Source organism: Triticum urartu, chromosome 3 (assembly GCF_003073215.2).
Source record: "Triticum urartu cultivar G1812 chromosome 3, Tu2.1, whole genome shotgun sequence".
NCBI classification, from domain to species: domain Eukaryota; kingdom Viridiplantae; phylum Streptophyta; class Magnoliopsida; order Poales; family Poaceae; genus Triticum; species Triticum urartu.
Window position 1 is genome coordinate 502991357 of NC_053024.1, and position 144179 is coordinate 503135535.

A 144179-nucleotide genomic window follows, 5' to 3' on the forward strand; every position below is an offset into this window, starting at 1 on the left:
TTTGTGTTAATATTATTCTCTCTATGGCAATATGTGGAAGCTTATTTTGCAGAACCGGACACTACTCTTGGTGTTTACAATCTTCTATGAAGGACTTGGAGGAGGAACCCGCCTTGCAATGCCGAAGACAATTTGCGCGCCGGACTCGTCGTCATTGAAGCCTGGTTCAGGGGCTACTGAGGGAGTCCTGGATTAGGGGCTGTTCGGGTAGCCGGACTATACCTTCAGCCGGACTCCTGGACTATGAAGATACAAGATTGAAGACTTCGTCCCGTGTCCGGATGGGACTTTCCTTGGCGTGGAAGGCAAGCTTGGCGATGCGGATATTCAAGATCTCCTACCATTGTAACCGACTCTATGTAACCCTAACCCTATCCGGTGTCTATATAAACCGGACGGTTGTAGTCCGTAGGCAATCAACTCCATACACAACAATCATACCATAGGCTAGCTTCTAGGGTTTAGCCTCCTTGATCTCGTGGTAGATCTACTCTTGTACTACCCATATCATTAATATTAATCAAGCAGGAGGGTATTACCTCCATCGAGAGGGCCCGAACCTGGGTAAAAACATCGTGTCCCTTGTCTCCTGTTACCATCCGGCCTTGACGCACAGTTCGGGACCCCCTACCCGAGATCCGCCGGTTTTGACACCGACAATTGCTATGTAAAGTTTTGACCTCTCCAATCCCACTTTTATCAATTTTTGCATCAAGATCTAAAAACTCTGAATCATTGGGACGCCTTCTAACTAAAGTTGACTCATCTCCAGTCCCATCATTATCAAGATTCATATTGCAAAACAAAGATTTAATAGGGGAGACATCAATAACTTTTAGATCTTCATCATTATTACCATGGAAACTAGAAGAACACGCTTTCACAAAGCAATCTTTTTTAGCACGCATCCTAGCGGTTCTTTCTTTGCACTCATCAATGGAAATTATCATAGCTTTGAGAGACTCATTGATATCGTGATTAGGTGGAATAGATCTAAGTTTCAAAGAATCAACATCAAGAGAAATTCTATCCACGTTCCTAGCCAACTCATCAATCTTAGACAATTTTTCTTCAATCAAAGCATTGAAACTCTTTTGGGAACTAATAAATTCTTTAATATTAGATTCAAAATCAGAGGGCATCTTATTATAATTTCCATAAGAATTGTTGTAGGAATTACCATGATTATTAGAGGAATTACTAGGAAACGGTCTAGGATTAAAATTACCTCTATACGCGTTATTACCAAAATTGTTCCTACCAACCAAATTCACATCCATAGATTCATTATTATTCTCAATCAAAGTAGATAAAGGCATATCATTAGGATCAGAAGGCACACTCTTATTAGCAAAAAAATTCATAAGTTCATCCATCTTTCCACTCAAAACATTAATTTCTTCTATAGCATGAACCTTTTTATTAGTAGATCTTTCAGTATGCCATTGAGAATAATTAAGCATAATATTATCTAGGAGTTTAGTAGCTTATCCTAAAGTGATTTCCATAAAAGTGCCTCCCGCGGCCGAATCTAAAAGATTTCTAGAAGCAAAGTTCAATCCAGCATAAAAAAATTGTATAATCATCCAAAGATTCAAACCATGTGTGGGGCAATTACGTATCATTAATTTCATCCTCTCCCAGGCTTGTGCAACATGTTCATGATCATGTTGCTTAAAATTCATAATATCGTTTCTAAGAGTGATTATCTTAGCGGGAGGAAAATACTTAGAGATAAAAGCATCTTTGCACTTATTCCGTGAATCGATACTATTTTAGGCAAAGACGAAAACCAAGTTTTAGCACGATCTCTAAGAGAAAACGGGAATAGATTCAGTTTAACAATATCATTATCCACATATTTCTTCTTTTGCATATCACATAAATAAACAAAGTTGTTTAGATGGGTAGCTGCATCTTCACTAGGAAAGCCGGAAAACGGATCTTTCATGACAAGATTCAGCAAAGCAGCATTAATTTCACAAGATTCAGCATCGGTAAGAGGAGCAATTAGAGTGCTAATAAAATCATTATTGTTGGTATTGGAAAAATCACATAATTTAGTATTATCTTGAGCCATCGTGACAAGCAAGCAATCCAACACACAAGCAAGCAAGAAACAAGCAAAAAGAGACGAACTAGAAAAGAGAAGGGGAACAAAAAAAGAGGGCAAATAAAATGGCAAGGGTGAAGTGGGGGAGAGGAAAACGAGAGGCAAATGGCAAATAATGTAATGCGAGGGATAAGAGTTTGTGATGGGTACTTGGTATGTCTTCACTTGTGCATAGACTCCCTAGCAACGGCGCCGGAAATCCTTCTTGCTACCTCTTGAGCATTGCGTTGGTTTTCCCTTGAAGAGGAAAGGGTGATGCAGCAAAGTAGCGTAAGTATTTCCCTCAGTTTTTGAGAACCAAGGTATCAATCCAGTAGGAGGCCACATGCAAGTCCCTCGTACCTACACACAAAAATAAGAACCTCGCAACCAACGCGATAAAGGGGTTGTCAATCCCTTCACTGTCACTTACGAGAGTGAGATCTAATAGAGATGATATGATAATATTTTTGGTATTTTTATGATAAAGATTAAAAGTAAAGATTGAAAAATAAAAGGTAATAGAAATAGCTTATTAATGGAGGATTAATATAATGGAGAATAGACCCGGGGGCCATAGGTTTCACAAGTGGCTTCTCTCAAGATAGCATAAGTATTACGGTGGGTGAACAAATTACTATCGAGCAATTGATAGAAAAGCGAATAATTATGAGAATATCTAGGCATGATCATGTATATAGGCATCGCGTCCATGACAAGTAGACCGACTCCTGCCTGCATCTACTACTATTACTCCACACATCGACCGCTATCCAGCATGCATCTAGAGTATTAAGTTCATAAGAACAGAGTAACGCATTAGGTAAGATGACATGATGTAGAGGGATAAACTCAAGCAATATGATATAAACCTCATCTTTTTATCCTCGATGGCAACAATACAATACGTGTCGTTTCCCTTTCTGTCACTGGGATCGTGCATCGCAAGATTGAACCCAAAGCTAAGCACTTCTCCCATTGCAAGAAAGATCAATCTAGTAGGCTAACCCAAACTAATAATTCGAAGAGACTTGCAAAGATAACCAATCATACATAAAAGATTTCAGAGAAGAATCAAATATTGCTCATAGATAGACTTGATCATAAACCCACAATTCATCGGATCTTGACAAACACACCGCAAAAAGAGTTACATCGAGTAGATGTCTAAGAAGATCAAGGAGAACTTTGTATTGAGATTAAAAGAGAGAGAAGAAGCCATCTAGCTAATAACAATGGACCCGAAGGTCTGAAGTAAACTACTCACACATCATCGGAGGGGCCATGGAGTTGATGTAGAGGCCCTCCGTGATCGATGTCCCCTCCGGCGGAGCTCCATAAAAGGCCCCAAGATGGGATCTCTTGGGTACAGAAGGTTGCGGCGGTGGAAATAGGGTTTCGTGGTGCTCATGGATGTTTCCAGGGGGTATGAGTATATATAGGAGGAAAAAGTAGGCCGGTTGAGCCACAAGGGAGGAGGGCGCGCCCCCTACCTCGTGGACTCCTCGTTGATTGCTTGACGTCCACTCCAAGTCCTCTGGATCATGTTTGTTCCAAAAAATAACTCTCCCGAAGATTTCATTCCGTTTGGATTCTGTTTGATATTCCTTTTCTGCGAAACACTGAAATAGGCAAAAAAAACAGCAATTTGCACTGGGCCTTGGGTTAGTAGGTTAGTCCCAAAAATAATATAAAAGTGTAAAATAAAGCCCATTAACATCCAAAACAGATAATATAATAGCATGGAACAATCAAAAATTATAGATATGTTGGAGACATATCAGTAACCCCTCTTTTACCCACTATAATCTCTACTTAAACATGGTGCTCAATGCTATATATTATTTCCCAATGATGTATGGCTATCCTATGATGTTTGAGTAGATCCGTTTTGTCCTATGGGTTAATTGATGATCGTGATTGGTTTGAGTTGCATGTTTTATTATTGGTGTTGTCCTATGGTGCTCTCCGTGTCGCGCAAGCGTGAGGGATCCCCAATGTAGGGTTTGCAATATGTTCATGATTTGCTTATGGTGGGTGGCGTGAGTGACAGAAGCACAGACCCGAGTAAGTAGGTTGTTTGCGTATGGGAGTAAAGAGGACTTGATGCCTTATAATGTTATGGTTGGATTTTACCTTAATGATCTTTGTAGTTGCGGATGCTTGTTAGAGTTCCAATCATAAGTGCATATGATCCAAGAAGATAAAGTATGTTAGCTTATGCCTCTCCCTCAAATAAAATTGCAATAATGATTACCGGTCTAGTTATCGATTGTCTAGGGACAAATAACTTTCTCGTGACAAAAAGCTCTCTACTGAAACTAATTTAGTTGTGTGTTTATCTAAACAGCCCCTAGATATTATTTACATGCTCTTTATTATCTTGCAAACCTAGCCTAGAACACCTACAAAGTACTTCTAGTTTCATACTTGTTCTAGGTAAGGCAAACGTTAAGCGTGCGTAGAGTTGTATCGGTGGTCGATAGAACTTGAGGGAATATTTTTTCTACCTTTAGCTCCTCATTGGGTTCGACACTCTTACTTATCAAAAGAGGCTACAATTGATCCCCAATACTTGTGCGTTATCAAGACCTTTTTCTGGCGCCGTTGCCAGGGAGGAATAGCGTGGGGTGAATATTCTCGTGTGTGCTTGTTTTCTTTATCACTAAGTCGATTTTATTTTCTGTTATAAGTTGTTCTCTATCTTTAGTTATGGATAAGGAACACGAAATACCAAAAAAATAGGTTTACTTGCTACTCATGGAGATGGGGAACCTCCTAAAACCCTCGATGCTCATTATGTGAAAGATAGTATGCACTACTTTAATAATCCTGAGAAAACCCCATTCAATTATATAATGGGAGACACGTTGGATCAACGTGAATACTTTAGGGATTATCGCTTGACTCAAAAAGGGAAACTATTATGGGATCAAATTTATATGTTGCATTGGTATGCTCGGCAACTATGCTTGAGATATGATTATGCTTGTTGCTCTAGGATGAAGGCTCCACACCTTCCCTTTTTATGCAAATTTAATGATAATGAAACCTTAGCTTCTTATGCTAATGGTATATATGATTACTATGATGTGGAATGAATAGAAGAATTTGTTGCTTTTAAGGGTGCTTGTGAAATTGAATCTTTGTTTAAAGAGTTTGAAGATTTTGATGATTTAGTTTATAGACCCGAAAATTTAGCTATCCTTAAATATTGCTATGAGAATTATAAATACAATTATGATATTGATGAATTTATTGAGAAAGTCTCCGCTGTCCAAGAAGAGACTAATATTTTGCAGGAGTCTATGGAAGAAGAAATTGATGAAACTGTGAGCTCATTGGATGAAAAAGATGATGAGGAGAGCGAAGAACAAAAGGAGGAAGATCGGATTAGCTACATGTGCCCACCTTCTAATGAGAGTAACTCTCCAACTCATACATTATTTAGTGTCCCTTTGTTCTTACCGAAGGATGAATGCCATGATAATTGCTATGATCTCGTTGATTCGTTTGAAATATCCCTTTTTGATGAACTTGATGCTTGCTATTCTTGTGGCCAAGATGACAATATGAATTATGCTTATGGAGATGAACTTGCTATTGTTCCTTATGTTAAACATGAAAATGTTGCTATTGCACCCACACATGATAGTCCTATTACCTTTTTGAATTCTCCAAACTACACTATATCGGAGAAGTTTGCACTTATTAAGGATTATATTGATGGGTGGCCTTTTACCATTGCACATGATAATTTTGATGAATATAATATGCATGTGCTTGCTGCTCCTACTTGTAATTATTATGAGAAAGGAACTACATCTCCACCTCTCTATGTTTCCAACACGATAAAATTGCAAGAAACTTCTTATGCTATGCATTGGCCTTTACTTGATGTGCATGAATTGTTCTTGTATGACATGCCGATGCATAGGAAGAATGTTTGATATATGTTGCTTTGTGCTCACTACTAAATGCCAAATCATTGCTAATTCAAATTGGCTTTGATATACCTTGGGATCCGGGTGGATTCATTACTTGAGCACCTTATGCCTAGCTTAATGGCTTTAAAGAAAGCGCTGCCAGGGAGACAACCCAGAAGTTTTAGAGAGTCATTTATTTCTGCTGAGTGCTTTTATAGAGTTTAAAAACAAAAAAATAAAAAGGGGAACCCAAAACTTTTCAAAAAGGAAAGTGAAAGTGAGAGAGACAAGCATTGTTGAAGTGAGGGAGCTCCTTGAACTTTGTTCATGCTCACGGAAACTTTGTGAATCTTGATTACAGAAACTTTTCAACAAAAATAATTATCCCCTTGTACAATTCCATTGTATTATAAAAATAATGTGCCAAGATTTGCATTTAGGATGTTTACATTGTTGGTTTGTGCGGTGCGAAACAGAAACTTTGGTTGTAGTGCGCAATTTTACATTTTTTTACTGGAACGTCAAACGGTTCTGAAACTTTTTGCACTATCTTTCTATACAAATTGTTTATTTTTCCTATTTTTCAAAAAAATTGGAGTACCAGAAGTATGGTTAATGTTCAGATTACTACAGACTGTCCTGTTTAAGATAGATTCTGTTTTGATGCATTGTTTGCTTGTTTTGATGAAACTATCGATTTCTATCAGTGGATTAAGCCATGGAAAAGTTATATTATAGTAGCTACAATGCAAAAACAAAATATGAATTGGTTTGCAACAGTACTTAGAGTAGTAATTTGCTTTATTATACTAACGGATCTTATCGAACTTTCTGTTGAGTTTTGTGTGGATGAAGTGATCAAGGATTGAGGAGGTCTCGATATGAGGAGAAGGAGGAGAGGCAAGATCTCAAGATTGGGGATGCCCAAGGCACCCCAAGTAAATATTCAAGGAGACTCAAGTGTCTAAGCTTGGGGATGCCCCGAAAGGTATCCCATCTTTCTTCAACAAGTATCGGTATGTTTTCGGTTTCGTTTCGTTCATGTGATATGTGCAAATCTTGGAGCGTATTTTGCATTTAGTTTTCAATTTTCTTTGATGCACCATGCTGGTATGAGATAGTCCATGGTTGATTTGTAGAATGATCTTTTCACTTCACTTATATCTTTTGAGTATGGCTTTATAGAATGCTTCATGTTCTTCGCTTATATCATTTGAAGTTTGGATTACCTGTTTCCCTACACATATAAAACCGCCACGTGTAGAATGCTATTTTGCTTCACTTATATTTGTTAGAGCATGGGCATATCTTTTGTAGAAAGAATTGAACTCTCTTGCTTCACTTATATCTATTTAGAGAGTTGACAGGAATTGGTCATTCACATGGTTAGTCATTAAACCCTACATAAAACTTGTAGATCACTGAATATGATATGTTTGATTCCTTGCAATAGTTTTGCGATATAAAGATGGTGCTATTATAGTCATGCTAGTGGGTATTTGTGGATCGTAGAAATACTTGTGTTGAAGTTTGTAATTCCCATAGCATGCACGTATGGTGAACCGTTATGTAACAAAGTTGGAGCATGAGGTATTTATTGATTGTCTTCCTTATGAGTGGCGGTCGGGGACGAGCAATGGTATTTTCCTACCAATCTATCCCCCTAGGAGCATGCACGTAGTACTTTGTTTTGATGACTAATAGATTTTTGCAATAAGTATGTGAGTTCTTTATGACTAATGTTGAGTCCATGGATTATACGCACTCTCACCCTTCCATCATTGCTAGCCTCTTCGATACCTTGCATTTCCCTTTCTCACCTTGAGAGTCGGTGCAAACTTCGCCGGTGCATCCAAACCCCGTGATATGATACGCTCTATCACGCATAAGCCTCCTTATATCTTCCTAAAAACAGCCACCATACCTACCTATCATGGCATTTTCATAGCCATTCCGAGATATATTGCCATGCAACTTCCATCATCATCATATACATGACTTGATCATTTATTGTCATATTGCTTTGCATGATCGTAAGATAGCTAGCATGATGTTTTCATGGCTTGTCCGTTTTTTGATTTCATTGCCACGCTAGATCATTGCACATCTCGGTACACCGCCGGAGGCACTCATATAGAGTCATACCTTTGTTCTAGTATCGAGTTGTAATATTGAGTTGTAAGTAAATAAAAGTGTGATGATCATCATTATTAGAACATTTTCCCATGTGATGTTATCAAAATAAAAGTGGCCAGAGAAGCCCCCCAAAAAAGAGAGAGGCCAAAGAAGCCTACAAAAAAATAAAATAAAAAAATAAATGAGAGAAAAAAGAGAAGGGACAATGTTACTATCCTTTTACCACACTTGTGCTTCAGAGTAGCACCATGTTCTTCATATAGAGAGTCTCTTGAGTTATCACTTTCATATACTAGTGGGAATTTTCATTATAGAACTTGGCTTGTATATTCCAACAATGGGCTTCCTCAAGTGCCCTAGGTCTTCATGAGCAAGCAAGTTGGATGCACACCCACTTAGTTTCGGTTTGAGCTTTCATACACTTATAGCTCTAGTGCATTTGTTGCATGGCAATCCCTACTCCTCGCATTGACATCAATTGATGGGCATCTCCATAGCCCGTTGATTAGCCGCGTCGATGTGAGACTTTCTCCCTTTTTGTCTTCTCCACACAACCCCCATCATCATATTCTATTCCACCTATAGTGCTATATCCATGGCTCACGCTCATGTATTGTGTGAAAGTTGAAAAGGTTTGAGAATATCAAAAGTATGAAACAATTGCTTGGCTTGTCATCGGGGTTGTGCATGATTTGAATATTTTGTGTGATGAAGATGGAGCATAGCCAGACCATATGATTTTGTAGGGATAACTTTCTTTGGCCATGTTATTTTGAGAAGACACGATTACTTTATTAGTATGCTTAAACTATTATTATCTTAATGTCAAATGATAGACTATTGCTTTGAATCACTCATGTCTTAACATTTATGCCATGATTAGATTACATGATCAAGATTATGCTAGGTAGCATTCCACATCAAAAATTATCTTTTTTATCATTTACCTACTCGAGGACGAGCATGAATTAAGCTTGGGGATGCTAATACGTCTCCGTCGTATCTATAATTTCTGATTGTTCCATGCCGATATTCTACAACTTTTACATACTTTTGACAACTTTTTATACTATTTTGGGACTAACATATTGATCATGTGCCCAGTGCCAGTTCATGTTTGTTGCATGTTTTTTGTTTCGCAAAAAATCCATATCAAACGGAGTCCAAACGGGATAAAAACTTACGGAGCTTTTTTGGAATATATGTGAATTTTGGGAAGTGGAATCAACGCGAGACGATGCCCGAGGGGCCCATGAGGGTGACGGGCGCGACCCAGGGGGTAGGGCGCGCCCTGGGCCCTCGTGGCCACTCTGTAAGGCAGTTGGTGCCCTTCCTTCGCTGCAAGAGAGCCAGTATCCGGATAAAATCGTGTCAAAATTTCAGCCCAATCAAAGTTATGGATCTCCAAAAATTTAAGAAACGGTGAAAGGGCAGAATCGGGGAGCACGGAAACAGAAGGAAACAGAGAGAGAGAGAGAGAGAGAGAGGGAGAGAGAGGGAGGGAGGGACAGAGAGAGATCCAATCTCGGAGGGGCTCTCGCCCCTCCGCCGCCATGGAGGCCATGGACCAGAGGGGAAACCCTTCTCCCATCTAGGGGGAAGGTCAAGGAAGAAGAAGAAGAAGAAGAAGAAGAAGAAGGGGGGCTCTCTCTCCCCCTCTCTCCCGGTGGCACCATCATCGCAACAACGATCTACACCAATAACTTCACCGCCGTCATCACCAACTCTTCCCCCTCTATGCAGCGGTGTAACCCCTCTTTTACCCGCTGTAATCTCTACTTAAACATCCAACGCTATATATTATTTTCCAATGATGTATGGCTATCCTATGATGTTTGAGTAGATCTGTTTTGTCCTATGGGTTAATTGATGATTGTGATTGGTTTGAGTTGCATGTTTTATTATTGGTGCTGTCCAATGGTGCTCTCTGTGTCGCGCAAGCATGAGGGATCCCCGCTGTAGGGTTTGCAATATGTTCATGATTTGCTTATGGTGGGTGGCGAGAGTGACAGAAGCACAGACCCAAGTAAGTAGGTTGTTTGCGTATGGGAGTAAAGAGGACTTGATGCCTTATAATGCTATGGTTGGGTTTTACCTTAATGATCTTTAGTAGTTGCGGATGCTTGCTAGAGTTCCAATCATAAGTGCATATGATCCAAGAAGAGAAAGTATGTTAGCTTATGCCTCTCCCTCAAATAAAATTGCAATAATGATTACCGGTCTAGTTATCGATTGTCTAGGGACAAATAACTTTCTCATGACAAAAAACTCTCTATTGAAACTAATTTAGTTGTGTCTTTATCTAAACAGCCCCTAGCTTTTATTTACATGTTCTTTATTATCTTGCAAACCTAGCCTACAACACCTACAAAGTACTTCTAGTTTCATACTTGTTCTAGGTAAGGCGAACGTTAACCATGCGTAGAGTTGTATCAGTGGTCGATAGAACTTGAGCGAATATTTGTTCTACCTTTAGCTCCCCGTTGGGTTCGACACTCTTACTTATTGAAAGAGGCTACAATTGATCCCCTATACTTGTGGGTTATCGGTGGCCAGTCAAGAGGGGCGCGCCATGGGGGGAGTCCTACTAGGACTCCTAGTCCTAGTAGGATTCACCCCCCCCCCCCTTTTCCTTTCTTCACCGGAGGGAAAAGGAAGGAGAGGGAGTAGGAGAAGAAAAGGAGGGTGGCGCCCCCTTCTCTAAACCAATTCGGCCTTCTCCCTTGTGGGGTGCGCACCAGCCCCTTGTGTGCCGGTTAGCCTCCCTCCTATGGCCCATATGGCCCATATCTTCCACCGGGGGGTTCCGGTAACCCCTCCGGTACTCTGGTATGTACCCGATACACTCCGGAACCCTTCCGGTATCCAAATACTACATTCCAATATATCAATATTTACCTCTCGACCATTTTGAGACTCCTCGTCATGTCCATGATCTCATCCGGGACTCCGAACAAACTTCGGTCACCAAAACCACATAACTCATAATACAAATCATCGAACGTTAAGTGTGCGGACCCTACGGGTTCGAGAACTATGTAGACATGACCGAGACACATCTCCGGTCAATAACCAATAGCGGAACCTGGATGCTCATATTGGTTCCTACATATTCTACAAAGATCTATATCGGTCAAACCGCAATAACAACATACGTTATTCCCTTTGTCATCGGTGTGTTACTTGCCCGAGATTCGATCGTCGGTATCATCATACCTAGTTCAATCTCGTTACCGGCAAGTCTCTTTACTCATTTCGTAATACATCATCCCGTAACTAACTCATTAGTCACATTGCTTGCAAGGCTCATAGTGATGTGCATTACCGAGAGGGCCCAGAGATACTTCTACGATACTCGGAGTGACAAATCATAATCTTGATATATGCCAACCCAACAAACACCTTCGGAGACGCCTGTAGAGAATATTTATAATCACCGTGACATTTGATAGCACACAAGGTGTTCCTCCGGAATTCAGGAGTTGCATAATCTCATAATCATAGGAATATGTATAAGCCATAAAGAAAGCAATAGCAATAAAACTTAATGATCATTATGCTAAGCTAACGGATGGGTCTTGTCCATCACATCATTAGACAAAACATGTCTATGGTTAGGAACTTAACCATCTTTGATTAACGAGATAGTCAAGTAGAGGAATACTAGGGACACTCTGTTTTGTCTATGTATTCACACATGTACTAAGTTTCCGGTTAATACAATTCTAGCATGAATAGTAGATATTTATCATGATATAAGGAAATATAAATAACATATTTATTATTGCCTCTAGGGCATATTTCCTTCAGTAACCGTCTTAGACTCAAGACGAAAAGTGTTGGGAAACATAGTAATTCAAAAAAATCCCTACGATCCCGCAAGATCTAACTAGGAGATGCATAGCAACGAGAGGGGAGAGTGTGTCCACGTACCATCGTAGACCGAAAGCAGAAGCGTTTAGCAACGCGGTTGATGTAGTCGAACATTGATACGTCTGCAATGTATCTACTTTTCCAAACACTTTTGCCCTTGTTTTGAACTCTAACTTGCATGATTTGAATGGAACTAACCCGGACTGGTGTTGTTTTCAGCAGAATTGCCATGGTGTTATTTTTGTGCAAAAATAAAAGTCCTCGAAATGACCTGAAAATCAACGGAGAATATTTTTGGAATATATAAAAAAATACTGGCGAAAGAATCTATGTTAGGGGGGCCACACCCTGTCCACGAGGGTGGGGGCGCGCCCCCTACCTCGTGGGCCCTTTGATGCTCCACCAACCTCAACTCCAACTCTATATATTCACGTTTGGGGAGAAAAAAATCAGAGAGAAGGATTCATCGCATTTTACAATACGGAGCCGCCGCCAAGCCCCAATCTCTCTCGGGAGGGCTGATCTGGAGTCCGTTCGAGGCTCCGGAGAGGGGAATCCATCGCCATCGTCATCATCAACCTTCCTCCATCACCAATTTCATGATGCTCACCACCGTGCGTGAGTAATTCCATCGTAGGCTTGTTGGACGGTGATGCGTTGGATGAGATTTATCATGTAATCGAGTTAGTTTTGTTAGGGTTTGATCCCTAGTATCCATTATGTTCTAAGATTGATGTTCCTATGACTTTGCTATGCTTAATGCTTGTCACTAGGGCTCGAGTGCCATGATTTCAGATCTGAACCTATTATGTTTTCATGAATATATGTGAGTTCTTGATCCGATCTTGCAAGTCTATAGTCACCTATTATGTGTTATGATCCATTAACCCCGAAGTGACAATAATCGGGATACTTACCGGTGATGACCGTAGTTTGAGGAGTTCATGTAATCACTAAGTGTTAATGCTTTGGTCCAGTACTCTATTAAAAGGAGGCCTTAATATCCCTTAGTTTCCAATAGGACCCCGCTGCCACGGGAGGGTAGGAAAAAAGATGCCATGCAAGTTCTTTTCCATAAGCACGTATGACTATATTCGGAATACATGCCTACATTACATTGATGAACTGGAGCTAGTTCTGTGTCACCCTATGTTATAACTATTGCATGAGGAATCACATACAACATAATTATCCATCACTGATCCAATGCTTGTGAGCTTTTCACATATTGATCTTTGCTTAGTTACTTTTCCGTTATTACTGTTACAATCACTACAAAAACAATACTGTTACTTTTGCCCCTGTTACCGTTATTTCCATATTACTTTGCTACTAAATACTTTGCTGCAGATATTAAGTCTTTCATGTGCGGTTGAATTGACAGCTCAACTGTTAATACTTGAGAATATTCTTTGGCCCCCTTGTGTCGAATCAATAAATTTGGGTTGAATACTCTACCCTCGAAAACTGTTGCGATCCCCTATACTTGTGGGTTATCAAGACTATTTTCTGGCGCCATTGCCGAGGAGCATAGATCTATTCTTTGAGTCACTTGGGATTTATATCTGCTGGTCACTATGAGGAACTTGAAAGATGAAAGAACCAAGATTTTTCCCTCAACCATGAGGGGAGGTAAGGAACTGCCATCTAGCTCTGCACTTGATTCACCTTATGTTTTGAGTAAACTTGCGACACCTACTCCTGCTATTCATTCTGATATGTCGCATGTTATTGATGATGCCACTTCTGCTTTGCATGATGCTTATGATGAAACTACTTCTATGCTTGATAATACTGTGCCACTAGGTGAATTTCTTGATGAACAACTTGCTAGGGTTAGAGAGAATGAAATTATTGAAACTGATAATATTGATGAAAGTGATGATGAAGATTCTCCCCCTAGATATGAATTGCCTGTTGTGCCTGAGGGTTATGTTATGGATGAAGAAACTGTTAGAGACTTTTTAGCTTGCAATGATAGATATGATCTTAAGAAATTGTTAGCTAAGCTGAAAGAAAAGTCTTTGAATGCTAGAATGAAATATGACCCTGCTTTTGCTACTTCACCTATCTGTATTTCCGATAAGGATTATGATTTCTCTGTCGATCCTGAGTTAATTACTTTGGTTGAATCTGATCCTTTTTATGTCTCTGAATCTGAAACTGTTGTGGCACATCTTACTAAATTAAATGATATAGCCACCCTGTTCACTAATGATGAGAAAACTCGCTATTGCTTTATCCTTAAGTTATTTCCATTCTCATTAAAGGGTGATGCTAAAATATGGTTTAATTCTCTTGATCCTGGTTGTGTGCGTAGTCCCTAGGATATGATTTATTACTTCTCTGCTAAATATTTTCCCGCTCATAAGAAACAAGCTGCCTTAAGGGAAATATATAATTTTGTGCAAATTGAAGAACAGAGTCTCCCACGAGCTTGGGGGAGGCTTCTCTGATTACTTAATGCTTTGCCTAATCATCCTGTCAAGAAAAAAGAAATACTTGATATCTTTTATAATGGACTAACCGATACTTCCATAGACCACCTGGATAGTTGTGCTGGTTGTGTTTTCAGGGAAAGAACTGTTGATCAAGCTGGATTGTTATTGAATAATATGTTGAGTAATGAAAATGATTGGAAACTTCCTGAACCAACTCCTAAGCCAACTCCGAAGAAAAGGGGTATTCTATTTCTAAGTACTGAAGATATGCAAGAGGCAAAGAAATCTATGAAAGAAAAGGGTATTAAAGCTGAAGATGTTAAGAATTTACCACCTATTGAAGAAATACATGGTCTTGATAACCCGACACAGGTAGTAAAAGTAAATTCTCTCTATAGATTTGATGAAGGTGATATTCCTCGTAATAAGTCTGCTAGCCAATGCTTGGATGAGTTTGATAATTTTATTGTTAAACAAGAAAACTTCAATGCTTATGTTGGTAGACAATTGAAACTTAATGCTGATATGCTTGAACACTTGAGTGATTATATGTCTAGAGTTAAAGGTGAACTTCAACTTATTATTAAACATGCTTCTTTGGTTACCGCTCAAGTAGAACAAGTACTTAAAGCTCAGAATGATTTTCTCAATGAATTAAATAAAAACAAAAATGATAATGTTGTTAGAGTTGTGGCTAGAGGGTATAAAATGACTCAGGAACCTTTGTATCATGAGGTCCACCCTAAGAGAATTGAGCAAGATTCTCAGAGAATTAATGTTGATGCATCTAGTTCTTCTAAGAAGAAGAAAAAGAAAAATGATAGGACTTTGCATGCTTCTAGTGAACCTGTTGTTGACACACCTGAGAATCCCAATGATATTTGTATTTCTGATGCTGTAACACAATATGGTAATGAACATGAACCTAGTGATAATATTAATGATGATGTTCATGTTGATGCTCAACCTAGCAATAACAACGATATAGAGATTGAACCTGCTGTTGATCTTGATAACCCACAATCAAAGAATCAATGTTATGATAAGAGAGACTTTGTTGCTAGGAAGCACGGTAAAGAAAGAGAGACATGGGTTCAGAAACCCATGCCTTTTCCTCCTAAACCATCCAAGAAAAAGGATGATGAGGATTTTGAGCGCTTTGCTAAAATGATTAGACATATCTTTTTGTGTATGTGTTTGACTGAGATGCTTAAAATGAATCCTTATGCTAAGTACATGAAGGATATTGTCACAAATAAAAGAAAGATACCGGAAGCTGAAATCTCCACCATGGTTGCTAATTATACTTTTAAGGGTGGAACACCAAAGAAACTTGGAGATCCAGGAGTACCAACTATACCATGCTCCATTAAAAGAAACTATGTTAAAACTGCTTTATGTGATCTTGGAGCCAGTGTTAGTGTAATGCCTCTCTCTTTATATCATAGACTTGATTTGAATAAGTTGACACTTACTGAAATATCTTTGCAAATGACTGATAAATCAACTTCTATACCTGTCAATATTTGCAAGGATGTGCCGGTTGTGGTTGCAAACGTTACTATTTTAACGGACTTTGTTATTCCTGATATTCCCGAGGACGATAGTATGTCTATTATTCTTGGTAGACCCTTTTTGAATACTGCATGGCCTGTTATTGATTGCAACAAAGGCAATGTCACTTTTCATGTTAATGGTAATGAGCATACGGTACACTTTCCGAGGAAACAACCTCAAGTCCACAGTATAAATTCTATTGGAAAAAACTTCAACAATTACTATTGGAGGTTTTGAATTTCCTCTTCCTAGTGTTAAGAAGAAATATGATATTCTTATTGTTGGGGATGTGCATATCCCTGTTGAGGTAACCTAGTGTTATTCAAAAATTCTCCGGTTTCATGTTATTCGAAATGAGTTTGTTAACAAGACTTGATCAACCTTGTTAGGGGATTCCTTTTGATGAGCATGATATGGATGAAGTTAGAAAGCACAACTCCCTGTACCCTCTTTTTACTTTCTGTCATTTAGATTAAATTAAGCAAAAATAGTATTTTCTGTAAGTTTTCTGAATTATCCTTGCAATAAAAAATACCCCAAAAATATAAGTTCTCCAAATGTCGTGAAAGTTTTATATAATTTTTTCTAGAATATTTAAGAATATTTGGCACTCAGAACACACCAGGGGGACCCACCATGTGCCCACGAGGGTGGAGGGCGCGCCCACTCCCCTAGGGTGCACCCCCTGCCTTGTGGACCCCACGTGCCCCCCTCCACTTATTCCTGCACCCACACACTTCGTCTTCCTCCAGAAAAATCCTCCACCAGCTCAAACCCGAGTTCTAGCTCATCTTGCTGCCATTTTTGATCTCCTTGCTCAAAGCTCGATTCACAAAACTTCTTTGGGGGATTGTTCTTTGGTATGTGACTCCTCCAATGGTCCAATTAGTTTTTGTTCTAGTGCTTTTTTTATTTCAAATTTTTGATGCTTAGGTGACCCTGTTCTTGAGCTTGCATGTCAAATTTATATGGTCCCAAGTAGTTTTAATGCATGATATGGCCTCTAGGCACTTGTAGGAGTAGTTTCTATCAATTCTGTTGAGTTTGGTTCACTTTTATTTTAAGTCACTGAAAATTTCAAAAAAAATTCATAGGAAATGATGAAGAGATTGTTGAGGGGCTCTTCGAGCCGGAGCTCGAAGGATAAGCAAAGTTAAGAGAATAAGAAGCCCAAATATAATCTCCCTCGCAATGTGGAGGTTCGGCCGTGCAAATGGCCTTGTGATGAGTTCTTGAGAGAAGCCGGGATTCATGATGATTTTTATTACTTGGCTGAGAATGCAGGCCTCACCGACTTCCTCCACGACCAACTCGAACAGTATCTCCTACTCACTAATATTTTTGTGCAAAATTTTCATTTCCATGCTAGGAGATCACCACCTTCGGTGGATTTTTATTTATATGATGAGTTTAGGGAGATGTCACTTTATGCTTTTTGTGCGGTTTGCAAGTTTCCTTTTGAATGCAGCGTCAAGGAACCACATCCTCGAAATGTGGCAGGATTTATTGATATGATTGTTGTAGGGGAAACGAGAAAGGTGTTAGATGCAAGAACTACTAGCATACATTTTCCTGTTCTACGTTATTATGTAATATTTGCTAGTAGATGTTTAATTGGCTGCAGGAACAGTGGGGGCCTCAGTGCTCCTGACCTCGCCATTTTGTGCCATGCATTACTCCGTGATAGAACTTTCATTTTAGGTGCTATGGTTGCTAAATGGTTGAGTCTGAACCGTACAAAGGGCCCCATTTTTGGAGGTATCTTTGCTTCGCTTCTTGCTAAATATTTTGAGATACCTATTAGACGCTATGAGAAAGAAGAAAAGGTGTCGCCCCCTATTTTCTTAGACTATAAAAGTATGGTAGCACATGATTTTATTCGCGAGGATAAGGAGAAGAGACTCATTTATAACCTGGTATTCAGTGAAAAGACTTGTCAGATTATTACCCTGCCTGCACCTTCTTTGTTTAACATTTATTCAGGCACCTACATTATCCTGCCCGATGACATTTATGCATATTGGGAGCGAACACGGTCCTCAGAGCCTGAGCCAGAGCCATCTCCTGACCCTTATCGACAGTCTGTTTATCAGTGGGATCCGGAGGAGATCGCCAACCAGTGGCACCCCGAGGATCCTCCTCAGTACACTGGAGGGGACCACTTTGATCCATGGGCATAGACCAACTTAGGCCAAAAGCCTAAGCTTGGGGGAGTATGTATTTATCACCGACATTACATTCATATTCACACACTCATTCCAGTTGTCGGTGCTCATACTTTTTCATTGTACTATCCATGCTAGTTTAATTTTCTTCTTAAGCCTTCTTCTTGTGTGTTTGAAAACCCTTAAAAATAAACAAAAAAATAGTTGAAGCTTTTAGCTAGTTTACTTTCCATGCATGCAGTAGTAATTAAAAGAAAACCCAAAAAGATTTCTCGTTCTTCTTTTGCTTGTTGGGAGCTTTCCCGCGTAAATAGTTTTGTTTATTTTCTTTTGTTTGGGGGTGAGACGAGAAGACCTTGATGAAAATGTTGAGCGGCTCTCATATGCATTATTGTTGATCTAACCAAGAGCCCATATTACCTTGTCTTCTCCCTTGTATTGAATGCTTGCAAATTCCAGCTTAGTCCAATGCATGCGCACTATTATTATCCACACCGTTCGGTCGTGCAAGTGAAAGGCAATAATGACGATATATGATGTACTAATTGAGATGAGAAATGCTGGTATGAACTCGACCTATCTTGTTTTTGTAAATATGATTAGTTCATCGTTCCTGATTCAGCCTATTATGAATGAAACATGTTTGCAATGACAATTAGAGATTATAGTTGCTCATGCCATGCTTAAGTGACTAGGAGTTTATAATGGTTTACCTTGCATGCCAACATGCTATTAAAATGGTTGTGATGTGGTATGATAGGGTGGTATCCTACTTTGAACGATTCGAGTGGCTTGACTTGGCACATGTTCACGCATGTAGTTGAAACAAAATCAACATAGCCTCCACGATATTTATGTTCATGGTGAATTATATCCTACTCATGCTTGCATTCTGTGTTGATTAATTTTAACGCATGTTCATGACTGTTGTCGCTCTCTAGCTGGTCGCTTCCCAGTCTCTTTCTAGCCTCCACTTGTACTAAGTGGGAATATTGCTTGTGCATCCACTTCCATAAAGCCCAAAAAATTATTCCATATGATCCCACCATACCTTCCTATATGTGGTATCTACCTGTCGTTCCAAGTAAATTTGTATGTGCCAAACTCTAAACCTTCAAATGAAATTCTGTTTTGTATGCTCGAATAGCTCATGTATCAACTAGTGTTGTCTATATCTTCCATGCTAGGCGGGTTATTCTCAAGAGGAGTGGACTCTGCTCCTCACTCACGAGAAAATGGCTGGTAACCGGGATGCCCAGTCCCATGCTTAAATTAAAATAATTACAAACAAAACTCCCCCGGGATTGTTGTTAGTTGGAGGCACCCATTGTTTCGGACAAGCCATGTATTGATGTTTGTTGGTGGTAGCGGGAGTATAAACTTTACCATTCTGCTTGGGAACCATCTATAATGTGTGTAGCATCGAAGATATCGAGATCTCTCGGTTGTTATGTTGACAATGAAAGTATACCACTCAAAATATTATTCATCTCTATTTCAAAAATCGAGCTCTCGCACCACTAAAAATCCCTGCTTCCCTCTGAGAAGGGCCTATCTATTTACTTTTATGTTGAGTCATCATCCTCTTATTAAAAAGCACTAGTTGGAGAGCACCGCTGTCATTTGCATGCATTACTATTAGTTTACATTGAGTATGGCTGTGACTGGATCTTTTTTACCATGAATTACAATTTCCAGTCAGTCCTTGATCTTCAGAGGTGCTCTGCATTTATGTTTTGTGGTCTCAGAAAGGGCTAGCGAGATACCATCTTATTATATCATATTATGATTGTTTTGAGAAAGTGTTGTCATCCAAAATTTATTATTGTTAATCGCTAGTTGATTATGCCATTGATATGAGTAAACTTGAGACCTAAGTGTTATTGTGAATATGGTTAGTTCATAATCTTTGCTGAAAACTTGAATGCTGGCTTTACATATTTACAACAACAAGAGCAAACAGAGTTTGTAAAAGTTTTTCTTTATCACTTTCAATTTGTCAACTGAATTGCTTGAGGACAAGCAAAGGTTTAAGCTTGGGGGAGTTGATACGTCTCCAATGTATCTACTTTTCCAAACACTTTTGCCCTTGTTTTGGACTCTAACATGCATGATCTGAATAGAACTAACCCGGACTTATGCTGTTTTCAGTAGAATTGCCATGGTGTTATTTTTGTGCAGAAATAAAAGTTCTCGGAATGACCTGAAAATCAACAGAGAATATTTTTGGAATATATAAAAAATACTGACAAAAGAATCTATGTCAGGGGGCCCACACCCTGTCCACGAGGGTGGGGGCGCGCCCCCTGCCTCGTGGGCCCCCTGATGCTCCACCGACCTCAACTCCAACTCTATATATTCACGTTCGGGGATAAAAAATTCAGAGAGAAGGATTCATCGCGTTTTACAATACGGAGCCGCCGCCAAGCCCTAATCTCTCTCGGGAGGGCTGATCTGGAGTCCGTTCAGGGCTCCGGAGAGGCGAATCCGTCGCCATCGTCATCATCAACCTTCCTCCATCACCAATTTCATGATGCTCACCGCCATGCGTGAGTAATTCCATCGTAGGCTTGCTGGACGGTGATGGGTTGGATGAGATTTATCATGTAATTGAGTTAGTTTTGTTAGGGTTTGATCCCTAGTATCCATTATGTTCTGAGATTGATGTTGCTATGACTTTGCTATGCTTAATGCTTGTCACTAGGGCCCGAGTGCCATGATTTCAGATCTGAACCTATTATGTTTTCATGAATATATGTGAGTTCTTGATCCTATCTTGCAAGTCTATAGTCACCTATTATGTGTTATGATCCGTTAACCCCGAAGTGACAATAATCGGGATACTTACTGGTGATGACCATAGTTTGAGGAGTTCATGTATTCACTAAGTGTTAATGCTTTCGTCTGGTACTCTATTAAAAGGAGGCCTTAATATCCCTTAGTTTCCAATAGGACCCCGCTGCCATGGGAGGGTAGGACAAAAGATGTCATGCAAGTTATTTTCCATAAGCGTGTATGACTATATTCGGAATACATGCCTACATTACATTGATGAACTGGAGCTAGTTCTGTGTCACCCTATGTTATAATTGTTGCATGAGGAATCGCATCCGACATAATTATCCATCACTGATCCAATGCCTACGAGCTTTTCACATATTGATCTTTGCTTAGTTACTTTTCCGTTGTTACTGTTACAATCACTACAAAACTAATATTGTTACTTTTGCCACCGTTACCGTTATTTCCATATTACTTTGCTACTAAATACTTTGCTGCAAATATTAAGTCTTTCAGGTGCGGTTGAATTGACAACTCAACTGTTAATACTTGAGAATATTCTTTGGCTCCCCTTGTGTCGAATCAATAAATTTGGGTTGAATACTCTACCCTCGAAAACTGTTGCGATCCCCTATACTTGTGGGTGATCAAACGTCTCCACGATCCAACCGATCCAAGTACCGAACGTACGGCACCTTCGTGTTCAGCACACGTTCAATACAATGATGTCCCTCGAGCTCTTGATCCAGTTGAGGATGAGGGAGAGTTCCGTCAGCACGACGGCGTGGCGACGGTGATGATGAAGTTACCGTCGCAGGGCTTCACCTAAGCACTACGACGATATGACTGAGGTTTTGAACTATGGAGGGGCACCGCACACAGCTAAGAGATTGTCTATCGTACTTTGGGGTGCCCCCCAGCCCATGTATATAAAGGAGGGGGGAGGTGCAGGCCGGCCAAGGGGGGCGCGCGCCATAGGGGGAGTCCAACTAGGATTCCCAATCCTAGTTGGACTCACATTCCCTTTCCAAGAGGGGAGAGAGGGTAGGAGGAAGAGAGGGAGAAGGAAAGAGGGGGGCTGTTGGAAATATGCCCTAGAGGCAATAATAAAATGGTTATTATTATATTTCCTTGTTCATGATAATTGTCTATTGTTCATGCTATAATTGTTGTGTTATCTAGAAATCGTAATACATGTGTGAATACATAAACCACAACATGTCCCTAGTGAGCCTCTAGTTGACTAGCTCGTTGATCAATAGATGGTTACGGTTTCCTGACCATGGACATTGGATGTCATTGATAACGGGATCACATCATTAGGAGAATGATGTGATGGACAAGACCCAATCCTAAGCATAGTGCAATATCGTGTAGTTCGTCTGCTAAAGCTTTTCTAATGTCAAGTATCTTTTCCTTAGACCATGAGATTGTGCAACTCCCAGATACTGTAGGAATACTTTGGGTGTGCCAAACGTCACAATGTAAATGGGTGACTATAAAGGTGCACTACGGGTATCTCCAAAAGTGTTTGTTGGGTTGGCACGAATCGAGACTGGGATTTGTCACTCCGTATGGCGGAGAGGTATCTCTGGGCCCACTCGGTAAGACATCATCGTAATGAGCTCAATGTGACTAAGGGTTGGCCATGGTATGATGTGTTATGGAACGAGTAAAGTGACTTGCTGGTAACGATATTGAACGAGGTATTGGGATACCGACGATCGAATCTCGGGCAAGTAACGTACCGATTGACAAAAGGAATTGTATACGAGATTGCTTGAATCCTCGACATCGTGGTTCATCCGATGAGATCATCGTGGAACATGTGGGAGCCAACATGGGTATCCAGAGCCCGCTGTTGGTTATTGGTCGGAGAGTTGTCTCGGTCATGTCTGCATGATTCCCGAACCCGTAGGGTCTACACACTTAAGGTCGATCACGCTAGGGTTATTAGGAAGACTTGTATGTGATTACCGAATGTTGTTCGGAGTCCCGGATGAGATCCCGGACGTCATGAGGAGTTCCGGAATGGTCCGGAGGTGAAGATTTATATGTGGGAAGTTGTCATATGGTCACCGGAAAAGTTCGGGGGCATATCGGTATTGTACCGGGGCCACCAGAGGGGTTCTGGGGGTCCACCGGGAGGGGCCACCTCTCTCGGAGGGCCTCATGGGCCGTAGAGGAAAGGGAACCAGCCCTTGGAGGGCTGGGCGCATCCCCCCCTTGGGCCCATGCGCCTAGGGTTGGGGGGGAAACCCTAGAGGGGGCGCCCCCCTTGCTTGGGGGGCAAGCCCCTCCCCTTGGCCGCCCCCCCCCCTCTAGATCTCATCTAGAGGGGGCCGGCCCCCTTCCCCCTTCCCCTATAAATAGAGGGGCAAGGGGAGGGCTGCACACCACATCAAAGGCGCAGCCCCTCCCCTCCCCAACACCTCTCCTCCTCCGTTAAGAGCTTGGCGAAGCCCTGCCGGAGTACTGTCGCTCCACCACCACCACGCCGTCGTGCTGCTGTTGGAGCTCTCTTCCTCAACCTCTCCCTCCTCCTTACTGGATCAAGGCGCGGGAGACGTCTCTGCTCCGTACGTGTGTTGAACGCGGAGGTGTCATCCGTTCGGCGCTAGGATCATCGGTGATTTGAATCACGACGAGTACGACTCCATCAACCCCGTTCTCTTGAACGCTTCCGCTAGCGATCTACAAGGGTATGTAGATGCACTCCTCTCCCTCTCGTTGCTAGATGACTCCATAGATTGATCTTGGTGATGCGTAGAAAATTTTAAATTTCTGCTACGATCCCCAACAGCGGCCACCCCTTGCGGCCCTTCTCTCCTTTCCAATAAAGCCCATGAAGGCCCAATACTTCCCCGGGGGTTCCGATAACCTCCCGGTACTCCGAAAAATACCCGAGTCACTTCAGAACCATTCTGGTGTCCGAATATAACCTTCCAATATATCGATCTTTAACTCTCGACCATTTCGAGACTCCTCGTCATGTTCGTGATCTCATCCGGGACTCCAAACAAACTTCGGTCATCAAATCACATAACTCATAATACAAATCATCATCGAGCGTTAAGCGTGCGGACCCTACAGGTTCGAGAACTATGTAGACATGACCGAGACACATATCCGGTCAATAACCAATAGCGGAACCTGGATGCTCATATTGGTTCCTACATATTCTACGGAGATCTTTATCGGTCAAACCGCAAAACAACATACGTCATTCCCTTTGTCATTGATATGTTACTTGCTCGAGATTCGATCGTCGGTATCATCATACCTATTTCAATCTCGTTACCGGCAAGTCTCTTTACTCGTTCCATAATGCATCATCTCGTAACTAACTCATTAGTCACATTGCTTGCAAGGCTTATAGTGATGTGCATTACCGAGAGGGCCCAGAGATACTTCTCCGATACACGGAGTGACAAATCCTAATCTCGATCTATGCCAACTCAACAAACACCATCGGAGACACCTGTAGAGCATCTTTATAATCACCCAATTACGTTGTGACGTTTGATAGCACACAAGGTGTTCCTACGGTATCAGGAAGTTGCATAATCTCATAGTCAGAGGAATATGTATAAGTCATGAAGAAAGCAATAGCAATAAAACTAAACGATCATAAGTCTAAGCTAATGGATGGGTCTTGTCCATCACATCATTCTCTAATGATGTGATCCCGTTCATCAAATGACAACACATGTCTATGGTTAGGAAACTTAACCATCTTTGATTAACGAGCTATCAAGTAGAGGCATACTAGGGATACTCTGTTTGTCTATGTATTCACACATGTACTAAGTTTCCGGTTAATACAATTCTAGCATGAATAATAAACATTTATCATGATATAAGGAAATATAAATAACAACTTTATTATTGCCTCTAGGGCATATCTCCTTCAAAAAGATCCCCAGGACTATGCGGACATGACTCAAATGCTCCAGAAGTAAGTTCAACCATATCGGCAACTTTGTTCATTTCCTGATATCAAGTAATTATTTTCTTTGTCCGACAGAGTTTGGAAAGAGTTCACCGTAATTTCTCTGGGACTACCGAGCGAGCTGCGATTTACACACCCGAAAGTAAGTACTACTACCTAGTTCCGCGCATCTCCCATTGATTCTAGCTAGTTTCATCAATACCATTTAGCATGCTTGCTTATCAGTTTGATTGACCTCTATTTCTCGTAAAGTGCTTGTGGCAGGAATCCGGAATTTATTTTTGTGAATACTACGTTTGCGAGTTCATCTACAACGCGACAGCCTAAAATAAGCGGGGCTACTCTGTAAAACAATATGAAGTGCGCAAGCAAAAATGTTCACAATTTTATTTTATTACCATCATTTGTGTTGAGTTTCATTCATATACATGTATTGACCCTATTCTTAAATTTAGATCTGGCAGATGCGGGATGAACTCCTACCACAAGATCGCATACGAGCAATTCAAGAGGAATTGGCGGATTCTTTCTTGACCATGTCATACATAAAGCCGGAGAATACCATGTGGAAATTGATATAGACATGAGATGTTAGGGATTGTAAGAGATCTTATATTGTATATATGTAGCTAGTAGTGTCGGATAGATATACGAAAACTTGTTGTTCGACAAATCTCTCGGAGAAAGAGATGTGCACTCCTATCTGTATACGTTCATGATGATCTTGTGTAATTAATGGTTTCTTCATTTGCTTACTAGCTAGCGTGTCGACTTCTCTCTATACGTAAAGTAGCTAGAGTCGACCAAGCACGGAGATAAGAGAGGTCACTTCTCTCTATTAGCTAGCTAACACAATATAAGAATCCCCTAAATTAACCCTCCAAAAAACCCTAACCTCCCCCCTTTCAAAAACAAAAAAACAAAAACCCCTACTCCTGCCAGCTGCTGACGCGTGGATGCCTTTTGATCCCGGTTGGTGCTACCAACTGGGATCGAAGGTGCTCCTGCCTGGGCGCCCCACAGCGGCCACGTGGAGCCCTTTCTGTCCCGGTTCGTAAGCCCTTTAGTCCCGGTTCCAGAACCGGGGCTAATGGACCTATGGAACCGGGACAAATGGCCCGTTATCTACTAGTGAAGATCAATATTCACCTGATAAAGCTAATAAAGTGTTAGCTGGTATTAGCCGCCCCCCCCCCCCCGGGTCATTTCAAATGGATATGGTAGAGCTCTTGTCAATATAAGCACATGTTTTTGTTGGGTGCTTTTTGCATGATAGACTGTACGGAAGAAACATATTGTCTAGAAAGAACTTTATCTTACAAAGTTACAATTTTTATACTCTGAAATGCGCCCAAGAAGAAACCCTAAACTCGAAAGTGCCCTTCTAATCCTGAGCTCAAACGCTCCTTTATGAATAGTAATAAATAACAGAAAACAAATTCAGAAAAAAAAACTGAGTTTTTTTTACAACAACCATTGCTTAATTTTCTTCCCGTGTGTAAAACTTCATGATGAAATCATATTTGTCGAGGTCTAGGAAAATAACAAAATGAACACTCAAAATGCTTTCAAAAATAGTCTTTTTGGAGCACTAATTTTTTTCTAGAGCACTAGGAAGTTTTTTCTTCGTGAAAAAATTATGTATGCGGAACATTCAACAATGTTTATTGTAAAAAAGAATTATATGAATTTTTGTTTAGTATTTTTCCCGGTTTTATTGTTCGCGAGGGTGCATTTTAGCTCGGGACTAGAAACTCCACGGCCACCCCTACATTGTTCTTTTCGCTCAATGATGTTGTTATTTTTTGTGGCCACAAAGGTAACCTAATCTGGCATTCTTGGAGGCTTGCACTACCATGAAAAAGAAGATAGATGTGCCTTTCTTTATGGAATTCATAATCGTTGCTTCTTGGTCCATTTGGGTATCCACAAAAATAGGATTTTCATGATTGAAGGCCCGACCTTTCTAAGTTTGAAAAGAATCTATCTGCAGGAATTTCTTTGTTGGGGTATAACCAAGGGAAGTATGCCAACACTTCTATAACATGGCTTAATGAGCTTTTTTTTTTGCTTTCTTCTTTTTATGTTTTTTTGCTCTTTTGGTTCCAGGCTTATCTCAAGCCTAGTTGCATATACTTTGTTTGCGTCAGTGGGGTTTTACCCTACTGTTTCACCAAAAAAGTTCACTAAGCCCATATCATATTTTTCAGGGACATCCCAAGTTCAACTGGAACAAAGAGTCCCATTGTATACATGTTTTTCAAATTCGAGCATGTTAGTAGTACAACTACCAATCAAGTCGGTATCTCTCCCATAAGTCAAAATCTATGAAATTGTGCGCTTTTGGTGTGAAAATACAAATATGAAAAATCAAGTTATATTGGTGTGAGTGCACTTTGACATTTTTAGTTAATAATCCAAAATTGCTACATCTAGTCTTAGTTGCATCACACCTTTTCCTAAACATGTGTTTGGTATTATTATAGCTTTGACTTGCCATATTTTTATTTTTATATGCTCATATGGTGAAACCAAGTTTTTCCCCAAAGTCTACCACCCATTGTGGTCATCTTGTTCATGACATATCATATTCATATGGCAATTGTAGTATAAGTAAGGTTAGTTGTGGCAATGTCAGTGTGTGTGAATTGTGACCTCGTTTGCCTAATCAACTTTTTCCCTATTTTTTATTGTTTGGTAATCAACACGTCATCCATTTTCATGAACGTTTCTGAGCAACAATTTGTAAAATAAGTTCTAGCAATTGAATATCAACAACCACAAACTAAGCCTTATACACCAATCAAGCACTCTTATATTTGGTGGTGGTGTTAATCCTAAGTTTAGAAACCCATCTCGTATAAGTTAATCAGATAACCAAAGCCCTTGATGGAGAATCCTCTGCAAAGCGCCTCCACGAGCCTTCTCGGGATCCCTCTCGTCGAGTCACCACATGCCTTCTCCTGATCCTCCCTGGACCCGCACAATGAACCATCTCATGTCATTCAACTCTGACTAGCCTCAATGTGAAACAACAGTAAAGGAGCTAATGTCACCTTTTTGCGGCGTTGATAGAGACAAGGACGACAGGTCAAGCTACAACTAGGGTTAGGAAAGAAACAACTCCAAGACTTGGTTATTACCAATGTGAAGGGGAGGAGAAGACTTGGACAAAATATAAGCATGAGCAGGAAATCATTGGTGTTTGGATAGAAAAAACACTTGCTTTGGCTCGATTAGAGCAAACGACTCTCGGCTCAAGACGATTATGAAGTTTTCACGGTCAGTCTTCAGTAATAACCGCTTGCCATAGTGAAAGGTTCTTCTCAACTCTTATCAGTAGCCTACAAGAAAGTATTTCGAACGGTTTTACAAAGCAACACTTGCTATAACCCTTTGGGCCTCCTTTGGTTTGGAGGAATTTCATAGGAATTCTAGATGATAGGATTTTTATAGGATGTTTTTCTTTAGAGCCCTTTGGTTCGTAGGAATAGATTCCTATTCTTACATAGGATTGGTTCCTATCCTCCACATTTCATAAGAAAATAAAAATGAGCCTAGACTCAATGAAAAAATTCCTTTGGTGTCAACCAAATGACATCTCGTTTCCTATTCTTATTCATAGGATTTGAGATACATGTCATCTCACTTCCTACAAAATTTCTATTCCTACGCTATCCTATGAACCAAAAAAGGCCAATAGTTGGGTTCCACGTACACGTCTTTGCACAGTGTCAGTCCTATTTTACAGTAGTCTCACTAGCTCTTCAAGGAGGTAGCTAGGTAGTAACATTGTTAGGAATGAAGGTCATGTTTGTTTTGACTTTCGCTTATGCTTTTTGCAGCTTTTCCATTTCAACAAAAAAGTCAAAAAGCTCCTAAATATGTGTTTTTTTGCTTCGGCTTTTGGCTTATACCATCATATAACAATATTGATTCATAAACTAAAAGCCGAAGCAAAAATCCCCTATTTAGGAGCTTTTGTGTTTTTTTTTGCTGAAGTGAAAAAGCTGCAAAAGCAAAAGCCTAAACTCAGCTTAGAGAAAAATGTCTTTTTAGTCTAGCTGCTCGTAGGAATAAGGTCTTATCCTTACTTTTGTAATGACAAAAATCCTTAAATCTAATTAGACGAAGTTATTTCTCAAGCGCTATCATAACAAAATGCATGAAAATTGAAGAAGTGTTTCAAACAATATAGGATAACTGACCAGAGAACTTGCCAACTAGAAAAATGAGTTCAATGGAGAAATTTAAAATACTCTTGGCGCCCTGATCACTAGTTTTTGTTCTTTTAGCGGTTTATATCCTCTCTTCTTTGGCTCTTGCTTGTTTTGGTTTTGGGTTTCTTAGCGTTTTGCATTTTCATTTGTTTCCTTTGGTTTTTGTATGCTTTCGATCGGGTCTTCTTGGCATTCTAATACCAAACGATATGCATTTTGATGCATGTTGGTGACTGAAAAACAAACAGAAACTCAGAAGGAAAGTGCATCTCTGATCTCAGAAGTACTACAATTAAACATTTCAATCCGCCCAGCCACATTGCATCAACTGTCTAGAACACAAGCAAACGACCAACACAATAGAACATGCTTACTCCAAGTTGCAGCACCACACTGGCAAAGTCGAAAACAGAAAGTTGCAGAATACGATTAAGGTAGGTTACCAAATACGATTAAGCACCACATAATGAATAGTAGCTCCAAGTGACAAGTGCAGTAGTATCCAGCCGTACGTCAGTTGTCCAGGAGACGCTCGCCCAGCTTGTAGGAGACGTAGGCGTCGATGCAGGCGTACTGGACCTGCGCGACGTCAAGCTGGCGCCTCTCCCAGTTGCTCATGGTCACGTGCCGCGGCTTCTCCATGGTCAGGCCCAGCACCTCCCTGGCGTAACCCTTGAGCCCCAGCCTCGTCCTGCCCAGGCCGCCGCCGATGCCGAGGTACTCGTTGCAGCGGGCCTCCAGGTCCACCGGCGCGGCGCACACGAGGCCGTAGTCGTCGGCCAGCTTCGCGGCGTCCTCGCCAACGCCGATGCCGACGCACCGCACCGTGGGGTCGCCGAGGAGGCCCCTGATGGCCGCCGGCACGCGGTTGGCGTAGAACATCTGGAGGACGAGGCAGCTGGTGCCGACGCAGAGCTGCAGAATGGCGACCTTGGAGGTCGTCCACGAGCTGTAGTTGGGCTTCCACTCGCAGTCGAGGCCGACGATGAGGCCGCGGTCGGCAGGGTCGTTCGCGGCGCGCACGCGACGGACCCACTCGTCGGCGGCGTCGGTGTCGCTGGTGACCGTCGTGTTGATCCGGGCGGAGCCGAAGGGGACGGTGTGGCGCGTGGTGGCCATCTTCGCCGCTCTGCCGTGAGCTACCAGTGCAGAGATCTTGCGTCGTAGTGATAGCTATTCATGGCTAGGTCTCGCTTTATATAGTGCAACTTGTAGTGCTGCTTCAACTACCTGCGTCTAGTAAATTTAAGGCTCCATTTTGGAATTTGGATCGTCGACACATAATCCGAGGAGTCGCCTGTTAGCTTTCCAAGTGAAGCAATTCATCTTTTGGGGGAATCGTGCGGCCTTTACTCGTGTGGTTTGGCTGGCAAATTTGACCAAAATCAAGTCAGTAGTGCACCCTAGGATTTCTACCCATTGCAACAGTCCTTCGCAACGGAAAGAAAACGATATAGTACTCCGATTTTGTTGTGATAGAATTTATCTTTTTTTAGTTAATAGTAGAATGTATCTTTTACAACCACAATTTGTATGTTTGTTGCCACTTATTTTTTGTTTTTGCAACAAGTGGTTGTTTATTGCTGCAAATCATGGTTTCGTGGTAATATGATGTGTTGCAATGATTTTTATTTGGCCGCTATGGTTTTCGTGGTAATATGATGTGTTGCGATGATTTTTATTTGGCCACTATTAGGCGGCGCGCCGGTCCAAATTTGGGCCGGTCGACCACGCATCGTTTGATTCATCGAAAGCTAACCGTTTGATCCTGCAAGATCTGCTTGATGGTAAACCCACCTGTGGAAGTCCCCATCATCTTCAGCTCATTTCTTCTCCACGCCAGACACGCATGGGAGGGCATGGCTGCACAATGGATGCTTATCAACCCCACGCCCACAACAGCTCGCCGCCACCAGCTAGACGTCAGGCTTGTCGCTGCAGCTCCCCGTGCGCCCACAGACTCGTCCCCGTCTAGCACTGGTCGTAGCATTTTCACATGCGGGTTGCAACTTTCTAGTCGTGGCGTCGCTGACCACATCTTCAGCATCACCGCTTGCAGCATATTGGGCCGCGAGTCGTAGCTTTTCTGTTGCCGATTGTAGCATTTTCTTCTGCGAGATGCATCTTCCTGTTCGCCGGTAGCAGTCGTCTGCCTCACCGGCCAAAAATTTCACCGTCGCTAATGCAACAAAATTGGCACTGGTTGTAGCTTTTTCACGGGCGGTTGTAGCTTTGGCACATGAGGTTGCAGCTTCCATGCCCCACCACCGTGGTCGCAGCCTCGGTGCTCGCTATCGCTAGCCACAAAACTTCACCATCGCCGCTTGCAGCATATTGCTCCGCGAGTCATAGCTTTTTTGTTGCCAGTTGTAGCATTTTGTTAAACGGAATGCATCTTCCTGGTCGCCCGGTTGCTGTCGTCCGCCGTCACCAATGCAACAAAATTGGTTGTCGGTAGTAGCAAAAACCAACAACGGTTGTAGCAAAAAATCGTCGTCCTCCATCTCGTCGTGACTATTTGTAGCAAAAATCAATCCAGGCTGTAGCACCTAGGCTTGTCGGTTGTAGCAAAAATTCACCATGGTTGTAACCTCGACGTCGACCGGTTCAAGCAAATTTGCACCGAGGGGTGTAGCCCCGACGCCGCCCAGTTCCGGCACATGGTCGCCGCGTCTCCAACCTCTGGCTTGCTGGTCGCAGCTCCGGCATCGTTGGTCGCCCCCTGGTTGTAGCATCTAGTGCTCGCCCCGTCACGCGCGGCCATGGTGATAGCCCCCAAGCCGTCATCTCATCCCTACAGATGTGTCATTGAAAAAGCGGTGATTAGTAGCAGGGGCTCGAGGTGGATGCGGCGGCGCGCGCCCTCACAGGCGGTGGTCTCGCCGGGAAGAGAGCTGGCTAGAGGAAGAAGAAAGAAGGAAGTCGGTCAGGGGCATGGGGGAAAGAAGATAAGGTATGGGGATGATGCGTGAGAGATGCATGATCCCTAAGGATTGAACCACACGCGGCTCGACCGGCCCAATACTCGGCCGACGCATCGGCTCTAAACGTTTTCCTTTTTATTTTTGTGGCAATACCTATTTGTTGCTAACCTGATTTATATTCCTATGGTGGTACCCATGACTTTTGCTATAAAAAATACTTGTTATTTGCAACACATTTTTTCTGTGTGATATATTTTTTTCTTGCGAGCATTTTGTTGTTGTTGCAATAGTATGTTTTAAATTTGTTTTGGGCAAAGCATTTTTGTTATTGATAGAAAATATAATGTACCATGTATTCAAAATATCTTAGTATAAATTTGTGAGGGCCAAGTACTATTGCCAATATACGTCAACTATAGACTTGTGCTTATGTGATGTCCTCGCACGGTTGCGTTTATTTGCATCCGCTAGTGCACCTCTCTCAAGAAGAAAAAATGAATTAGTTTTTCTCCATTACAAATTGCAAGTACGCCATAAATAAATTTGCAGAGAACTATGATTGAGTGAAAATAACATTTTTAAATAATTTGAAATGAAATAGTTGATTGGGCTTATAGCCTATTTAGCCACAACCCTTGGTCGGTTAAAGGAAGACAACCAGGCTCATTAGGTAGTTATGTCAAACATTCTTAAGAAAGATAGTCTGTCCATTTCAAAATAATAACAAGGTGCATTAATTTGTTCAAAATTCAAAACTTTCTATGTTTGATCAACTTATTAGAAAAATATTTCCAATACCTAAAATACCATATTAGTATCTTTAGCTCCATCACAAAATGAAATATATTTATATATTTTATTCTTTTAGAATTTTAGATGTTTATAGTTTATTCTATGGATTTGGTAAAACACAGGAAAGTTGGACTTCAAAAAATATATCTTATATTCTGAAACGGTGGGAGTAGATAGGTCGATTTGTTTTCTCTTTTTTTTGATCCACGAATAACGAATTATGATCCATCTCCTCCAGCACATAGACCATCGTCGCCTCTTTGCACGAGAAAAATAACCAGTGTCCACTAACACCTGGATAGAGCTTAGTGCCAAAGAGTATGGCGTTGGCCCCTGAGCCGAAATGTCGTGTTGAATTTAAAGGGTCAACGCCACATAGTATGACATTTAAGCTCTAATAGCTAAACTAGCAATACTCTGGTTTTGTTGTCACTGGATTTATCTCTTACAATTACTAGTAAGCGTGCACGTGCAACGCACGTCCTGCCAATTCAATCCATTTTTCAAATTCCACCTCTATTTAATTTGTATCCTTTTCTATAGCTTTTGTTTGTCTACACCTTTTTTTAATTCAAACAACTAAAGAAACTAAAAATGAAAATACAATATGTGCTATTCCCCAAAGAAATAAAATGGGAATGTGATATATGTAATGAATAGGGAGTATCTAGGATGATAAGTACAATATTTGTCGAAATATCCCCATGACAATAACCTAATTATTTGAAATGCATTGTTTGACAGAGACACAAAAATGAAGAGTTTATTTGAACAGTGCGCAAAAATGCTCTTCAGATGTATTTTATCAAACAAGGAGTCCGAGTTTGCCAAAATAAAAATTCAGAGCGGTTTGGAAGTATTCTCATCACTTCTCTTTCTCCGCCTTAGAAGCATTCTTCATCCGGGCTCCCAAACGCTTCATCCCTCAGAGCTTTGTCTATATAAAGAGTCAAGGTACTAAACATGCATGGCATATATGTCCAGTCAGTAATAAAATTAGTTTGTAGCACAATGTCGGAGGATTTAAAGATGGGACATTACCGTCTTATGCAAACCTTGTGGAGACCTTTGTATATTTAATGCATACTTCTGCTTTCATTATTGGGCTGATGAAGTGAAAGTTGTGAGATAAAATATTCTAAATCTCATGTAGCTTCTTTAGCAACTATAACCTTCAAGGTGGACAATCTACATCTTTGCTTCTCAGGAGAGGCTCCTAGTTGATTTGCTGCTGTACAAGGATGCTAATCTGAAACAATTATGCAGCACATGGTAAGTGCTAAGTCGACAATTGGTACTGAATCTACCAGGCTCCGAAGGATCCAATTATGTGATTTTACATGTGCATCTTAGCTATCAAAGGAAAAGAAGAAAATGGTCAAAGCAACAAAAAAATGCAAGCTTATATAAACTTCACAAAACCGGATATGACATTTCAGCCAAGGAAGATTTATTCACTTACGTTCACATGATACAATATGCAAGCAACAGTTCATGGGCATGCCCTGACTAAACTATGTGTACACAAAAATAATTATCACCACCCAACTGACCGCTTGTTAAATGTACACAGCAACTAATTGGCTTAATAGTTATCTCACACTCCCACCAATTTATTAAGAAAACAGAAATCACCCAATGGAACCGGAATTTCAGAACAGCTTAGTCAAGTTTTCCTATGTTGTATACCCTGCCGCTGAAACAAAGCAAATGAGTATAAGATATGTAAAACAACACCAAGGATAGGGGATGAATGAAACAACAAATTCCGCATCCCACGGAACAACACCATTTTATGCAGTATTCACTATCGAAGGCCCTCTGCTCTAAATACTGTGAGATGTGGAGTGTAGTAGAAACATGCTGAACCAACATGAATAGACTCCAAAATTATATGCATACATCTTGAAGCATACACTGGAATTTTCAAATTGCCATCCAACCTCCAGGAACTCTTCATGTCAAAAAAGAGAATTATACAAGACATGGAAAGGAATAGTAGGCTCGGACCAAATAATTACTAACCTTGAACTGTAGGTTCAGGCCAAATAACCAAATAAAAGATACACAGATATTGGTGAAATTAACTATAATATACGCGACTATTATAAAGAGATTTCAGATGCAGATCAACTACATACACATAATTTAGTGCCCAAGATTTGGTGTCTTATCAATTGGTCCAAGTTCTCCATGTGGCAGCACATCTCATTATTATTCTCTCGTTGCAACAAAAAAACAGAAGAATGTTATTTAGTGTCCAGTCAGCAAGTGTAAGCTTGAGCTAAAATAATACAAAAAAAGAGGAAGGAAAAGTACTGCAATTTTTACACTTCAAGGCACCACGAATACACCTCATAATCGGATTGGCACAACAATAAGATGAAATTATTGCTATGTAATATGTTTTTTGTGAAGAGACTTGAAATATCCTAGATTTGATGCTTGTACAAGTTCAGTTAAAAGTGGTTTAAACAGTCTACAAATGAACTTATTTTTACTTCCTAGATTAACCAAAAATTGGGGGATTTCACACCAACTGAACGTAGTAATATACAACAAAAATATTACTCCGTCTGTATACTAATATAAGAGCGTTTAGATTACTAAATTAGTGATCTGAATGCTCTTATATTAGTTTACAGAGGGAGTAGAAGAAGGCAGTGCAAGGACAGAATAGTACTCCCTCCGTCCCAAAATAAATGACTGAATTTTGTACTAACTTTATAGTAAAGCTAATATAAAGTTGAGTCATTTATTTTGGGATAGAGGGAGTACATGAATTGTACGTAGCAGACATACATAAACCGAAACATACGAGAGAGAAAAAACGATTATTTTTATCACGTTACCTCAGTGTTAAACTGTTTGTCTACAACGGCGCGACCATAGCCTCAGCTTCCCTCTCCCATTCGTCAAATTGTGGGGAGTGGAGCATTTGGGGACTGCATGTCTCGAAACAAATTTGATCATACTACTAAGGGGATCAAACACCAACAACCAATTGCATTGGTTCATATTTTCAGTGAACTGGGTAGAGAAGTAGAATACAATCATAAAGCGTTTTGAGCTTGCAAATGAAGCAACCTTGTCTCTCTTGGATAGTTCAAAACAAAATGAAGCCGCCTTGATAAAATTCAACGTCGTCTCTGCAGACTCGTTCTCCCACAACTTGAGAGAGACCTCTTGCTCCACCTTTCCACCACCGACCACAAAGTACAAACTCTCAAGCGATGAAGTAAACCTGAAAATGTGACTGAAAGGACCTTAGGTGCAGCAATTGCTGATGAATGGGAACATTCTGAACATGTAGAAATAAAGTATGAGTTGATAGGGAAGAGGCCAAAAAAGAAGATATAAAATATTAGTATTGAGATTGCCTGAATTTTGTATATTAGTGGATGATTGAAATCATGTACAGAAAGTTTAGGAGCTATTGTGTAGTAATTTTGATGCCAATTGAGGACTAAGTCATGGTAGAATGGATTTGTGGGAGCACTGAAAAGGTAATTCGAGTTACACAATACAATTATCATATGAAGAGATTAAATAGTCAATAATCAGACTGTAACCCTGTCTAGTGCTGAGCTTGGCATTGATTTGGATCATGATAATTCACCTTTTAATGATATAATCAGAGTCTAACCCTTCCAGAATAACGTGGACCATATGCTGGGTACCTCACTATTCAGTATAGTTTTATATCAATCTACACTTCAATCAATCGAATGGAAACTTACTGGTTTCTCCATAGTCAGATAAGGTCGTGGCCGTCCGTTGGGCAGCGTTGGGCAGCAGAGGAGGGCAGCACCGCCGCACCGCGCTGACGTCCTTCCGTGTGGCAGCAGAGGCTGACCGCGGGCAGTGGGCAACGGTGGCAGGGGGCGCTCCCGCGTTCTTGGGGCAGCAGAAGAAGACCAGCGGGGGCCTGCTCTGCTCACGCCCACGTTTGTCCGCGGGGAGGCAGAAGAAGTCTGGCGGTTGCGGCGACGGAGGCCAAACTGGGCGGCGGGAGATGGCGCGGGGCCGGCCAGGGCGGCGGCGGACCGGCGGCCGGCGGGCAGGGGACGCAGCGCGCGGGGCCGGCCGGGGTGGCCGCGGACCGACGTCCGACGGGCAGGGGACGTTGGGAGGGAGTACTGGTTGGGAGGAGGAGAGTGGGAAACGTCGTGCGGGCGTGCGCGTTCTGTAGAGCGGTTTGTTTTCGTGATTATAGCGATGGAGGATTAGTGGGTTGATTGGCGTGTTTGTTGCATCAAACATCGAAGGATTAAGGGCCATTAGATTTTGTTGATGGATGGATCTGATTGTTTGGTTCTCCGCCCTCTCTTTCTTTTATAGGAGTAGTAGATAAATTCATGGTAATAGTTCATTTATCTTGCCATAATTTTTATGTTTGTTACATTCTTATTTTTGCCGCAGCAAATTGTTTTTTACAATGATAGATTGTTATTGCAAACAGATTGACTATTTATATATATTATATCATTAAGCTTTAATATCTGAACTAGCATTACTCCGTTTTTTTGCGATTGAATTTACCTTTATAAAGATAAATTTCAACTTTTACTACAAAACAATGATTTTATCATACACTTTTTATTTTACACTAATAACATAAATGAATTTGTTGCGATTTTGTTCATACCAATATTTTATTTTACAATTATTGCATTTATTTTATCATTTTATTTTACAATGATAAAATAAGTGAAATTTATTTTTGTAGAAATACATATTTGTAGTGTTACCTCGATCTATATTCCTATGGCGATACTCTTGCCTTTTACTGCAAAAAATACTTGTTATCGCAGTACATCTTTTTCATGTGATATACTTGGCTATGTGCCGGGGATTCATTCCCAACCCTGCATAGTACTTGTGTGGGAGCGATGGATTCCCCTACATCTATCAGTCTTCTTTCGATGTAGGACTGTTGGACCATTTTTCTGGGCTCTTCGAGGGAATATAGCGCCTTTCTTGCCAACATTTTTTGTTGCAGTGTTACATTCTCATTCAAACATATTTTAGTTTTAATAACTACTACCACCATGTGAATTTGTTGTGTGCAAAGAATTTTTGTTGGGATAGAAAATATAATGTACTGTGCACAAAAACTGGTGAGGGCCAAGTACTTATTGCCGATATATACACATATGAGATGTCCACATGTGGTTGCATTTATTTGGCGTCCATCTGCGTGGCTCACTCAAAAAGAAGAAGGGAATATTTTTTCTTCATCAGACAAACCTCAATTACATCTCAAATGTATTTGTTGAGAACCACAATTGATCGATCTTTTTTTAAATCATTCAAACAAAAAAATTGATTGGGCTTATAGCCTATTTAGCCACAACCCTTGGTTGGTTAAAGGAAGACAATCCAGGCTCATCAAGTGGTTATGTCAAACGTTTAAAAAAAGATATTCCATGTGTTCCAAAATGTATGTGTATTTTAAATTAGTTATTAGAAAACTATTTCCATATCTACAATATCATATTCATATCTTTAGTTCCATAGTGAAATGAAATGTGCTTTAATCTTTTATTTATTTGGCATTTTAGGCGCTGATATTTTGTTCTATAGATTTGGTAAAATGATAAAAGTTTGAATTTTGTAAAAATACACCTTATATTCTGAAGGAGTAGGAGTAGTTGGGTCGGATCTTCTCTCTCTTTTTATTTTGATTTTTCTTTTTCATCCATGAACTACCCCCGCCTCTTTTCATGAGAGGCATAACCGTTTCCTCCACTACATGGACTGTTGGAAATATGCCCTAGAGGCAATAATAAAAGGATTATTATTATATTTCCTTGTTCATGATAATTGTCTTTTATTCATGCTATAATTGTGTTATCCGGAAATTGTAATACATGTGTGAATACATAGACACCAACATATCCCTTGTAAGCCTCTAGTTGACTAGCTCGTTGATCAACAGATAGTCATGGTTTCCTGACTATGGACATTGGATGTCATTGATAACGAGATCACATCATTAGGAGAATGATGTGATGGACAAGACCCAATCCTAAACATAGCACAAGATCGTATAGTTCGTTTGCTAGAGTTTTTCCAATGTCAAGTATCTTTTTCTTAGACCATGAGATCGTGTAACTCCCGGATATCGTAGGAGTGCTTTGGGTGTACCAAACGTCACAACGTAACTGGGTGACTATAAAGGTATACTAGGGGTATCTCCGAAAGTGTCTGTTGGGTTGACACGGATCAAGACTGGGATTTGTCACTTCGTATAATGGAGAGGTATCTCTGGGCCCACTCGGTAATGCATCATCATAATGAGCTCAAAGTGACCAAGTGTCTGGTCACGGGATCATGCATTACGGTACGAGTAAAGTGACTTGCCGGTAACGAGATTGAACGAGGTATTGGGATACCGACGATCGAATCTCGGGCAAGTAACGTACCGATTGACAAAGGGAATTGTATACGGGGTTGCTTGAATCCTCGACATCGTGGTTCATCCGATGAGATCATCGAGGAGCATGTGGGAGCCAACATGGGTATCCAGATCCCGCCGTTGGTTATTGACCGGAGAGCCATCTCGGTCATGTCTACATGTCTCCCGAACCCGTAGGGTCTACACACTTAAGGTTCGGTGACGCTAGGGTTGTAGAGATATGAATATGCAGTAACCCGAAAGTTGTTCGGAGTCACGGATGAGATCCCGGACGTCACTAGGAGTTCCGGAATGGTCCGGAGGTGAAGAATTATATATAGGAAGTGCAGTTTCGGCCATCGGGAGAGTTTCGGGGGTCACCGGTATTGTATCGGGACCACCGGAAGGGTCCCGGGGGTCCACCGGGTGGGGCCACCCATCCCGGAGGGCCCCATGGGCTAAAGTGGGGAGGGGAACCAGCCCATAGTGGGCTGGTGCGCCCCCCTTGGCCCACCCCATGCGCCTAGGGTTGGGAACCCTAGGGTGGGGGGGCACCCCACCTGGCTTGGGGGGCACTCCACCCCTTGGCCGCCGCCCCCCTAGGAGATCCCATCTCCTAGGGCCGGCGCACCCCCTAGGGGGCCTATATAAAAGGGGGGAGGGAAGGGGCAGGGGCACCCTTGAGTCTTGGCGCCTCTCTCTCCCCTGCTACACCTCTCCCTCTCGTAGTAGAACGGCGAAGCCCTACTGCGGTGACCCCTGCATCCACCACCACGCCGTCGTGCTGCTGGATCTTCATCAACCTCTCCTTCCCCCTTGCTGGATCAAGAAGGAGGAGACGTCACGCTGACCGTATGTGTGTTGAACACGAAGGTGCCGTCCGTTCGGCGCTAGGATCTCCGGTGATTTGGATCACGTCGAATACGACTTCCTCATCCCCGTTCTTTGAACGCTTCCGCGCGTGATCTACAAAGGTATGTAGATGCAATACAATCACTCGTTGCTAGATGAACTCATAGATGGATCTTGGTGAAACCGTAGGAAAATTTTTGTTTTCTGCAACGTTCCCCAACAGTGGCATCATGAGCTAGGTCTATGCGTAGTTCTCTTTGCACGAGTAGAACACAATTTGTTGTGGGCATAGATGTTATCAACTTTCTTGCCGCTACTAGTCTTATTTTGCTTCAGCAGTATTGTGGGATGAAGCGGCCCGGACCAACCTTACATGTACGCTTACGTGAGACCGGTTCCACCGACTGACATGCACTAGTTGCATAAGGTGGCTGGCGGGTGTCTGTCTCTCCCACTTTAGTTGGAGCGGATTCGATGAAAAGGGTCCTTATGAAGGGTAAATAGAAGTTGACAAATCACGTTGTGGCTTTCACGTAGGTAAGAAAACGTTCTTGCTAGAACCCTATTGCAGCCACGTAAAACTTGCAACAACAATTAGAGGACGTCTACCTTGTTTTGCAGCAAGTGTTTTGTGATGTGATATGGCCAAAGTTGTGATGAATGATGAATGATATATATGTGATGTATGAGATGTTCATGCTATTGTAATAGGAATCACGACTTGCATGTCGATGAGTATGACAACCGGCAGGGGCCATAGGAGTTGTCTTTATTTTTTGTATGACCTGTGTGTCATTGAGAAACGCCATGTAAATTACTTTACTTTATTGCTAAACATGTTAGCCATAGTAGTAGAAGTAATAGTTGGCGAGCAACTTCATGGAGACATGATGATGGAGATCATGATGATGAAGATCATGGTGTCATGCCGGTGACAAGATGATCATGGAGCCCCAAGATGGAGATCAAAGGAGCTATGTGATATTGGCCATATCATGTCACTATTATTATTTGATTGCATGTGATGTTTATCATGTTTTTGCATCTTGTTTAATTAGAACGACGGTAGTAAATAAGATGATCCCTCATAATAATTTTAAGAAAGTGTTCCCCCTAACTGTGCACCGTTGCGACAGTTCGTTGTTTCGAAGCACCACGTGATGATCGGGTGTGATAGATTCCAACGTTCACATACAACGGGTGTAAGACAAATTTACACATGCAAACACTTAGGTTGACTTGACGAGCCTAGCATGTACAAACATGGCCTCGGAACACAGAAGACCGAAAGGTCGAGCATGAGTCGTATAGAAGATACGATCAACATGAAGATGTTCACCGATGTTGACTAGTCCATCTCACGTGATGATCGGACACGGCCTAGTTAACTCGGATCATGTTATACTTAGATGACTGGAGGGATGTCTATCTGAGTGGGAGTTCATTGAATAATTTGATTTAGATGAACTTAATTATCATGAACTTAGTCTAAAATCTTTACAACATGTATTGTAGATCAAATGGCCAACGTTGTCCTCAACTTCAACGCGTTCCTAGAGAAAACCAAGCTGAAAGACGATGGCAGCAACTATACGGACTGGGTCCGGAACCTGAGGATCATCCTCATAGCTGCCAAGAAAGATTATGTCCTACAAGCACTGCTAGGTGAAGCACCTGTTCTCCCTGCAGAACAAGACATTATGAACGCTTGGCAGACACGTACCGATGATTACTCCCTCGTTCAGTGCGGCATGCTTTACAGCTTAGAACCGGGGCTCCAAAAGCGTTTTGAGAGACACGGAGCATATGAGATGTTTGAAGAGCTGAAAATGGTTTTTCAAGCTCATGCCCGGGTCGAGAGATATGAAGTCTCCGACAAGTTCTTCAGTTGTAAGATGGAGGAAAATAGTTCTGTCAGTGAGTACATACTCAAAATGTCTGGGTTGCATAACCGCTTGACTCAGCTGGGAGTTAATCTCCCGGATGACGCGGTCATTGACAGAATCCTTCAGTCGCTTCCACCGAGCTACAAGAGCTTTGTGATGAACTTCAATATGCAGGGGATGGAAAAGACCATTCCTGAAGTATTTGCAATGCTGAAATCAGCAGAGGTAGAAGTCAAAAAGGAACATCAAGTGTTGATGGTGAATAAAACCACTAAGTTCAAGAAACTCAAGGGTAAGAAAAACTTCAAGAAGGACGGCAAGGGAGTTGCCGCGCCCGGTAAGCAAGCCGCCGGGAAGAAGCCAAAGAATGGACCCAAGCCCGAGACTGAGTGCTTTTATTGCAAGGAAAGTGGTCACTGGAAGTGGAACTGCCCCAAATACTTAGCGGACAAGAAGGCCGGCAAAATGAAAGGTATATGTGATATACATGTAATTGATGTGTACCTTACCAGTACTCGTAGTAGCTCCTGGGTATTTGATACCGGTGCAGTTGCTCACATTTGTAACTCAAAGCAGGAGCTGCGGAATAAGCGGAGACTGGCGAAGGACGAGGTGACGATGCGCGTTGGGAACGGTTCCAAGGTCGATGTGATCGCCGTCGGCACGCTACCTCTACATTTACCTACGGGATTAGTTTTGAACCTCAATAATTGTTATTTGGTGCCAAGTTTGAGCATGAACATTGTATCAAGATCTCGTTTAATACGAGATGGCTACTCATTTAAATCCGAGAATAATGGTTGTTCTATTTATATGAGAGATATGTTTTATGGTCATGCTCCGATGGTGAATGGTTTATTCTTAATGAATCTCGAGCGTAATGCTACACATATTCATAGTGTGAGTACCAAAAGATGTAAGGTTGATAATGATAGTCCCACATACTTGTGGCACTGCCGCCTTGGTCACATAGGTGTCAAACGGATGAAGAAGCTCCATGCAGATGGACTTTTAGAGTCTCTTGATTACGAATCATTTGACACGTGCGAACCATGCCTCATGGGTAAAATGACCAAGACTCCGTTCTCAGGAACAATGGAGCGAGCAACCAACTTATTGGAAATCATACATACTGATGTGTGCGGTCCAATGAGTGTTGAGGCTCGCGGTGGCTATCGTTATATTCTCACCCTCACTGATGACTTGAGTAGATATGGGTATGTCTATTTAATGAAACACAAGTCTGAGACCTTTGAAAAGTTCAAGGAATTTCAGAGTGAGGTTGAGAATCAACGTGACAGGAAAATCAAGTTCTTGCGATCAGATCATGGAGGAGAATACTTGAGTCACGAGTTTGGCACACACTTAAGAAAATGTGGAATAGTTTCACAACTGACGCCGCCTGGAACACCTCAGCGTAATGGTGTGTTCGAACGTCGTAATCGCACTCTATTAGATATGGTGCGATCTATGATGTCTCTTACCGATTTACCACTATCTTTTTGGGGCTATGCTTTAGAGACTGCCGCATTCACTTTAAATAGGGCTCCGTCGAAATCCGTTGAGACGACACCGTATGAATTATGGTTTGGGAAGAAACCTAAGCTGTCGTTTCTAAAAGTTTAGGGATGCGATGCTTATGTCAAGAAACTTCAACCTGAAAAGCTCGAACCCAAGTCGGAAAAATGCGTCTTCATAGGATACCCTAAAGAAACTATTGGGTATACCTTCTACCTCAGATCCGAAGGCAAGATCTTTGTTGCCAAGAATGGATCCTTTCTAGAGAAGGAGTTTCTCTCGAAAGAAGTAAGTGGGAGGAAAGTAGAACTTGATGAAGTATTACCTCTTGAACCGGAAAATGGCGCAACTCAAGAAAATGTTCCTGAGGTGCCTGCACCGACTAGAGAGGAAGTTAATGATGATGATCATGAAACTTCAGATCAAGTTGCTACTGAACTTCGTAGGTCCACAAGGACACGTTCCGCACCAGAGTGGTACGGCAACCCTGTCTTGGAAATCATGTTGTTAGACAACGGTGAACCTTCGAACTATGAAGAAGCGATGGCGGGCCTGGATTCCGACAAATGGCTGGAAGCCATGAAATCCGAGATAGGATCCATGTATGAAAATGAAGTATGGACTTTGACTGACTTGCCCGTTGAGCGGCGAGCCATAGAAAATAAATGGATCTTTAAGAAGAAGACAGACGCGGATGGTAATGTTACCATCTATAAAGCTCGACTTGTCGCTAAGGGTTATCGGCAAGTTCAAGGGGTTGACTACGATGAGACTTTCTCACCGGTAGCGAAGCTGAAGTCCGTCCGAATCATGTTAGCAATTTCCGCATTCTATGATTATGAGATATGGCAAATGGACGTCAAAACGACATTCCTTAATGGTTTTCTTAAGGAAGAATTGTATATGATGCAGCCAGAAGGTTTTGTCGATCCTAAGAATGCTGACAAGGTGTGCAAGCTCTAATGCTTGATTTATGGGCTGGTGCAAGCATCTCGGAGTTGGAACATTCGCTTTGATGAGATGATCAAAGCGTTTGGGTTTATGCAAACTTATGGAGAAGCCTGCGTTTACAAGAAAGTGAGTGGGAGCTCTGTAGCATTTCTCATATTATATGTAGATGACATACTTTTGATGGGAAATGATATAGAGCTTTTGGAAAGCATTAAGGCCTACTTGAATAAGAGTTTTTCAATGAAGGACCTTGGAGAAGTTGCTTATATATTAGGCATCAAGATCTATAGAGATAGATCAAGACGCCTCATAGGTCTTTCACAAAGCACATACCTTGATAAGATATTGAAGAAGTTCAATATGGATCAGTCTAAGAAGGGGTTCTTGCCTGTGTTGCAAGGTGTGAAATTGAGCTCAGCTCAATGTCCGACCACGGCAGAAGATATAGAAGAGATGAGTGTCATCCCCTATGCCTCAGCCATAGGTTCTATTATGTATGACATGCTGTGTACCAGACCTGATGTAAACCTTGCCGTAAGTTTGTGTTGGGGAACGTAGTAATTTCAAAAAAATTCCTACGCACACGCAAGATCATGGTGATGCATAGCAACGAGAGGGGAGAGTGTGATCTACGTACCCTTGTAGATCAACAGCGGAAGCGTTGACGCAACGTAGAGGAAGTAGTCGTACGTCTTCCCGGTCCAACCGATCCAAGCGCCGTTACTCCGGCACCTCCGAGTTCTTAGCACACGTTCAGCTCGATGACGCTCCCCGGGATCCGATCCAGCAAAGCTTCGGGGAGGAGTTCCGTCAATATGATGGCGTGGTGACGATCTTGATGTTCAACTGTCGCAGGGCTTCGCCTAAGCACCGCTACAATATGATCGAGGTGTAATATCGTGGAGGGGGCACCGCACACGGCTAAGGAACGATCACGAAGATCAACTTGTGTGTCATGGGGTGCCCCCCTACCCCCGTATATAAAGGAGCAAGGGGGAGGGGTGGCCGGCCTAGGAGGGGGCGCGCCAAGGGGAGTCCTACTCCCACCAGGAGTAGGACTCCCTCCTTCCTTGTTGGAGTAGGAGAAGGGGAAAGAGGGGGAGAGGAAGAAGGAAAAGGGGGCTGCGCCCCTTGTCCAATTCGGACCAGAGGGGGGGCGCAGGCCCCCTTCCTTTTGGCCTCTCTCCTCTATTCCCATATGGCCCAATAAGGCCCATATACTCCCCGGCGAATTCCCGTAACTCTCCGGTACTCCGAAAAATACCCGAATCACTCGGAACTTTTCCGATGTCCGAATATAGTCATCCAATATATCGATCTTTACGTCTCGACCATTTCGAGACTCCTCGTCATGTCCCCGATCTCATCCGGGACTCCGAACTCCTTCAGGACATCAAAACTCATAAACTCATAATATAACTGTCATCGAAACCTTAAGCATGCGGACCCTATGGTTCGAGAACAATGTAGACATGACCGAGACACGTCTCCGGTCAATAACCAATAGCGGGACCTGGATGCCCATATTGGCTCCTACATATTCTACGAAGATCTTTATCGGTCAGACCGCATAACAACATACGTTGTTCCCTTTGTCATCGGTATGTTACTTGCCTGAGATTCGATCGTCGGTATCCAATACCTAGTTCAATCTCGTTACCGGCAAGTCTCTTTACTCGTTCCGTAATACATCATCCCGCAACTAACTCATTAGTTGCAATGCTTGCAAGGCTTAAGTGATGTGCATTACCGAGAGGGCCCAGAGATACCTCTCCGACATTCGGAGTGACAAATCATAATCTCGAAATACGCCAACCCAACATGTATCTTTGGAGACACCTGTAGAGCTCCTTTATAATCACCCAGTTACGTTGTGACGTTTGGTAGCACACAAAGTGTTCCTCCGGTAAACGGGAGTTGCATAATCTCATAGTCATAGGAACATGTATAAGTCATGAAGAAAGCAATAGCAACATACTAAACGATCGGGTGCTAAGCTAATGGAATGGGTCATGTCAATCAGATCATTCAACTAATGATGTGATCCCGTCAATCAAATAACAACTCTTTGTCCATGGTTAGGAAATATAATTAACCATCTTTGATTAACGAGCTAGTCAAGTAGAGGCATACTAGTGACACTCTGTTTGTCTATGTATTCACACATGTATTATGTTTCCGATTAATACAATTCTAGCATGAATAATAAACATTTATCATGATATAAGGAAATAAATAATAACTTTATTATTGCCTCTAGGGCATATTTCCTTCAGTTTGGTAGGTAGGTACCAAAGTAATCCCGGCAAGGAACACTGGACAGCGACCAAGAATATCCTGAAGTACCTGAAAAGGACTAAGGAAATGTTTCTCGTTTATGGAGGTGACGAAGAGCTCGTCGTAAAGGGTTACGTCGACGCTAGCTTCGACACAGATCTGGATGACTCTAAGTCACAAACCGGATACGTGTATATTTTGAATGGTGGGGCAGTAAGCTGGTGCAGTTGCAAGCAGAGCGTCGTGGCGGGATCTACATGTGAAGCGGAGTACGTGGCAGTCTTGGAGGCAGCGCATGAAGCAATTTGGGTGAAGGAGTTCATCACCGACCTAGGAGTCATACCCAATGTGTCGGGGCCGATCAAACTCTTCTGTGACAACACTGGAGCTATTGCACTTGCCAAGGAGCCCAGGTTTCACAAGAAGGCACATCAAGCGTCGCTTCAACTTCATTCGTGAAAATGTTCAAGATGGAGACATAGATATTTGTAAAGTACATACGGACCTGAATGTAGCATATCCGTTGACTAAACCTCTCCCTAGAGCAAAACATGATCAACACCAGAATTCCATGGGTGTTCGATTCATCACAATGTAACTAGATTATTGACTCTAGTGTAAGTGGGAGACTGTTGGAAATATGCCCTAGAGGCAATAATAAAAGGACTATTATTATATTTCCTTGTTCATGATAATTGTCTTTTATTCATGCTATAATTGTGTTATCCGGAAATCGTAATACATGTGTGAATACATAGACACCAACATGTCCCTAGTAAGCCTCTAGTTGACTAGCTCGTTGATCAACAGATAGTCATGGTTTCCTAACTATGGACATTAGGTGTCATTGATAACGAGATCACATCATTAAGAGAATGATGTGATGGACAAGACCCAATCCTAAACATAGCACAAGATCGTATAGTTCGTTTGCTAGAGTTTTTCCAATGTCAAGTATCTTTTCCTTAGACCATGAGATCGTGTAACTCCCGGATACCGTAGGAGTGCTTTGGGTGTACCAAACGTCACAACGTAACTGGGTGACTATAAAGGTATACTACGGGTATCTCCGAAAGTGTCTGTTGGGTTGACACGGATCAAGACTGGGATTTGTCACTCCGTATAACGGAGAGGTATCTCTGGGCCCACTCGGTAATGCATCATCATAATGAGCTCAAAGTGACCAAGTGTCTGGTCACGGGATCATGCATTACGGTACGAGTAAAGTGACTTGCCGGTAACGAGATTGAACGAGGTATTGGGATACCGACGATCCAATCTCGGGCAAGTAACGTACCGATTGACAAAGGGAATTGTATACGGGGTTGCTTGAATCCTCGACATCGTGGTTCATCCGATGAGATCATCGAGGAGCATGTGGGAGCCAACATGGGTATCCAGATCCCGCTGTTGGTTATTGACCGGAGAGCCATCTCGGTCATGTCTACATGTCTCCCGAACCCGTAGGGTCTACACACTTAAGGTTCGGTGACGCTAGGGTTGTAGAGATATGAATATGTAGTAACCCAAAAGTTGTTCGGAGTCCCGGATGAGATCCCGGACGTCACGAGGAGTTCTGGAATGGTCCAAAGGTGAAGAATTATATATAGGAAGTGCAGTTTCGGCCATCGGGAGAGTTTCGGGGGTCACCGATATTGTACCGGGACCACCGGAAGGGTCCCGGGGGTCCACCGGGTGGGACCACCCATCCCGAAGGGCCCCATGGGCTAAAGTGGGGAGGGGAACCAGCCCATAGTGGGCTGGTGCGCCCCCCTTGGCCCACCCCATGCGCCTAGGGTTGGGAACCCTAGGGTGGGGGGGCGCCCCACCTGGCTTGGGGGGCACTCCACCCCTTGGCCGCCCCCCCTAGGAGATCCCATCTCCTAGGGCCGGCGCACCCCCTAGGGGGCCTATATAAAAGGGGGGAGGGAAGGGGCAGGGGCACCCTTGAGTCTTGGCGCCTCCCTCTCCCCTACTACACCTCTCCCTCTCGTAGTAGAACGGCGAAGCCCTGCTGCGGTGACCCCTGCATCCACCACCACGCCGTCGTGCTGCTGGATCTTCATCAACCTCTCCTTCCCCCTTGCTGGATTAAGAAGGAGGAGACGTCACGCTGACCGTACGTGTGTTGAACACGGAGGTGCCGTTCGTTCGGCGCTAGGATCTCCGGTGATTTGGATCACGTCGAGTACGACTTCCTCATCCCCGTTCTTTGAACGCTTCCGCGCGTGATCTATAAAGGTATGTAGATGCAATCCGATCACTCGTTGCTAGATGAACTCATAGATGGATCTTGGTGAAACCGTAGGAAATTTTTTGTTTTCTGCAACGTTCCCCAACATGGACTACCATCACCTCTTTGCATGGAAGGTATAACTAATGTTTGTTGGCACATGATTAGATCTTAGTGCCAAAGAGTATGTCATTGACCCATGAGCCATGCGGGGGTGTGACCAAATTAAAAGGGGTCAACGCCAGAGAGAGTCTTGTTAAGCTCTAATAGCTCAAAGCTAGCGACTTTGGCATTGCCCATGTAATCTTCGTTTTGCTGGTGAACCGCTTAGCTATTTCCTATGGCATTGTAGCCAAGTTCGACATCGCAGAGGTTGTTGTTGAGCAAAAGGATTATACTTGATTAAAGTTAGGTGAAAGGACATTTTCTGTTGAACTGGAAAATGACCAATTTTGTCGATCTTCACCTTTTGTTTTCAATATAATAGGGTGCATGTACAACCGAGACCCAACTTCTCCTCTTTAGGGAGTATTGCAACTTTCTAGAACATCACTTTTATGGTTCTTGATTCTCATTTTTTTTAGAGACACGCTTAATTTATTATTAAGAGGGACATAGTACAAGCACAATACATGGATATCTTTTTTGACATTGGATTTGAAAAAAAGCAGCTGCAAAAGGTTGATAAGCTCGTCGCTTCCATACCTACCAGGCAACATGAAAATAGCTTACAGACCCACTTGTGTCGCCTACCATAATGAGTAGGATCTTGAGAGCAAAATACATGCTTCATCTCAGGCCTTGCCCCTTTCACAAAAGGAAGGTCTACCTCTTCATTGTCACAACATCATGAAAAGAGAAAGAACGCTATCAAGAACGTCAATGCAGGAAATTGAAGAACCAAATACCAAAACAAGCCAACATGAACGAATAGACCAGATTCATGAGCTACCAATCTAACAAACAAAATCACCATTATTCTGAGTGTCATCATATATTTGGCTTCTTTGACAAGGACAAGGATACGAAGCCCTAGCACAGAGCTACAAATGCGGTGGTGATCACCCCACCTCACCCACGACGCATAGGAGGTGAGGGACATTGACCGTTTTGCCCACGGGAAGAGCTCCATGTAATAATCATGGGAGCTTTGCAGTGTTTTCTTAGTGAAGGTCCTTGTATTGTGATCGTACGTACATGTGGTCGCACCTATATGCCTCTTATTGCAAGCAATAGGGGGCAAAAACGTGCAACCAGTCCGCGGCCCATCATGACATGGAATGTATTTTGGTACGACCCATTAAAGACACTATTGGTTTATATAAATCAAAAAATATATTTATTTAACTAATTTTGTAAAAAAATAATTTAACAAAAAAGTTCATGTACCAAAAAAATGTGTAAGTATATCAAAAGAATGTCCCGTGTATTTTTTAAAGGTTTTTGTATGTGAATTTTTTATATCCATGCTGTAAAAAGTACATGTGCATAAAAACAAATGCTCATGCATTTTGAATAGAAAAAATGTTCACATATTTAGAAATAAAATGGTTTCACATGTCAATACAAAATGTCCATGCATGGTTAAAAAGAAATATTCATACATATCAAAATAAAATGTTTGTATATAGCGAAGAAATGATCATGATTTTTTTAAATGTTCACCTATCTCAGAGAGATGTTTTATGTAGTGGAAATAAGTTTGTGTGTTCTAAAGGTAGTTTTCATGTATCTCTTACAAAATCATTCATGTATCTAACTAAAATAAAAAATAAATAAAAATAAATCAAGCATACTAATGAGTTAGCAAGAAAATAAATAGGTCAATAAAATATGAAAAGTTAAATCTAGTGGGGAAAAAGAAAAATAGAAATTTAAAAAGAAAGAGCGAAAAAAATGAACGAGAAATAACCAGGCCACCATATCGTAGCCCAATCAGGCCATAGTAGACAACGAGACAGGCGACAATGGCCCACAGAACATCAGCACCAGCTCGGCCTCACGTGACGGCACGTGCGGACGCGCGTTGGCATCCGATGTCCCGTCGCACGAACGAACACGAAGCCAAAGAAGCTGAGCGAGGGGGAGGGGCGACTGCCCGCACGGAGAGACACAGACGCTGACAGACAGCGAGAAATTGGCGGCCACGACCACCGCCGCGTCGCCGGGGAACCGCTCGCCGGGTCACGCGGTGAGCTCCCTCGCCCGCCGCGTCTCCCTCGGGCGCGACCCCGCCCCCGCGGAGTCTCCCCCGTGGTCTACCACCGCGCCCTACCTCAGCGTCACCGCCGACGCCTCAATCTCGCCCCTCCACGCCTCCCGCCTCGCACGCGGGCCGCCGCAGTCGCCTCCCCCGCTCTTCCTCGCCGGGGCATCGCGCCCCTGCTGTCCCCGCCCCGCCCCGCCCCGCCCCGGTCTCTGGCCATTTTTTTTTGAGAGACGGTCTCTGGCCATTTGGGGTTTGAGGTATGCTGCTTGTTCTCATCCATGCGATTAGTTGAAAATCCCACCGACCTTCACGATTTCGGGGTGTGCCGCTGCACGCTCGGCGCATCATCTAGATCCGCCGTAACAGTAGCGAATTTCACCTCTGCTGAAACTTTGTTAGTCAGTGAACTAATCAAGTCGAGGGACTTGATCCCCTTCCATGGTTTGGTTTTAGTCTGATCTCGAGTTTATTTTGCCATCCACTAATCATCTGGATTGTCATTTTGGATGCTACATCTGTTAGTTGCCCCCAGACCTCGAGCCGATTCTCTATTTCATTTTAGCACATCGTAGTCATTTTTGTTGTCTCATCGTTGCTCCTGTTTTATTGCAATTCTCTGCTTCGGTTATGATATTTTTAAACAAAAACAAAAACAAAAAACTCAGACCAAATTGTCCTGTTAAATTTTTGGTCGCTCAATCATTTTCAGAGTATTATTTTCCAAAGAGCAGCCATTTTCAGAGTGGATTGTTTAGGTTAGTGACTATTTGAAATAGCGAACTACTATATATTTAGCGAGTAGTGTTGGTATATATGCAGCAGCGAGCTATAATGTTTTGCTTGAAGCTTTCCTATTCTGTATTATGTTGGCTAACTCTCTTTCTATTTTTGCAAGAGATGTTGCTTGCTGCCACCATTAGCAGGTGAACCGGTGCAGAATAACAATGCCCATATCTTATGAGATGGAGGGTGGGCCTACTGTACTGCAGTTATATAAGTGGAAAAGCTTGCATCCCTGTCTTGAACTATCAAAATTCTGTGAAGCGTCCATTTCTCCTACAAGGAGCCTGTTTGGACTGCTCTCGGAACATGGTGAAGCTTTGTTGCTTTCCTTTATGCTCTAATATTCCTCTGCTCATCATCATCATCTCCTTCCTCTTATTTTTTTCTACTGATTATGATTTTACAACCCAGGCGATCTTGTTCTGTCAACTGTCAATGTCCAACCATCACAAGTTGAATCACCTATGGCTCTCTCAGATAGTAGCTTGCCAGTGTTTGAGTGTTTTTCTTCTATTCCCAGGGTGAAGTCTTTAGCATGGGGACACTGCTGTGATGCTTCTAGTCAACTTGAGGTTCCGGCTTTCAGTGAATTTCTTGTTTTATCTAGTGATGATTCTATCACAGTTCATGCGTTTTGTCATTCTGACAAAAGTGCAGTAACAGTCAATTGTGATACTAAAGAGCTGCATGGGGAGTGGAAAGAATGGTTTCCTACCAAGTGCTCAGTGCCGGAGGATGGCGAGTCGGGTGCAAGGAACTGCTTTCGCTCTTTTCTGACTACAATCAGTGCAGCTGTTTGCAATGGAAAATACCAAGCCAGATTTCCTCTGAAGTCTTCATTGCCTCATTCTGCAGAGGTGGTATCATTTAGCATATATGATATTACTATGTCCTTTCTGAAATTCTGGTTAAGCAGTTCTGCTATGAAGACTAGGACGGAAACTGACAGTGGATCTCCTGAAGATCTTCCAAGTCATGGACCTGTAGCTGAAGCATCATGCAGCTGCCAGTGGGAATGTTTAAAAGTTTTGCCGGTTATTTGACCGGTTTAGTGTTAACTCCTAATGAATCTGTAAATTGCGAGGTCCATCAACGCAACGCCAAAAATATTTTGGTGGCTATCCTTGAGCTAAACCATTGGGGTATACAGTGGAACTTTGTGGTAGACCTTCAGACTGCATATGATGATGTAGAACCTAATCCACAGTGGGTCGATTTCCAACTGTCAGATATATTTCTTGCCTCCATCAATGCAGTGGGTTTTGTCGCCATTTGGAATGCGAAAACTGGTCACCCTATCAGCTCGTTTAGTGTTCTTGATCGGTGCAGAATAGATCTGGAGATGCCTTTGCCCACTGTAACAAATGTAGGAGAAAGCACCTGTGTTGAGAATGTCATTGGCAGAATGTTCAAGAGGTTAGTTTTGGCACCACATTCTCCACTTGTTGCTGCTGTAGATGAGGCTGGGGTAGTCTATGTGTTCTATGCTGACGATATCTTAAATTTCAAAGCCAATGCTCATGAAAAGTTTGACCAACCTTCTATAAATCATTATGGCAATAATTTTGCTGCCTGGGAAACTGCTGGTCATGAGATCGGGAGTCAAACATTTTGCAGTCATCAGCCAATTAGACAAGGGTCACTTAATCCAGACAAAATGGTATATGATTTTTCAGATAGATACAATGCTGGTGTCGTCGGAGCTAGGAAAAGAAGAAAATACTGTAAATGTAATGAAAATCAAGTGGATAGCTGGCCAAGTGGTTTCAGTACTACATCACAAATGAAAGATGTGGTAACTTATCCTTCCACAATGGTGGGTTCTGCTCATGTGCGAAGAGTAGTCCTTCCTCCATGCAGATCACAGGAGAATGTAATAAGCCTCTCACCATTTGGACTGACAAGGATCTTTAGAAGTTGCAATGCAGAGGGACATAAACATGTTAAAATTATTCACACGGAGTTGCTTATGGCTTCATGTTCACTTGACGAGAGAGATATTGATGCTGGTTTTCTGGACAGGAGCCTCCCATATCAGAAGGATTTTTCTTTTGCTGGTGAATCTGCTGTTTGCTCCTTTCAGGGATATTTGTATTTGATTTCGCAGGATAACCTTTCTGTGGTCCTTCCATCAGTGTCTGTATCGTCTTTTTCATCTCGTATCGATGCCACTCAATTTTGGCAACCAGGTTTTTCTGGTGGTAGTGCATGCAATGCTCTGAATTTGTTGTCAGTAAATAGACTTCGAACAAGATTGGAGGCCTGGCAAATAGAGGTTTTGGATAAAGCATTGTTGTATGAAGGACCTTCATTAGCAGACAGGCTCTGCTGGGAGAATGGTGCGTTGTTATTCAGTTGGCCTTGTCTTTATTTTTTCGCCCTGTTTGTCGTTCTGCTAGTGTCACTACGGTTAGCTCGAACAACCCAGTTCAGTATTTCAGTTATGGAGTGGCTTGTCCTATGCTGTGTCCTGCCACTCAAACGTATTTTGCGGGCGTGATCAATCATTTTATCACGATTGAAAGAATAGCTCAAATTTGCTACTACTTTTAAGCTAAAAAATGTTTGTGCAGTAAACATTATATGCAAGATTGTTACTGCCATGCATGCACATTATACAGTTTTTTCATCTGGTTAATGTCAATCAATACCGATCTAGGTGACTGGTCAATCAGCATTTGCTGGAATCGTGCACTGTGCTGGTGTTAGTCACAATGATCAGCTTCAATAGCATGGCCACTACCTGAACATGATGCATATTTATTAACAGAAATGGTAATGCATTTTGCTCATATATCTTTCTATGGCAACTATCCAACAAGCAATAATCTTCTTAACCTTTTCAATGGATGTGTATTTCCCCAATTATATATGTATAAATATTTGACAGTCCGGCTGCTGAGAATGATAGACCTCCTGGATGCTGATGGTTTGGATGTTCTGTGCAGATATTATATTTTTAGAGAAAAGCATCATGTGATCTAATATTATTTATTGCATTGGCAGGATGGGACATGAAAATCTCTAGGCTGCGCTGGGTGCAATTGTCATTGCATTACACAAATATCAATGATCTGGAGCAGTAAGATTCTCAATTATTTTCTGGGCTAAAATTAATTTTCATTTGTTATTAGTTTAGCTTAAACTTCATAGCTCTTACTTAGTTACTTCCAAGCCCTTGTTTTCTTAGATTTGTGTTGGAACATTCACAACGTAGTTCATGGTCATGTTTCTCGACGATTCCGATGGATCATTACTATTGCTTGGAGTCCAAGTTGTTACAGTTATAATATAAGTCATGTACCCCTTTGTATTTATCCCGTTGTATAAGGGGTTTCCTGCATATGTTCCACACCTGTACATGTATATATATCGGCCTATGGCCTCATGGGAATACAAGTTGCTTATTCCTAACATGGTATTAGAGCTAGGTCAATTTTTACACGCCGCAACTCGTGTGATTGATCCTTCCGTGACGCCGCGGCTGCTTCTCTCTCCGCCGCCGGTTTCCCACGTCCGCTCCTGCTGCTGGTTCCACGGCTGGTCGCTCCTGCCCGACTTCTACTCGAGATCAGGTCGAAGCTGCCTGCTCGTTTTCCTCCCGAGATCGGATTGAAGCCCCCACCCCTTTATCTCCCGATTGGATCGGCAGCCACGACAGACTCCCGCACGCCCGCCCCCCGCAGCCTCGATCTCGCAGGCTCCCGCCGGGATCAGATCGAGCGGATCAGGGCGCCTCGATCTAGCAGGCTCCCGCCGGGATCCGATCGGGCTGGACTCCCGCACGCCAGTCCCAGACTTCCAGCCGGCCTCGCTTCCCAGCCGGCCCAGTCCCCACAGGTCCTCGTCCGGCTGCTGCAACGATCCCGTCTCGTTCCCGATTGAAGGCTGATTTCGGATCTCACCAAAAAAAAATGTCTGCTGCATCGGGCTATGTTGCTGTCCCTCGCTGTCCGGTGATCTTTGATGGTACTAACTACACTGAGTTCACTGGCTTCATGCGCATTCACATGCGTGGCATCCGTCTCTGGGGTGTTCTTTCTGGCGAGGTCTGCTGTCCACCACGTCCAGTTCCTCTGGTGGCCCCTACTCCGCCGACTCCACCGGTTCTTCCTACGGATGCTAATCAGGCCGCCAAGGATGCGGCTAAACTTGTTGATGAGGCTGCTGCTCGTGCTTATGATGAGAGGGTTTTGGCTTATGAGGAGGCTCTTCAAACGTATCATGATGCTCTGTCTGTTTACACCCAGTGGCTTGATGATGATGCTCGTGCTGCAGCTGTTCTCACTGCTAGTGTTCTGCCTCAGTTTGCCTCGGAATTTCTCGGCCTCTCTACTGTATTTGAGATGTGGACTCGGCTTCGTCAGCGCTACCAGCCCTTTGGTGATGCCTTATACCTGTCTGTGGTTCGTCAGGAGCATGCTCTTCAGCAGGGTGACTCCACTGTTGATGAGTTCTATGCACAGAGTTCTGCTATCTGGCGTCAGCTTGATTCTCTCCGCACTGCTGGTTGTCATACTTGTCAGTGTTGCCAGGCTGTGCGGGCTGATTTGGAGTTTCATCGTGTCTACGAGTTCTTGTCTCGACTCCGTAAGGAGTTTGAGCCCCGACGCGCTCAGTTGTTTGCTCGTGGTCGTATCTCCCTCATGGAGGCGCTTTCTGAGATTCGTGCTGAGGAGACTCGTTTACGTGGTGCTGGTTTGCTGGAGGTTCCCTCTGTGCTCGTTACTCGTGCTCCTACGCCACCTGCTGCACCGACCCCTTCTCGCTCGAGTGCTCCGCCGCTCTTACCCACTCCTTCTGGAGGCTCAGGTCGCCCCCGTCCACATTGCGACTATTGCAACAATGATGGTCATCTTGAGTCTCAGTGCTACACGAAGAAGAAACACCTGCGCAAGGCGCGATCATCATCTTCAGGGACTTCGTCATCTACCTCGACAGCTTCAGCCATTGCTTTGACTGAGCAGGATATTCTGAGACTTAAGCGTCTGCTCGCGGCTTCAGGTTCTTCCTCGACGGGTACTGCTGGTTCTGTGACTGATGCTTCCCGCACTGAGCAATCACCCTCTACACAGTCAGGTACATCCCCATGGGTTCTGGACTCTGGAGCTTCTTTTCATATGTCTTCTCATTCTTCCACTTTGTCCTCTCTTCGATCATTGGATTCTCCTGTTCATGTCTTCACTGCTGATGGTACTCCACTTTCTGTTGCTAGTAGAGGCAATCTTACCACTCCTTATTCTGTTCCTGATGTTGCTCATGTTCCTCGCCTTACCATGAATCTGTTTTCTGCTGGTCAACTTACTGATTCTGGTTGTCGCGTCATTCTTGACGTTGACTCTTGTTCTGTCCAGGACCGTCGCACGCACACTCTGGTTGGGGCTGGCCCTCGCCGCCGTGATTCTCAGGGTCTTTGGGCGTTGGACTGGCTTCATGTTCCTTCCGCTGCCACCACCATCGCCAGTTCTTTCGCTTCTGTCGCCTCCGTTACTGGTTCCTTCCAGCAGTGGCATCATCGACTTGGTCATCTGTGTGGTTCTCGGTTGTCTTCTTTAGTTCGTCGAGGTCTTCTGGGGTCTGTCTCAGGAGATGTCTCTTTAGAGTGTCAGGGTTGTCGTCTTGGCAAGCAGATTCAGTTACCATATTCACATAGTGAGTCAGTGTCCAAGCGTCCTTTCGATTTAGTCCATTCTGATGTATGGGGTCCGGCCCCTTTCGCTTCGAAAGGTGGTCATAAATACTATATTATTTTCATAGATGATTTCTCTCGTTACACATGGCTTTATTTCATGACTTCTTGTTCTGAGGTGTTGTCTATTTATAAGCGTTTTGCTGCCATGGTTCATACTCAGTTCTCTTCACCCATTCGTGTTTTTCGTGCTGACTCCGCTGGCGAGTATATCTCTAAGATGTTGCGTGGTGTTCTTGCTGAGCAAGGGACTCTCTCTCAATTCTCTTGTCCTGGTGCTCATGCTCAGAATGGTGTGGCTGAGCGAAAGCATCGACATCTTCTTGAGACGGCTCGTGCATTGATGATTGCTGCCTCTCTCCCGCCTCATTTTTGGGCTGAGGCCGTCTCCACATCCACCTATCTTATCAATATACAGCCTTCCGCTGCTCTACAGGGTGGTATTCCTTTCGAGCGACTTTTTGATCGTTCTCCCGATTATTCGATGCTTCGCTCGTTTGGTTGTGTTTGCTATGTTCTTCTTGCCCCTCGCGAATGCACCAAACTGACCACTCAGTCTGTTGAGTGTGTCTTCTTAGGCTACAGTGATGAGCATAAGGGCTATCTTGTTGGGATCCTATCGGTCGTCGGATGCGTATCTCTCGGGACGTGACTTTTGATGAGTCTCGTCCCTTCTACCCACGCCCATCTTCCTTGACTTTTTCAGTGCAGGATATCTCTTTCCTCACTTTTCCTGACTCACCTATCACCCCCGTCAAGCCTGTACCTCTCCGTTCCACTTCCTCTCCTTCTCCACCTCTAGTTGACTTGCAACCACCATCCTCCCCGATCTCCTCGCCCAGCATGTCACCAGGTTCTCCACCTTCATCTCCGGTGACTTCCTCCCCAGTCTCCTCTCCCAGCATGTCACCGGATTCTACACCTTCATCTCCGATGACTTCTTCGTCGCCACTCCCCGATTCTACCTTGACGATTCCTCCTTCTATTATTCCATCTTTTCCTCAGCATTACACTCGTCGTCCACGACCAGTCGATGCTTCTGTGGATGAGTCGTCATCTTCCTCTCAGCCTACTTATGGCTTGCGTTCTCGTCCTCGTCCGCCTGTTGATCGCTTTGGATTTCCCACCGCTGGTGCTGCTGTTCTTGAGCCGACTTCTTACCGTCAGGCTGTTGTTCATCCTGAATGGCAGTTTGCGATGGCAGAGGAGATTGCTGCTCTTGAACGCACTGGTACCTGGGATCTTGTTTCTCTTCCTCCCGGAGTCCGTCCGATCACTTGTAAGTGGGTCTACAAGGTTAAGACTCGCTCCGATGGTTCTCTTGAGCGTCACAAAGCTCGTCTTGTGGCTCGTGGTTTTCAGCAGGAGCACGGTCGTGATTATGACGAGACTTGCTCCTGTGGCCCATATGACCACTGTTCGTACACTTCTTGCCGTTGCCTCTGCACGCCACTGGTCTATATCTCAGCTTGATGTTAAGAATGCCTTTCTTAATGGTGAGCTGCGTGAGGAGGTGTACATGCAGCCACCACCTGGGTATTCTGTTCCTGATGGCATGGTATGTCGTCTTCGTCGCTCTCTCTATGGCCTTAAGCAAGCCCCCCGTGCCTGGTTTGAGCGCTTTGCCTCTGTGATCACTGCTGCTGGTTTTTCAGCAAGTGCTCATGATCCAGCATTGTTTATTCACCTTTCTCCTCGTGGTCGGACTCTTCTTCTTCTCTATGTTGATGACATGATCATCACGGGGGATGACCCCGAGTATATTGCCTTTGTAAAGGCCCGTCTTAGTGAGCAGTTTCTTATGTCTGATCTTGGACCTCTTCGCTACTTTCTTGGGATTGAAGTCTCTTTTACCTCTGATGGCTTTTTTATATCCCAGGAAAAGTATATCCAGGATCTTCTTGCTCGTGCTGCTCTTACTGACGAGTGTGTTGTTGAGACTCCTATGGAGCTCAATGTTCACCTCCGTGCTACTGATGGTGATCCTCTCCCTGACCCGACGCGTTATCGTCATCTTGTTGGCAGTCTTGTCTATCTAGCTGTCACTCGTCCGGACATCTCTTATCCGGTTCATATTCTGAGTCAGTTTGTCTCTGCTCCCACCTCGGTTCACTATAGTCATCTCCTTCGTGTTCTCCGATATCTTCGAGGCACGATCTCTCACCGTCTATTCTTTCCTCGCTCCAGTTCTTTACAGCTTCAGGCCTATTCGGATGCTACGTGGGCTAGTGATCCTTCAGATCGCCGTTCACTTTCTGCTTACTGTGTTTTTCTTGGTGGTTCTCTCATTGCCTGGAAGACGAAGAAACAGCTTGCAGTTTCCCGTTCGAGTGCCGAGGCTGAGTTGCGAGCTATGGCTCTTTTGACGGCAGAGGTGACTTGGTTACGGTGGTTACTTCAGGATTTTGGTGTTTCTGTCACTACACCGACTCTGCTCTTATCTGACAGTACAGGTGCTATCAGCATTGCGCGCGATCCTGTGAAGCATGAGCTCACCAAGCATATTGGTGTTGATGCTTTCTATGTGCGCGCTGGTGTGCAGGATCAGGTTATTGCTCTTCAGTATGTGCCTTCCGAGTTACAGTTGGCGGATTTCCTGACGAAGGCCCAGACTAGAGCACAACATGGCTTTTATCTCTCCAAACTCAGTGTTGTTCATCCACCATGAGTTTGAGGGGGGGGTGTTACAGTTATAATATAAGTCATGTACCCCTTTGTATTTATCCCGTTGTATAAGGGGTTTCCTGCATATGTTCCACACCTGTACATGTATATATATCGGCCTATGGCCTCATGGGAATACAAGTTGCTTATTCCTAACACAAGTATTGGTTTAAAGTAGAATTTCAGTATACAGTGGAAACTATCTCCATAGTTAAATGAATCGTACAAGAATGGCAAGACTAATTATCTATATTTACCTACCTTTATGATCTACTCCCTCCGTTCCAAAATAGATGACCCAACTTTATACTATGTACTAAAGTTAGTACAAAGTTGAGTCATCTATTTTGGAACGGAGGGAGTATTTGGAGGCTGATAAAATATTTGATCTTTTAGGAATGAATTTGAATATCTAGATGAAAGGGTTCCGTTTATAAGAATTTCTTAGGTTTATTCCGAAGTTCGAAGGTGGAAATAGATGGTTGCATGTAACTCCCAAGTTTCAATGCATTTATATGTGTATACTTACTTCTGGCTTTACGCTGTAAGCATGTTTTTTGTCTACGAATCTTGTCTCATTTTGTTGAATGTAGTTTTCAGTTAATTCCTCACCTACCATGTGTGTTTGTGTGTGTGTGAATTCTTCTCAGTTCTACTGATCAGTATGCACAATTGTCTAATATTAATCATTTCTAGATCGTTGAATATGCTCGCGGAGGTTGATCTTGCAGAAGAAGGTGTTTTGCAACTGCTATTGGCATCTGTTTATCGGCTATTATGTAGCACAAGAAGTGATCATGAGGCTGCAGTGTCATCCAAGTATATTTCTTCTCTTCTTTTAAAATTAGTATATTTCTTCTCTGATGGAGTATTTATCATAAATTATAAGCCATATTCGTAAATTAGGATTCTTCTGTAAAAACAATCTTTCTTGGGAACATGCTTTTCTCTATCTATTTATGTTGTAATATACATACAAAAACTCAGTTAGATATTGACCTCAGTAAGTACTGGGTAGGTACCCAAGAAATTAAGGATTCATTGCCCTGTGCCCTAGTAATGATATAAATATATTCTTCTCTAATTTAGACAAACACGAAACCTTAAGCTTCATTGCACCAATTTGTATTGGGTTGAGTTCATTTTAAAATCCTACGAGAAGAATGATTCACTTCAATCTTTCATTATCTTCACCTGCTTCTGCAAGGGAATGACATGAGTTGCATATTACTAGGTAAATTCATGAGCAGAAGCAGAGTATTAGCAGAACTTTGAGACATTCATCATTTTTTTTAGCTGAATAAATTAGTTGCACCGAAACAAAAATGTTTCTCCTTATTTTTTTCATAGAAATAATCAAAGTAACTCAAATGTGATATTGTATTGTGTGCTAAATATGTCTCGTCAAAGAATGTTTACACGTGGAATACCATGGAAGGCAGGAAATGCTTCAGATATATACTGTTTAATTAGATACAATCTTATTGTATGGTCAAGAATAACGCGTGTACAGAAAATGGGGTGGAAGTTGGAATGGTATACACTTAAGTTTTTTTTGTTTAGTAATTTAGATGTAACATAAAATGTTTTGATATTTTCTGTCATCCTGCAAAGCTTATACAAGAAAAATAATTTGATGATCTAGTGCAAATGGACTGAAATCTATGTTGTGGCATGCAACTGAATATAATGTGATGTTGATATGTCTTCAAATCGCAATGGAACATATTAGAACATGCCCACAAGGAGGCATGCCTTATATTCTTTCTACTAGTTATACTTTGAGTTGACCATGACCATGCTTGCAATATGTTACATACTTGTAGCTTTTAGCTTCATGTAATTTGTAAGCTTACAGTGTGAAAACAGGTTAATGGTTTTAGCAGTCCGCTTTGCAACGAGAACAATCAAGGCTTATGGGCTACTTAAGCAAAAGAAAGGTTACATCTCTTCTCCCGCACACCCACACATGTCCACGCACGTGCCCACACACTTTGTTATCTGTGAGTTTATTCCTTTTCATTTATCTTTTCCCCAGACATGCCAGCCAATTCAGTAAAGCTTCATGAAATGGCTTTCCTTTTGGGAGTAATTAGAAGTATCCAGGGCCGAATCACTGCAAAGAACCAGAATTCAGTCCGGATGGTAAATAATTATAGCTGTTTTTTACAATTAGTCTATCTTCAAATGGAAGGACAGGCCTGGCGCAGTGGTGAAGTACTCCTCACTTGTGCCAAGAGGTCCTGGGTTTGATGCGACCTCTCTGCATTGCACTGTGCAGGTGTAAGGCTTGCCTCGTATAATCCTTCCCCAGACCCCACCTGGTGTGGGAGCTTCTAGCACTGGGTCTGTCCTTGAATTTATCTTCAATATTTTGCGGAAACAGCAGGGAAGACCCTACTGATATAGACTAATGGACCCTTATTTGGTATGTTATTCTTTGTAGCAAGGAGATGATAAAAACTCACTGAAAATAGGCAAAGAAGTACTAAAAAATGATTCTCCATCCCCAGTTGTTGTAGTGGATGGTGTTTCACCAGAACTGTCAGCTGGTTTAGATGCTCCTGACAGACAAGGATCAACATGTACTGCATTTGAGTTTGTTCCTGGTAGTAACAGGCTGTTAGCATTAACGCAAGTTGAATCCTCCCTTACTACTTCTCATGACAATGACACTGATCAAAGAACCACTCAAGTTGGAAGACCGGTTACTCAAGGAAATATCAAGGATATGATGAACCGTTGGGAAATGAATAAGTTTGACTTGAAAACAATAGTCGGTGAAGCACTACAATCTGGTCGACTACCGTTGGCAGTTCTTCAGCTTCAACTGTTGCGCCAGAGGGAATCATGTTCTGGTGATGATTTTGATGACGTTTTCTCCGAAGTTCATGAAATAGGAAGATCCATTGTTTATGATCTGTTAATGAAGGTACCCATAGCTTAAAAATGTGTCTCCCCATCATTTCCTGAAGTCTAACACATAATTTTACAGGGTGAAAGTGGACTGGCTGTAGCTACACTAGAAAGACTAGGAGATGACATAGAGTCGGACCTTAGACAACTTATGCAAGGTACTGTCAGAAGGTCACTTAGGCTACAAATAGCCGAGGAGATGAAACAGCGCGGGTACATGCGATCAAATGAGTGGAAGATGTTGGAGACCTTAGCACTGATTGAGGTTTGCTTCTGCATCCTGTTTTAGCTAATTGAAAAAATTCTGTTCTTACAATATATTTTGTTTCTGTTATACATTTTTAACACATAAAAAGAAATAAATGTTTGCGCGCTGTTTGTTTCCGCACTGATCAACCTTTTTTTCTTTTGTGGAAAAGCGTTTTTACCCAAGCAGCAGCTTCTGGGACACATATCTTGGCAGGGAGAACGTTATTCATGATGCTGTAAATATTGTTACACTTCCAGGGGAAGATAAACCAGTGCTTGCTCTCCATATTCGCAACCACCCTGCTATTGAATGTGGTGATGTTGATGGAGCTGTGCTTGGTTCTTGGGTGAACGTTAACGATTACGCTGATTTAAAGGAGTTCTCTCAAAGCAACCTTTCCGATGGATATTGGGTGTGTGCTGCTGTGTGGTCTGATGCTTGGGATCAAAGAACTGTGGACCGCGTAAGTCATGACTTGTCCTTTCACTTGTTAACTGGGGGATTGCACCTTCTTTCCGATAATAACCATGTGCTGTAGCTCATCATCTACAAAAGTGCAAAGGATTTTCTTGTTCTGTTAGCTCTTACTAGTTACTATTAATTATAAAATCAAGTGTTTTTTGCATTTTTTTCTCTATAAAATGAAGTGAGCATGGAAGAGTTTGTCACACTACTGATTCTGCCTAATTTGTTTTCCTTGCATTGTTCTTTTGTTTGCATTGAAAATGTTTATGATGTGCCATTTAATTAGCCATGGCAATATTTTTGGCCAGTTGAATATATTTTTGGCCAGTTGAATAAGATTATTTTTGGCCAGTTGAATAGATTATAAAGCGCGCTAAACTCTGGATTATGGTCTGTATTACTTATTTTCTTAACTATGGTCCTAAGATTCTTTTTATTGTATGTTCTTTAGATAATACTGGACCAGCCTTGTCATATCTCTGCTCAATCGGACCTCCCATGGGAATCTCAGTTTGAATATTTTGTTGCTCATGATGATGTGGGGGAAGTCTGCAAACTCTTGGACATGATTCCTGACAGTGTACTTCTAGAAGGGATACTTAGCATTAATGTGGACAATTCACGAGCTGGTTACAGCATTGTGTCTGACGTCAGTGTCCCTGATTATAAAATGTATATATGTGACTCAGAGGAGCTAGAGCCTGTTTGTATGGAAGTACCACATGTCAAAATATTCAGATCCTTGTCTAATCATGAATCAACATCATGGATGAGAATGCTAATGCAGGAACAACTGGCAAAGAAACACATCTTTATGAAAGAGTACTGGCAAAGTACTACCGAAATTATACCTTTACTTGCTCGAGCTGGCATACTTACTAATACAGCCAAGATAGGCCCCAAGAAAGAAGCTTCTATGCCATTAATTGCTTCAGAGATGCCAGATGATGAACGTCACCAGGCTTGTGAAAGAGCATTGCATAAACTAGTTATCCGTTTTTGTGTGCAATATGACTCTCCATACCTACTCAATCTCTATCTGGACAACTGCAATTTGATTCTCGGGGAGGACTCTATTCCTTTGCTCAAAGAAGGCCGCAGTAAGTCATACTGCATCCCTTTAGTTTATGATATTTGGAGTTCTTTGTGCTCAGCTCTGATTTAAACCTACCAAACTTGCTAATTTAATGACCCCTAGCAGTGGAATCAGCTGGTTGTGTCAAATAAACTTATTTCTTTTGTTAGGATACGCACTTGGTAATTTGGCTGTTACATGATTAGTGTTTATGTGGAGTCAAGTTTTTATGATAAGTATGGCGGGTTTGCTCCTGTTCAAATTTTCCATGATTCCTGCATGCAAGTAATTGGTTTTACATTATTCTTTGGAAAATACCTGAAGTTCAAGTTGCCAAACATTCCATTTCAGTGAGAATCTGCATATGCATGCTTCTCACCTGTTTTTTTCTGGTTTCCTGGCAAGTGACCAGTTGCCCCTTCTGTCTGCAAACTTGCTCTGTCTAATAGAGGACCAATTAATTTTTTGTCATAAATGCTACCCTGCACATTAACACTTCCATACCCAGTATCTTCTAGACGAGCTAGTATGGTGGTAATACAAACTATTATTGGCCGACCCGGCTTTGTCTGTTTGCTGATACTATGTACAGTAGTGGTAGACAAAGTACTTATAATACTGCCTTATGTTATAGATATAAGATTAAGCTGCTCGACCTTTTCCCAGTTTAACAAAAAATTATTCTGACTTTGTTATTATGTCATGAAATTTCTCAGGGTGATTGCAAGTGAGCACAATGGTTACTCTTCTCCAGAGTCAAAGGTTATGAGTATGAGGCATCCTTTTCTAACGCCCGTTGGAATCTGTCACAGACAATGGTTAATCATGGCAATCTAACTGCAATTGAGATAGATGAGATATTATATACTGTTGATGATATGGCTGAACGGATTGGGGAAATGTCTGCACTAGCTACCTTAATGTATGCTTCACCACCAATTCAAAAGTCCATATGCACTGGCAGTGTGAACAGAAATCGTGGATTGTCTTCTCAGTGCACATTAGAGAACCTAGGTCATTGTTTCCAGCAATCCAACCCTATGGAAGACACTTCGTTCCACCTGTTTTGGGCAAGATGGGTATGGCTGTCTAAATTATTCTCCAACTAATGGTAATCAAAATACAACTCTTTTCCCTTATTAGTTTTGAAGCCAACTACTCACTATGTCCTTTCTTAATAAAACAGAATAAGTTCAATTTCTTTTTCAGTTTCTGGAAAATCCGCAATGTCAGATTACTTGTGCTGGCGCTATAGCATTTTTTCCTCTGCTGGAGGAGACACTTCATTGTTGCAAATGCTCCCGTGTTGGTTTCCAAAGTCTATTAGAAGATTAATCCAACTATTTGAACAGGTTTATTTCTGCTTTTTGGATAGCATCTTGCAGCTAACATTTCTGAATTCCAGCATTGGTATCATTAAGCATTTAGTTCTACCCCATATGACATTAGTTGACTTTATGTTCTTATGACACAAGTACATGCGAATTGTTCCTTTCCTTCTGGAACAAATCTTTTCGGATGTTCCAAAGCACTTCTGGTGGATCAGTTGTGTTTTCTCTCAGTATCTTAGTTTTTCTCTATGGAAGTATTTAAAACAGTAATCACTCTTTCAAGAATGTTACCAAAACTGCACTGTTTTTGTGTTCCAATTTACGCCTAATTGCCCAAGGGCAGTGGACCAAAGTCAACAACATAAGCTGTTTGGCAAATGTGTCTTAAGCTCTTAGCCCCCTTTCAGTCTCTTCTATAACATCGTCTCTTTTAAAAAGATCTCTTCTATACCAGTGTACTCTAATTATGTATTAGAAAAATGTTAGTTTAATAGAGTGTGTGATTATCGGTTACCATGAAGGAAAGCACTATAAGATTCGAGACATGCAAGGCTAACTTAAAAGCAGTAAGGGTCTTTGAGATGCCAAACTTACTTCCCTCATATATATATATTTTGTGTACATGTAAATCTTGATCTTCCAGCAGCATTGATAGCAGGATAATTCTATTTTATATAATTGACCACAATCTGTGATCAGGGCCCTTTTGGGATGCAACTGCTATCGAGTGCACCGTCATTTGAGGAGTTATTTACTCATGGTGTCACTGACTACATATACAATACCACTGGATATAGTGAAACCAATGCGTTGTCCTTAGAAGCATCCATTCAAAAAAGTGTTGAAGAAGAACTATATTCTTCCCTTGAGGTACACTCTATCTTGTACTAATGTACTTAATACATTATTGAGAACAGATTCTTTGTTTTCTTTCTTGCATCACTTTTGCGCCATGTTACTTCTGTTATGGCGCTGCTAGAAGGAGGGCGCAAGAAGGCCGGCCGGGGGCCTTTTGCCCACGGCCGGGCAAGATGGAAGGATTTCCTTCTTAATTCTTGCTTGATTAGATTGATACATCTCCTCTCTTTATATAGAGAGGTTTACTTGACTTCCAAGCAAGGCTTACTTGACCCCTAAGCAAGCGACTCTTATCTCTAATTAACCCTAAGACTAACGGGCCCATTAGGCCCATTACGTACTCTAACACTACACCCCACCTGGACATGTAGCTTGTCCTCAAGCTGCAGCCTAACCAACTTATAACCATGACTCGACGCAACCCAAACCTAACACCTAAAAATAAGCCTTTTACATCTCGGCTTGTTTTATTATTCTCAACCTGAAATGGACTGGGACGCTTTATTTTGGACCCTTAACAAAAAGTGAACACCATCCGCACGTCGGACATGCACGTGTACAGCCACCTGGATCCCATGGACACCATCTGGACAAAAGGAGTGCATGTGTAGGACCACCTGGAAGTGGTCGCAAGAGTGACCAGCAGAGGCGCCCTTGCGGCGCCCGGTGACGGAATGCAGTGGTGCTACGTGGTGCGTTGTTGTCGGTGACACCATGCCTTCTTCCTGCCGGACGGCTGTTGGTCTGCACCGCACAGGGAAGAGTGGGGGGCTTGCGATGGAGAATGACGAGGAGGGGTGCGCTCCCCCAACCGCCAATGTCGCAGACTTGGAGGTCGCTGCCCGTGGGGAAAACAGCATGCCCAAGATCCCCGACGCAGTGGACGAGATCGAGGTCCTTTGCGCAGCGAAGCGCAACTGGGAGGAGCCGCAGCTGCAGACCACGCAACTCCCGCACACGCCGACGCACTAGGAGGCCGCGTGCAGCAGCCTGCAGCCTCACCGTCGCCGACACGTGGCAGGTAGTGATCCAAGCTGGAAGCGGTGACGGCGACGGCGGAAGCTTGATCTGCTGGATGGGGACGCCCTGGGGAAGCGGTGATGGCGACGGCGGGAACTTGATCTGGTGGATCGGGACTCCCGTCGGCGCGGTCGATGCGGGGCCGGAGCTGACCGATGATGGCTGCTGCAGTTGCAGCGGCTGCTGCGGCGGAGCGCCGGGCGCGGCGGAGGTCGCCAGGAGAGGTGGCTGCCACTGCAGCCAGGGCGGGGCGGTGGATGGCAGCTGCTGCAGCGGCCCAATGAGCGCGGCGGAGGCCACCTGGTGCGGCGGCTGCCACGGCAGCCAGGACGGGGCGGTGGATGGCAGTTGCAGCGGCTGCTGCAGCAGCCCGACGAGCGCGGCGGAGGCCGCCTGGTGCGGCGGCTGCCATGACAGCCAGGACGGGGCGATGGATGGCAGCTGCAGCGGCTGCTGCAGTAGCCCGGCGAGCGCGGCGGGGGCCGCTTGGTGCGGCAGCTGCCACGGCAGCCACGGCGGTGCGGTGGCGGTGATGGGCGGCGCAGCCGGGTGCGGCCCATAGGACCCGGCCAAGAACAGGTGGATCTCTTGGACCGCCTGTGTTAGGTCCCGCAGCGCCCCGGACACCTCCGGGGTGAGGACGACGGGGGCGGGCGCGACGGAGGATCCCGGCACGGGCAGGAGCGGGGCGACGGTCGTGACCGGCAGCGGAAGAGACGGGTTGGGCGGCGGTGAAGACATGATCGAACCGAAGCTAGCTGATACCAAATTGTTATGGCGCTGCTAGAAGGAGGGCGCAAGAAGGCTGGCCGGGGGCCTTTTGCCCACGGCCGGGCAAGATGGAAGGATTTCCTTCTTAATTCTTGCTTGATTAGATTGATACATCTCCTCTCTTTATATAGAGAGGTTTACTTGACTTCCAAGCAAGGCTTACTTGACCCCTAAGCAAGCGACTCTTATCTCTAATTAACCCTAAGACTAACGGGCCCATTAGGCCCATTACGTACTCTAACAACTTCTCTATTTAGAACAACAGAATTTTGTTTTGTCATGTTGAATGTATGCTAGTGCTCATACTTGGACACTGGTCAAGAATAGGAGATATACATACTTGATCCCGGCAAGAGCTAGTGCGGAGGATGCTTATCCATATAACATAAGCCCACCACTAGCATATACTATTTCTTAAATCCACACTGCATGTAATATTCTGAACTTAGGGTTATCGCCCCCAGTCTTGTTTGTGTTCTCTCACCGTATTATAGTGTTTATTTCCAAAGCAGTAATTTCATTATTAGTTAACTCCTCCCTTCAGGAGAAAGACTTGAGGGTGGAGCATCATTTGCACCGTGGCCGAGCACTAGCAGCTTTCAGGCATCTTCTTGGTAAAAGAGCTTCACAATTAAAATCAGCAAATGCGTGCCAAGTGATCTCCACACAGTCTGATGTTCAAGCAGATGTACAACTGATCCTAGCCCCTTTAAGTCAAACTGAACGATCAGTTCTTCTATCGGTATGTTCATGTTTCTGACTTGTTTTTTTCTCTCGAACAACTAGTTATACCAGTATCCATCAAAACTTTACACTCTGATTGAAAAACTTACTCTTCGAATAGACTAGTTATCATCATCATTCAGTTTTTGTTATTCTGATCACTAAGATGAATAAATATTGGAGAGTTTGGACTTCTAGTGAAGGTAGAGATGGGCATATAATCAAGAGCTACTTTATACAGATAGTACCCATTGGTCACTTAGAGGTGGCGATATTCCAAATCTTTTCCTGGATATGATATGCCAAAGTTTATTTTTGTCCCAGTTGTATCTTTTGATACCATTTACAAGAATGCTGAATGCCTAAATGGCAGAACATATAATCAACATAAGCTTCGGGAAGAAGTTCCATATACTATTTGTTAATTTGGAAATAATTTTTTCAGTTTCTATTGAAAATTCTAATGCTTTTTTCTTGGGTGTGCTGCAATATGTTATCATTTCTCCAGGTGGCTCCACTAGCTATCACAAACTTCGAGGACTCCACACTGGTTGCTTCCTGCACATTCCTGTTGGAACTATGTGGCATGTGTGCTAACATGCTCCGTCTAGATATTGCTGCTCTTCAGCGCATCTCTTCCTACTATAACTTGGCTCAACAAAATAAACAAAGTGAGCTATCTTCACCAAGGAGCTCTGGGTTACATGTGCTCTCCCATGGGGCTGATATTGCTCCTGCTCTTGCTCGAGCATTAGCTGAAGATTATGTCCAGTCTGATCATCTTCAGATTTTAGAGCAGAAGCAAACCTCTAGGGGTTCCAAAAGGGAACAACCATCACAGCCTCTTATTGCTATACTGGAGCACCTGGAACGAGCAAGTTTGCCATTATTAGACGAAGGTAGAACCTGTGGATTTTGGCTCTTGAGTGGCATTGGTGATGCATCTCTTTACCGGTCGCAGCAAAATGAAGCCAGCCACATTGGAATTTGGTTACAGAATTCTGTCTGGCGCACCATCTCCCATTAAGTACAAAATATCTGGCTTTACTGGCCAATGACAATGATTGGGTACTGACACATTTTTTATTTGTCTTGTGGGTATGTTATTTATTTTAAGTCCTCCCACTGATGATCATGCTTTTGGCAGGTTGGTTTTCTAACAGAAGCCCAGAGAGCTGGTTTTCCAATTGAAGTTGTTATCGGAGTGGTATTTTTTTAATCATAAATAGTAAGCGTTTTGTTGATTGACAAAACACTATTCTCATCTCTTCTCCCTGGTATTGTGTTCAGGCTTCCAAAGAGATAAAGGACTCAAGATTGAGGACTCATATACTAACAGTTCTGAAAAACACGTTATCAAATAGAAGGAAATCGTCTAGCAATGTACCCTCAGGTAGTAGGGATCCATCTCTCTTGTCTGTTGATGGCGACGACCCCATGGAACTTTTCTGCATACTTGCTGTTTGTGAAAGGCAAAAGAACCCCGGGGAGGCACTTCTGAATAAAGCGAAACAAATGCAGTGGTCTTTATTGGCGTTGATTGCTTCATGCTTTCCAGATGTAACTCTTCTCTCATGCTTAAGCTTTTGGCTTGAGATTACAGCTGCAAGGTAATTCATTGAGCATTGTAGGGGTTTGATGCATGCGACATTTTGCAAGATTCATTGCTCTTGTTGTGTAATTTTGTTGTGTTGGCATCTATTTCTTGTCTTCAGGGAGTTGTCCTTAATCAAGGTGGACGGTATTTCCTCTAAAGTAGCTAAGAATGTTGGATCTGCTGTTGAGGTCACAAATAAATTGCCAAGCATGAGTAGGAATGTTGAATATCGTTACAACAGGAAGAATCCAAAGCGGAGACGGTTCTTGGAGGCCTCTCCAGATAGCTTCAAATCAGGTTTTTCGCTGGACATCGCAAGTGGGCCAAATGGTACTGCAACTTCCAATCCTTCCGATATTGATGCTCATCAGGAAAGAAGAAAGCCCACCTCTGAAGAGACTGATATTCCAGTTGATATTGATGAGAGGCTTGCATCTTTATCAAGTATAGTAGCAGTGCTGTGTGAACAACAGCTGTTCCTACCGTTACTTCGATCCTTTGACTTGTTTCTGCCATCCTGCTCCCTTCTCCCCTTCATTCGTTCTCTTCAGGTTAGTAGAAACAGGCCATTTATATATTTTGCTAGTTGTATACCAACTAACATGAGCATTTTGTTTGTGTTACCTTGAAGGCATTTTGTCAAATGCGCTTGTCCGAGGCTTCTGCACATTTGACATCATTTTCAGCAAGGATAAAAGATGAAGCCTCTCAATCAAACTCATTCAAAGAAGCATCATCAATAACAGGATGGGTAGTTGCTACAGCTGTAAAAGCCGCAGATGCCGTACTCTCAACCTGTCCATCACTTTATGAGAAGAGGTGTTTGCTACAGCTCCTTGCAGCGGTTGATTTTGCAGATGGTGGTTCTTCGTCAGCTTACTTCGGCCGCAGTTATTGGAAAATCAATCTGGCTGAACCGTCCTTATGCAAAGATGGTGATATCTACAAGTGGAACGATTCCATGGATGATGCTTCTCTCCTGGCAGCATTAGAGAAGGATGGACGATGGGAGGACGCTCGTACTTGGGCAAGGCAACTGGAGTCGAGTGGCATAGCTTGGGAATCTACTTTTGATCATGTGACGGAATCACAGGTTTTGTAACTTTTTATCCTTAAGTTTCTCTATGGCTCATAATTTAATATCTACTCACTAATATCTTATGATTTATTCTGATATACATCTGTCCATTGTCTCAGGCAGAAGCTATGGTTGCCGAATGGAAGGAGTTTCTCTGGGATATTCCACAAGAACGTGCAGCTTTCTGGGGCCACTGTCAGTCGCTTTTCATGAGATATTCTTTGCCACCTTTACAGGTACCGTATTTGATGATTGAATCAGTGAAATGCATATGTGATCTCTTATCCCTGTAAATTCCGTGTGATGGTAATGCCCATTCAATTATGTGTGCAGGCTGGATTATTTTTCCTTAAGCATGCTGAAGCATTAGGGAAAGAGATACCAGCACGAGAGCTTCATGAAATACTTCTGCTATCTTTACAGTGGCTTACTGGAACTATTACTAAATCCTCTCCATAAGATCCCTTGTAATCTATATTGATGTATGCTCATTCGTATCTTCTTCTTACCGATATATACATTTTTTGCAGGGTATATCCTCTTCATCTTCTCCGGGAAATTGAGACTAGGGTTTGGCTCCTGGCAGTCGAGTCAGAGACTCACTCTAAGGCTGATGGCGAATCTTCTGTTGTTTCTCAGAGTCTAGCTATTGGAAACAGTACCAGTATTATAGAACAGATTGCTGATGTCATCACAAAAATAGACAGTAGTATGAGTTTGCCAAGCATGAAAGCTGCAGAAAGAAATGGTATGAGGGACAATAACTTATCAAACCATCAACATTTGCATCTCTTTGAATATAACAGTGAAGCAACAACAACAACAAATAATGCAAGAGCAAAGCGAAGGGGCAAAACAAATCTACCACTTAGACGAGGTGTCACTGATAATGTTGAAAGTAGCACCAATGATTCTGATGATAATTCTAAAGTTTTCTTTCGTTCTAAGATTGGAGAACAAGCAAGAAATTTACTATCTGAAGAGGAATTTGCAAAGATGGAAGCGTCTCTGTCTGGTTGGGAGCAACATGTCAGGCCTGCAGATATGGAGAAGGCTGTGCTCTCCTTATTAGAATTTGGGCAAATAACTGCAGCTAAGCAACTCCAACAAAAGTTATCTCCATCATATGTTCCTGAAGAACTTGTCCTTGTTGATGTTGCGTTAAGAGTTGCAAATGACGGTGGTGATGGAGAGATCAATTTATTATCCTTCGACACAGAAGCCCTTTCAATACTTCAATCTCTCCAGATTGCAAGTGGCAGCAATATGATTGATCCATCACAGGTTTGGTTATACTGTTGCATTCATTTTGCCAGAAGTTTCTGTTAACACAATGACCATCATATGTCAACAATTATTATTTACATTAGTTAAACATAATAAGTTAAATTACAGTTTAATATGTCTGCTTGCAATTTTTCCTCTTCTGGAAAAAGGCACAAAGAACAGCAGTATTGTCAAACACGAAAATAGATGTAATGCATGTTTACATTTGCTCAGGTGTTCTATCCAGTGTATGGGTTCTGGGGCGGAGCTTCAATTTATTTTTTGCATGTTGCATGATAATGTTAACATAGATAGAATGAATACTCTTGACATGATACATGTATGTTACTTATATTCTTAAAACACTGATCTGACTATGGACAAACAAAGACTAGGGTGGAGAGCTTCAATTTATTTTTGGCATAATTTACAATGAACTCCTGACATGACGCAAGTGTTTTACATAGCATTTGTGTTCTGAAAACACTGGCCATGCGCATGAAAGAAACACCATATGTTTTCTCTAGTTTATTGGGCTTGCACTGTTTAATTTGCCACAAAAGTTACATATAAGGTCAAAAGGCTATAGCTTTCATCCAATTTTCAATCCATTTTTTCTTGTAGTAAAGATTACACTATGGTTGTAGTTGAGTTAGAAATATTTGCCTGTGGTTTGCTGGGAATGAATGATCTTTATGTCGAGAGTATACAAATAATTCTCCAACAACATAGTTGCAAGCTGGCAGCTGTGTGCTGTTTCTCTAGTCAATAAATATCGCAAACTGTCGTCCAGATTAAATATTGGTGTGAATTTACAACATAGTTGCTTGGTACATCGAAAAAGTTCTCATTGCGTTTTGGAAACAGACTGCTCTCATTAATGTTACATATTGGCCTGAACAAAGAAAATTCTGCTTTTAAGTTGCTTCATGACTTTGTACATGTCGGCCTGAACAATCCTTGTGAATACAAAGTCTCTAATCCAGGCGTGGAATTAAAAATGTGGCATCTAGTGCTAGTAGCTTAGGCCTAGGATCTGGTCAATATTAGCCATTGCTTTGGTCCATAGTTGTAATGTCAGATTCGCTATTTTTGTATGATAATTTTTGTTGGTATATGTTGACTAGTAGTGTACAACCCACCAATCAGAATGTTATTTCATCTCAGGCTATGGAGAAATTAGCCGTGAAGTGTGGCGAGGGGCGCGGACGGGCTCTTATTAGGAGAATAATAGCGGTTGTGCAAACTGCAAAAATACTGGGACTCCCATTTTCTGAAGCATTTGAGAAACAGCCAATTGAACTTCTGCAGTTGCTTTCACTGAAAGCTCAGGATTCTTTTGATGAAGCTAAATTTCTGGTGGAGACACACATTATGCCTGCATCTAGCATTGCAAGAATTCTTGCTGATTCCTTTCTGAAGGTCTGCTCAGTGCACTTTGTTTTTGGTGAGGAAAACATGTATTATGTTAGATATCTTGACTGATACGTCCAATAATTGCAGGGGCTTTTAGCTGTCGTGGAGGTTATCTGGACTCCCAAAAAGAAGAAGGCCCTGCACCACTATTGTGGAGATCAAGTGACTTCTTGAAGTGGGCAAAACTATGCCCATCAGAACCAGAAATTGGCCACGCTTTAATGCGTTTGGTAATGACTGGGCATGAAGTACCGCATGCTTGTGAGGTTTGTGTGATCTGGTTTCAGTTTTTTAGTTTACTAGATGATACCCCGCATGTTGTTGCGGGAATGTTTTGCAATATAGTTCATTAAGATTTGGTTGTATGGAACATGAATATTTAGAGTAATAATTTGAAAACTAAAACTAAGAATACATATGATTTATTGTGTTTGATTATTGTGTATTTGTAAAGTTTTTATTAAATGTAAATAGCATAATTGATTGAAAATTATCATGCATGTTGACGTGTGGTTTTTCCTATGCATAGTTGCATGTTAAAGTGGGTCTTTTCCTATGCATGTTGCGTGCTGAGGTGGCATGCTTGCATGTTGAGAGAAATAGATTAGTGGGGGTTATGGCTATTTAGATATAGAAGATTCAAACTTTGCAAGCATTCCTTCCATCCCCTGGACTGGCGGTAACTGGCCTAGAGAGGTGATGTAACAGAGTGATGTGTGGAGATGGTATGTCAGCTACACTGGGGGGTGCACACCGAGGTTTTTCATGGTTAACCTGTCCTCCAGCATCTTGGGTGTTAGGATAGTCTGGTGGGGCTGGCGAACAATACTAACTGTATGTGTGTGTGACAATGAGTTGTATATGGGAGGTAGTTTGGCAGTGGGGTGTTGAGCTGCCAACACCAGGCAGATGTGTTGGAGGGCATTGAGGTACTGATAATGCAGCCAGACAGGCTGGTGAGTGCTGCTGGTGCCTGCAACTTTGACGGGGATGGGGCACAGAGACAAGTGAAGGAGGTGTGTCTGCTGGATGATGGTGTTTGTGTTGTGGAGTGATGTGGAGATGAAACTGGAATGTGGTTTCTGCCATCTAATGGTGTTCTGCTTTCGTGCCATTTTTTGAACATTTGTAGTTAAAGATTAGAGATGATGAGGTTTAAGCGGTGAGCTAGGGCTTTGAAGACTGGGACTGGGTGTCAGAAAAACTGCAACCGTCCAGTTCTGGTTTCTGGGCCGGTAACCGGTGGTTTTCTAAGCTTTGTCTGTACCCATTCTCTCGTGATTGAGCTAATATGTTGGAAGTGAAGAACCTTATTCAAATGACATTTGCAGTGTCAAGCTATACTTTTTATATGAGCTGTGCATTGTATTTATTTCAGTATTTTTAATGTTCAGGTTTGGTTTGAGAATTTGCTGATTTCTTGCTGTTCTTTACCGTCTCTAAGTCCATGCCAAATGTTGTTGCAGGTTGAACTCCTTATACTGTCACATCACTTCTACATGTCATCTTCTTGTCTTGATGGTGTGGATGTTCTCGTCACGTTTGCAGCCAACAGAGTGGATTCATATGTTTCAGAGGGGGATTTTTCTTGCTTAGCTCGCTTGATAACTGGAGTGAGCAATTTTCACTCCTTGAGCTTCATCCTTTCCATCCTTATAGAAAATGGCCAATTGGAGTTGCTACTTCAAAAGTATTCTTCCACTGACACAGCCACAGTGGCACCTGCATCAGTTTGAGGGTTTAGGTTGGCTGTTATTACATCACTGAAACATTTCAACCCAAATGATGATGAGGCTCTGTCTCTGGTATATGTCCTCTCTCTCTCTCTCTCTCTCTCTCTCTCTGTAAATGTAGAATGGGAGTAGATTTAGGTGCAAAGACATGTTTAGCACATTCCGTAAAAAAAACTTTGTTAACCACATAAACACTTCTGGGTATCATTGTGTTTTGTGTTAATTATTTTGTAAAGAATAGATGGAAAATCCAACATAAGAAAGTTAACCCAATATATACAAATGTTGAGCAAACCCTTTTTCAGGATCTAGATCTATTGCTTTGCTGAAGCATAAAATCTGTTGATTAGCAGCCTATCATGGCAGCTTCTCATTAGTACGAGGCGGAAATGAAATCTGTTGATTAGCAGCATGCCATGCCAGTTTTTAATTAGTATGGAACAGAAATGTACTGAGCAGTAGTAGCTTGTTTGGGGGCCAGAACCATCTGTGCAACTACATGAAGAACAAAAAATATACAAGAATTTGTGATTTTGGTTTCCATCATACTTGCGGTGTTTCCTTACAACTTGGCTGTCGTCATTACGAGATAAGTCTTTCTGCTGTTTTGTTATGCCCCCTTCAACATATGTGTCTGATGCAGGTATACAAGCACTTCGACATGAAACATGAGGCGGCTTCCCTCCTTGAGTCGCGTGCAGAGCAGTACATGGAAAGCTGGTTAGATCGGCATGATAAGGAACGACGGAATGATGAGCTCCTTAAGGCTATGCATAACCTTGTACAGACTGCTGAGATTCTTTCAACAATTGACGCTGGCCAAAGGACACATCGTGCTTGCGCTCGTGCTTCTCTCCTATCTCTTCAGATCCGAATACCTGATCTTGTATGGATTGGTTTTACAGAAACCAACGCACGCCGGATTTTTGTGGATCAATCTAGGTTCCAGGAGGCCCTCATTGTTGCCGAAGCATACAGCATAAATCAGCCAATGGAATGGGCCCCAGTCTTCTGGAACCAGATGCTGAAACCTGACCTCATCGAGCTATTTGTGGCTGAATTTGTACTAGTTCTGCCCCTGCACCCACCAATGCTCGTGGAGCTTGCGAGATTTTACCGGGCAGAGGTTGCAGCCAGGGGCGACCAGTCGCACTTCTCAGTCTGGCTTTCACCTGGAGGCTTGCCTGCTGAGTGGGGAAAGCATCTCGGCAGATCATTCAGGAGTCTGCTGCGTCGAACAAGGGATATGAGGCTGAGGCTGCAGTTGGCAACTCTGGCAACTGGGTTCAGCGATGTCCTTGAGGGCTGCAATGCGGTTCTGGACAAGGTCCCTGAGAACGCTGGGCCGCTGATACTGAGGAAGGGCCATGGGGGTGCATACCTCCCTCTCATGTAAATCATCTCTTCTTTTTGTCTCCAAAAGGTGGATAAATCTTACAGGAGTGTATAGCACAACGGCAAATGTTTCATGCTTAATTTGGCCCAGTCGCCCGGCAACCATTTTCCCTCTTCCTCTGAATTCTGTGACGTGGATGGGGCCACTGGGGCTTCCGGTTTGTATATAAAGCATTTTGAGCCTATAGGTTGGACACACCGCCAATTGGAAGTCAATTTTGCAGCCTATTCGGCAGAGACGATTTTCCTGGCATGGCTGGTGACGCCGTTTCTCCATCCATGGACAGACGATGTTTGTAATGTATGCTACATTGTATATTTGTATATCAATCCAAACTATGCAATTTTCTGGATTTTGATCTGTGGTTTGCGCCTTTTCCAGTCTCCATGCAGGGTTTTTCTAAGCATGTTCGTTTGTTGCCGGGTGAAGTTTTGTACTCCTGTTTCTTTTTTACTTCATGTATAAGGTTTGCTTGAAGTCGAGCTACGCAAAGTTTGACCAAATTTATATAGAAAAATATCAATATCCAAAATACTGAAGTTATATAGTATGAAAATTATGATGCATTCAAAGATATTGATTTCATATTGTGAATGTTGATATTTATTTCTATAAAGTTGGTCAAACTATACTAAATTTGACTTGAGATGTATGAAGGCTAAAAAGAAATGGATGGAATATATTTTTGAGGCGCTGTCCTGCAACCGTCAGATTACGGGATGCTTGTGATGATCACAGCCAGCGGCCGTAAGGATTTGCTTGGTGCTGATCCAGGCGTGTCTTGCTCCTTAGGAGCGACCGGACCGCATGTGCTTAGGTACTGACGTGACCAGTAAGAAAGTGATCCACTATCCGGTACCGATAAGAAATTTGTCTGTCTCCAACCGAACACTTCACGGGCAGAATCTTCGCCATCTATTTCAGCTGCTAGCTCGTTCACTAGTTGGATGGATGGTCGCCGGCGGCCAGAGGCCCTCTCCGGCAATGTCTCAAGCCTTGCGGCCGCGCTGGTCGGTGTTGTGGCCTTCTCGTCTGCGGGTGATCCGCCAGGCACGTCCCGGCACCGCCGCCGTCTCCTTCAACAACCGATGTAATGGTACTGAGCCCTCCTCATCTACTCTGCTCTTATCGCATTTAGGTTCTTTGCTGGCTCTTTGATTGCTAGTTCCTGTGCGGAGCGATGTAAAACCAACGTTAGAGAGACGATGGCAGCGTGGATATGATTGCTTTCTCAATCTAAATCTTTCTTGAGCCAGTTCTTAAAATACAATTTTAAACATGAACTATCTTTTTAAACGAAGGGAAAATGGGAAGTAGGAACTCTCGTTTTTACTCCATACTAACAATGTGCCCGTGCGTTGCAACGGATCCAAAATAGAATGATACTTGATCACAAACTTGAAAGAAAACACTCTAGTTTTGATGTACATATATCATTAAAAATATACTATGTTTCACTCAAAATATATTTCTTAGGCTATTTTGATGACGCGAGGGAGGGATGTGGTTGGTTTTAAGATACTAATGGGTTTTCCACAAATTGGAGAAAAGAAGTGAATTATCTCTACTACTTAAAAAGAACGTAAGGTTCCATTTCACCTTTCTCTTCACCACCCTTTCGTCTAACCTTTCATTTATATGACAATCAATCACCTTAATTTACTTACCTTTTGAACCAATTCCACTTTAATTTACTTACCAAACTTCTAATCAAAATATAAGGTAATTCACGGTCATGATTTGATGAACATTTATTTACAAAATCACATTATTATTGATAGGTAAATCACAAGCTAACGTACTACAATATTTATATCCCGTTGCAACGCACGTGCATTATTCTAGTTGTTGTAAAAAGGTCACAACTTACATTATAGCCGTTAGATGTAGATTTAATGGTCAGAAATGATGGATGGTAGACACACCATCATCACCAACTGAATAGGAGTAGAGATAATGCTACCTTATATCTAGAGCTTAGATTTTGGACACCAATAACGCGGCGTTGACGTTCCCCCAAGGGGAGGTCACCTGAGCGAATGATCGGGCATTTCTTACATGAATCTCTCTTTTTTACGGGTGATTCTTACAGGAATCTTGTTTGAGTGAACAACGCCATCAGAGAGTGTTCCCTAAAAACCACTCCCAAAGAACACTTAGGAATTGTCATGGTATAACAAATATATTTGTCATACTACTACAGAAAGATTTGTCATGTTTTTTTTTTGTCATGCTAGCCAAAGAATTATCAGGAATTTACCTGTAGTAGAGTAAATTGCCATGCGATTTAGGAATTTTCCATGATGCAGCAGAAAGAACTACCAGGCTAAAGAAAAAGGAAAATTTGCCAACACGTTCGAGAATTTGCTATGCCGCAATAGACCGAATTTCCATGCTATGCAAAGAAATTGCCATACATGCTTCTAATTAATTGCCATTCTACATCATGGAGTCTCGTTCCTTGTGGATGGTGTATGGGAGCGAACGTTTGCGTCATTCCTCGGTTTAGTCTTCGGTCACCTTGTATGAATCTTATATTAAAGCGTTGATACGGGTTCAGTCTTCGATTTTCATGCACAGGTTCACTCATCGATCTTGTCCCCACAAAGCGTCTGAAATCCTCTGTTTCAGCTAGTTATCGTAGCATGCCGGGCTATAGGGTAGCTCAGCGTGCAACATATCTAGGTCCTAATGTTTAACTCTATTGGTGGTAGTGATGATTGATGGCCCAAGGAGTCGATGTTTATTCGGCGGGGGATGGTGGTGGTGGTCGTATCTAACTTGTCCCTGTCATCACAAGCGGGTGGTTAGCGATGCATAGTCGAGTGAAAACCTTGCCTCCGATTGATGGCAATGACGCCCATAGGTGTTTTTTTTTAAATGCATCGTTGGGATCTTAGAACAAGGTTAATAGTATAGATAATAACCGGCTAATGAAGTTATCATGTTACTTATAGCCATATTAGCTCATTCATAAGATAGTTAGTTATATATACATGTTATTATGTTATTAATGTGTGGGCCATCTTTTTCTCTTATAAGGGATGCTAGAACCCATAAAGCTGACTGTAAATTTATAACCTGTTTTTCTTCTCTTCCCTCTAACCAAACAAAAATTTAATATGATAGTCTTATAGGCCACCTATATCACCATGCTATATTTTTAGTATGTATATATCGTAAGAACTGAACGTACATCATCGAAAAGTATAAAGAAAATTAAAAAATATGAGAACACTAGCATCAAGTCTAGCACTTAAATCCTGATGAGCTGATAGTACTAGTACCACTGCGGTGTTCATTGGTGAGTAGCGTTCGCGTCCGTACTGTGTAAAGTAAACTCGTATCTCTCTCCCTCCCACGTGTCCACGAGACGCGCAACGTAGCAGCCGACGTGGCTCCTCGTGCAATTATTAACTTTTCCCTGGAAGCTTCTCCTGCCAGCTGCCACTTCTTTTCCCCAGCAACAATCTCGATTCCGATCCGATCCGATCCCACGGCCATTCCAACCCCCAAAACCCCACACCAATCCTCTCCCCCATCAAACAGCTCTCGCGAACTCAACGGGAAACGACTCACGCGCCCCTCCCATCCGACCCCCGCAGATCGCCCCCGCCGCCGCGCGCCGCCGCTGACGCCAATGGCAGCCGCCGCCGCCGCCGACGCCGGGCCCGAGCTGCGGCGGAGCTCCAGCATCGACCGCATCCCGGCGGAGGCGCGCCGCATCCTGCACCGCCTCGCCGGCGAGCTCTGGGGCGCCGACGTCGACCCCGCGGCCCTCGTCGTGTCCCAGCTCAAGGGCGCCCTCACCAACGAGGTCTTCCGCATCACCTGGCCCGGCGGCGAGGGCGACCCGCGCAAGGTGCTCGTGCGCATCTACGGCCAGGGCGTCGAGGTCTTCTTCGACCGCGCCGACGAGGTCCGCACCTTCGAGTGCATGTCCCGCCACGGCCAGGGCCCCCGCCTCCTCGGCCGCTTCCCCCAGGGCCGCGTCGAGGAGTTCATCAACGCCAGGGTATGCACACAACGCAATGGCTTTGCTGTTCATTTGCCATTTCTCCTCCTGATGTCGCTGGCGTTGTTGTCTGCTCAGACGCTCTCGGCGCCGGATCTGCGCGACCCGGAGATTTCCGGCCTGATTGCCAGGAAGCTGCGGGAGTTTCACGAGCTCGACATGCCTGGACCCAAGGACATCTCACTCTGGCAGAGGCTGAGGTAGGCTTGGTGAATCGCGATTCCTTCTTATGCTATGGGTGGCAGATGTGCGTGATTGCGACCAGAAGCTAATAACTGCAGGGCATTGTATGAATCAGGCGGTGGCTTGAGGAGGCTCGCAGCAGGTGCTCGACTGAGGAGGCCAGGGAATTGCGGTTGGAGACGCTCGGCGATGAGATTGCGGAGCTGGAGAATGTATTGTCCGGGATAGATCAGAGAGTAGTATTTTGCCATAATGATTTGCAGTATGGAAACATTATGATATACGAAGAGACCAGACAAGTGACCTTAATTGTAAGTAGCTGTTACTGACCTGACCTTGTTTATATGGATACCAACATATATTTGTGAATGCTTATTTAAAGATAGACTAGCGCCTGGTTGCATATTTAGAAGAGCACAAAAGAAAAATACTCAATTATGGTTATGGTCAATACTGCTTACCAATGAATATTTATGAATCCTTATTTAAGCATAAACTAGCACCTGGTTGCATATTTAGAAGAGCACAAAGTAAAAATTCTTAATTATTGATGGTCGACTCGTAATTTTTCATTGTGCTGCTTAGTGATTCTAGGAACATTGACAGTTTGGTTTGCCTGTTTATTTCTGTAGCTGATTGCACTTTTGTTAATCTCTCTATCCTTCAGGACTATGAATACGCCAGCTTTAACCCTGTTGCGTTCGACATTGCCAATCACTTCTGTGAGATGGCTGCTGATTATCATAGTGATACACCGCACGTGATGGACTTCACAAAATATCCTGGTTAGTTTTAATAACCAAGTGTACCAAATTATATAATAATGGATGGCTATGTGTCTCACACTTTTTAAATCACATGTTGATTACTTGTTTGATACCCCTGCTTAATTTCAGACGTGGATGAACAGCGGAGATTTCTTGAGGCTTACCTTAGTTCTTCAGGTAATTGGAGAGTTCTTTGGGAACACCACACTCTGCTGTGCTGGAATTGTGATGAATACTTGGAATGCACGATTGCACGCTAAAACTACTTTAGTGCATCACTCAAGTGTGCTGTTCCTAAATGCTTCCTTTGTTTGTCAGGAGAAAACACATCCGATGTAGAAGTCGAAACATTGCTTGGCTTGATTGCAAAGTACAGTCTCACAAGCCATCTCTTCTGGGGTCTCTGGGGAATAGTCTAGGTAAGCTCCACAACAAAAGGCAATTGAAATGTATCTACTCAGTGTTAATAATCAATCTATCAAAGCTGACTGTTTTTCGGTTCTTCCTCTATCTCCGCAGGCGCATGTGAACAAGAACATTGACTTTGAGTACAAGGAGTACGCGAGGCATCGGTTCGACCAGTACTGGGATACGAAGCCGAGAATACTGCAAGCCTGCAACCCAACCAGCTGATCATTCGCATGGCTCGTTCTTTTTCTTATAGCATCCGTCGCCTCTCGAGTAGCTCTGTGGAGTCCTGTGACTGTGAATCTTGTTCATCAGCCAATTTGGCTGCAAATCGTTTAGGCTAGTAGTTGACCGTGTCGTGTAATTAAACCTGCGCAGAATAGTCGATTCTACGGTTTTACACAAGCTTCTTTCCGTGTCACACCTGTTACATAGTTCGTGTCTCCAAGAATCTCTTGGATTGCTTATGAAGATATTGTGTTGTGAACCCTGAAACCACGAGGACCAGATTGTCCAAAGGATGGTCACCGAGAGGTGGGTTGTTTTGCAGTGATGCTGCATCTGCCCTTCTGCGTATGTGTTTGCTGTGCTGCGTACTGCCAGCAGTGGTGTGTGGCTGCTGCAGGCAGAAAACGTTGATGCCTTTGCTTCACCAATAGACCAGTTGAAGCTGTTCCGTTAAAGAAAAAGACTGAAACTGTTGAAGCACGCACGCTGTGGCCTCAGCTCGAAATGCTGCAATGGGCAAAAGACAATGATGATTCACGAGCAGACCATACGGAGTAATGCAACAGCCAGGAATCGAACCCGGGTCTGTACCGTGGCATGGTACTATTCTACCACTAGACAGCCTATGGTGCCAATGAATTGGTTAGCAAAGTTACATTCATTAACCTCACCAAAAATTCACAAGTGGTTAACCAAAATGCAACTGTGTTTTTATTTTTTTGAGTAAATTGTACTTCCTCCGTTCGAAAATACTTGTCATCAAAATGGATAAAAAGGAATGTATTTAATACTAAAATATGTCTAAATACATCTCTTTTATTTATTTTGATGACAAATATTTTCGGATGATGGAGTACTACTCTACAGTTGATCGGCCGTACCGATGAGAGGTATGTGTGGTTGTTTCTCACGAGAGGGTGCGAGACACGACCGCCGTGTTGATCGCCCATGCACCCGCGTCGCCCCGCCTTGGCCTTCGCCTAGGCCGGCTCCGACTCCCGCGCGGCCGCTCGCCAGCACGGCCGCAGCCGGCTCCGGCTCCCACCGGCTTCGGGTCGCCTCCCCAGGTCTGGTCGGCTCCGCCTGCCGCCTACACGCCGGGCCGGGTCGCGCGCCCCCGCTACCGACTCCTGGGTCAAGCCCCGTGGCCGGCTGTTCCCCACGGCCCGCTCGGCCGCCTCCGCTGCAGGCCGAGCCGACTCGTCACGCCCGGCTGCATCCTCGCACGCGTGCCGGCCCGTCTGCTGCTCACTGGCCGGCTCCTGGCGCTCCGGCTCCGCCTCCTCGCGCCCACAAATCCACCGCGGTCGTCCGCCTCCGCCTTCCCGCCGCCTGCGCCACTCCACACCCGGCAGCCGGCTCTTCCCGCGCCGGCCTTGCCCCTGCGCCCGCGTCGCCCCGCCTTGGCCTTCGCCTAGGCCGGCTCCGACTCCCGTGCGGCCGCTCGCCAGCACGGCCATGGCCGGCTCCGGCTCCCACCGGCTTCGGGTCGCCTCCCCTAGTCCGGTCGGCTCCGCCTGCCGCCTACACACCGGGCCGAGTCGCGCACCCCCGCTGCCGACTCCCGGGTCGAGCCCCGTGGCCGGCTGTTCCCCACGCGCCCCCCCAGGTCCTGCTCCAAGCCGCCTGCTGTGGCCGGTTCCTGGAGGAAAGAAGCAAAAGAAAGAAAAGGGCCGCCTGCCAAAGGGGCCGGCTGAAAGAAAAGTCAGGTGTCGGCTGCCCAAGCCGGCTGAGAGAGAAGTGGCCAGGTGCCAAGCCGGCTGACTCAAAAAAAAAAGAGGGTCGGCTGGGTCAACGCTGTGCGCCGGCTGCGTTCAAGAAAAATGGGGCCGGCTGCCTGAGAGCCGGCTGTCCAAGTCAAGGGCCGATTGCCCACAGCCAGCTTGAAAAAAAAAGTGCGTCCGACTGTTGGCTACCTGGCCGGCTGCAAAGAGCCCGACTGCCGTGTCGGGGTCCGCCCTTCAGCCGTCTGAAGAAGAAAAAGAAGAAGACAAGGTAGTTGCCGGAAGATCCGGCCCGACTGCTCAGCAGTCGGCCCGAATCTCGGGGGCTACACCCAGCGGGTGCGCTGACGCGCCCCCGCGAGAAAGAAGAAAAGGTAGTTGCCGGAAGATCCGGCCCGACTGCTCAGCAGTCGGCCCGAATCTCGGGGGCTACACCCAGCGGGTGCGCTGACGCGCCCCCGCGAATATGAAGACAAAGTAGCTGCCGGAAGATCCGGCCCGACTGCTCAGAAGTCGGCCCTACACCCAGCGGGTGCGCCGGCGCACTCCGCGGGCGCCGAGCCGCGCCGGCTATCTTCGACGACCGCGACTACACGAAAAATGTGAGCTCCTCACCCGCATATTTTTTGCACCACACAAGCATGGATAACTACGAGCGATGCTCGGGGGCTGTCTCCGCATTTTATTACAGTAGCATCACTGTTCGCCCCGGCGCCAGCCAGAGTTGGCCCGGGGGCTGGCCGCTTGGCCTGAGACGTTAGTTCCCGCAGACGGCTTAGTACCGTGCGCGGTACCAAAGGCCCACTCTTAGTCACAGACCACAGAGCGGCTGTCCGACTAGCAAGAGTGAACGCTGAAGGCCACCCACGAGAAAAACGTCCGGGAAGAAAAACGGTTCGGGCGACCCGGTCGTTTCTTTTATGAGTATCTACTCGGTTGAATCTGCTCCCAGACTCTGAGTACTGTACACTCCACTTCGCGGCTCACTCTCAGCCACAGACTGCAGAGCGGCTGTCCGGCAAGCAAGAGCACAAGCCAAAGAGTGGAGGAAACACGAAAAAGATTGAAGGGGGCTCGGACGAAACCGAGTCGGCACCCTCCGCATAAAACTTGCAATACTAAAAGCAAGCATATGATATATTTGCGTGGACTAACTTTGTCCTTTTTTATGATCATTTCCATGAACATTTGCCAAAAAACCTCCGCCCAACTTTGCCAAGTTGCCCGGAGGCTTGGGGGCTACTGTCGGAGTAATTGGACACGGATACCCCGAAGACGGCAAGATGATATTTCAAGACATCGGGGCTAGCAAAGCCCCTCAGTCCGACTACCGACTGTGCCAACCAGCCGGCTGCCGACTGCGCCAACCAGCCAGCTGCCGACTGCAGTCCGCCAGCCGGCTGCCGACTGCACCAACCAGCCGGCTGCCGACTGCAGCCCGACTCGACACCGACAAGACACCGACGGGGCAACCGTACCGCGACGTCATCTACAGTGTACCGTGTCCCCTGGGTACTGATTTATAAGGTACCCCAGGGGACAAGCATGACATGTACCATGCCACTAGCCATGCCTACATGGCTTGGCATGTAAGCTACCCAAGGTAGCTTACATCCAACGCCACCACCATTTAGCTTAGGTAGCAAGCTAGCTCCCACTATATATATACCGCACATCCATCCATCCAGGGAAGATGGACTCACACTCTCACACACGGCCACTAGAGCACACATGCTCTCACGGCCACTAGCATACCACATGCATATATACCAAGTCAGATGCCTATGGCACTGACTCCAGATACAGCTCCAGGAGCACTTTGTACTGCCTGATGTACACCCCAGATATATATTCAGACATGCAGGAGTAGGGGTATTATCTCTCCGGAGAGCCCCGAACCTGGGTAAACCACCGCGTGCTACTCGCATACCCGCTCCCGGTCCTATCAGCAGCAGTCTTACCCACATACTAAGCCCTTATGGCATCTGTCGACTCGCAAGCCCTCGTGAGAAATATCACGACAAGTTGCATGCGTACGACAAGCTAGTTCCGTTTTATCCGTGGTTGATTTTGCGCGTTTTCACACTGATCGGCGTTGCTTCTGCCCGCCGAACACCTGTTACCACTGCCAGATTTGCATTCTGAACTAGTAGTACTAATCGAAAGCAGAATTCAGAGTAATTCTTCATGAACCACCCTGTTTTTTCTTGAACGATCTGCAGAAGAGAGCCTGGACGCCACGCCGTACAAGCTGCGGCGGCGGAACTCGGAGACGGTGCGCAGGCAGTACATCAACACCAAGGAGCTCATCGAAATGTTCGGCACGATCGCGGCACATTTTCTGTTTCTCGCGGTTCGTGGCATGGCGCCGAGCTGATGGATTCCTGCAGGATCTGCATTGGCACGTACAACGCCGCCGGAAGGCCTGGACATTGCCGAGTGGCTCGGCACCACCGGCGGCGAGCAGGCCGACAAGTACGTGCTCGGCTTCCAGGAGGTGGTGCCGGTCAACACCGGCAACGTGTTCGTCCGGCCGGCGTAGGCGTGGGAGGCGCTCATCCGCGACACGCTCACGCGGACGCAGCCGTCCTGCTCGTGCCCCAACTACAAGTACCGCAGCCACCCGGCCACCCTGACGGTCTGACCTGCGACGACGTGCCCTTCAGCTTCCCGGTGCAGCCCGAGGAGTGCGTCGCCACCACCCCCAGGAAGCTCGGGGCCATGGACGGTCCAGAGGACGAGAGCAGCCAAGAGCGCAGCAGAGGGCGCTCTTGAAGACGATGAGTAAGACGGACAGGATCGGGCTCGCCTGGCCGCGTCCTTTTGTCATCGGCGTCGTTCAAGTCGCCGAGATCGTTCAGCGCGCACAGGTCGTTCATGAAGTCCAGGCCTCCAGGGTCCCCGCCGCTGACGGTCCGGCCATGGTCCCTGACCTGGACCTGGACCTCGACGGCGAGGCCGCGCGTGGTCATGGCAAGAAGAAGGACGGCGGCCGGTCGCCGTTCGTGAGGATCGTGAGCAAGCAGATGGTGGGCGTCTTCCTGAGCATCTGGGTGCGGCGCGGCCTGCGGAGGTGCGTCCAGAACATCAAGGTGTCCACCGTGGGCGTGGGCGCCATGGGCTACATCGGCAACAAGGGGTCGGTGTCGGCGAGCATGTCCATCTACCAGACCATGTTCTGCTTCGTGTGCACCCACCTGTCCGCCGGCGAGCGGCCCGGCAACCTCCTCAAGGCTCAAGCGGAACGCCGACGTGCAGGAGATCCACCGGCGGACGCGCTTCGCCGGCCCCGGCGGCCTCGGGCTGCCCAGAGACATCTACGACCACGAGTCAGTGATCAACTCATCATGCACGCACACATCGTGCTACGAAATTGCATCCACCAATGCATCACCCCGTGATCTGGTCGTACCGGTGAGCGGGGGCGTGGTCGTGCCGGGCCTCGAATTTTGAGCTGGTCGAGGGGCATCTCGCCGGCGGTGCCGAACACGACATGGACATGAATACAGCAGGTAGTGAGAAGTTTCAGGGGCCTAAATAACTCATACCAATAAGTGTAAAATATATGATAACATAAACAGAAATCAAAGATGATTTTTTTATTGGTTGATAGAAAAGATCAGATGGTTTTATGTAGAATCACAAGACTATGCTTGGTGGCAATACACAGGATAATAAGCAGAGGCATTTTGGAGGAGTGGCTTCCATCCAGTCAATTCAGTTATTTGTTGTTGTTGTTGTTGTTTGCCTAAGTCAAATAATGAAAAATACAGTGCTGTGGAAAAGATGTCAGTATGGCAGTTGATCAACCTCGAGTGGAACAGCGGCCCGACCTGACACCAGCTGAGCCGACCCCCACGGCCATGCGCAGCGGCCCTGGCAGCAGCAGGAACAGGGGAAGCTTCCCTCGACAGCGCCAACAGACGTATGAGGAACAACGGCAAGCCTGTAGAGAGACGGCCGGGATATTTCTCTGGGAGAAGCCGGCACAGACGGGATTCTTCCAAATAGCACGCGAGGAGATGAGGCGGTGAACCAAAGCAGGGACAGTACGTGGCAACAAACCGGGATGGGCAACGCACAACCAACAGGAAACGTGGAGGCATAGGCTAGGAAATCACAGCGTCTGATGGCTAGCGTGACCACGAGGGAGGCTCGCGCGAGCGACCAGATAGTGCGTCTGCTGGGTCGCGCCGCTGGAGTGAGCGATCATGCATACATCCATCCATTCCTAGATATAGAGATTCCAATATGAACTGCAAACGGAGCAAAAATGAGTGAATCTACACTCTAAAATACGTCTATATACATCCGCATGTAGTTCATATTGAGATCTCTAAAAAGAGAGATACGTATTTAGGAACACAGCAGCTATGTATGTAGTTCATATTGAGATCTCTAAAAAGAGAGATATTTACACAGCAGCTATGTATCGATCAATGCATCACCAAGTGATCAGACAGCCATGTTTTCTGGCTGGGCGATCTGACAATGGGGACGGTCAGACAGTGCAGCTCGAAAGACAGGTATGTTCAGACAGTGTGCTGCTTGGTTCAACACAAAACACACAAGCAAAGTGGAACACAGGCATAAAGCGTAGGGGGCAAAAATAATCGACAAAAGATGCACCAGCAGGGAATTTGAACCCGGGGCGGGGCAGGGCACTAGACCGCTGGAGCTACTGATATCAATCTGTTCTTCCCCTTGAGTTACTCTGTCTACTGATACCACATCCATAGCACCACTACAGCATGCAACCGACTCACAAAATAGAAAGCTACAAAGGCCTCAACTCTATTGTATGTTAAACTACTCTCTGAACCTAACTCATCCAAACACTAAGTCATCATCAATACAGCTCTGGATCATAATCATGAAGTCACTCTACATCTGGCCATCATCATCAACAGACTTCAGCTCTAAGTCATCATTCATCATCAATATCTCTCATTCCACGGTACAGCTTCATCAGTGGGCCAAGACTGTTCATTAAAAGAGAGGATAGTTAACAAAAGACTACCACATAAAAGATAGGATAGTTAACAAAGACTACAAATATAGATTAGTTATTACTAGAAGCATATGCATGCTTTGACGCGCCGTTTTTTTTTCCTACCGTTTCTCATTTGCTTCTCTATTCATGGATCAAGTGGCAAATAAGGTTTAGGATAAGTCTTATAAAGGCAAACCAAGTATAAATACGAAAAACAAGGAGTGATTTAATTTGAAAACTCTAGCCATCTAGTTTTACTCCAAACGTATTACTAAAGGTGTTTCTGAATTGCCCACTATGTGGTTGTTACTGGTACAGTGGTACTGGACCATGTAGTTGGAGTGACATAGCTTCAGAGAACACTAAATCAGATTTACATATTTAGCGAGTGAGATGACATCAAGTGGTATTCCTGAACTTCAAATGTTAGTGTTTGATGCTAATGTATATAGTATTTTTTTTAAACCATTAGTATCTCTGAATAGTCTCCCTTGCAACATGCAAACTGAGTAACAGAAAAAACAATAACATGGTAATTTTCTTGCGTTTGCAAAAAAATCAATTCTACCAGATAGTTGTATATCAAGAAGTGCTCTCTACAGAGTGAATGGGTGATGTTTAGAGCCTCAAGGTTTGGGAGAAGGCTGGAAGAGGCACTGCAAGACTGATTCTGAAACATCGGCTTCAACCTCAAAACTGAATGAGATCACACTTGTCTACCACACATGTATAATAACTGGACACTAAGTTATTGTTTAACCTGAAACCTAAAAACAGAAGTCGGAAAACAACTGTCAAAAACACAACCCACAGCTTAATACGCTAAGTTATTGTACAAAAACTGAACACTAAGTTATTGTTTAACCTGAAAGAAGTGGGAAAATATGTGTCAAAAACACGACCCAGAGCTTAATAGGCATGGTAAAGTAATATGTTCAGATCCTCTGACTGCAATATGCTAAAACACCCAGAGAAAGTGAGGTCGCTACACACATATTCGGTAGAAAATCATTACATCCCAATTAGCAAACTTTCTATGCTTGCTGAGTCCTACCACATAAAGCTAATAACCATCCTATAATCTATTTTCAGTTTTCCTTCAAATAGCGACGGGAGACCAAGAAAAACAATGCACTTTCTGATACGCTAATATATCACAGAAGCTAGAATGAATACCGCACACTTTCATACAAATGAGATACATGCAGAACGCATGTAGATTGATGCACGAGTGAGCATGGTGGGCAGAAGAAAATCTTTGAGACGGAATTAAACCAAAATCGGGAAGTAGGACAACCAAACAATGTTTAGAGACTTTAAGTAAACTCAACTATAAACTCTGAAATGATCACTTACTGTGTCTCAAGCTTCATTGTGGGGCCTTTGAACAACTCGCTGAAGATATCTCCAAGAATATTATTTTTTGTAGACGAGTAGACCTCCCCCTGAAACAAGCCCTTCAGTGGTCTTTTTTCAGCCATGTGGCTATGCAGATGAACACCCAAATGACGTTTGAAATTCAGTTTTCCTTTCCTCGTCCGTTGGAATTTACTTCTCACACTTCCAGTGGACGTCCCCCCCACAGAACTCATGCTCCCCTGCACCACAGCAGACCTCATGTTCGCCTGCACCGTAGCAGACCTCCTGTTCCCCTGCACTGCAGCAGACCTCGTATTCTCCAGATCAGTGTTGTTCTTCAGAACCTCCTCGACAGTTTCATTGTCATGGTGGTAAACTCCTCTCACCAACGGATCTGGTGAATTGCTGTACTCCATCCTCCAATCTTCTTCGCCACTCGGTGGTGCCTCAAACACAGCTTTATAGATCTTGAAATCCTCATCGTTCATCCGGACACCCTCAGTAGCATCATAAAGTGCCTCTGTCATGAACTTAATTGCCCCTTGTGGCATTAATGCCACATGGTATGGAAGATATTGCACTACTACACTTGCATCTATGGAGGTAGCATTTAAATTAACCATATCTAACTTCAGGCAGTTGAAATGAGCAGGATAGTGGCCATCAATCTGATACTTACTGACCATGGACTGATGCAACTTCTGAATATCCAAAACTCTGTTTTCAGCGCTGCAAGGCAGGTTTTTGTCACTAGGTCTTATCCGGCATGAGATATTAGCGCGACTGTACTGAATTACGTAGATGTCTTTCTGTTCAAAATGCCCTCCCCAGGTTTTGCCAGCATCGTGCTGATCAAGCATGTGCTCCTGACCTCTGATGTAGATCTGCCTCCCAATAAAGATGGCCATCACCAAGTTGTGCTCAACACCAAGCGGAGACATATCTCTTTGCATGAGATCGGCAGAATCATACTCAGAGAACGGCTTCATTGTCTCAGGCAAGTTGTCAAATTCCAAAATTACACCTAGAAGATTATCTCTATCTAGCAAGCGCTGTGTCTTGAGAAAATCAAGTGTGGTCTTTAGTAGCCATCCAGTGCTGGTACAAGAAACACCATAGGGAAGTTAAAAGACAACCATGGTATCTTAAACAATCATGCATCATTATATATTAAATTATGTAGCAACTAGCAACATATGGCTTGACGTGGATTTGCAAAGGCTACAGAAGTAAATTAGGCCAGCAACCCTAATAGATTACAGTAGTAAATCATCCATAGTCATTTAAAAAAGACCGACAACCACAGCATATCATCAAACAAAAATTAAAACACCTAAACATCGCAAAACTAAGGGCTTTCAGATCCAAAACCACTCAGTTTGGTTGAGTCTAGCTAGGGTTTTTTGCGTGCGAGCATCCAATCAGCTAGGAGGGGAGAGAAGTTAGCAGGATCCTAGGTAGCGGAGTTACAAGGGAAGCGACAGCGACAGCGATGGTGAAAGAAGAAATAAAGTGCAGAAAAAAGCTTGAGTAAGCAGCCACTAATGCCAGCATAAGCACATCATCTATTTTCTATTTACCATCATGCATGATATCATCTCCAACCCTAGCAAGCAGTACGAGGTAACTTTTTCAGAAGGATTTTTTTCATATCAATAAAGAGATAAAGAACTCACTACGAGATATGTTGAGACGATAAAGGTAGCACTACGAACTAAGCTAACAGATGTAGCACCACGAACTTGATGCTTAGTGAAAATCCATAAACAAAGAGACTAGAAACCATTGTACACCAAATAAATCTTAGTAGTCCCAACATGATCAGACAACAAGGTTTCATACATTGCTTGTCCGAAAATGTTCCAGTGCTCGAGCAATCTCTGTCACCTCTAGCAAATACTTCTCAAGTCAAAAAGCAAAGAACAGAAAAACTATTCAAAGCAAGCCTAATTTTGTTTACACATGCTAAAAAACGCAGAAACCAGGTGTCCTTTTCAGTAGGGTGCAGAAGTAATGGAAGCATGCAATCCTACAGTAGTGAATTACAAAACAAAGGTTGAAGTGTTGCTCACCCACGGCGAGCATTCTTTTCCTTCACAATCTTTACTGCCAGGTCAATGTATCCTTCATCGAGAACATGATTGAAATCAACTACGAAGTCGAAATCATTGCTCGGAACCATTGGCAACGCTCTACATCCATAGAAACTGATGCGCCCTTTCATCTTGTAGCTGCAAAAACCAAGTTGTTTTTATTAGAGACATCACCCAATTCCTGTGGATATACCTTGTAGACTGCAATCAGGATGCATATATTGCTGGAATTTAAATGGAGCTTACGTTTGAAGCAAGTGGGCAAATTCCTTCAGCAGCACGTTAGTCTCAGCTTTCAGCCCTGCACTGCCTTCAGCGGCAAGCTCTTCCATGAGGTCGTCACGGGCCTTCAGACGATCCAGCTCAGCAGCCGTGGCCTTCAGACGATCCAGCTCAGCAGCCACGGCCTTCAGACGAGCCATCTGTTGTTCCTGCGGCAGCAGATGAGCCGCCTCTTCCATGAGCTGATCCCCGGGCTGCAGCTGAGCCACCCCTTCCGTGACTTGTTCACGGGGTAGCAGACGATCAGACTCGGGAGGATGTGCAGCTGCATGAGCATTTTGCTTGCGTGATGAAGATGCAGGCGAAGCCCCAAGGAGGGGGAATTCGTCTTGGAATTCCTCTTTACTCTTGTAATTCGGACGCCGAGTCTGCGGAGTAGGATCGGCAGTGCGAGCGCGAGTTTGAGCAACCGCAGACCGACCTTGAGGATGTGCGCTTTCCACCTCAATATGGAATTTCCCCAGAGGCAGAGTCTTTTTCTTCTTCTTGTTCCCGCTACCGTCGCTTGTGGCAGAAGAGGCAGATGTACCGGAGCTCGACTCGCCTGACTTGTTGGAGTCACCCCGCTCTACGTCTTCTCCGGACCCCGTCCTGCCTCCTGAACTAGCCATAGGGGGTTGTGGGTTGGTGGCGACGGGGAGGTGGCGGCGGGGATGGTGGCCGTGGGGAGCAGAGTGGTGGCGCTGGGGCTGGGGAAAGAGAGTGGCGGCGGGGATGGTGGTCGCGGGGAGCAGAGTGGTGGCGCTGGCACTCGGGAAGGAGAGTGGCGGCGGCGAGCGGAGCGGGTTAGGCGTTTGGGGTGGAGGGTGGGGGCTTCGAGCAACTAGGTTTATCCACCATCCACTCCGCCGTCATCTGACCGTCCGATCCAGGACGAACGGACAGCTGACCTCCAAACTCTCCCTCCACCATAAAATGGGCCCGCAGCGGCCCGGTTCCGTCCGCGCGGCCTGCTGTCACTCCTCTCCGCATGTTTTCTCCTTTTTGTTGAGTGGGAGTTGAGCCGGCCCAGGCGCGCGGGAACAACAACCTCATTTTCTTTCATGTTTTTTGTTTTTGCTTTGTGCTCTCTTTTTAACTTTTTTATACATTCAAATGTTCTAAACAAATATATTAAAAACAATCTCTACATAAAACATTAGAAAAATGTTGACCAAGCATTTAAAAAATGTTAAATGTGTATAGAATCGCCAGTCGCGCCCCTACTGCTTACGATGAAAAAACGAAAAAACTGAGAAAACCACCTCGAATCGCCAGTCGCGTCCCTACTACTTACGACGAACGGGACGCGGGCTGAGTGGCTAGCAGCGCCGGCCATCTCGTCTTGCTGAATGCGAGATATAGTAGCGGCGCTCGCCCCGGCCCCCTCTCTATCGCTTCTCCTGGCCGCGACTCATCCGGCGAATAGGTGATGAAAAATCTACAAGTATTTGGAACCATAATTGGCTTGCAAGGAAACTTGTTAAGAGCGTTGCACCCGGCTTTTGTCAACCCCCGGAGCTTGTTTCAGAACTTATTGATGGTTCTTCCAGAAGGTGGAATATTGGTGCAATCAAGGAGCATATGTGTCCTATGGACGCTCAGACTATTATGAACATCCCCTTGAGCACTTCGGTCTCATATTTTGTTTTAGTGGTAAACCGGACTTTATTGAATGCATGTTCGGTTTACAGAAATGACAAAAAGGTCATGGGGTATACCCAGCCACAAGTGGCGACCAACATCTAAGGAAGTAGAAAATTTAAATAGATTGTGTGCATCAATATTCATCTTGCGGCCTTAAAAAATATCGCATCTGGTAAAATCCCTAGTGCGAGCTGCGATCTCCTTGATGATGGTGTTGTATCTCCCCTCTGATCCAGACTTGATCTCTTCTACTGCTGATTTACAATCGCATGCAGTGACAACTTGATCCAAAGATAGATCAAGTGTTAGGGCTAGCACCTCCCGGCATGCTAGCGCTTCCAACATTGGTGGATCGATAATATCACTGAACACCATGGCCGAAGAGCCTAAATATTGCTGGAATTTTGTCTATTTTGGGCCTAGCCCAATAGCAGTTTCAGAAATTTCTAATATATCCTAGAGGCCCACGCAGCCCATTTGTGCAAGGCAAGAGGTGGAACAAAAGTTTAGTCCCACATTGCTAGTTTAGAGGGAGTTGGACCTCTTTATAAGGGAGGTTCTTTCCCCACATGTATGAGCATGAGAACAAAAGGGACATCCACGCACGCTCTTCCTCCGTCGCCCGCCTCGCCACGCCTCGCCTCGTCACGACGCGTCGCGCCGCGCCGCGCCGCGGGTTGCGGGTTGCGGGAATGAGCCGAGCCGATGTCTAAATTTTTGCCACGCACGACGGGTATACGAAAGGTCATGTGGGAGTTGAAACGTTTTCTATAGTGGACACTGAATTCGAACGACGCGCCTCTTCGGCTGCTGCCTGTTCGCTTCGTCTCCCTTCGTTGCTTCACCTCTCACCGCAGCCTCTTCGCGTCCTTCTCCTGTGCCTATATAAGAGAGGTCCTCCTCTCCAGAGAGATACAACAGAAGCTCATCTTCCTCTCGCCACAAAGTTCCGACCATGCGCTGCTGCTACGTTCTTCCCCATCCCGTCTTGCGGCGTGCACCGCAGGTCGGGACAGTAGGCCTCCGAAACCGCACCTTTTGAGTCTTGTACGGGAGAAGAGTGATAAGGTTTTTAGGGAGCGCTCAGCGCGACTACTGGCTGCTTCATCACGGACGATCCGGTCGCCGACGACTACTTCCCCGACGTCCACGACCTCCTCGACGACATGGCAGGCGAGGACACCGACCCCAAGTCCAGCGCTTCTGCTGCTGTTGTCCCGTACGTGTTCTTGTCTTTCCTGTTAAATGTTCTGCTGCAGTTCCTTGTTCTAGTCCTTGTCCTACACATGATAGGTTCTACTTCATATATGCTACTTGCTATACTGTCCTGCTTTAGATATGATAGGCTACGGTTCATATATGCAGAAGCTATTTACCTTCTCTCTATCAGAACACATGACTTGGTTTATCTCTACTATATTAGTCATGATTTATCTAGTATTTCTGGTAATAAAATCATTTGGTAAATTGCTCATATTCCCAACAATCCAAAAACCTTATTATAGGCAATTTACCCCAAGTGGTTTTGCTGCTTCCATGAGACCTCCTATGTTTGAGGGTATCCACTATAAGAGGTGGCGCGTGAGAGCAGTCTTATGGTTTCAAACCATGAGTTGCTATGACGCCACTCTCGGCAAACTTGAAGGAGAGCTTGATGCTCAACAGGCACAAGCTTTTCAGAAAATGGATACTCTGTTTAAGGCTGCTCTCTTGAGTGTTCTTGGTGAGAACATAGTTGATGCTTATGCGTCAATTGATAATGGAAAAGATATGTGGGATGCACTCGAGGCCAAGTTTGGGGTCTCGGATGCTGGCACTGAGCTGTACATCATGGAGCAATTCTATGATTGCAGGATGACTGAAGAGCGCTTCGTGGTTGAGCAAGCTCATGAGATACAGTCATTTGCTAGAGAACTTGAGCACTTCAGTTGTATGCTACCGGACAAGTTTGTTGCCGGAGGTATCATCACTAAGCTTCCTCCTTCATGGAGGAACTTTGCTACCTTGCTGAAGCATAAGAGGCAGGAGTTTTCCGTCCCGGATCTCATTGGCACTCTTGATGTGGAAGAAAAGGCGAGAGCAAAGGACACACGTGCTCGAGGTATTGAGGGAGGATCTAGTGCCAATGTGGTACAGAAGCAGAACTTCCAGCCCCACAAGTTCAAGAACAAGGGCAAGTTTGATGGAAAAGCAAAGTTTGATGGGAAGAACAAGGCTGTGCAACACACGAATTTCAAGAAGAAGAATGGCAAGAAGAAAGGTGCTTGTCATGTGTGTGGGGATCCTGATCATTAGGCTCCTAGTTGCCCTAATCGCTATGACAAGCGTCATCCTGGGAAAGGCGGCAAGACCGCTAATGTTGTCATTGGAGACACTGACATGAAGGATGCTGGGTATGGTATATTTCCCACTATTCTTTCAGTATGTCATTCTCCTGACTGGTTGATTGACACAGGTGCTAATGTGCATGTATGCGATGATATTTCCATGTTTTCGTCTTATCAGACCGCAGGGACTTCAACCGTGCTGATGGGCAACGGTTCAAGTGCTTCTGTTCGTGGTGTTGGCACGGTCGATCTGAAGTTTACTTCGGGGAAGATTGTGCGGCTGAAGAACGTGCATTATGTCCCCTCCGTCAATAAAAATCTTATTAGCGGATCTCTTCTGTGTAGAGATGGCTACAAGCTTGTGTTTGAGTCGAATAAATTTGTAATATCCAAGTATGGAACCTTTGTTGGTAAAGGCTATGAGTCAGGAGGCTTGTTTCGTTTATCCTTATCAGACGTTTGCAATAAAGTTGTTAATCATATTTGCAACAATAGTGAATCCAATGTGTGGCATTCACGTCTTTGTCATGTTAACTTTGGTTGCATGTCGCGACTAGCAAAGTTGAACTTAATCCCTAGTTTCACCACCAGCAAGGGATCTAAGTGTCAAGTGTGTGTGCAAGCTAAGCAACCTCGTAAGTCTCACACGACTGCGAAAATAAGAAATCTTGCACCACTAGAGCTCATACATTCAGATCTATGTGAAATGAATGTTGTGTTGACAAAAGGTGGAAATAAATATTTCATGACATTAATTGATGACTCCACTAGATACTGCCATGTGTATCTTCTGAAATCTAAGGATGAGGCTTTGAACTTTTTCAAGATCTATAAAGCTGAAGTGGAAAACCAACTTGATCAGAAAATCAAGAGGCTTAGGTCCGACCGTGGTGGAGAGTATTTTTCCAATGAGTTTGATGCTTTTTGTGCGGAACATGGTATAATCCATGAGAGGACGCCTCCCTACTCACCTCAGTCAAATGGGGTGGCCAAAAGAAAGAACCGTACTCTAACTGATTTGGTTAACGCCATGTTAGACATATCGGGTCTCCCCAAGGCATGGTGGGGGGAGGCGATATTGACAGCATGTCATGTACTGAACCGAGTCCCCACAAAGAACAAAGAGATAACTCCATTCGAGGAATGGGAGAAGAAAAGGTTAAAACTCTCTTATCTGCGAACATGGGGTTGTTTGGCGAAAGTCAATGCTCCAATTTCAAAGAAGCGGAAGCTTGGACCAAAGACTGTGGATTATGTTTTCCTGGGATATGCTTTTCATAGCATTGGCTATAGATTCTTGGTTGTAAAATCTGAGGTACCTGACATGCATGTCGGTACGATCATGGAGTCGAATGATGCAACTTTCTTTGAAGATATCTTTCCCATGAAGGATATGGCTACCTCATCTAATCAGGAGATGCCTAGTTCATCGAATCAGGAACCAGTTACAATTACAACCTACAATTTCGATGGAACACTTTGAAAGTCCTGTGGAGGAGAACAATGAAGTTCCTATTGGGAGCAAGAGACAGAGGACTGCAAAGTCTTTTGGTGATGATTTTCTTGTGTACCTCATAGATGACACTCCCAGTTCTATTTCAGAGGCCTATGCATCTGAAGATGCTGACTACTGGAAGGAAGCGGTTCGTAGCGAGATGGATTCCATCTTGGCGAATGAAACTTGGGAGATAACTGATCGTCCTTATGGGTGCAAACCTATAGGATGCAAATGGGTATTCAAGAAGAAGCTTAGGCCTGATGGTACTATTGAAAAGTACAAGGCTCGGCTCGTGGCTAAGGGTTATACCCAAAAGGAAGGTGAAGACTTCTTTGATACTTACTCACCTGTGGCTCGACTGACCACTATTCGAGTTCTACTTTCACTAGCCGCCTCACATGGTCTTCTCGTTCATCAAATGGATGTTAAGACTGCTTTCATAAATGGAGAGTTGGACGAGGAAATTTATATGGAACAACCAGATGGGTTTGTACTAGATGGTCAGGAAGGGAAAGTGTGCAAGTTGCTGAAGTCTTTGTACGGACTTAAGCAAGCACCCAAACAGTGGCATGAGAAGTTTGAAAGAACTTTAATAGTTGCAGGCTTTGTTGTGAACGAAGCTGACAAATGTGTGTACTATCGCCATGGTGGGGGCGAGGGAGTTATCCTGTGCTTGTATGTTGATGACATACTGATTTTCGGAACAAATCTGAATTTTATTAAGGAGGTCAAGGATTTCCTATCTTGTTGTTTTGAGATGAAGGATTTAGGAGTGGCTGATGTCATTCTGAACATCAAGTTGTTGAGAGACGATGATGGTGGGATTACATTGCTTCAATCTCACTATGTGGAAAAGATCTTGAGTCGCTTTGGTTATAGTGACTGCAAGCCCTCTCCAACACCATATGATGCGAGTGTGTTACTTCGAAAGAATCGAAGAATTGCTAGAGATCAATTGAAATATTCTCAGATTATTGGCTTGCTTATGTACTTAGCAAGTGCTACAAGACCTGACATCTCTTTTGCTGTTAGCAAACTGAGTCGGTTTTTCTCAAAACCAGGAGATGTGCATTGGAAAGCTCTAGAGAGAGTTTTGCGTTATTTGAAAGGCACTGCAAATTATGGAATTCACTACACCGGGCATCCAAAGGTGCTTGAAGGGTATAGTGACTCAAACTAGATCTCAGATGCTGATGAGATAAAGGCCACGAGCGATTATGTATTCACTCATGGAGGTGGCGCTGTTTCTTGGAAGTCTTGCAAGCAGACCATCTTAACGAGGTCAACAATGGAAGCAGAACTCACAACACTAGATACAGCTACGGTCGAAGCAGATTGGCTTCGTCGGCTCTTGAATGACTTACCGGTTGTTGAGAAACCTGTACCAGGTGTCCTTATGAACTGCGACAATCAAACTGTGATCACGAAAGTGAGAAGCTCAAAGGATAACATGAAGTCATCAAGACACGTTCAGAGAAGGTTAAAGTCTATCAGGAAAATGAAAAACTCTGGAGTTATTGCATTGGATTATATCCAAACGTCTAAAAATCTGGCAGATCCTTTTACTAAGGGTCTATCACGTAATGTGATAGATAATGCATCGAGGGAGATGGGTATGAGACCCACAATATGAGTTGTTCACAGTGGTAACCTATTCTTTGTGATCGGAGATCCCGTGAATTAGATGTGAAAGACAAGTTGTCGGTCAACTGAGAGGAGAGTATCCTTACTATTCACAATACCACTCCATGAAGATGCAATACTCTCCTAATCTGCATGGCAGGTTGATGTATATCTTAATGTGTTCTAAGTGGCTTATTTAAGTAGAGATGTTATCCTGCAGAACATCTTTTGAAGAACACACCTATATGAGTCTGATTGTCAAATGTCGCAATCTATGAGAGTAGGGTTCTCTCTAGTAAACTCATGAAAGGTCACGGAGTATGACGCATAAGCTCCACCCGCGGGGAAGACCCACGGTAGCCACGTATCGGTCAAGGCTTTATGTGAAGCTAGATTCGCAGAAAACTTGCAGTTCAAGGCCCAGTCCACTGTTCAAGTTGCTTACTAGTGTAGCATAGAGTTCTAGGTGGAAGTTCAACTTAACAGTCTCCATTGCAGTACCGGTATATAAAACAGTGTTTTGGAACCAAAGGCAAATTTTTGTGTGCCTCTGGGATCTGGTGGGGGATTGCTGGAATTTTGTCTATTTTGGGCCTAGCCCAATAGCAGTTTTAGAAATTCCTAATAAATCCTAGAGGCCCACGCAACCCATTTATGCAAGGCAAGAGGTGGAACAAAAGTTTAGTCCCACATTGCTAGTGTAGAGGGAGTTGGACCTCTTTATAAGGGAGGTTCTTTCCCCACATGTATGAGCATGAGAACAAGAGGGACATCCACGCGCGCTCTTCCTCCGCCGCCCGCCTCGCCACGCCTCGCCTCGCCTCGTCACGACGCGTCGCGCCGCGCCGCGCCGCGGGTTGCGGGTTGCGGGAATGAGCCGAGCCGATGTCTAAATTTTTGCCACGCACGACGGGTATACGAAAGGTCATGTGGGAGTTGAAACGTTTTCTGTAGTGGACACTGAATTCGAATGGCGCGCCTCTTCGGCTGCTGCCTGTTCGCTTCGTCTCCCTTCGTTGCTTCACCTCTCACCGCAGCCTCTTCGCGTCCTTCTCCTGTGCCTATATAAGAGAGGTTGCTCCTCTCCAGAGAGATACAACAGAAGCTCATCTTCCTCTCGCCACAAAGTTCCGACCACTGCGCTGCTGCTAAGTTCTTCCCCATCCCGTCTTGCGGCGTGCACCGCAGGTCGGGACAGTAGGCCTCCGAAACCGCACCTTTTGAGTCTTGTACGGGAGAAGAGTGATAAGGTTTTTGGGGAGCGCTCAGCGCGACTACTGGCTGCTTCATCACGGACGATCCAGTCGTCGATGACTACTTCCCCGACGACGACTTCTTCCCCGACGTCCGCGACCTCCTCGACGACATGGTAGGCGAGGACACCGACCCCAAGTCCAGTGCTTCTGCTGATGCTGTCCCGTACGTGTTCTTGTATTTCCTGTTAAAGGTTCCGCCGTAGTTCCTTGTTCTAGTCCTTGTCCTACACATGATAGGTTCTACTTCATATATGCTACTTGCTATACTGTCTGCTTCAGATATGATAGGCTACGGTTCATATATGCAGAAGCTATTTACCTTCTCTCTGTCAGAACGCATGACTTGTTTTATCTCTACTATATTAGTCATGCTTTATCTAGTATTTCTGTTAATAAAATCATTTGGTAAATTGCTCATATTTCCAACAAATATTGTCCCATGTGATCTCTGCAAATTGCCGTAGCTACCTTTTTGGCATCTTGATGCGAAAGGGGGAGACAGCATTGCCGGGAGATTTGCAGGGTGTTGTCGAGTCACAAGGTCGTGCTCTATTTGCCTTGGTTTTTATGCTTGTGAACTCTTTATCTTTTCGTTTGATTTGGTTTGAGACTTCGTGTGTGTATGGTGTGAGACATACGCTATCTTATCTATCTTATTATGTGTGGAGCTTAGTGATATCGTTGCCCTTTATCTTCATGCTCTCATACTCATGCTTGCAACCATGCTTATTGTTTATATTTCATGTGTTGCAAGTGTTGCCTAGTCTAAAAAATATAGAGGGAGTGTTGATCCTAGTGTGTGTGCTTTGCATTCCAAATGCATATTTAAAATAGTGCACACACCTAGGGGGAGCCCGTCTATATTTTGTAGATAGTTCTTTTGCATATTATTCGCTGTTATCCTTTGTGCAAATTGGGTGTTGTCATCAATCCACTAAAAAAGGAGCGATTGTTAGGGCATATCTCTCTCTAGTGGTTTTGATGATTGATGACAATGCTCTTTTGCGGACTAATCGTGTGCACTGAGCATTTCAAAAATTCTCTTATATGGCACAAGGCAGTTTTATTCCCCTCGTTGAAAGAAAGAGCAAAGACGGTTTTACGGCATTTCTTTTAGGTTGCTGAGGCATAGGAAGTTTGTAATATTAAGAGGGCTTTCATTTTGGAAAGGTATGGGTGGAATAACACGTACATAACCCCATATGCACCCACATACCCTTCCCGCAACTTGGAGTGTCCTTTTGCTTTGCCTTGGGCACTTTTACAACACCCAGGCGGTAGTACCGCTTAGGCGGCACTTCCGCTGTGAGCTACTGCGGCTACTACCGGCTTGGGAAATTCCTTCTGCATGCCTCTGTTGAGCTCATGTAGTACCACTTGTGCAGTACTTTCGCTTATTACTACCATTGCTACTCCCGCTTGTGCTCGAAGGGTGTGCAAGGTTCTGTTGCCCCATCTGCTCTCGCGGTAGTTGGACAGTAGTTACACGGTAGTACCATTTACGTTGTACTTTTGCTCTGGCACCGCTCCACTGCCGCTGCTCCCTCTGTATCTTGGTGACAATTAGTGGTAGTACCGCTCCGACAAAACTACTGCTCTAGTATTGATTCAATACACACTCGACATAGAGCAACTACAGCTCCCCCGAGCGCTAATGCCGCTTGAGCACGAGTAGAGTGCATAACGTTGGATTTAAGCCCCCAGTATATAAAGGGGGTCTTCTTCCCCAAGAAGACTACCTGATGCAGAGCATCCTTCCATCATCCCCGTGGACTCTACTACAACCCACGTGGACCTATGACAAGATCTCGGGCACGCGCCATCGAAACCGAGGTGAACTCACTCCTACTTGAGACCAATATGGATATGAACGAAACTTGGATGCTACCTCACCAAAACATGATATGTTTCCTTAGGTATGAAGACGAACGCCACTATGCAACTGAGGGACATCCCAAAGGAGTAGGAGAAGCAGCCCAAGGCCACAAGGAAGAGGAAGGAGCCCAACAAGACGAACTCAACACGTCACAGGCGACCCCGTGCGCACGGGCCCCTCCAACCCCGTGCCCACGGCCTCCCAGAAGCCCTTTGGAAACAGGACGCACACCCCCGTGCGCACGGCCTCCAGACCCCGTGCGCATGGGCCCGGGCTGTTGTGGCACCCCGTGCGCCCGGGTATGTACCGTGCACACGGGACCCCCTGTGCGCACGGGCCCTTCAGGATGGACGAACGAGAGTGGCTGTTTGGGCCTCCACTTCGTCCCCATTTCCCAACTACCTATATATTTCATACCTAGACCGATTGTTAGGGTTAGCAAAGTATATGTGAGACATTGATAGAGCTTTGCTCCTTCTACCACTCCTCTTGGAGATCAAGACCTATTAGGAGAGGATCCTGAGTGGATATCAAGACCTCCTTTTGGAGAAGACTACCATCAAGACCTCACCTCCTTAGGAGTGGGAAGAACCTTACCTTTGTGCTTGTTTCCTTGGATTGTTCTTGTATTCTTGTGGATCTACGTGTTTGCTATTCTAGTGGATGTGTGATTGGGTTTTATTGGAGTGAATTCATCTTTGTGTTCTTGGTGTTCATCATTTTCCCCCTCCAAGTGTGAAAAGATCTCCACTTAGGGTTCCACCCTACAACATCTTGGTATCATGAGCAAGGTTAATTCACATCTTGGAGTCCCTACCCCCATATTCTAGCCTAATTTTGTTGCTTTTTGTCCCAATTCGAAAATCCCCACAAAAAATAGCCCCAAAAAATTTCTTGCAATTTGTTGGATCTTGTGAGATTTTGTTGATTTGGTCCACGAATTTCGAGTTTGACAAGTGGATCTAACCGTTACCACCATCCCCCGTCCTTCCCACCGTTGATTTTGGCCGAATTTGAGAGATTTGCCAGGGATTCGGGCATGTTCTTGCGCAGCAGAACACCCCGTGCACACGGGCCATCGGGACCCCGTGCCCACGGGCTCTTCTTACCCCGTGCACACGGTCCCACCTGTACTATTTGGCCACATCCACTTTTGCATCCTTTTGCATTTCCACCACCACCTTTGGTCTTCCGCAATACTTCCCATGGGTGTTTGAGCTTTTGGGTTACGGTTCATCGTGTCCTAAGGTGTTTCGTCTACTTAGGTGTGGTTCGACTTCGACATCACCACCACTCATCATCGCCTCGGACTCCACATCGACATCGACTATATCATCTTCATACCAACCGTAAGCAAGGATGCTAACCTCGATGACACTTTGTTCTTACCTTGTCATTACCTTGATAGCCTCGAGCCCCTTTTGAGCCACTTACCCATCGAGACTAGTGAGTTGAGAATTATCGGGCCACGTTCTTTGTGCACCTTTAGTGATACGCCTATCCCGCATAGTGACATTTAGCGTGCAATCATCTTGCTATCATAATTGTGCCATAAGTCTCTATCGTGCATATCACACTTTGTTGTCTCATACACCGGCTCCCGCATCAAGCATTGTGGCATAGTGAAAAAATCTTTTAAGCAAAAGAAGAGAAACAAAGAGCTTGTAAGCAATAGCATTGAGACATTTTGCATCATTATATCATAGCACCCATACATACTTAGGATGCTTGGGATTGAAGACGACACATTACTCTCTTAGGTTGGTGCACAAGCGTATCTTGCCCATTGGAGCAATCGAGCTATTGCCTCTCTAGTATCCGTGCAACAAGAGCTTTCTCCGTGGTGACACATTTTGTGCTCGTTCCTTGGTTGCACAAATCCCATTTATCTTTCGTGTGTGTGTCCCTAGTGCTAATTTTGGTTTGATCTATTTGCCTTACTTGCAATTTGTGCATCTTTTCAACATTTTTGACATCTTGACTAACATTTGCTTGAATTATTGTGCCACTTCCTAACCGAGATCCTCCATAAGCCTTGTAATTGTAGGTGTGAGAAAACAAAACGTGGTACCAATTCTACTATTATAGCATCACGTTGGGTGATACTCAATACATTCCCAATCTTCGGAAAAGGTAACTTTGGTATTGTTCTCTAATTTTCCAACTCACCACCACTTGCATATGATGGATAGGCCAACTTCTTTGGTGAACCCACTCTCCGAGGATCAAGATGATGAACGCGACTACATCATCGAAAATCACTTCTTCATCGCCCAACTAGCTCTCCATCAAGAAAGTGAAGCTTTGAGTAATCGCATCGAGCAACTCGCCATCGACCTACGCTAATCAGAAGCAAGAAACCGGGACTATCTTGACGCCAAGCTCAACACTCAAATGGAGGAATTTTGCAACATGATCGTGAGTCGCGCATCCTCCACCACATCTTCTCCAAGACAATGACATTCAAGTAGACACTCTTCGACGTACTCTCCTTCGGAGACAAGTCCTCCTCGAGCTCGTTCTCATCGACGCAACGACACTCAAGATCACCAAGCTCAAGAAAATCCATTCCATGCCAATGGTTTGCAAGACCGAGTCCGAGCAGGTGAAAGAGTGAGACGCCAAGAACAAGATGTCGCAGACCAAGAGCAACCTCCACAACCACAACGTCAAGCATCTCAAGACGGCGACGCAATCCGACAAGAACAAAGAAGTCATGATGAACAAGCCCTAGAAGCACAACGCACACTCCACGAGGCCACTAGAGCCATCGCTGGACGCAACCGTCAAGTGCGTGAACAAGAAGAGGCACTTCACCAAGCACGACAAGAAGAAGCCGCTTGATACATCTCCGTCGTATCTACTTCTCCTAATGCTTTTGCTGTTGTTTTGGACTCTAATTTGCATGATTTGAATGAAACTAACCCGGACTGGCACTGTTTTCAGTAGAACTACCATCGTGTTGTTTTTGTGCAGAAATAAACGTTGTTGGAATTGGACGAAACTTTTTGGAGAATTATTTTGGAATAAATGAAAATTACTAGAACCAAGACCCACTAGAGGGGGCCCACCTTCCCACTAGGCACCAGGGCGCCCCCTGACGATGACATGTACCTAGGGTAGGGTCCTAGACCTGACCTATATGCCCTACCAAAGGACACTACACGAGAGGCCAAAGCCTACAAGGTAGAAAGAAGATACCGACTGGAATTATCACAGAGTGCAATCCCCTCGGCAGAAGAACCACTCGGATACCCCAATTCCACTCTACCGTCGTTATTCACTCGGAGTACAAGAATTCACTCGAAGGACAGAAGGCCTAGAGCCGCATCTAGATGGCAACAGTCAGACATTCACCCCGTCACCTTAAAGATCATTAAACATGGGCGTTACCAGTAACGTTCATGACTTTATTCTCCCATTGAACCCTTGCGTAACTGAGGACTGCGAGGGGTCGGCGTACTCTATATAAGCCACCCTCGCCTCTTGCACAAGGGTTCACACCCCCTGTAACTCAACACTCCAATCAACAAAGCCTCCGAGGCATCGAGACGTAGGGCTGTTACCTCCTCCGAGAGGGGCCTGAACTCGTAAATCCGAGTGTACAACCTCGTCGTAGCTAGACTCTGCCCTCTTCTACGTACCCCTATCTCTACTGTCAGATTTGTTCCCACGACACCCCCCTCTAGCACGCCCTGGTGGGTAGTGGGGCCCACGAGGCTCCACTGACCTTATTTTGGATACTATAAATTCCTATTTCCTGAGAACAAATAGGAGAGGAAGTTTCATCGCGTTTTACGATATGGAGCCGCCACCACCTCATGTTCTTCAACGGGAGGCCAGATCTAGAGTCCGTTCAGGGCTCTAGAGAGGGGGATCTTCCGTGTTTGTCATCATCAACCATCCTCCATCACCAATTTTATGATGCTCACTGCCGGGAGTGGATAATTCCTTCGCAGGCTTGCTAGACAGTGATGGGTTGGATGAGATTCACCATGTAATCGAGTTAGTTTTGTTAGGGCTTGACCCCTAGTATTGTCACGCCCAATATGCGATCCTATCCGAGAGGAACTCAAAGGTCCCACCAAGGATAGAAGCACATATTGACGATGCTTTTGCAAGGTGGATATCATTACATTGTACCATATACAACACAAATGGGGATTCATACAAAGGCATACAATTGCCACATGGATACATCAAACATCATACAGAAGAGTAGCATCCGACTATAGATGAAATCAAACGAAAAACACAAACGACATCCACCCTGCTAGCCCAGGCTGCAGACCAGGAACCTATCCCTTGAACAAAGAAGAAAAACTCCAAAACAAGCAAGCATCGCTCTCACATCATATCATCACATTACCAGTACCTGCAACTGTTGTTGTAGTAATCTATGAGCCATGAGGACTCAGCAATCCCATTACCATGGGTATCAAGACTAGCAAAGCTTAATGGGTATGGAATGGTTAAGTGGTGAGGTTGCAGCAAGCACTAAGCATTGTATGGTGGATATACCTTACGAGTACAAGAGTAAGAAGAGTTACTACGCATAACTGCCGCGACCTAGTAATGATCAATAAGTGATCCTGAACTACTTGCGATTCAAACATAACCCCACCGTGTTCTCTTCCCTAACTCCCTCGAAAAGAGACGATCACGGTTACGCATGCGGTTGGTGTATTTTATTTCGGATCTAGTGTCAAGTTCTCTACAATGGGTATTATTAAATTCCAAGTCACCACATAACCGCAGGCATGTCTTTCGAAAAGATTTAACCCTGCAGGGGTGCTCCAAGTGGTCCATTATAAATTACCACGCGCATCCGATGGAACATCCTCACACCATTAAGAACACGATGCTTACGATAAGGAATTCCAGTGGACAAGCCACTCAGCAAAGGCAAAACTAAACCAGCAAGACCACCTGGTGTGTCGTCAACCCGATAGGAGCTGCGCATATCTCGTTCTCAGGATAACACCGTCTATGCGAAGTGGACGATAGCAAAAATACCATCCTATTGCCCCGAGGCAGCACCGCCAACTACTAGGTAGGTGGACCAACACTCATGAGGAGCACTGGCCCGGTTTGTTGATTAATTATCCACGAGGTCCGGGAAGCCCCTATGCAAGTTTTAGTTGTTATTAGGTAAATTAAAACCAAGTTGGGCCTTGCTAGAAGAGTTTAAAACCTAAGAGAATGGACAGGGGGTTCCCATACACCCACATGTGTTAGGATCACTCATCAAGGAACATAACACCGGTATGACAGAAACTAGGGCGGCATGAGTGGAACAAAACACCAAGCAAAAGGACGAGCCTTCCACCCATTACCAAGTACATATATGCATCAATTAAATAAGAGATATTGTGATATCCCATGATATCCATGTCCCAACACTACAAAAAAAAGACACATCCGTGACATTTTGGCCCGAACGAATTTTTTTCCTGTCATGGTTATGACACTTCAATGACGATAATTGTGACAAAACCACGTATCATCATAGATGTGGTGGGCTCTTACTTCTTTGACAAAAGATCATGACAGAAAATGGGATTTTCATCCTAGGCGGGCTGGATACGCACCTGCATGACATTCTTTGGGTCGTCCATGATAGAAAAAATCATGGTAGAAGCGAGGGCGAGGAAAATTTTGAGGAGTTCCTGGTTACGGCGGGTGGTCGGGACCGAGCGATGCACTGTGGTTTGCGTGTTTCTCTCGTGTATGCACTATGTGCGAGGCGTTGGCTAACTGAACTCGAGCGACCGCACACTAACTATGTTACTGAACCCGAGTGATCGGTCCCTTGGCTGTTAACTATGTTACTGAACCCGAGTGATCGGTCCCTTGGCTGTTAACTGAACCTGAGCGATTCATTCACTGCTGACTGAACCCGAGCGATTCCTTCGCTGCTGCTGCTAACTAAACCCGAGTAATCGATCACCGATGCTGCTTACTGAAGCCGATCGAGCCCCTGTGTGAGACGTAGCTAGCCGGTGTTGGGTTGCCTCTCGATGAATAGTGACCGTTGCTACCGTGCGCGTGGTACGTAGAACGAGTCGAGATGTGGTGAGTCGAGCCGGTTGGTTGGCTGTGGATGAACAGTTCCCGGTGGGGGTTGGATGAACAAGACCCCGTGGTAGTAGTCCGTTGCCGCTCGGATGAACAGGACCCCGAGGAGGCCGCCACACCCCAGCCGCTTGGGGGTGGATGAGCAGGACCCCATGGAGGCTCTATGAATAGTAGCCGGTGGAGGTTGGATGAACAATAGCCCATGGATGAACAGTAGCTGGTGGAGGCTGAGGAATTCGACGGTGGATGAACAGTAGTCCGTGGAGGCTGGAGCGAGGCAGTAGACGGTGGATGAACAGGACCCCGTTTCGACCGTAGGCGCTCCAGCACAAGTCCGTTTCCTCCGTTTTGCGGTATGCCACACCCCTCCCGATCAAAAGGACCCCGTTTCGACCGTAGGCACTCGAATAGAAGTCCGTTTCCTCCATTTTGCGGTATGCCAGACCCTTCTCGATGAACAGGACCCCGTTTTGACCATACGTGCTCGAACAGAAGGACGTTTCCTCCATTCTGTGATACGCCAGACCTCGTTTCGGCTGTTCCGTCCAAGCCGGTTGGCTCCTGATGAACACGACGGATTCCGACCCAATCGGTAGCCTCCCGATGAACACGGCGCTGTTTCCTCCATTGCGACCCAGCCAGTTGGCTGCCGATGAACAGGACGACGTCGCTGTACATGTTCGAGACCCCGCCCGTATGTACGTAAGTAGCCATATTTACTTTCTTGCATCGTGGTTGTACGTATGTGTACACGATATAGACGGGACTGCGTGACATGTTACGTCCGTGCCTCTACTACAACAGGTTTCGCTCCTTACTCGACCACTGTTCATCACTACAGAGAGACGATCAACCAATATGTACGTACATGTTCGCGACCAGACAGACAACGCTACGTACGCTTCAACCGGGTGGGTCCCAGCTGTTAGGGAGGATAAGGACACACTTCCTTGCATGCGAAGATATAGCTGGTGGGTCCCAGTTGTTAGGGGGAGGAATCATTTTTATTTTGCAAGTAATAAGAAGGCACTTCCTTGTGCTCGAAGATGTAGCTGGTGGGTTGAGCTGTCAGCCTCACCGCCTAAAGTCCTCTTCCGATGGCTGTCCTTCATTGATCACGTTGACCATGCCGCGTCGAGACCACCAAGGCGGTGGACGACGGCGAGGCCTAGGAAGGGAACAACGTGGAGCTGGGGAAGACGCGGCAGTGGATGCCCACATGGAGGGAATTATGTGCGTTGACTGCTTCGGCTGCGGTGTGAGGCTGCCATCGCCGGAGAATAACATGAGGTGTGGGTGAGTATAGTGGGATGGCATGGCCAATGGTGGCAGCACAACTGGACACGGAAGGCAGGAGCAGGCGGCACGGCCGGCGCTGGTTTGGGCGGCTGGAGCAAGAAGACCAGAGGTTGAAGAAGCACGACGGCCGTTGGATGGACATCGTACGATCACTACAGCTAGAATCGTTTATATTGACTAAGTTGACAAACCCCTTGGTACACGTCAACTTAGTAGGCCCATAGGTCAGCCTCCGAAACGGTGCACTGATAACCCACAAGTATAGGGGATTGCAACAGCTTTCGAGGGTAGAGTATTTAACCCAAATTTATTGATTCGACACAAGGGCAGCCAAAGAATATTCTCAAGTATTAGCAGCTGAGTTGTCAATTCAACCACACCTGGAAACTTAATATCTGCAGCAAAGTGTTTAGTAGCAAAGTAATATGATAGTAGCGGTAACGGTAACAAAAGAGTAATGAAAGCAAAAGTAATATTTTTGGTGTTTTGTAGTGATTGTAATAGTAACAACGGGAAAGTAAATAAGCGTAAACCAGTATATGGAAAGCTCGTAGGCATTGGATCGGTGATGGATAATTATGCCGGATGCGGTTCATCATGTAACAGTCATAACATAGGGTGACAAAGAACTAGCTCCAATTCATCAATGTAATGTAGGCATGTATTCCGAATATAGTCATACATGCTTATGGAAAAGAACTTGCATGACATATTTTGTCCTACCCTCCCGTGGCAGCGGGGTCCTAATGGAAACTAAGGGATATTAAGGCCTCCTTTTAATAGAGAACCGGAACAAAGCATTAGCACATAGTGAATACATGAACTCCTCAAACTATGGTCATCACCGGGAGTGGTCCCGATTATTGTCACTTCGGGGTTGCCGGATCATAACACATAGTAGGTGACTATAGACTTGCAAGATAGGATCAAGAACTCACATATATTCATGAAAACATAATAGGTTTAGATCTGAAATCATGGCACTCGGGCCCTAGTGACAAGCATTAAGCATAGCAAAGTCATAGCAACATCAATCTCATAACATAGTGGATACTAGGGATCAAACCCTAACAAAACTAACTCGATTACATGATAGATCTCATCCAACACATCACCGTCCAGCAAGCCTACGATGGAATTACTCACGCACGGCGGTGAGCATCATGAAATTGGTGATGGAGGATGGTTGATGATGACGACGGCGATGAATCCCCCTCTTCGGAGCCCCGAACGGACTCCAGATCAGCCCTCCCGAGAGGTTTTAGGGCTTGGTAGCGGCTCCGTATCGTAAAATGCGATGATTTCTTCTCCTCTATTTTTTTCTCCCCGAAAGCAAATATATAGAGTTGGAGTTGGCGTCGGAGGAGCTCCAGGGGGCCCACGAGGTAGGGGGGCACGCCCTAGGGGGGGGCACGCCCCCCACCCTTGTGGATAGGGTGTGGCCCCCCTGGTCTTCATCTTTGGCAAGGATTTTTTATTATTTTTAACTTGATGTTCCGTGGAGTTTCAGGTCATTTTGAGAACTTTTGTTTTCTGCACATAAAACAACATCATGGCAATTCTGCTGAAAACAACGTCAGTCCGGGTTAGTTCCATTCAAATCATACAAGTTAGAGTCCAAAACAAGGGTAAAAGTGTTTGGAAAAGTAGATACGACGGAGACGTATAAACTCCCCCAAGCTTAAACCTTTGTTTGTCCTCAAGAAATTCAGTTGACAAACTGAAAGTGATAAAGAAAAACTTTTACAAACTCTGTTTGCTCTTGTTGTTGTAAATATGTCAAGCCAGCATTCAAGTTTTCAGCAAAGATCATGACTAACCACATTTGCAATAATTCTCAGGTCTCATGTTTACTCATATCAATAGCATAATCAACTAGCGAGCCATAATAATAAATCTCGGATGACAACACTTTCTCAAAACAATCATAATATAATATAATAGGATGGTATCTCGCTAGCCCTTTCTGAGATCACAAAACATAAATGTAGACCACCTTTAAAGATCAAGGACTGACTAGACATTGTAATTCATGGTAAAAGAGATCCAGTCATAGTCATACCCAGTATAAATTAACAACAATGGAAGCAAATGACAGCTGTGCTCTCCAGCTAGTGCTTTTTAATAAGAGGGTAATGACTCAACATAAAAGTAAATAGATAGGCCCTTCGCAGAGGGAAGCAGGGATTTGTAGAGGTGCCAGAGCTCGGTTTTGGAATAGAGATAAATAATATTTTGAGCGGTATACTTTCATTGTCAACATAACAACTAAGAGATGGCGATATCTTTCATGCCACACACATTATAGGCGGTTCCCAAACAGAATGGTAAAGTTTATACCCCCCCCCCTCCACCAACAATCATCAATCCATGGCTTGCTCGAAACAACGAGTGCCTCCAACTAACATCAAGTCCCAGGGGGAGTTTTGTTTGCAATTAATTTTGATGTAGTTTGCATAAAGCATGGGACTGGGCATCCCGGTGACCAGCCATTTTCTCGTGAGTGAGGAGCGGAGTCCACTCCTCTTGAGAATAACCCGTCTAACATGGAAGATAAGGGCAGCCCTAGTTGATACATGAGCTATTCGAGCATACAAAACGGAATGTTTATTTGAAGGTTTAGAGTTTGGCACATACAAATTTACTTGTAATGGCAGGTAGATACCGCATATAGGAAGGTATAGTGGACTCATCTAGAATAACTTTGGGGTTTAAAGGATTGGATGCACAAGCAGTATTCCCGCTTAGTACAAGTGAAGGCTAGCAAAAGACTGGGAAGCGACCAACTAGAGAGCGACAACAGCCATGAACATGCATTAAAATTAATAAACATTGGATGCAGGCATGAGTAGGATATAATCCACCATAAAGATAAATATCGTGAAGGCTATGTTGATTTGTTTCAACTACATGCGTGAACATGTGCCAAGTCAAGTCACTTAAATCATTCAAAGGAGGATACCACCCCACTATACCACATCATAACCATTTAATAGCATGTTGGCACGCAAGGTAAACCATTATAACTCATAGCTAATCAAGCATGACATAAGCAACTATGATCTCTAATTGTCATTGCAAACATGTTTATTCATAATAAGCTGAATCAAGAACGAGGAACTCATCATATTTACAAAAACAAAAGAGGTCGAGTTCATACCAGTTTTTCTCATCTCAGTCAGTCCATCATATATCATCATAATTGCCTTTCACTTACACGACCGAACGAAGTGAATAATAATAAGAGTGCATGTGCATTGGACTAAGCTGGAATCTGCGAGCATTCAATAAACAAGAGAAGACAAGGCATTATGGGCTCTGGGTTAAATCAACAATAATGCATATAAGAGCCACTTCGACAATTTAATCATGGTCTTCTCCTATCGACCCCCAAAGAAAAGAAATAAAAACTATTTACACGGGAAAGCTCCCAACAAGCAAAAGAAGAACGGGAAATATTTTTGGGTTTTCTTTTTTAATTATTACTACTACAGCAGGAAAAGTAAACTACTACTAATTTTTTTTGGTTTTTCTTAAGGTTTAACAAACACACAAGAAGAAAGCAAGAAAAAGAAAATAAACTAGCATGGATATTATAGTGAAAGAGTATGAGCACCGACATCTAGCAATGAGTGTGTGTGAACATAAATGTAATGTCGGTGAGAAATACGTACCCCCCAAGCTTAGGCTTTTGGACTAAGTTGGTTTATTGCCAGGGATAGCCTGGCCGATACCCGTAGGTGTAGCTGGGGTCGTACTATGATGCAGCGGCTATCTCCTTCTGAGCTGCAGCATGGCGTCGGGCTGCCTCCGCCCTCCGCTCGTACTCATCTGCCTCCTCTCTGGTGATGGTATATCTTCCTTTTGTCTGAGAATCAAAGAAGGCAGGAGCAGGAAGAGTAATACGGACAACATGCCGTTTGTTAAAGATTAGTCGATACTGGAGAGGTGATTCAGTCCTCTCGACAAACTGGTGGGAGACCATAGAATCAAAATCTAAATAAGTAGGGGGCAACTCCATATCACCCTCACGAACGTCCACCTCAAGAAACTTAGCTACGCGGGTTGCATAAATTCCTCCAAAGAAATCTCCATTATATCTATTATGATGCAACCTACGTGTTACAATGGCTCCCATATGATAAGATTGGTCTCTTAACACAGCACTCCTGCGAATGCTAAGGTCAGGGACACACATGTGACATGCTTCATCCTTAGCATTTATGCACCTACCTATGAAGAGATAAAAATAATGTATAGCAGGAAAATGAATGCTCCCTATGGTAGCTTGCGTTATATCTCTAGATTCCCCTACAGTTATACTCGCAAGAAAGTTTCTAAATTCAGATTTACGGGGATCAACAGTACTACCCCATTGTGGAAGTTTGCAGGCAAAAGTAAAATCCTCTAAGTCCATGGTATAGGATTTATCATAAAGATCAAACATGACTGAAGGAGAATTATGCGAAGATGAAAACTCAAACCTCCTCACAAATGAACTTGTGAGATCATGATACTGTGGGCATTTGTCTGCCTCAAAGTCCACAAGATCGGCGTTGCACAAATATGCGTTAAATTCCTCTTTGATTCCCGCTCGATCCATAAAATTTTCCGACGGCCATTCACAGGGCCGCACTCGAGCGTCCCTTGGGGGCTCCTCATCAACATCACGCATTGCAAGCCTAGGGCCTTGCTTCCTTGAAGAACCACCTTGGAACATCTTCCTAAGCATATTGTTTTTCTCTGAAAAATTTCTGAAATTTTTAGTAACTTCAAACAAAAGTGAGCCAAGATCAACAAAATTGATAGCAAGTACTCCTACAAGTGCCTAGAGCCTATATCAAGCATTAGAACTACTTGGAACCATATAAATTTGGCATGCAAGCTCAAGAACATGGTCACCTATGCAGCACAAATTTGCAAAGAATAAAGCACTAGAACAAAAACTAATTGGACCAATGGAGGAGTCACATACCAAGGAACAATCTCCCCAAGTAGTTTTGCGAGAGGTGCTTTGAGCAAGGAGATCAAAAATCACAGCAAGGTGAGCTAGAAGTCGTGCTTGAGCTGGTTATTCGTGTTTGCGGGAGGAAGAAGAAGAGGATGGGTGCAGGAATAAGTGGAGGAGGGCCACCGTGGGCCCATGAGGCAGGGGGCGCGCCCTCCACCCTCGTGGCCAGGTGGCAGCTCCCCCCGCGGTGATTTCAGTACCATAAATCCTCAAATAATACCGAAAAAATCATATTAAATTGGCATGGCATTTGGAGGACTTCTATTTTCGGGATATTTTTATATTGCACGGATAAGTCAGGAAATAGGCAGAAAAATACTATTTTTACTTTATTTCAACTAAATAACAGAAAGTATAAAGAGGGTACAGAAGGTTGTGCCTTCTAGTTTCATCCATCTCATGCTCATCAAAAGGAATCCACTAACAAGGTTGATCAGGTCTTGTTAACAAACTCATTCCGATTAACATGGAACCAGAGAAATTTCGAATAACACTATGTTACCTCAACGGGGATATGCATATCCCCAATAATAAGTATATCATATTTCTTCTTGATAGTAGGAAGAGGAAATTCAAAACCTCCAAATATAATCGATGGAATTTTTCCAATAGAGTTGATACTATGAACTTGAGGTTGTTTCCTCCGAAAGTGTACCGTATGCTCATTTCCATTAATATGAAAAGTGACATTGCCTTTGTTGCAATCAATAACAGCACCTTTACTACCTGTGTCGGGTTATCGGGATCAGGAGGTTCTTCAATAGGTAATGGATCAAGATCATATGTTTCTTCAACAGGCGGTAAATTAAGACCATGCATTTCTTCAATAGGAGGTAAATTCTTAACATCTTCAGCTTTAATACCTTTTTCTTTCATAGATTTCTTTGCCTCTTGCATATCTTCGGGACTAAGAAATAGAACACCTCTCTTCTTCAGAGTTGGTTTAGGAATAGGCTCATTAATTGGAGCAGGAGCTAGGTCAGGAGCTGGCTCAGGAGGTGCCCAATTATTTTCATTTGTCAACATATTATTCAATAGAATTTCAGCTTCATCCGGTGTTCTTTCCCTGAAAAGAGAACCAGCACAACTATGCAGGTAATCTCTGAAAGCATCGGTTAGTCCATTATAAAAGATATCAAGTATTTCATTTTTCTTAAGAGGATGATCAGGCAAAGCATTAAGTAACTTGAGAAGCCTCCCCCAAGCTTGTGGGAGACTCTCCTCTTCAATTTGCACAAAGTTGTATATTTCCTTTAAAGCATCTTATTTCTTATGAGCAGGGAAATATTTAGCAGAGAAGTAATAAATCATATCCTGGGGACTACGCACACAACCAGGATCAAGAGAATTAAACCATATCTTAGCATGACCCTTTAATGAAAATGGAAATATTTTAAGGATATAAAAATAGTGAGATCTCTCATCATTAGTGAACAGGGTGGCTATATCATTTAATTTAGTAAGATGTGCCACGACAGTTTCCGATTCATAGCCATGAAAAGGATCAGAATCAACCAAAGTAATTATATCAGGATCAACAGAGAATTCATAATCCTTATGGGGAACACAAATAGGTGAAGTAGCAAAAGCAGGGTGAGGCCTCATTTTATCTCTAAGAGATTCTTTGTTCCATTTAATTAATAGCCTCTTAAGTTCACGACTATCTCTGCAAGCTAAAATAGCGGCAGAAGATTTCATATCAAAAACATAACCTTCAGGAATAATAGGCCTATCTTCATCATCACTTTCATCAATATAATCAGATTCAATAATTTCTTTCTCTCTAGCCCTAGCAATTTGTTCATCGAGAAATTCACTAAGAGGCACAGTAGTATCAGGCATAGAAGTAGTTTCATCATAAGTATCATGCATAGCAGAAGTGGCATCATCAATAACATGCGACATATCAGAACGAATAGCAGAAGCAGGTTGAGGTGTCGCAAGCTTACTCATAACAGAAGGTGAATCAAGTGCAGAGCTAGATGGCAGTTCCTTACCTCCCCTCATAGTTGAGGGATAAATTTTTGTTTTCTCGTCTTTCAAGTTCTTCATAGTGTCCAACAGATATAAATCCCAAGTGACTCAAAGAATAGAGCTATGCTCCCCGACAACGGTGCCAGAAATTAGTCTTGATAACCCACAAGTATAGGGGATCGCAACAGCTTTCGAGGGTAGAGTATTCAACCCAAATTTATTGATTTGACACAAGGGGAGCCAAAGAATATTCTCAAGTATTAGCAGCTGAGTTGTCAATTCAACCACACCTGGAAACTTAATATCTGCAGCAAAGTGTTTAGTAGCAAAGTAATATGATAGTAGCGGTAACGGTAACAAAAGAGTAATGAAAGCAAAAGTAATATTTTTGGTGTTTTGTAGTGATTGTAACAGTAACAACGGGAAAGTAAATAAGCGTAAACCAGTATATGGAAAGCTCGTAGGCATTGGATCGGTGATGGATAATTATGCCGGACGCGGTTCATCATGTAAAGGTCATAACATAGGGTGACAAAGAACTAGCTCCAATTCATCAATGTAATGTAGGCATGTATTCCGAATATAGTCTACGTGCTTATGGAAAAGAACTTGCATGACATCCTTTGTCCTACCCTCCCGTGGCAGCGGGGTCCTAATGGAAACTAGGGGATATTAAGGCCTCCTTTTAATAGAGAACCGGAACAAAGCATTAGCACATAGTGAATACATGAACTCCTCAAACTATGGTCATCACCGGGAGTGGTCCCGATTATTGTCACTTCGGGGTTGCCGGATCATAACACATAGTAGGTGACTATAAACTTGCAAGATTGGATCAAGAACTCACATATATTCATGAAAACATAATAGGTCCAGATCTGAAATCATGGCACTCGGGCCCTAGTGACAAGCATTAAGCATAGCAAAGTCATAGCAACATCAATCTTAGAACATAGTGGATACTAGGGATCAAACCCTAACAAAACTAACTCGATTACATGATAGATCTCATCCAACCCATCACCGTCCAGCAAGCCTACGATGGAATTACTCACGCACGGCGGTGAGCATCATGAAATTGGTGATGGAGGATGGTTGATGATGACGACGGCGACGAATCCCCCTCTCCGGAGCCCCGAACGGACTCCAGATCAGCCCTCCCGAGAGGTTTTAGGGCTTGGTGGCGGCTCCGTATCGTAAAACACGATGATTTCTTCTCCTCTATTTTTTTCTCCCCGAAAGCAAATATATAGAGTTGGAGTTGGCATCGGAGGAGCTCCAGGGGGCCCACGAGGTAGGGGGCGCGCCCTAGGGGGGGGCACGCCCCCACCCTCATGGACAGGGTGTGGGCCCCCTGGTCTTCATATTTGGCAAGGATTTTTTATTATTTTTAACTTGACGTTCCGTGGAGTTTCAGGTCATTCCGAGAACTTTTGTTTTCTGCACATAAAACAACATCATAGCAATTCTGCTGAAAACAGCGTCAGTCCGGGTTAGTTCCATTCAAATCATACAAGTTAGAGTCCAAAATAAGGGCAAAAGTGTTTGGAAAAGTAGATACGACGGAGACGTATCATGCGCCCCAGATGTCAGGGGGAGAAATCATTTTTTTCGCGTAAATAAGGAGGCAGTTGCTTGCGTGCGGCTGGTGACCCACAAGTATAGGGGATCAATCGTAGTCCTTTCGATAAGTAATAGTGTCGAACCCAACAAGGAGTAGAAGGAAATGACAAGTGATTTCAGCAAGGTAATATCTGCAAGCACTGAAATTGTAGGTAACAAGTTGTTTGATAGCAAGATAATTTGTAACGAGCAAGTAACGGTAACGGTAAAAAAAGTGCAGCAAGGTAGCCCAATCCTTTTGAGGCAAAGGACATGCCAAAACAATCTCTTATGATAAGCAAAGCGTTCTTGAGGGTACACAAGAATTTCATCATATCACTTTCATCATGTTGGTTTTGATTTGTGTTTGCTACTTTGATAATTTGATATGTGGGTGGACCGGTGCTTAGGTGCTGTTCTTACTTGAACAAACCTCCTACTTATGATTAACCCCCTCGCATGCATCCGCAACTATGAGAAAAGTATTAAGATAAAATCTAACCATAGCATTAAACTTTTGGATCCAAATCGGTCCCTTACGAAATAGCGCATAAACTAGGGTTTAAGCACTAGTAGAAAAAGGGTCAAACGTGAAGCACATTAGTGCCGGTTTGTATTTGAGCCGGCACTAATGTATACATTAGTGCCGGTTCCAACGGCTAGCCGGGCCGCTTTCATTATTACCGGTTCGTGGCGAACCTTTAGCACCGGTTCGTGCCACGAACCGGTACTAATGAGAGTGGTGGCAGGATGTTGTCAGACTGGGGCCCCTCCAGCCCCTTTAGTACCGGTTCTTGGCACGAACCGGTACTAAAGGTCGTCCTACGTAAACCCTTCGTCCACCCGAGCTCGCTCTGTTCTTCCCCTTTCCCCTCTCCTCTCTCTGTTCTTCCCCTCTTCCTCTCGAGCTCATCACACATTTTGCCCAAAATTTGTCAAGATTTGAAGGCCCCCATCCATTCAAATGATCACAAAGGTTAGCAACTTTGTCCTTTCATCTCTCATTGCTAGATTAGCTCTTGCAATGCTTTATATAGTGATTAATTTGGGAGTTTAGTAATTTGGGAGGATATATATATATATGTGCTAGTATTTGATTTATATGCAATATTTTCTAGGAGGTATGTGAACCAGAAATTCCAACCGACCCTATTGTCGAGAGGTTAAATTTAGTTGAAAGAGAAAACGAGTACTTGAAAGAAAAATTGAAAAGAATTGAGGGGGAGAAGATGGAATTGGAGTTGCATGTTGCCGATGTCGTCGATGATCACAAGATCAAGATGGAGAAAATGCGCTTGAAGATTAGAAAGATTAGAAAATATGCCATCGATAGTGAGGCTTGGTATCATTATGCTGTTGGATCCATTGTTACCTTAGTTGCGATCTTGATCGCATTTGTTGTTGCATTTAAATGCTTTAGCTAGAGAGTTATTTGTTTGTTGCATTTAAGTGTTGTATGAACTTTATGTATGAACTTGTATTGATTTGGTCTATTCAGTGTTGTGTAATGAAGATGAGCCGGCAATGGATGTACGATGACCGATGCTCTCCCCAGTTCATTGAGGGCGTGCATACTTTTCTGCTTGCGGCTGAGGAAAACAAGCGGGCGGATGGTTTTATGCCTTGTCCATGTGCTGGCTGTAAGAATGGTCACAATTACTCTACGTCAAGAACCATTCACGTCCACCTGTTTAAGTCCGGTTTCATGCCCCACTATAATGTTTGGACCAAGCATGGAGAAAGAGGGGTTATGATGGAAGACAATGAAGAAGAAGAGGACGACGACAGCTATCCTGGCCATGGGTTCCCTGAATATGATGATACAACAATGGGGGAAGAAGCTGAGCCGGTAATGCGGGAAGAAGCTGAGCCGGCAATGCGGGAAGAAGCTGAAGAAGAGGCATCAGATGAGCCCGTTGATGATCTAGGTCGGGCCATTGCCGATGCAAAGAGAAACTGCACAAGTGATTTGGAAAAGAAGAAGTTGCAGCGCATGTTAGAGGATCACAAAAAATTGTTGCACCCGAATTGCGTAGGTGACAAGAAAAAGCTGGGCACCACACTGGAATTGCTGCAATGGAAGGCAGAGAATGGTGTATCTGACAAGGGATTCAGAAAGTTGCTGGTAATGATAAAGGATATGCTTCCAAAGGACAACGAATTGCCCGAGAGTACATACGAAGCAAAGAAGGCTGTCCTCCCTCTAGGGTTAGAGGTGCAGAAGATACATGCATGCCCTAATGATTGCATCCTCTACCGTGGTGAGTACGAGGATTTGAACGCTTGCCCGGTATGTGGTGCATTCGCTATAAGATCAGCCGCGATGACCCTGGTGATGTCGAGGGCGAGCGCCCCAGGAAGAAGATTCCTGCCAAGGTGATGTGGTATGCTCCTATAATACCACAGTTGAAACGTTTGTTCCAAAACAAAGAGCATGCCAAGGCGATGCGATGGCACAGAGAAGACCGTAAGAAAGATGGAAAGTTGAGAGTACCCGCTGACGGGTCGCAGTGGAAAAAAAATTGAAAGAAAGTACGGGAAGGAGTTTGCAGATGACGCAAGGAGCATATGGTTTGGTCTAAGCACAGATGGAATTAATCATTTTGGGGAGCAGAGCAGCAACCATAGCACCTGGCCTGTGACTCTATGTTTGTATAACCTTCCTCCTTGGTTGTGCATGAAGCGGAAGTTCATTATGATGCCAGTGCTCATCCAAGGCCCTAAGCAACCCGGCAACGACATTGATGTGTACCTAAGGCCATTAGTTGAAGAACTCTTACAACTGTGGAATGGAACAGGTGTACGTGCGTGGGATGAGCACATGGGGGAAGAATTTGACCTAAAGGCGTTGCTGTTCGTGACCATCAATGATTGGCCTGCTCTCAGTAACCTTTTAGGACAGACAAACAAGGGATACCGCGCATGCACGCACTGTTTGGACGATACCGACAGTATATATTTGGCTAATTGTAAGAAGAATGTGTACCTGGGACATCGTCGATTTCTTCTGAGCAGGCATCCCGTAAGAAAGAAAGGCAAGCATTTCAAAGGTGAGGCGGATCACCGGACGAAGCCTCGCCACCGTACTGGTGCTGATGTACATGATATGGTCAAGGATTTGAAGGTGGTCTTTGGAAAGGGTCCTGGTGGACAACCTGTTCCGAATGACGCTGACGGACGCGCACCCATGTGGAAGAAGAAATCTATATTTTGGGACCTGCCCTATTGGAAAGACCTAGAGGTCCGCTCCGCAATCGACGTGATGCACGTGACGAAGAATCTTTGTGTGACCCTGCTTGGCTTCTTGGGCGTGTATGGGAAGACAAAAGATACACCTGAGGCACGAGAGGACCAGCAACGTATGCACGGAAAAGACGACATACATCAGGGTCATGCAAGCTACGCTCTTACCAAAGAAGAGAAGGAAATCTTCTTTGAATGCCTGCTCAGTATTAAGGTACCGTCTGGCTTCTCGTCGAATATAAAGGGAATAATAAACATTGCAGAGAACGTTTTCCAGAACCTAAAGTCTCATGACTGCCACGTGATTATGACGCAACTGCTTCCGATTGCATTGAGGGGGATTCTACCGGAAAACGTTCGATTAGCCATTGTGAAGCTATGTGCATTTCTCAATGCAATCTCTCAGAAGGTAATCGATCCAGAAATCATACCAAGGTTAGAGAATGATTTGGTGCAATGTCTTGTCAGTTTAGAGTTGGTGTTCCCACCATCCTTCTTCAACATCATGACGCATGTCCTAGTTCACCTATGCGAAGAGATTAACATTTTGGGTCCTGTATTTCTACACAATATGTTCCCCTTTGAGAGGTTCATGGGAGTCTTAAAGAAATATGTTCATAACCGTGCTAGGCCAGAAGGAAGCATCTCCAAGGGCCGTCAAAATGAGGAGGTCATTGAGTTTTGTATTGACTTTATTCCTGACCTTAAGCCGATTGGTGTTCCTGAATTGCGGCATAAGGGCAGACTGGATGGAAAAGGCACGCTAGGAGGGGAACAAATAATATGCATGGACGAACATTCTCTCACTGAAGCACACTACACAGTTCTACAGAATTCCGCCTTGGTGGCTCCGTATATGGATGAACACAAGAACTTGCTATGCTCCAAACACCCGGAGCGGTCTGATGACTGGATTACACGTGAACAAACCAGGAGTTTTGCCAGCTGGTTGCAGACACGTACCATGCATGACACCTCTATTGAAGATGACCTGTACTTGCTGTCCCAGTTACCATCTTCGAATATAATGACTTTCAAAGGGTACGAGATAAATGGTAATACATTTTACACGATCGCCCAAGATAAGAAGAGCACCAACCAAAACAGTGGTGTCCGCTTTGATGCAGAAACCAAGACGGGAAAGGAAACATATTATGGTTATATACATGACATATGGGAACTTGACTATTGACGTGGTTTGAAGGTCCCTTTGTTTCGGTGCAAATGGGTCAATATGACACGAGGCGGGGTAACGGAAGACCCGCAGTACGGAATGACAACAGTGGATCTCAACAATCTTGCGTATGCAGACGAACCATTCGTCCTAGCCAATGATGTGGCACAGGTTTTCTATGTGAAGGACATGTCTACCAAGCCAAGAAAAAGAAAAGATAAGGAAGCGAATGCATCGTACGATGAGCCAAAGCGGCACATAGTTCTTTCTGGGAAGAGAAACATCGTGGGAGTGGATGACAAGACAGACAAGTCAGAAGATTATGAAAAGTTTGATGAAATTGCTCCATTCACAGTGAATATTGACCCGAGCATCCCATTAAATGATGAAGATTTTCCATGGTTACGGCGCAAAGGGACACACGCGAAGAAAAAGTTTCACACCCAAAGATTTGGGATGTGATCGGCTTCACTATCATCACTTTCTTCTGTGTTTCACACCCAGAAGGGAATCTCTGTAATAGTTAGGGTAGTTAATTATGTGTTTTGGCATTTGAAACGCGAAGAAATTTTATGTGCAAACAAATTCTTTCATGCCTTTACTGATTTTTAAAGTTAAGTTATTCACAAACTAGTGATTCACACTAATTTCAAATAATTCAAAATTTAAACTATTCAAATTTGAAAACTACGGGCACTAATAGAAAGTTTGTAATTTTTGGTACCTAAAGCAAAAATATTCACAAAGAAACTCTAAATACACAAAAAAACAACTCAAAAATAAATAAAGCAAAAAAAGCCCGCCTACTAGGCCAGAGCGGCCTACATACGACTAGAAACCCAATCTATTGTTGGGCCAGGATGCAGGCCCGCAAAGGCCCAGTAGGCCAACAGGGCAGCACAGAACATGTAGGCCTAGTAGGCCTGCTTTGGAGAGGAGCTCGAGAGAGCTATCGCACGGGGGTTTATAAACCAGTGCGGTCGCCCCTCGGCTAGCGAGGTGGGACTAAACTTGCGCACCGCACCTGCGCCAGCGCACCCCCTTTAGTACCGGTTCGTGGCACCAACCGGTACTAAAGGGGGGCCTTTAGTACCGGTTGGAGCCACCAACCGGTACTAAAGGGGGTGCGGTTCCCGCCACTTGGCCTGGCCAAAACAGGCCTTTAGTACCGGTTGGTGGCTCCAACCGGTACTAAAGGTGCCTTCTATATATATACATCACTTACGAAAATTTCATTCTCCCTCTGTTTCCCCATTGAAGCACCGCCCGCGCGCCCCGATCGATCGACGCCGTCGCCGTCACCGCCCCCGTCCCCGTCGCCGCCCTCGTCTCCGTCGCCGCCCCGGGCCCGTCCCTGTTGCGCCGTCCCCGCGTCGCCATCCCCGCGTCACACCCCGGCCCGTCGCCGCCCCCGGCCGTCGCCTCGCCGTCGCCGTCGCCCCGCTGTGAGCTCTCCCCCTCTAACCCCTCTCCCTCGCCCCCGGCGGCCACCATGGGCGCCGCCCCTCCCCGAGCCCATACACACACACAAGCATGATGAACACACACACACACGTACATATGTATGAATTAATGCATGTATATATTAGTATATACGTATTTTGTATGTTTAATTAGTTTAGATTTTTTAGATTATTATTTTTTCACTAGTATATATGTATGAATGCATGTTAGATGGATATAATTAGTGTTTAATTAGTATGAATTTTTTTATATAATGTTGTTTTTCAGTTTTTTAATGGATGTATAAAAGTTGTGTTTTCTGTTTTTAGTGTTAGATGCTTAATTAGTATGAAATAGCATATAGAATTTTGACATATGCAATGATAGCATAATTAGTGTTATATAGAAATGTTAGAAATTTTAGTTATCAAAATCCAATCATTAAAAAATGTTACTTTTTGCGGGCATATAGCTAGTATTTGTTCTCGATGATGCCCGGCCCGCATCCTCGCCGTCGACCCGTCCGCGACGACGTCCGACTGACCCATGTCCGGGACTGGGCTCCGCCGGGCTGGCACTGGGAGGTGCTGCCTGGAGGGGCGCGCCGCTTGATGAGGAACCCGGCCCCGGGTCCCGTCGTCGACCCTGATCTCGTTTGGTGGCGTTCGCGTGGGCCAGTTTCAGTGCGGAGGGAGCCGGCCCCGCCGGAGGTGGTACGTCGCCGTGTCAGGGAGGAGGACGAGCACGTCCATCGCTACATGGTTGCGTTAGAGGGCGGCAGGTTCTCCAATACCTGGCAGTTTCTTCAGGGATCTCACTTCAGCTATGATCCTGTGAGGGTTCCTTCTCTTTGGGTGTCCACCGCCCGCGCCGCAGTATTCGATCTTTAATTAGCTACCTAGCCAGTGATGTACTATTCAATATTATATATTATTCGAGACGATGTATTCGAGATTATATCTATTATTTGAGAAGATGTATTCGAGATTATATCGATTATTCGAGACGATGTAATTTGAATACTAAATTGTTTTATATTTCTTTTGGCATAGTTAAATAAAAGCTATGGCGGACAATACCGACAGAGAGGGAGAACAGACCATGTTCGATATAATACGCGGGCCAGATGATGATCAGAATGAAGAAGATTATGACGGCTCCGAATTTCTAAACAACACCAGAGAGGGTGATATGATATTCGATCGCGACGACCGAATTGATGAAGTCATGAACTACGATTATGACAATGACCGAATTGATGAGGTATATATATTTATATAAGCAGGCATCTGGTGATCATCACATGTTTTAAATGAGTTGAAGATATATTAACGAATCGATCTTTCTTCTTTCAGCCATCCGGATCGAGCAAATCTTCAGGCAACAGGATGAAACAAGGCCCGAACAAAAAGTTGAAGGAGGGCGTAAAGTATAATATCGAGGCAATCAAACCTAATGGCGAACCATTAGCGCCTAAGAAGATTGCGGACAAGTTCGTTCGTCAGTGCGGAGTTCTTGTGAAGGACCAACTCCCGATCTCCCTTCAAGAATGGAGAGAGCCAGCAAAGCCACGTCCAGATCTTACTTTTGTCGACGACAGACAAAAAAGTCTGCTTTGGGATACTCTCATGGAACATTTCACCCTACCAGATCATTTCACAGAAGCAGATGTGCAGAAAGTCAAGGACGCTGCTCTTAGGAAGATGGCGGTTGCATTCAAGAACCACAAGAATCGTGAATGGGACAAGTACGTCAAGGGAGGAAGGAAGACTCCAGTATTCGAGGGAACACTAGAGAATCAAAGTGCTCATTGGGACGATTTCGTAAAATTCAAGGATTCAGAATTAGCTAAGGAACGGTCGAGAATAAACAAGAAGAATGCCGAAAAAAGGATAAGTTCCATAAGCTGGGGCCAGGTGGCTACGCGGTGGCAATGCCTAAGTGGGATAAGTCTGAGAAAGAGATGGAGGATGCAGGTGTCACTCCGGTTACTAAGAGCTGCCCCCTAGGTGCAGGACTTGGTTCTATGCGCATGGGGGGGAGTTGGACCCGAAGACAGGCAAAGTTTCGACGAAGGCATGTCTGAACGGAGCCAACGATAATATACTTGTTGCAATAGAAGAGGCTCGAACGGGGGTGTTCCAGCCCAACAGAGAGAACAACGAGCTTACGTGTGCCCTGGGAAATCCTGAACACCCAGGAAGAACACGAGGCAAGGGCGCTATTCCGTGGTATGAGGGGTTTTCAGACTAGAACGCCGACTACAGAACCCGTGCGAGAAGGAAGATTGCGGAGGAGAAGCAGAGGAAGATGGAGGAGGAGAAGAGGAAGCTGGACTATGAACGCCTTCAAGGCCTAGAATCAGCGCACGCGGACTTGGTAGTCAAATTCCAGCGGCAGCAGGAGCAGACCGACTCACTTAGCCAGCAAAGGGGGTCTCAGCAGCTACAGCAGCTAGCGGATGATCCAGCATTGGATACCACCGCCCCATCCATGCCGAGAAGCAGCGTGGGTTCCGCCCCGTTTGACGCAATGCTGGATAGATACCCCGTGGATGACATCGCGGAGAACACTAACTGCGAGCTGCACTTCAAAATTAAGAACATATCCTTCAAGGTGGCGGATGACGTTGCTTATACAAATTCCCCCGATGCAACCTTCCATTGCAACCCGATTCCAGCAGGCTATGCTCGTGTCGTGTTTGATGAGGTGGTGGACCAATATTCGGGGCTATAGCTTGACATTCCTGGAGGTGACGAGGAGCACACACTCGGAGATGTCAAACATCGTATGATCCTATGGAGAAAGGATTGCATCATCTTTCGAAGGCCACCGACACCGCGTCACCCGACTCCTCGTCGAAGTCCGCCACCGAGTCAGCAGACTCCCGCTCCTCCAAGTCCACCAACGCGTGAGGCCACTCCTCCTCCTCCTCCAAGTCCGGCAAAGTGTCAGGCCACTCCTCCTCCAAGTCCGGCACAGCTTCAGGCCACTCCTCCTCGTCCAACTCAGCCCCGTCAGCCGTCTCCGCCGCCTCAGCAATCGCAGAAGAGACACCCCGCAGCTATGGTGCGTAGCGGTACGAGTCGAGGTCATAGTACAGGAAGTACAGGCGGAGGCAAGCAATATAAATATGGTCCAAACCTCACTACTCCTCTTCCTGAGAGGGCTTACGACAGGACCGAGGAGCAAACCAATGCCATAGTGCGGGTAGAAGTCGACGCCCATTTTGGACCGAAACCGCCACCGCCGCCAAGGGAGAAAGTGCCTATGGAAGTAGTTGACCACTTCATTCGTATGGCTCAACCACCAGCTCCTAAGCCTGTTGACACAGACTATGAGCGCCACATCAGGAAGTTACATCGACAACGTCTACAGAAGGAGGCGAGCTCGAGCTCGAGCAAACAACAAGCAGCTGTCAAAAAATGCGGGAAAACCGTTGCCCGGCTGGGAGAACAGGCGGCGCAATCGATCCCCCCGCTTGTTGTGCCGCCAACAACACGTGACAGTACGCGCGCCCAATATTATTGTGGGCAAACAGTTTACGTTCCCGAGGTGGGCGATGTGGTAATAACCCAGGAGCATATAATGCAGGCTGAAACTCTCAAAATCACTGTTGGAGAACTCCTCGAGATCAAGGACATGCCTGTGCTTACAGAGGAGGAAATAAAACGGAAATATGCCCGGGGCCAACCTTTGGTCAAGCCAGAAGAGGTCAAGAAGCTCCCAACGAGAATGTATGAATTGCATCAATGGTACATGGACATTACCAAGAGATCCGATCGAGAGTCCCTCATGGTGCAAGTCAAGAAGGATCATTACTACCATCAGAAACCTGTGACCGTTGAGTATTCTGAACTATTTTAGTTATACAATCAAGACGCACTCGACAAATCTATCGTCAGTTGCTATTGTCTGTAAGTGATTTCTTTCTGTAATTTAAGTCTCAAGCTAGCTGTAGTGATCCTTTTGATCAATCATTACCTGTAATTATCCTCACTATATTCTTTTCTGTGGTATTATGCAGGATGAAGATGTATGAAATGAGAAAAGGTGGACGCTATGGCATTGGGTTCATTGACCCAAACACCGTTAATGAATACACATGGAAAATAAACAAGCATCATGAAAAGCAGGTAGAGGACAGCATGCTAGAGTTCTTGAAGCGCCTCAAATACAATGAAGATATACTACTTCCTTACAACTTCCAGTGAGTCACACTTTCTTGTACTACAAATTCTCTGTTTTTGCCTACTAGCTAGCTACATGTTTTTGCTTACATATGCCCGCTTAATTAAGACATGCAAACGTGTGTGCATGCAGATTTCACTGGATCTTGTGTATCATTAAAGTTGACGCCGGAACAGTTCAAATACTGGACTCACTACTCAAAGCAAATAGTGACTATAACATCTTGTTTGGGATAGTCAACAGGTAATTTCAATCATTATTAACTATATATCTCGGCCTATTTAGTTCGTCATTTCATGATATGAACTATTTAATAACCCCTTTATTCATTTTCTTTGTCGGCGGGCAGGGCTTGGGCAAGGTTCATCAGCGTCACGGAAGGCGAATGGAAACGACAGCTGAAATGGTTTCGACCCAAGGTAAGTAATTAAGTAGTACTAGCTAGCTAGCTAGCTGCCATCTCTTTAATTATCATGCTTGATTAATTATTATCTGATCAAATTAAATTCTATTCTCGTAATAAAGGCCCTGAAGCAGTCGTAGGGGACTGATCTGTGTGCATTCTGCGTTTGCGAGAACATTCGCATGATGGCGTCCGAAAGGAGCAGATCTCAAAGACAGGAATGGGTACGCTTGTCAGAACACTATTCACAATTTTTACACCATTATCGATATCTAGTCACACAACTAATACACATGCATATTGATCTCCTTCTTAACAGTTCACAGAGGTGCGAGGCAAGCTCCTAGAAACGGAGCGCGTAGAAGCACTTCAAGAGGAAATAGCGGGATTTTTGCTCGACCAGGTCATAAATCCGAAGGGAGAATACTATTACCCGCTACCGCCCCCATCGACCAGGTCATGAACCACTTCCAATTGTCATCGTGCTCCGAAGGCACCAATTAGGCTAATGCCACTGGCTCCGAAGGCAACATGCATATGTAGGAGAAATTGTATATAGCTATACATGTGTGTATGTGTGAATTAATATGGTGGTTTGTGAGACATTGATGATATATATATGATTGGTTCTACTAGAAATTCTATTTATATATATATATGCATAACGTGTACAATGTGTAGTATCATAAAATACCAGCAAACAAAAAAGAATTAAAATGGAAAATACAAAATTAAATGAAAAAGAAATCATAAAACCAAACCCCCCCAAACATTTTAGTACCGGTTGGTGTTACCAACCGATACTAAAGGGCTCCCGGCCCACGGAGCTGGCTCGTGCCACGTGGTTGCCCTTTAGCACTGGTTCATGCTGAACCGGTACTAAAGGGGGGGGGCTTTAGTGCCCACACTTTAGTGCTGGTTATGGAACCGGCACTAAAGGGTCTTACGAACCGGTGCTATTGCCCGGTTCTGCACTAGTGAAGCTTCTGTCACTCTAGCAACCCATCATCTAATTACTACTCCACAATGCATTCCCTTAGGCCCAAATATGGTGAAGTGTCATGTAGTCGACGTTCACATGACACCACTAAGGGAATCACAACATACTGAAAGTGCAACTAATCCCCGGGTGGTTTTGGTAATTCATAACAACATATAGCTCATTGAACTAATATCCATTCAAGTTAAATATTTCAGAAAGTTCAATGATTGGCATGGCATGGACTAGAGATGTGGACCCCTCAAAATGCTAAGGACAAAGATTGGCTAAAGCCCAATACTCTTCATTTCTATTTTGGTGATCCAAGATCACATTGAGTCCATAGGAAAGCCAATACTATTAAAAGGGGATGAGGTGTTTCTTAATGGTCTACTTGCTCAAAGTGCTTAATGATATTGCTCCAAAGCCCTCAACCACTTTCCCAATCCAAATATGTCCAAAACTCAAAGTCAAACTCGGCCCCACCAAAATGTTCTATCCAGTGCCACCGAGTTCATTTGACATAGCCACTGCCAAAACCCTAGACAGTTCGGTCACACCGATACGGATATCTCACCGAGATGGCCATGCATTCTCACTGTGACTCGTTTCACTATTTCGGTCTCACCGAGTTAGTGAAATCAGTCACACCGAGATTGCTTGTCATTCTCTCTGTTGCCTATTACTCCACTTCGGTCTCACCAAGTTGAAGTAACCGGTCGCATCGAGTTAATGTTTGCCCTAGCCCTTGCACATCGGTCACACTGAGTTGTTCCATTCGGTCCCACCGATATTCCAAACATTCACATTTTGAACTGAATCGGTCTTACCGAGTTCTTCTATTCGGTCTGACCAAGTTGGGTCAAATGTGTGTAACGGCTGGATTTTGTGTGGAGGCTATATATACCCCTCCACCCCCATCTCCATTTGAGAGAGAGCCATCAGAACGTGCCTACACTTCCACTACTCATTTTCTGAGAGAGAACCAACTACTCATGTGTTGAGACCAAGATATTCCAATCCTATCACAAGAATCTTGATCTCTAGCCTTCCCCAAGTTGCTTTCCACTCAAATCATCTTTCCACCATAGCCATATCTGTGTGAGAGAGTTGAGTGTTGGGGAGACTATCGTTTGAAGCACAAGAGCAAGGAGTTCATCATCAACACACCGTCTATTACCTTTTGGAGAGTGGTGTCTCCTAGATTGGTTAGGTGTCGCTTGGGAGCCTCCGACAAGATGTGGAGTTGAACCAAGAAGTTTGTAATGGCAAGGAGATCGCCTACTTCGTGAAGATCTACCCGAGTGAGGCAAGTCCTTCGTGGGAAATGGCTATGGTGGGATAGACAAGGTAACCTCTTCGTGGACCCTTCATGGGTGGAGCCCTCCATGGACTCGCGCAACTGTTACCCTTTGTGGGCTGAAGTCTCCATCAACGTGGATGTAGGATAGCACCACCTATCGGAACCACGCCAAAAATCTCCGTGTCTACATTGCATTTGCCTTCTCCAAACCCTTCCCTTTACCTTCATATGCAATGTTTTACATTCCACTGCCACACTCTTAGAATTGCATGTGTAGGTTGATTGTTTGACTTGTGCTAAGTTGCTAAAATCTGCCAAAACTTAAAATTGGGAAAAGGCTAGATTTTTATTTGGTCAAGTAGTCTAATCACCCCCCCTCTAGACCTACTTTCGATCCTACAAGTGGTATCGAAGCTTTGGTCTCCATTTTCTTTGATTTCCATGCTTTGGTGATCATAGCCTTGGTTTCACAACCTAGGAGAGTATGGCGTCTAGCAAGGGAAATTACCACCGTAGAGGTCCTTACTTTGATGGTACAATTTTTGCTAGTTGGAAGCATAAGATGAAAATGCATATTCTTAATCATAACCCCGCCATTTGGGCCATTGTGCGTATTGGCTTGCAAGGTGAATGCTTCGAGGATGGAAGAGAACCAGATCGTGAAGCTTCCACGGAAGAATTGAAGATGTTGCAATACAATGCTTAAGCTTGTGATATCCTCTTCAATGGATTATGACCCGAAGATTTCAACAAAACAACTGCCTTGAGAATGCAAAGGAAATTTGGGATACTTTGGTTGATATGCATGAAGGTACTGAGTCTGTCAAGAAATCCAAGTTGGATGTGCTCCAAAGTCAACTTGACAAGTTCAAAATGAAGGATGATGAAGGAGTCGCAGAAATGTACTCTAGGCTTGATCTCATCACAGATGAGATAGCTGGCTTGGGAAGAGAAGAGATGACTGACAAATTCATCATTAAGAAGATCCTAAGAGCCTTGGATGGAAAGTATTATACCGTGTGCACATTGATCCAAATTATGCCCAATTACAAAGATTTCAAGCCAACAAAAGTCATTGGTAGAATTTTTGCTCATGAGATGTCACTCAAGGATAAGGAAGAGCTCGACAACAAGTCTAGTGGTGCTTACAAAGCTTCATGTGATGCTCCTACAAATTCAAGTGAGAAACAAGTCTTCAATGAAAAATTGAGCCTAATGGTGAAGAACTTCAACAAATTCTACAAGAATAGACGCAAAGATATAAGTTCCAAGTCAAGGTCCTACAATGACAAAAGATCTTCTAGTCGTGATCGCAGTTGCTACAATTGTGGAAGACCCGGACCCTACTCCAGTAAGTGTACGTCTCCCTACAAGAGAAGAGAAGATTCACCCAAAAGGATAAGTAAAAGAGAAGAATCACCACCAAGAGATAGAAGGAGTAGAGATGATCGATATGAACGAAGACCCTCTCGTAGAAGCAAGGATTCGGAAAGGAAGGACAAGTCATGAAAGAGCTACACAAGACGAAGACATCAAGATCATGTTGGCGAATGGGTTTCCGGTTCTGACTCTAACAACTACTCCGAGATAAGATATCACTCCGACTCCGAATATACTCAAGATGAAGGTGTTGCCGGTCTTGCACTTGTGTCATCCAACTCCTACGACATATTTGATGTGGCACCCCGGCTCAAAGAAACTAGAACGCCCCGTATTCCAGCCCAGAGATCGAGGAGAAGTCTTCTGGAATACGACACTACTTAGCATCGAACAAATTAGCTCTTTATTACAAGCTATATGGATACAAGGGGATTACATCGACACGACGACACTACCCCTGCCACGGTTGCTCCATGCAAGCAGCAGAACAACACGAAGCAGCAGAATAACTACTGGCAGTGGAACATCGACGACGGTGGTGAACTCCACTCCGCAGGGACTCTGGCAGGAACGCATATCCTAGCTCGCAAACAAGGGATCCATAGCAAACAAGCAATCAAATCCGGCATGACCTGCAAACTGGCATGACACGCCAGGTCAGTACACTGAATGTACTTGCAAGCTCACAGCAACCAAAGCAATCAAGACAGACAACCACATGACAATTACAAGTTAACAAGGATTAACATGATATTATCAGAACAACATGTCATGAACAACATGATACAACTAGAACAATACGAGCATGGCATGAACATATAAACATGATGAAACTATCATGCAACATGATGACGTTATCATGCACCAACTTACTCTGTTCGGGTTACCTCGTAACCATCATGGACATCACACGATCATCTCAGGATCCAATCAAGCTTGGTATTAACAATACCATAGTAATCATTACATGACCACAAGGAGCTTGATCTTTACCCTCGACTCTCGCATAATACCACAAATATCCATCAACTCAATATCCTACATACCACAGTGATCATCCCATGATCACAACTAATCTCTTTCTCATAGTCGAACCAGGGTTGTTATTAATCAAGTTACTATTATTACTGTTGACCCACAGTGTGACCAACTACGAACTGGGCCCATATCCGTGGGCGCGGCTATCGATAGATTTAATACACACTCTGCATAGGTAGCGCACTGTACCCACACCACGGAACCCATGGCCTTGAACTCCTATTCGGGTGGACCAACGACGTTCCGACAAAACCGTCCTACTGCCATGACACTGCCACTCCGACCAACTCCCCTCTGGGATAAGTCCTGGGTGGCCCAGTGCCTACCAAAGGCATCAACGACCACCGTCGTGGCAAAACAAAAACGGTCCCAAACGGGGACAAGTTGGCTACAACAACTACGGGCACACAAGGCTTATGCCGTCCTACCCGGCCAAGGTAGTGCCCGCGCATAACCATCCCTCGTTGGAGGCACCGGCGAGAGGCATGACAATAGACCTGATATGTCTCCAACATATCTATAATTTTTGATTGTTCCATGCTATTATATTATCTGTTTTGGATGTTTATGAGCTTTATTAAACACTTTTATATTATTTTTGGGACTAACCTATTGACCCATAGCCCAGTGCCAATTCCTGTTTTTTTCCCTTGTTTCAGTGTTTCGAAGAAAAGGAATATCAAACGGGGTCGAAACGGAATGAAACCTTCTGGAGAAGTTATTTTTGGAAGGAAAGCAACCTGATAGACTTGGAGTGCACGCGAGGAAAGAAACGAGAGAGCCACGAGGTAGGGGGGCGCGCCCTCCACCCTCGTGGGCCACTCGTGGCTCCCCTGACATACTTCTTCCTCCTATATATACCCATATACCCTAAAACGATCGGGGAAAAGGATAGATCGGGAGTTCCGCCGCCGCAAGCCTCTGTAGCCACCAAAAACCAATCGGGACCCTGTTCCGGCACCCTGCTGGAGGGGGGAACCCTCACCGGTGGCCATCTTCATCATCCCGGCGCTCTCCATGACGAGGAGGGAGTAGTTCACCCTCGGGGCTGAGGGTATGTACCAGTAGCTATGTGTTTGGCCTATCTCTCGTGTTCTTGATTTGGCACGATCTTGATGTATCGTGAGCTTTGCTATTATAGTTGGATCTTATGTTTCTTCTCCCCCTTTACTCTCTTGTAATGGGTTGAGTTTTCCCCTTGAAGTAATCTTATCGGATTGAGTCTTTAATGATTTGGGAACACTTGATGTATGTCTTGTCGTGCGTATCTTGTGGTGACAATGGGATATCACGTGATTCACTTGATGTATGTTTTGGTGATCAACTTGCGGGTTCCGCCCATGAACCTATGCATAGGGGTTGGCACATGTTTTCGTCTTGATTCTCCGGTAGAAACTTTGGGGCACTCTTTGAGGTTCTATGTGTTGGTTGAATAGATGAATCTGAGATTGTGTGATGCATATCGTATAATCATACCCACGAATACTTGAGGTGACATTGGAGTATCTAGGTGACATTAGGGTTTTGGTTGATTTGTGTCTTAAGGTGTTATTCTAGTACGAACTCTAGGGCTGTTTGTGACACTTATAGGAATAGCCCAACGGATTGATTGGAAAGAATAACTTTGAGGTGGTTTCGTACCCTACCATAATCTCTTCGTTTGTTCTCCGCTATTAGTGACTTTGGAGTGACTCTTTGTTGCATGTTGAGGGATAGTTATATGATCCAATTATGTTATTATTGTTGAGAGAACTTGCACTAGTGAAAGTATGAACCCTAGGCCTTGTTTCCTAGCATTGCAATACCGTTTACGCTCACTTTTATCATTAGTTACCTTGCTGTTTTTATATTTTCAGATTACAAAAACCTATATCTACCATCCATATTGCACTTGTATCACCATCTCTTCGCCGAACTAGTGCACCTATACAATTTACCATTGTATTGGGTGTGTTAGGGACACAAGAGACTCTTTGTTATTTGGTTGCAGGGTTGCTTGAGAGAGACCATCTTCATCCTACGCCTCCCACGGATTGATAAACCTTAGGTCATCCACTTGAGGGAAATTCTACTGTCCTACAAACCTCTGCACTTGGAGGCCCAACAACGTCTACAAGAAGTAGGTTGTGTAGTAGACATCAAGAGCGTGTTCTGAGTCGCCGCCGAACGGAGCATACTTGAAGGTATGCACTGTAGATCTTGCAATGAATGGAGATAGCGCAACCATAGACTCACCAACCTCAGGTGTTTTCCAACCCATAAGTTTCCATAACATTTATATCTCGGCGCGTGTACAACCGACACAGTTGAATGGCAATATTGCATGCAAAAGCCACCATTGCAATTAAAAGTAATCAACGTTGAACTAAGAGCAATTACAATGCATAAACTATGATTTATAAAGCCTGGGGGATAGCAAACGATCAGCACATCATGCACCAGACATATACAAACACATTGAATGTACCAAAAATTCCCATAATGAGTCCAATTCCGGTCAGGATTACTGAATGCAGGACACCAACTTAACAGTGAGGTAAATAGAGGGGAGAAGGTATACATTAAGCTCACTCTAATAGCATCTCATCCGATACAGTCAGTCTAAAGGTGCCATCCGCAAAAACCACGAGCGATGGGCAACAACACATACAGACTACCTGGATAAAATCAATAAGCACTCACGACCCTGCACCCCGAGGGTGAGAAAACACATCATAATCTCACCACCTTCAACGTCAGAATGTGCAGAAAGCACTTGTAACCAAGCGTAAAGCAAACGAAAAGGAACTAAGTGTCATACACGGTGAGGTTTCCTCCCTAGATGGATCAGCATGGCGGGTAATTGCCGGAACACGACGACATTGTCAAGGTCCCGTGTGGCAGTTTGCCTGTATGAGGTACGCGAGCTAGACAGCCAAGAGCTTTGCCGGCACGGCGAGAACCATCCCGCATACGACTACTCCACACTATTCCATGGCTCAATTATGACACGTAATTCCACGCATAGTCAAGGTATATAACATGATAATAGAGTGCAAGATAACATAGCATGACGGTAACCACCGATCCATAAGCATAACCGAAATAACGACAGCAGTAGTAAAACAAACAGACAATTATTAAAGATTCAAGTTGAAAACCAATGCTACTGCATTGCTATCATGCAAATGGTGGTTGTGGCTTGCCTAGGGATGAAGAATGCACCGGGGAGAAGCGCACAAAGATCACAGAAGGAATCACCAGAAAAAGGTTCTCCCTCGGAGGGGGCTGATTAGTGGCAAGGAAAAAATGGTCATTTCCAGTATGTCAAACCATAGTGAAAATTATGTGAACATAACGGGCTCGACGAGACGAAGACGTGGGTGTTGGATTCACCTCAATCGGAGTTTCGATCAAAAAGTTAGGAGGGGTTTTCTGCTAGGGACTTATGTGTAATAGAAATTTTTACAAACTGGGCCAAAATAGAAAAACTGAAAGCGCATTCCAGGAACTACGCTTTTGGGACAGTGAAGGCGTATTTTTGGCCGAAGCCACAGCGGTTTACGCTTTCACTGAAATGAAAGCGTATTCGAGGGGATTACGCTTCGACTTGCCACGCTGGCAGAGGCGGGGCTGAGGCCTTGTCTCGCTGCCAGGTGGGTCCCACTCCTCTTTCTCTCTCTCCCTTCTCTTCTCTTCTTCCTCCCAACGCTGGCTCGTAGAGTAGAGGAGACCGCTGGCGCCAGCGCTCGCCTGACCGTCTCCGGCCACCGTTCGGGGCGCAGCGACCACCGACGGGCTCGTGAGAGGACGCCACCTCCGTTTCAACTGGACACGGACACCGAGGAGGACCGGGGCGACAACTAGCTTGGGAGGGGCGGACGAGGGGTTCGGCTGAAGATGGGGATCGAGGCCAGAGGCCACCGGAGGAGAGGGAGGGGTGCTGGAGTGGTTCTGGAGGGGTGGTGGAGTCCTTTGGTGGTGGTAGGGTGGAGAGAAGAGCTCGGCATCGAGGGAATTTAGGCGGCGGCCGGCGGATGGGCTCCAGCCATGGGCGGGCAGGGATAGCTCTTTGATCTTGGGTAATAGGCTAGGGAGGGCACTGGGAGGTGGGTGAGGCGAGTGGTGAGGAGAGGAGGGGCTCGGGTGGCCTATTTATAGGCGGGGGCGAGGTGCCCGAGCCGGTCACCGCCGCACGAGCTCGGCCAAGGCTCTGGTGACGCGCATCGATCACGGGGAGGCACGGGAACGCGATGAAGGGGAAGCGGACGAGCCGCAGCGGTCACGGAGCTGAAGAGCTCGAGGGGAGAAGCAGCCAAGCGCCATTAATGCATGTCAGCACTGCTCACCCGTGGGCTCGCGGCGATGAGCATGACAGAGAGGCTTCCGGAGAAGAGGGAGATGGCTCTGATACGTCTCCAACGTATCTATATTTTTTGATTGCTCCATGCTATATGATCTACTGTTTTAGACCATATTGGGCTTTATTTTTCACTTTTATATTACTTTTGGGACTAACCTATTAACCGGAGGCCCAACCCAGAATTGCTGTTTTTTGCCTATTTCAGTGTTTCGAAGAAACGGAATATCAAACGGAGTCAAAACGGAATGAAACCTTCGGGAACGTGATTTTCTCACCGAATATGATCCAGGAGACTTGGACCCCCCGTCAAGAAAGAAAGGAGGTGGCCACGAGGGGGGAGGGCGCGCCCCCCTGCCTTGTGGGACCCCCTTTGCTCCACCGACGTACTCCTTCCTCCTATATATACCTACGTACCTCCAAACGACTAGATACGGAGCCAAAAACCTAATTCCACCGTTGCAACCTTCTGTATCCACGAGATCCCATCTTGGGGCCTGTTCCGGAGCTCCACCGGAAGGGGAATCCACCACGGAGGGCTTCTACATCATCACCATAGCCCCTCCGATGAAGTGTGAGTAGTTTACCTTAGACCTCCGGGTCCATAGTTAGTAGCTAGATGGCTTCTTCTCTCTTTTTGGATCTCAATACAACATTCTCCCCCTCTCTCGTGGAGATCTATTCGATGTAATCTTCTTTTTGTGGTATGTTTGTTGAGACCGATGAATTGTGGGTTTATGATCAAGATTATCTATGAACAATATTTGAATCTTCTCTGAATTCTTTTATGTATGATTGGTTACCTTTGCAAGTCTCTTCGAATTATCAGTTTGGTTTTCCCTACTAGATTGGTTTTTCTTGCAATGGGAGAAGTGCTTAGCTTTGGGTTCAATCTTGCGGTGTCCCTTCCCAGTGACAGTAGGGGCAGCAAGGCACGTATTGTATTGTTGCCATCGAGGATAACAAGATGGTTTTTTTTATCATATTGCATGAATTTATCCCTCTACATCATGTCATCTTACTTAAGGCGTTACTCTGTTTTCTTGAACTTAATACTCTAGATGCATGCTGGATAGCGGTCGATGAGTGGAGTAATAGTAGTAGATGCAGGCAGGAGTCGGTCTACTTGTTTTGGACGTGATGCCTATATACATGATCATACCTAGATATTCTCATAACTATGCTCAATTCTGTCAATTGCTCAACAGTAATTTGTTCACCCACCGTAGAATACTTATGCTCTTGAGAGAAGCCACTAGTGAAATCTATGGCCCCCGGGTCTATTCTCATCATATCAATCTTCCATCACTTTATTATTGATTTGCTTTTTTACTTTGCCCTTTTATTTTACTTTGTAACTTTATACCAAAAATACCAAAAATATTATCTATCATCTCTATCAGATCTCGCTCTTGTAAGTGACCGTGAAGGGATTGACAACCCCTAATCGCGTTGGTTGCGTGGAGCTATTTGTTTTGTGTAGGAACGAGGGACTTGCGTGTAGCCTCCTACTGGATTGATACCTTGGTTCTCAAAAACTAAAGGAAATACTTACTCTACTCTGCTGCATCACCCTTTCCTCTTCAAGGAAATCCAACGTAGTGCTCAAGAGGTAGCAGGAAGATTTCTGGCGCCGTTGCCGGGGAAGCTTACGCAAGGTCAAGATTTGGACTCCCGATAACGAGCCATTTCTGGTGCTTTTGCCGGGGAGGCTTACGCAAGGTCAAGATTTGGACTCCCGACAACGAGCCATTTCTGGCGCTGTTGCCGGGGAGGTCTACGCAAAAGTCAACATACCAAGTACCCATCACAATCCCTTATCTCTCGCATTACATTATTTGCCATTTTCCTCTCATTTTCCTCTCCCCCACTTCACCCTTGCCGTGTTATTCGCCTCTCTTTTCCATTTGCCTTTTTCTTGCTTGCTTGTCGTTATGGCTAGTCTTGTATCTTCTCCGTTGTCTCCCGAGAATGAAGTTCTAAATTTTAAACAAAGGGAGGGAGAAAATCTAAAAGACGCTTGGTATAGAATTTGCAATGCTCAAAATAGATCTACCAGGAAGCAATCTACCTCAGTTCTTCTCCGCAATTTTTATGTAGGTGCTAATCCTTGGTATAGATATATCCTTGATACCATTACCGGAGGGAATTTCTTGGGTAGCCACACTTTTGTCTCTTATAATGCTATGATAGATTTATTTGGCTCACCACCTCTTTTGGTTAATGGAACTATGTTAACTTTGGAGCATGTAATGCAAAGACTTGAGATTATTGAAAATATAGTTGCTACCATTGAATTAATTGAAAATCTAGATAAAAAGATCCACAATCAAATTACCCAATATGGATCTAAGGTAGGAGTAACTTTGAAAAATATTAAGGAGAAGGAACCCATAGTTAATGAGAGAATAAATCAAGATTCCACTAGAATCGATAAACTTGAGGATATCATTACCAACTTGGGAACTGCCTTTTCTTCCGGTAAGAGTACTCCAAGTTCTTCTAATAAAGTTGCTAAGCTTATGTATGTTCCAAAAAATAAGGGTGAAACCTCTAGTAAGGAAACTGCGGATCTTAAATCTATAAGTATTCATCCCAATCCTTTTGCTATCATTAAGGAACCATTTGCTATGAATGAATTTTTCGATCTTGTGCCTAAAAGTTTGATAATTACTAAAAGAAAGAAATTTCTAAGGAAGGTACACTAGTAGAAAAAGGGTCAAACGTGAAGCAAATTAGTGCCGGTTTGATTTTGGCCCGGTACTAATGGTACCATTAGTGCCGATTCGAACAGATTTGCATTAATGCCGGTTCGTGTTCAACCTTTAGTACCGGTTCGTGCCACGAACCGGTACTAAAGGGGTGGTGGCAGGCTGGCGTCAGGCCGGGGCCCCACGAGCCTCTTTAGTCCCGGTTTGTGGCACAAACCGGTACTAAAGGGCCAACCTTTAGTACCGGTTCGTGCGACGAACCGACACTAAAGGGGTCTAAGCTATAGTCCCGGTTGGAGACACAAACCGGGACTATAGGGCAATTTTCAAACTTGAAAAAATCATAACTAAATCATCGTAATTCAGAAAAATACATATAATATATCAAAATTTGCAGAACAAAAAGATTGATCCATAGCAAACAAGCAATCAAATCCGGCATGACCTGCAAACTGGCATGACACGCCAGGTCAGTACACTGAATGTACTTGCAAGCTCACAACAACCAAAGCAATCAAGACAGACAACCGCATGACAATTACAAGTTAACGAGGATTAACATGATACTATCAGAACAACATGTCATGAACAACATGATACAGCTAGAACAATACGAGCATGGCATGAACATATAAACATGATGACACTATCATGCAACATGATGACATTATCATGCACCAACTTACTCTGTTCGGGTTACCTCGTAACCATCATGGACATCACATGATCATCTCAGGATCCAATCAAGCTTGGTATTAACAATACCATAGTAATCATTACATGACCACAAGGAGCTTGATCTTTACCCTCGACTCTTGCATAATACCACAAATATCCATCAACTCAATATCCTCGATACCACAGTGATCATCCCATGATCACAACCAATCTCTTTCTCATAATCGAACCAGGGTTGTTATTAATCAAGTTACTATTATTACTATTGACCCACAGTGTGACCAACTACGAACTGGGCCCATATCCGTGGGCACGGCTATCGATATATTTAATACACACTCTACATAGGTAGCGCACTGTACCCACACCACGGAACCCATGGCCTTGAACTCCTATTCGGGTGGACCAACGACGTTCTGACAAAACCGTCCTACTGCCATGACACTGCCACTCCGACCAACTCCCCTCTGGGATAAGTCCTGGGTGGCCCAGTGCCTACCAAAGGCATCAACGACCACCGTCATGGCAAAACAAAAACGGTCCCAAACGGGGACAAGTTGGCTACAACAACTACGGAAACACAAGGCTTATGCCGTCCTACCCGGCCAAGGTAGTGCCCGCGCATAACCATCCCTCGTTGGAGGCACCGGCGAGAGGCATGACAATAGACCTGATACGTCTCCAACATATCTATAATTTTTGATTGTTCCATGCTATTATATTATCTGTTTTGGATGTTTATGAGCTTTATTAAACAGTTTTATATTATTTTTGGGACTAACCTATTGACCCAGAGCCCAGTGCCAATTCCTGTTTTTTCCCTTGTTTCAGTGTTTCGAAGAAAAGGAATATCAAACGG

General features: G+C 44.3%; 4 protein-coding genes, 1 long non-coding RNA gene and 2 pseudogenes across 10 annotated transcripts; 4 read left to right on the plus strand and 3 right to left on the minus strand.

Moving 5' to 3' along the window:
• Window positions 1-29656: 29656 nt before the first annotated feature.
• Window positions 29657-30262, minus strand: LOC125546903 (Werner Syndrome-like exonuclease). The gene has a single exon (XM_048711001.1). The coding sequence runs from the start codon at window positions 30260-30262 to the stop codon at window positions 29657-29659; it is 606 nt and encodes a 201-aa protein (XP_048566958.1).
• A 3316-nt stretch (window positions 30263-33578) lies between these two features.
• On the minus strand, window positions 33579-37023 carry LOC125544614. Of its 5 annotated transcripts, XR_007299572.1 has the most exons (5): window positions 36600-37023; window positions 35947-36115; window positions 35712-35804; window positions 33901-34108; window positions 33579-33816 (listed from the first exon to the last, which is right to left on the minus strand). It is a non-coding gene; the product is annotated as an uncharacterized LOC125544614 (long non-coding RNA). The 5 variants fall into 5 exon arrangements; XR_007299573.1 differs by having other exon boundaries at window positions 35712-36103; XR_007299571.1 differs by having other exon boundaries at window positions 35712-36115.
• Window positions 37024-51013: 13990 nt separating this feature from the next.
• LOC125544616 lies at window positions 51014-62909 on the plus strand. 2 transcript variants are annotated; one of them, XM_048708359.1, is made up of 9 exons: window positions 51016-51442; window positions 52081-52277; window positions 52380-54307; window positions 54975-55050; window positions 61018-61140; window positions 62191-62261; window positions 62360-62466; window positions 62603-62667; window positions 62768-62909. In XM_048708359.1, exons 3-8 carry the CDS (start codon window positions 52966-52968, stop codon window positions 62606-62608), a joined length of 1725 nt encoding a protein of 574 aa, XP_048564316.1. In that variant the 5' UTR covers window positions 51016-51442; window positions 52081-52277; window positions 52380-52965; the 3' UTR covers window positions 62609-62667; window positions 62768-62909. The 2 variants fall into 2 exon arrangements, with proteins under 2 accessions (XP_048564317.1, XP_048564316.1); XM_048708360.1 differs by lacking the exons at window positions 61018-61140; window positions 62191-62261; window positions 62360-62466; window positions 62603-62667; window positions 62768-62909 and having other exon boundaries at window positions 51014-51442; window positions 54628-55028.
• Window positions 62910-63070: 161 nt separating this feature from the next.
• Window positions 63071-78571, plus strand: LOC125546904 (annotated as a pseudogene).
• A 550-nt stretch (window positions 78572-79121) lies between these two features.
• LOC125544617 (probable choline kinase 1) lies at window positions 79122-84056 on the plus strand. The gene is made up of 8 exons (XM_048708361.1): window positions 79122-79312; window positions 81822-82231; window positions 82310-82431; window positions 82530-82725; window positions 83082-83199; window positions 83311-83358; window positions 83500-83600; window positions 83701-84056. Exons 1-7 carry the CDS (start codon window positions 79168-79170, stop codon window positions 83598-83600), a joined length of 1140 nt encoding a protein of 379 aa, XP_048564318.1. The 5' UTR covers window positions 79122-79167; the 3' UTR covers window positions 83701-84056.
• Window positions 84057-87234: 3178 nt separating this feature from the next.
• LOC125544619 lies at window positions 87235-89257 on the plus strand (annotated as a pseudogene).
• An 874-nt stretch (window positions 89258-90131) lies between these two features.
• Window positions 90132-95116, minus strand: LOC125544618. The gene is made up of 4 exons (XM_048708362.1): window positions 94233-95116; window positions 93966-94124; window positions 91891-92991; window positions 90132-90523 (listed from the first exon to the last, which is right to left on the minus strand). The coding sequence occupies exons 1-4, from the start codon at window positions 94877-94879 to the stop codon at window positions 90469-90471; spliced, it is 1962 nt and encodes a 653-aa protein (XP_048564319.1). The 5' UTR covers window positions 94880-95116; the 3' UTR covers window positions 90132-90468.
• Between the last annotated feature and the right edge of the window lie 49063 nt (window positions 95117-144179).

Bases quoted from the DNA above. Each gene is read 5' to 3' on its own strand.
- LOC125546903 (XM_048711001.1), bottom strand. From the start codon at position 30,262: ATGGCCACCACGCGCCACACCGTCCCCTTCGGCTCCGCCCGGATCAAC.
- LOC125544616 (XM_048708359.1), top strand. From the start codon at position 52,966: ATGCAGCTGCCAGTGGGAATGTTTAAAAGTTTTGCCGGTTATTTGACC. The intron at 54,308-54,974 runs GTGCGTTGTTAT...TTGCATTGGCAG, and splicing joins CAGGCTCTGCTGGGAGAATG to GATGGGACATGAAAATCTCT. The intron at 62,262-62,359 runs GTTACATCTCTT...TCTTTTCCCCAG, and splicing joins GCTACTTAAGCAAAAGAAAG to ACATGCCAGCCAATTCAGTA.
- LOC125544618 (XM_048708362.1), bottom strand. From the start codon at position 94,879: ATGGCTAGTTCAGGAGGCAGGACGGGGTCCGGAGAAGACGTAGAGCGG. The intron at 92,992-93,965 runs GTGAGCAACACT...TTCTTGTACCAG, and splicing joins GAAAAGAATGCTCGCCGTGG to CACTGGATGGCTACTAAAGA. The intron at 90,524-91,890 runs GTAAGTGATCAT...TTTAATGAACAG, and splicing joins ACAATGAAGCTTGAGACACA to TCTTGGCCCACTGATGAAGC.
- LOC125544617 (XM_048708361.1), top strand. From the start codon at position 79,168: ATGGTCGCCGGCGGCCAGAGGCCCTCTCCGGCAATGTCTCAAGCCTTG. The intron at 83,200-83,310 runs GTTAGTTTTAAT...GCTTAATTTCAG, and splicing joins GGACTTCACAAAATATCCTG to ACGTGGATGAACAGCGGAGA. The intron at 83,359-83,499 runs GTAATTGGAGAG...TTTGTTTGTCAG, and splicing joins GGCTTACCTTAGTTCTTCAG to GAGAAAACACATCCGATGTA.